The sequence below is a fragment of the Ruditapes philippinarum genome, unplaced genomic scaffold, assembly GCF_026571515.1.
Source record: "Ruditapes philippinarum isolate M1 unplaced genomic scaffold, ASM2657151v2 ctg654_1_1_1_1, whole genome shotgun sequence".
Lineage (NCBI taxonomy): Eukaryota > Metazoa > Mollusca > Bivalvia > Venerida > Veneridae > Ruditapes > Ruditapes philippinarum.
Genome location: NW_026861095.1, coordinates 150,495 through 273,695, shown reverse-complemented (window position 1 = coordinate 273,695; position 123,201 = coordinate 150,495). Strand labels below are relative to the sequence as shown.

At 32.8% G+C, this 123,201-nt stretch overlaps 4 protein-coding genes and 1 long non-coding RNA gene across 5 annotated transcripts; 2 read left to right on the top strand and 3 right to left on the bottom strand.

Moving 5' to 3' along the window:
• Positions 1 to 1,911: 1,911 nt before the first annotated feature.
• On the top strand, positions 1,912 to 5,260 carry LOC132714524 (ATP-dependent DNA helicase Q1-like). Its single transcript, XM_060697419.1, has 5 exons — positions 1,912 to 1,916; positions 2,441 to 2,722; positions 3,042 to 3,372; positions 3,869 to 4,016; positions 5,016 to 5,260. Exons 1-5 carry the CDS (start codon positions 1,912 to 1,914, stop codon positions 5,258 to 5,260), a joined length of 1,011 nt encoding a protein of 336 aa, XP_060553402.1.
• Positions 5,261 to 24,521: 19,261 nt separating this feature from the next.
• Positions 24,522 to 26,386, bottom strand: LOC132714521 (uncharacterized). The gene is made up of 3 exons (XR_009623564.1): positions 26,167 to 26,386; positions 25,891 to 25,927; positions 24,522 to 25,487 (listed from the first exon to the last, which is right to left on the bottom strand). It is a non-coding gene; the product is annotated as an uncharacterized LOC132714521 (long non-coding RNA).
• Positions 26,387 to 27,975: 1,589 nt separating this feature from the next.
• On the top strand, positions 27,976 to 65,147 carry LOC132714523 (uncharacterized). Its single transcript, XM_060697418.1, has 4 exons — positions 27,976 to 28,048; positions 38,240 to 38,400; positions 39,009 to 39,228; positions 64,156 to 65,147. The coding sequence occupies exons 2-4, from the start codon at positions 38,242 to 38,244 to the stop codon at positions 65,145 to 65,147; spliced, it is 1,371 nt and encodes a 456-aa protein (XP_060553401.1). The 5' UTR covers positions 27,976 to 28,048; positions 38,240 to 38,241.
• LOC132714520 (uncharacterized) lies at positions 44,935 to 46,933 on the bottom strand. The gene is made up of 2 exons (XM_060697415.1): positions 46,541 to 46,933; positions 44,935 to 46,148 (listed from the first exon to the last, which is right to left on the bottom strand). The coding sequence occupies exons 1-2, from the start codon at positions 46,700 to 46,702 to the stop codon at positions 45,540 to 45,542; spliced, it is 771 nt and encodes a 256-aa protein (XP_060553398.1). The 5' UTR covers positions 46,703 to 46,933; the 3' UTR covers positions 44,935 to 45,539.
• An 11,305-nt stretch (positions 65,148 to 76,452) lies between the features above and the next one.
• Positions 76,453 to 78,787, bottom strand: LOC132714522 (photoreceptor-specific nuclear receptor-like; the record flags this gene model as incomplete). Its single annotated transcript, XM_060697417.1, has 3 exons — positions 76,453 to 76,936; positions 77,698 to 77,865; positions 78,613 to 78,787. Coding segments are annotated over 3 exons (585 nt in total), but the record flags the coding sequence as incomplete, so codon positions are not given.
• Positions 78,788 to 123,201: the final 44,414 nt, after the last annotated feature.

Here is a 123,201-nt window from a genome sequence, read left to right as displayed (position 1 = left end):
AGTTAATGGTAGCCAACTGGTCCAAGTCTACATTTTTTACAAATCTTAGGTTTGACCGTAACACGCCAAATCAACGATTCTTCTTCCCTCTTTCCAACCCTCATTATCAACCGATTTAGGAAGAGTTGATGTCTTGTAGAGCTGGTTTGGTTGACACGTAATAACTGGTTACCTGCACTATTGTTATGTTCTATAATAAAAGTCGTAATACTTGAGTTTTCTGCATCTTTTTACACTTTTTTTGAATCGACCGAGCGTAACACGCTGTAAGACGCCATGTTAGATATCTGCGGAAATTACGTCATTTTCTTGGGGAATACTACCACGTGACCGGGGATATTCGCTATTATTAGAATTCCGACTTTATACGTAAACAAACGAAGTTAGTTACGATAAATGGCGTGATATGGCGGTAATTGTCGAAGATTGCCGATTTCATTATGGGTCTTCTACCTTATAATTTTTTAACTGTTATTGTGAACTACAATACCCTCCATGATACATATGATGTTTCAATTTGATAACTCTTGGGCAAAAAATAAAAATTTGTTTGTTTCCACTTCCCGACCCATTAAAATAAGGTTGGGTAGGTAGGTAGGTAGGTTATAGCACGGACTTTAATTGATTAATTTAAATCCGTGGTTATAGGTAGGTACATGAAGGACTTTTTTATTTGTGCATAATAATATAATTCCTTGGCAAAATAGTTATTTACTGAACAAAGTTGGATTAACTTTCAGAACTGATATGTTTGTGGCGATTATCTGGCAAACTTGTTTTTATAGAAAAGTTTCTGGTGAACTTTCAGCGAATATTTTTTTTGATAGAAAGATTCTGGCAATCTCTGGCAAATTAGTTTTCCACTGAAAGTTTCTGGCAAACTTTTGGCGAACAACTTAATATTCTGGTGAATTCGCCGCAAAGTCGCCAAATGTTTGCCACAGAGTTGCCACTAGTGGCGATATCTGGCAAACACTTGACACAGTGTTTTGGCGAACTAAAAGGTTTGCAGCGAATTTGCGGCAAAGTTGCGGCGAATTTGCGGCAAACCTTTCCTTTTGGTACGGGAAGTACAACGGATAGGAAAAAGTATAAATGTTTGGACCATTGGCTGAAATTACAAAATAAAAGTTGTCTTATAAGCCTGAAACTGTAGCGCAGCAGTGATTTTGTCATAGATTTATTAATTTTTTGAGCAATTGCATTTTGATTTACTGTTATAGTGTTCGGATGATGCGAATGTAATGCCAATTTCGGATACTAAACCAAACTATATACGCTTGTAGATCTATCATAAAAATATAGTGAGAACAACTTTCTACGGTATTTAAAACTTATAGATACATTGTGTCCTAAACTTGGCAACAATGAACTGGATGGTATCCAGTGATACACCTGTTTTATACAGATAATACTTCATACTGGAGACATGACAAGTGCATTATCATACATTCTGATTTAGCCAACACTGTCTGCAAGTGCATCTTATCAGCAATGTTAACCAGTATGAAGGGGGACCAAGAAGCTTGGGCAGTTTTGTTCATTTATACTAATATTTATGAAAGTTATGTTTTGACATCTGCTGGTAGTATAAGATCCAAGTACATGTATAACAACATAAATACCGTATTTTTCATTGAACGTTGGATAGAGCTCCTATCCTAACTTTAAAACCAGCACAACAAACTCAACTTCTAAAATGTTGACATGTCAGGTGAAAATTGTTTCGTTTACATATTGTATACAATTAACTTTAAAGGGACGCGCTTATGTTTTTGTAACTTTAAATGAAATGAAGTGTGGCGAATCATTGGGATTGTTAAACACATGTTTTAAATTATTTGCCACCTTTAGTTTGCATACAAAATACATTTTGTACAATAATTGTGTTTTTTCTGCTATTTCGATATCATGGAGTAAGATAATGAATAAAATTCAGTGTTTTCAGATGCATTACTGTGAAAACTCATTTTTGGTTCCAAAACATGAGTGAGTCCCTTTTAAAGAGTTTCTGTCCATAAAACCATTATGCACCAGTCAATTGTAACCACGCCCCCCCCTCCCCCCAAATCAGGGAAATAGCGGGGACTTTGACTTTCGGTCCAGCCAACCCCAGCTAAAATGCCCGCCCTGCGTGGACAAACTGATGGTCAAATCCCTGCCCCCACACCCAAGGGAACCTAGATAAGGCCTTTTCCCTGCTATATTTTACACGAAGAAAAAACACCGCATTCACCCGGCACTGCGGGGCCACCTGAAAGGTAAAATACACGGCCCTTTCCCCCGGTATACCCCAGACCTTGGGGGGGAGGGGCGTGGTTACAATTGACTGGTGCATTAGTCAAACACAACTTTTAATGTAAATGTGTAAATTTAGTATTTTTTTATTTTTTGAGCTTCTTGCTTTTAAATTTAAATTAATTCTTTCATATGTCTGTAGGCGTGTAGCATTAACATCATTTGACCTTCAATTGTTTCAGGAAAGAAGAATTGCAGATGCAATAACAAATTATAATATACATGTGGGAGCCAAGATCTCAACTCTGAAAGAAAATCAGAGAAGTGCTGTAAAGTATTTAGTTGAGGGCAAGGACTGCATCTGCTCCCTTCCCACTGGTTATGGCAAATCACTGATATATGAATTACTGCCTTTCCTTGACACTGGGTGTCTAGTTGATGTAGTAGTTCCTCTAAATGCAATTCTAAACCAGCAGATGGAAAAGTTAGGTGATTTAGCTATGTCCCTTTGCCCTGGGAAAGTTGACTTCAATAAACTTAAGACTGGCAAATATAGTTACCTTTTTTGCCACCCTGAACAAATTCTAGACAATAAAGCTCTTAATGAGGTTTTTCGCACAGAGGGCCTCAGTGGAAGGAAAATTTATCTTGTGGTAGATGAGGCCCGTTGCATACTGGAGTGGGGAGAGGAGTTTCGTCCGGACTTCAAAAGATTGTTTCAATTAAGATCACTATTTAAAATGCCAAGTACTGGCTTTGTCTGAAACAGTTACAGATGCTGGTAAAAAATGTATTTGTTCAAGTCTTCTTATGAAAAATGTTGAGATAATAAGTGAAAGTCCGGCCAAAGACAATATCAGTCTTACAGTGAAAAGACGACCAAGTCCTACTGCAAGTGGAAACAGTTCTACAACACCCTACGATTATATTTTTCATCCTGTTATAACAAAGTTGAAGCATGAATTACAAGATTTTGAGATCATCATCATTTATTGTAAATCCATGCAGTGGATAGGTTATGGCTACGAGACAGCCAGAAGAATCCTTGGCACGGACTTCTACGCAGGTGATAGCAAACTTGAGCATGCTCGAGTGGTGATGTTTCACTCTTCTATGGAAAAAGAATCTGGCCAGGTCTGTATTTGGGTTTTAACAGTTTATTCATTTCAAAATATATACTTGTTTAGGACAAACTTGAATACCATTGTGGTTTTTATGTCTTATTTCACTAAAACGGCTTGTACAATACATAAAAATAAAGTAATGATCATTTCAGATTATCAATGTTTATTAAAACAAAATAAATCTTTTTAACAGCAACTACATTGATGTTGTTTTAAGCTCACAATTATAACTTCTATTAATATAAATGTGTAATACCAGTAAATAACATCCTTGCCATTCTTATAATATACAATACAGATTTTTGGATTGGTATGAAGTATGGATTAGGTACACGTTTTTAAAACTGATCCGATCTACAATCTAAACAATTTTAATCTTTTCATCAAACACAAAGTTTGTACAATTCTATTTCAATAAATATCTTCAAATTTTTATCAAGCTTTTTGACCACATAAAAGTATCCACTGATGATCCTGTATAAACAAAACCATGTACCTTGTTACAGCTGAAGAACATGATACTGACAACACTTCAAAAACCAGATGCAGAATGTCAGATAAGGCTCATTATTTCATCTGTTGCATTAGGAATGGGGGCAGACTTGAAAAACGTTAAAAGGATAATACATGCAGGACCACCAACTACTTTAGAAGGTAAGTTTAATGTACATTTAAATAAAAAACATATACCTTCCCACATGTTTTCACCATGAATTGTAGATGTAGAATACGTTTAAGCTAGTTAACTTTATTTTTCGTGTTAAAGCTGCACTCTCACAGATATATTGTTTCGACAACTTTTTAATTTTTTGTCTTTGAATTAGCCAATGTTTGCATAAATATCTGTAAACAAGTGAAATGTGATAGCTTACAAAAGATCAGATCACAGTTTCCACATTTACTTTCAAAATATATTTAACGCTTTAATGCTGCACTCTCACAGATTGAACGGTTTAGGACATAAAACATTAATTTTCGAACGGAAATATAAAAATCTGCAATCTGATATTTTGTAAGCAATCTTTAATCATTGGTTTGCAGATATCTAAGATAAAAAAATAAATAAATGTAAAAACGGTATATCTTTTAGTGTGTAGCTTTAAAAAATGAGTTTTGGGCATAAAAAACAACAGTACATATGAAAACCTGTAATCGGATCTTTTGTCAGCAGTGTTATAACAATGGTTTCTAGACATTAATGCAAAAACTGGCTGATTCTAAGACCAAAAAAAGATTTAAAAACGGTATTATCAGGTAAATATCTGTGAGTGCCCCTTTAAGTAAATTTACAAAATATTCTTCATACTTCTGGTACACTCACAGCCAAGTTGTAATCTTTCTTACTAATTATGCCATTTTAATTTTCGTTAAAAACTACAATCAAAATATAATGGAGTCCTTGCATAGTTAGTTATTTTCTATGTCCCAAACAGAAAAGCAACATTACCACAACTCTGTAACAAACATCTTCATTTGTTGCCTTTTATAAAAAATCAGATAATGTGTTTGTTTTGATTATAATACATGTGGCACTTGTGATTCTAGAACCACTCTGAACACCACACGGAACAACATAATCAGAGTTCATTGAATACATAATACTTTAATATAGTGCTTTTAATATGTGCATCTTAACTGTTCTTTTGTTTTCAGCATATATTCAAGAGATTGGTCGTGCTGGACGAACAGGGTCTGTGGCAGAAGCAGTTCTCTACTTCAATAATTCTGACATATCAGGTCAATGTATGAGAAAGGATATGCAAGATTACTGTAGAAACAATGAAAAGTGTCGCAGGGATATCATCAATGAACATTTTGGCTTCCAAACCAAGGAAAAACCAACAATCTGCTGCAATTTTTGTGACTCTCAACTGTGTATTGAATGGGATTTTTTCTAATTTAGCAATAAATAAGTGAAAAATCTCAATTCGGTTCTTCAGCACAGGAAGGGATTTTGATGCACAAATAAAAGTTTAACAAAGTGTTCTTGTAAAAGATTTTTTTTAAATTACTGAAACATTACTTTCTAACCAAGTGTTCATTGTGTCATGCATAATAAAATGTAAATGCTCATGTACAGTACACAATACATCATCATATTTTAATTACATATTATGTTTAACCCTTCCCCCCATGAGCATATCGTGAAAAATGGCCATTTTAACTGAAAAGCCTCCTCTTACAAGTTCAAACTGCTATGAAACTATGAAAAATGCTTCAATACTAATCAAACTTGGCACAAATGATGTTGACTGGACCATTGCCTTTGTAACGACATGCTCAGTCTTAAATTTCCTGTTACCATGGCAACGAGGGGACATCTCAAAATTGCCAAAAATCACTATTTTGCCTCGATTTTTTCCATCAAAATTTATTTCAAAGTGCTGCAACTTCTCAATGGATTGAGATAGAGTCAAAGGCTTTTCAGCGTTGGTTACACGTTACTTTATGATCAACCTGGGGTCATTTTAAGCCTCTCACAAGTCCACAATTTTCTTGGCGATGAGGGGGACTCCGCCCCCCTTCAAACCCCCCAAACAGAAGGGGGCACATCCCCCTTCTGGCAACCCCCTGATGTATTATTTGGATGGGGGACGGCGCCGAAAAAATGGTCACTTTTTTAACAACATTTCTCAAACGAAAAACAGTGTTTGGGGTCTAAATAGGACATTTTTTCACTGTTTGAGGCCTCAAAAGGGGGGGGGGGGCAAAAAGCCGTCGAAACACGCTTATATAAGGGAAAAGGTTAACAAAAAATGATGAAAAACCTTGGAATCACCCAAAATCTAGTTTTTCCATGTTAACATGTGGTCTTTTACCTAATTTTGGTGAAAAATTGTTGTTTTGTAACATTTATATTTTTTTACTTAACAAAAAATGATGAAAAACCTTGGAATCACCCAAAATCTAGTTTTTCCATGTTAACATGTGGTCTTTTACCTAATTTTGGTGAAAAATTGTTGTTTTGTAACATTTATATTTTTTTACTTAACCCTTTCCCCCATGAGCATATCGTGAAAAATGGCCATTTTAACTGAAAAGCCTCCTCTTACAAGTTCAAACTGCTATGAAACTATGAAAAATGCTTCAATACTAATCAAACTTGGCACAAATGTTGACTGGACCATTGCCTTTGTAACGACATGCTCAGTCTTAAATTTCCTGTTACCATGGCAACGAGGGGACATCTCAAAATTGCCAAAAATTACTATTTTGCCTCGATTTTTTCCATCAAAATTTATTTCAAAGTGCTGCAACTTCTCAATGGATTGAGATAGAGTCAAAGGCTTTTCAGCGTTGGTTACACGTTACTTTATGATCAACCTGAGGTCATTTTAAGCCTCTCACAAGTCCAAAATTTTCTTGGCGATGAGGGGGACTCCGCCCCCCCTTCAAAACCCCCAAACAGAAGGGGGCACATCCCCCTTCTGGCAACCCCCTGATGTATTATTTGGATGGGGGACGGCGCCGAAAAATGGTCACTTTTTTAACAATATATCTCAAACGAAAAAAAGTGTTTGGGGTCTAAATAGGACATTTTTTCACTGTTTGAGGCCTCAAAAAGGGGGGGGGGCAAAAAGCCGTCGAAACACGCTTATATAAGGGAAAAGGTTAACTGTACTAAAATTATGATGTGTTGCTCAATTACAGTAAGTTACTGTATCAATTATTGTTCAAAGTTCATAATGTAGCAGCATTTTGTGATGCAGAATCCATTTCAATATATCAGCCATATTCAATTTCTTAATAGGATTTTTTGGTACGTTTTTCAGAGATTCAGACTGACGACCACACACTTCCATGAATGGTTTTATTTGTCTCAGGTCTCTGATAATTTGTTTTTTCATCCTCGAATGAAGATAGTTTTTTGTGTTTGTGAGCACGCTGTACAACCCCAGTTTTTTTGTCAAAGTTGTTTGATATTTCCTCCATCCCAAAGAAAGCACTACTTCTTTTTACCAATGATTTATCAGTCACATTTGATCCCATTGACCGTAAATGTCCTTTGGTCAATCTTACAATATGTTCCATTTGAAGATCTGCAGGAATGATAGTTCTACCAGTGTTAACAAACAGTCCATAAATGCTTTCATTTGCTGTTTTTTCACTCAAGAGGGCAAATTGCTGACATAACAGTCTTAAAATCTCAAGAGCATATTTTGACTTATTCTTATGGCCTTTCAACACCAGCATGATATACTTCATGTGACAGAGCAAACGAATCCGACTTGGTGATTTCACAATGTCAAATAGTTCGAGAAAAATGAGTCCAAGTTCCAATACAACTTTTCCTTATGACAATACAGCGTCAGTTCCATTAACATCCACATCTTCACTTGATATGTGCCGCCTGCTTTCAGATACTATGTTTAAAACAAGTGGTTGTACAAAAGTCGTCATCCAATGCTTTATTTCAGGAACGGCCTGTTAAAAAATAAACTCATTTACAAATATGTTTTTTAAAAACGAGTTACCATGTTCAGCGTATTAAGAAACTATTGTGCTATCTATCAATTTAATACCAGAAATCCACATCCATTACAGTTGTATTACTAAATGTTTTTATAACATGTTCAAAGGCTTAACAATGCTGCAGAAATGGTGAACTGTCTATATTAAAGTACAAAATTGTTCATAAAAGCCGAATTTCCAATAACTATCTGTCACCATGGAAGCAACATGGATAACAGTATGTTCAAAATGTATTCAACCACCTTCATTTGTACCTATCACAAGTGTGTGTCACATTGCCATTGAATACAGTAATGTACATATTTTTATTTTTAACATTTTTTTTTATTTTTTATAATTTATTTATTTTGGTCAATATGATGAATATAATTATGTCTTATGAAAAATTATTCCACAATTTTTCATGAAAGAAAATTACTATCTTTATTTATACAATAATTATACTAATTTTTTTTCATGAAAAATTGTGGAATATTTTTTATAAATATGACATTGAATCACTATCTTGACCAAAAATATAAATAATAAAAATATAAAAAAATATAAAAATAAAAAAATATATTCAGCAATATGACGAGCGCCTGTGGTTAAACTAAACCTGAAATAATTTCTCTTAAAACTCGTAACATGTTTATCTTACCTGTCCTTAGATTCACAGGAAATTTGACATTCATTGCCTCGGCACATTTTGTCCAGTACATAGTATCTGTACCATGTTGCTCATTACATCTTACATACTGGTGAAGGAACTGCTTTTCTTGGATCGACCAAGGGCAATGTCTGGCCACACGGTCCTGTAATAAAAATTAGTTAGTGTCACGATGTTCGCTTGATGAGCAAATTAGACTTTGTTTTGGGGTTGTGTAAAATCACTAATACTGTTGTGTGGTTTACAAGAGGTTATTTACAACAAACTAAATAATACTAAATACTGTAAGATTATATGTAAAACATGAATAGTATATTTGTTTAAATATTTTAACCGTAGAAATAATAATGATAATTATATAAAACAAACAATGTTGATGTAATCCGTTAATTAAACTATCTGAGGTTATTGTCCATGTTTTCTTGTTAATGTAAGTCTTGGTCTTCACTGTTCCTTTTATACAGTTTTTGAATTATATACGCTTTCCAACTTTATAACTTTATCTCTTTAAAATATGAACTATGTTCCAATTTATAAACTAACATGACAACTTCCGTCAAAGAAAATCTTCGTATGTAAACTATCAACTTCCCAAAGGAATCTTCTTATAAAATGAAAGACTTCATTCAATAAATCTTCTCAAATATTAACGTGAACACAAATCTGCATCTAAGCCTGAACCTCAACCTGAACTCAACCTGAACCCAACCTGAACTCAACCTGAACTCAACCGTCTGGAACCCTACAAAAGCATTAAAATATCCCTAAGTCCCTTACGTATGTATATAGATTAACATTACGTTTATAAACTCTCATTAAAAATAACTAATTTAAAATGCATTTGTAATGATTAACCAACAATAATAATCTTCACATTATTATCTTATAATATATGTATCTAAATAATTATAGACAATCAGCATATTATACATGGGAAAAAGTTAACTCAATAAATAATCATTCCTTAGACTGTGCAACAGACTTATCATATGCTTAATATTATGTAAAGAACAATTAATTCTAAATGAGTCTTAAACAGTTGAAAAAATAATAATAAGTCTAACATACCGTCAGCTTTACTTATTCCCACACTTCCTTTTTATAACTTATTTGTCATCAATGTGACCACTTAATTTATATGATTATGTCAACGATGTGACTTTAAACTTGCTACAGCTAAATTGTCATCGATGTGACTTTTTAACTATGTCAAAGATTTGACCACTTTTCTTTTATACACACATTATCGATTCCACCTCTCAGTCTAACCGCTTTCTGGCAAATGCACCCTTTTATCTTGCATACACATTATTAATATATCTCTCTCACTAAAATAAACATAAAATAAACATGATTCCCACACTCTGTTAAAATAGCAGATCATTAGGCTAGACGGGTGATAACGAGATCCCTTATAATTCCTTTGATTTGATCTGATCATAGAAAGTTAACCTCTAGTTCACCCTAAATTCCCCTAGAATTTGTCTGGTACCTAATTGATAAAACTTGATGTTCTGGCTTGTATTATTAGAGCTTTAGTAAACAAATAAAAATTGAAAGATTTTCTTGACACACCCCCCAACTCAAGGTGAAATTATATATTTCATCCAAACATTCTAATTATATTCTACTAATACCTAACTATAAGACTAATATTCTATGATAATCATATATGTACAACCCTCCTGCCAAGTTTCTTACTTAATTTGACCTTAATTTGACAGTACTAAGCTCGGCTGAGATAATCAGCTCCAACATTATCTGAGCCCTTTATAGCCTCGACAGTGAATCTATAAGGCTGTAGGATCAAGGCCCATCTCATGATCCGACTGTTGCTCTATTTTGCTTTATTTAGATAAACAAGTGGCATGTGATCTGTTTGTAATGTAAAAGGCCGACCATATAGGAAAGTCGAAAACTTCTGTATTCCCCAAACTACTCCTAAACATTCCTTTTCTACCACTGCATAATTTTGTTCTCTTTGCAACACTTTTCTGCTAGCATATGCTACAGGCCATGTCTCGTTTTCAAATTCTTGAAGGAGAACTGCCTCAAGCCCTTCATTCGAAGCATCCGTTCTCAAAATAAATGGTTTAGACAGATCAGCCATTTTCAACACCGGTTCTTTTACCAGTTCTTCTTTCAAGAGCTTAAATGCACTTTCTTGTGGTGATCTCCAGTCAACCTGGTTAGGTCTTCCTTTCTTTGTCAGATCAGTGAGTGGAACTGCTAACTGCGAAATGTTTGGAATAAACTTTCGATAATATCCAACCATACCTAGAAAAGATCTCACCTGCTTCTTAGTTTTTGGAGGTTTTGCTTCTTGGATAGCTTTAACCTTTTCCATATTTGGTTTAATTTCTCCATCACTGATATTGTATCCTACAAAGTTCAGCTGGTCTAATGCAATCATGCATTTCGATGGTCTTGCTGTTAACTTTGCTTTACGAAGTCTCTCCAACAGTTCTCTAAGCACGTCAATATGCTCATCAAATGTTTCGGTAAAAAGTAAGATATCATCCATAAAATTGTCTGCCCCTGTCATACCATTAAGCAATTTTCTCATCATTCTTGAGAACACTCCTGGAGCTGTTGTTAAACCAAATGGCATTCGGTAAAACTGCCACAATCCATTGCTTTTAGCAAAGCTTGTGTACTTTCTGCATTCTTCTGCTACTGGTATTTGCCAATACCCCTTGGATAAATCTATTCTGGAAAAATATCGACACCCCATTAATTTCGAGAAGATATCTTCCGGATTTGGCATTGGTTCTGCATCAAAAACTGTAACCTGGTTTATTTTTCTGTAATCTACACAAAACCTATTGGACCCATCTGGCTTCCTTACAATAACTATAGGTGAACAGTATGGTGATTCAGATGGTTCAATAACTCCAATTTTCTTCATGTGTTCCACTTCTGTATCAATAGCTTCCTTTACTGCATGAGGTGTTTGGTAAGGTCTTGATCTAATTGGATCCTGTGTTGTTAGATTGATTTTATGTTCAGCTAAGTTTGTTTTTTCCTGGCACGTCTGTCACAACGTCAGGGTATTCTTCAAGTAATGTTGTCAAGGCTAACTTCTCTGATGTCCGAAGGTTATCACCAATTACTACATCAGTTGCATTTTCTTTTTGAATAAAATTTGGTAACTCCAGTTCTTCATAAGTCTTGCTGAATTTGTCAAACTTTGATACAGTTTTGTCTTTCTCGTTTGACGTATTTTTATTATCCTCCTCAATGATTGCTGCCCCTACATGGCAAAACACTCCATCGTTACTATCAATTGTTTGTGGATAAATATCATTTTCTTTCCCATCATGCCTACATTAAACTTCAGTATTGGTCTGGTCTCTTAGTGCTGATTCATCTTCCCTTTGATCAAATACTTTCTTCTGTTCTATGTACAGTTTTATCATATTCCCATGATACATTTTTTCTTTTCCGTGAACATTTAGCTTGTAGTCCACCTCATTGATACGTTCAGTCACTTCAAATGGACCCTTCCACTGCATCAGTAACTTATTATTGTTTGTTGGGAGAAGAATCAATGCCTTGTCTCCTGGCTTCAGATTGCGCATCTTTGCCCGTTTGTCGAAGTTCACTTTGTACCTTGCCTGTGCCTTTTTCAACTCATCTTGCGCTATTTTCATTGTTTCACTTAATCTCGTCTTAAGATCCATTACGTACTGATACACAGTTTTGACCTCTGTCTCAGATATCTCCTTAGCCATCAATTCTTTCATTATCATCATAGGTCCCCTAACTGTTCTTCCATATAACAGTTCAAAAGGTGAAAATCCCGTACTTGCCTGGGGTGCTTCTCTATATGCAAACAAAGCTGCGGTAAGATATTTGTCCCAATCTCTAGGCTGCTCGACACATAACTTCCTTATGATAGATTTTAAAGTTCCATTCATTTTTTCCACCAACCCATTCGCTTGTGCATGGTATGGCGTTGTAAATAGTTGCTTGAAAGAGAGTAGTCTGCTAACTTCATTCATGACAGCTGAAGTAAACTGTGTTCCTCGATCACTTAATATTTCTTTTGGCACTCCAACTCTTGTGAACATTTCCATGAGTGCTTCCGCCACAGTTTCCGCTTCAATATTTTTGAGTGGTAGGGCTTCTGGATACCGAGTTGCATAATCTACTAATGTTATGATGTATCTGTGACCTCTTTCACTTGCTGGTGCTATAGGCCCTATAAGGTCAACGGCTACTCTTTCAAAAGGTGTTTCTATTATTGGTACCCGTTGTAGTGGAACCTTTGTTACTTTGCCTTTTGCCACTGTTCTCTGACAAACGTCGCATGACATGCAATATCTTTTAATGTCTGATATTAAACCAGGCCAGTGAAATTGTGTCATGATTTTATCTGATGTCTTCTGTGTACCAAGGTGCCCTCCTAACAAACTTTCATGTGCCAATATCATAATGTTCTTCCTGTACTTTATAGGTACCACTAACTGATGAATAGCTCGACCTGACTGATGATGTGGAGATTCGAACTTCCTGTATAAAATTCCTTCCTTTTTGAAATATCTATAAGTGTTGTTTTTCCCTGAGTTTTTAACCCCACCACGTGCCTCCATGTCCCAAGCTTTTGTAAGACTTTTATCTTCCTTCTGCGATTGTTTAAGATCTGTAGGCCCAAGGTCAATTGATGGCGGTACTTTCATTGGTTTTATTTGTGTTTCTGCCTTTGCCTGGGCTCTGGTTTTTACTGCTCCTATTTTAGTAAGAGTTATATTTGATTCATTCTTTTCAACATCATCTAATGGAAGTAAACCGTCTATATTTCCAACAATTAAGTCATACACTGGTGACTCCATGCACATTGCTAACACTTTTCCATTATAAAATGGAGTGTTTATAGAAATTAAGGCAGTAGGAAATTTTCTCACAGTTCCATCAACTAAAACACAAAGCTTTTCTTCTCCGGTCAAGCTGTGTTCATCAACTAAGGATCTCTTCACAACAACTGTTGAACAACCTGTGTCTCTCAAAACAGATACAGCCTTGCCACCAACGAATCCGGAATACACTGGCATATTCAATTCTTTAGTTTCATTGCAGGCTATGGACATAACTTGTAATTCATGGCCACACTTTAGTTTAACTGCATTTTTGTCCGTCACACAGCATGCTGACAAACAGTATTGGGTCTCTCTGACTTAAATGAAGTATTATTGTATGGCCTTCTTGGCTGTGGTCTCACGCTTAAATTATGATGCCAACCTTTATGCACCAAAGCTGCAGTATTTTGTGGTCTCAGGTTTGGACAGTCTCGTTTATAATGGTTTCCTTGGCATATAAAGCACACTGTGGATTGCAATCCATTGTTATGACCAATTTTCTGCCCCTCATGAGCTTCCATATATATGTCAGCTGCCTCAGCCATATCCTGTACTGCTTTAAATTTCCTTTCTTTTAAGAATAGCTGTAATTGTTTGTTTGAGGAATTTAGAAATTGCTCCCTTAAAACCAAATCCTTTAAACCTTTAAAATTTAACTCGGCCCCAGCCTGACTCATCCAATTGCCCAAATAATTTTCTAACCTGACAAGATACTGAGTAGGTGTTTCCCCTTTCTCTATTTTAGACCCTCTAAACTTTGTTCGAAAACCCTCTTCTGTCATATTAAATCTTTTAAATAAATTTGTCTTTAGTACCCCATAATTATTTGATTCTGCCATGGACATGCGAGAATAAACATCAAGTGCTGTCCCTGTTAATAAAGCACTAAGATTCATAGCCCAGTGTTTCTTATCCCAACCAGCACTCTCTGCAAAACGTTCAAATCTGCTTAAATAAGCCTCAATGTTATCTAATTTCTCATTAAAATTAGGCAATTTCGGCATCTTAGCCTTTGCTCCCAAACTTTCGTAAGCTTCTGAAGTCATACTCTTGCTACGCATAAACCGCTCCATCTCAATCTCTTTCTCAATCTCTAACTTTTGAATTTCCCTTGCTTGACTACGTTCCTCTCTTTCTAACTCCGATCTTTCTGTATGCATTCTTTCCTCTCTATCTCGTTCTTCTTTAATAAATTTTGCTAACTCTGAACCTGACAACCCTATTTTCTTACCACTCTCACTTAACTTCTCAAAAATATCCATTTTGTATATTAAATGTGAGAACTAAAATAAAAACGTTTAAACCCTCTATGCAATCAACCGTAATTCACTGATTCTAAATATGTGTATAAAAATATTAATAAAATAATTGTCCCTTCTTTTCCGTTATAATAAAATAAAAAAGAAAAACAACAACAAGGGAAGTCAATCTAGCATGATATGGCTAGCTAATTAATTTGATTAATTTCCCTTTAAACCCTTGTAAAGCTGACCCTACTTTAACCTCATATAACCTCTGTGCCCCAGACGGTTACCTGTAAAAATTTGATTCCTCTGCTGCAGACAGTCTCAGAGACTAGCATGTGTAAATAATGGGATAGTTCACAGATAATTGATGTTTACCACACTATGTACAGTATTTTTATCTGCGATATTAAATTTACACACCCCACCCGTACTACCAAATTGTCACGATGTTCGCTTGATGAGCAAATTAGACTTTTTTGGGGTTGTGTAAAATCACTAATACTGTTGTGTGGTTTACAATATTTTATTTACAACAAACTAAATAATACTAGATACTGTAAGATTATATGTAAAACATGAATAGTATAATTGTTTAAATATTTTAACTGTAGAAATAATAATGATAATTATATAAAACAAACAATGTTGATGTAATCCGTTAATTAAACTATCTGAGGTTATTGTCCATGTTTTCTTGTTAATGTAAGTCTTGGTCTTCACTGTTCCTTTTATACAGTTTTTGAATTATATACGCTTTCCAACTTTATAACTTTATCTCTTTAAAATATGAACTATGTTCCAATTTATAAACTAACATGACAACTTCCGTCAAAGAAAATCTTCGTATGTAAACTATCAACTTCCCAAAGGAATCTTCTTATAAAATGAAAGACTTCATTCAATAAATCTTCTCAAATATTAACGTGAACACAAATCTGCATCTAAGCCTGAACCTCAACCTGAACTCAACCTGAACCCAACCTGAACTCAACCTGAACTCAACCGTCTGGAACCCTACAAAAGCATTAAAATATCCCTAAGTCCCTTACGTATGTATATAGATTAACATTACGTTTATAAACTCTCATTAAAAATAACTAATTTAAAATGCATTTGTAATGATTAACCAACAATAATAATCTTCACATTATTATCTTATAATATATGTATCTAAATAATTATAGACAATCAGCATATTATACATGGGAAAAAGTTAACTCAATAAATAATCATTCCATAGACTGTGCAACAGACTTATCATATGCTTAATATTATGTAAAGAACAATTAATTCTAAATGAGTCTTAAACAGTTGAAAAAATAATAATAAGTCTAACATACCGTCAGCTTTACTTATTCCAACACTTCCTTTTTATAACTTATTTGTCATCAATGTGACCACTTAATTTATATGATTATGTCAACGATGTGACTTTAAACTTGCTACAGCTAAATTGTCATCGATGTGACTTTTTAACTATGTCAAAGATTTGACCACTTTTCTTTTATACACACATTATCGATTCCACCTCTCAGTCTAACCGCTTTCTGGCAAATGCACCCTTTTATCTTGCATACACATTATTAATATTTCTCTCTCACTGAAATAAACATAAAATAAACATGATTCCCACACTCTGTTAAATAGCAGATCATTAGGCTAGACGGGTGATAACGAGATCCCTTAGAATTCCTTTGATTTATCTGATCATAGAAAGTTAACCGCTAGTTCACCCTAAATTCCCCTAGAATTTGTCTGATACCTTATTGATAAAACTTGATGTTCTGGCTTGTATTATTAGAGCTTTAGTAAACAAATAAAAATTGAAAGATTTTCTTGACAGTTAGTTTTTTTTGTGTTTTTCATTTTTAAATTTAACATTTATGTTAGGAAAACTATTTCGAAACATCAAATACATACCATCTCTCCCATTTTTTTCTACCATTATATATATATTATTTTTTATGTTCTTTAGAAAATAAGTCCAAAATGCTAATAGGATTTTTCAAACAAAGAGGTAGATCAATGGTTTGTATTAAATAGCATACAGATATACCGGGGTATTTCAGAATATATAAAATCAGAAGTTTACCTCACACAATGATGTGCGTTTAGACACCTGAACTGGAGTTTTGCCTGTTGGTGTGCTTCTCTCTCGTTTCCGTTTGGATTTTGTTGGCGTTTGTTTGAGCTTTGATGGTGACTTCACATATGAGTGCTCAATACTGTCTCTCACATTTTTTGGCAGACGTTCTTCTGGATCAAACCTCGGATTTGTGTGGTCCATTGTAAATATTGTTTCCCTGTTTAATGAATATTTGTATATATTAATGCCATACTCAGAACACTTAAATCTGACTAGTTACATGTATGTGTATTCAAATCATAAGTAAACACAAACTGTGTTCTGAAAAAAAGGTGAACACACAAAAAAGGTGAATTTTTATTACCAGATTTTACTATCCGAAATACCTATATTCCGTTCATTGTCCGAAACCTATACAACTACGTAAACATCCGATTTCCAAACAAACCAAAGCTAACCAACACTACCTAACGATAGGAATCAATACAAATATATAAAAGTGAAATACCTACAGAGTTATAAATAGACGGTCCACAAAATATGTTTTTACCTATAAGATAAGGAATGCACAGGAGGCAGCCATTTCCAGCGTGTGCCAGGCCCGATAATGAAATGGTAAGGGCAGGTAACCCAGGCTACAAATATACGGGCTACAGAAACTCTGTCACTGCTTTAGCAACTCCCTATACATGCAAAATATCACAAAGAAATAGGTGGTTGGCCTTGTAGATTTTTTGTCATTGCTGAAAGTTTGTAAAATTACTTGTTTTCACCGAGCAAGCTGTTTAAAAGCAATGTTTACAAACAATCGTGACCTTGACATCTATAATTATCAGCATGTGATTTCTAACCGTGTTTTCGAATTTGACAATGATCATATTAAATGTCACAAAAACAAATTTCATGCTGAAAATGCATTTTAAGACAACCAGTCATTTAAATACACAATAGTCACTATATCCATGAAATCCTCCCTGGTCATTCGAAGCTGTGGTTTAGTTTAGTGAGGTGTGCTGCCTTTACTACTGACTGAGCTATCCGGGCGATTACACATATTCTATCCTGAATAGTGAACAGTTAAAAACCGTAACATATCCTCCCATATGGAAATGCATCAACATTTTTTCATGGTTGCAGCTCAATGTGATTTTAACTATTGGCTATCTGTAGTCACAGGATGAAAAAAATGTGCACCCTTACCAGACCTGAAACCCGTAACCCGATTAATAATAATTTATATATACAGCAAGAATAGTCTGTAATAACTAAGAATAAATAATAATAAGTAAAGAACAAAGAATTTAGTACATATGAGCTTCTTAACCTTAAAAGAAATGAAAAAACTAAAGCCCAAAAAAGTCCTAAATAGCAAAATTGTAAAATAAATACAGGCTAAGTGTAACTAAGCCATAGCAGGTATAGTAGCAATAAGTGTGAATAAAAATATAATCAAATGTTTAAATTATGATATAATCAAGAGACGTTTCTTTTATTATAATAGGTCATTATCAAAACGTGATTTAATTTCTGATATTGATTACTTCGGTATAATTTGTAATTTATCTTGACATGGTTAGGCTTTTAAAGTTTCACTGCATTACTTTTAAAATCACTTAATAAATGGAAATTGACACATTTCTAGTGATAAATTTTTATTTTCGGGGAATTTCTTGTGATCCATATATCCCCTTTTAGCATACTCGCTCCACTGCAACTAGATATGTTTCACTCTTATCTTTAAACAGGCAGGTCTGTACTTACCATTTTGATTTTTGAGGCAAATTTAGGCTAATGAAATTACGAAATATGTTAAAGTATATAACAGTGTTTTTTTACTGTGACCTAATGGTGTGTTTGTGTGTGTAGGGGGGATGTTTTATATCTAGATTGCTCAGAGTATAACTGTTCAATAATCTAGATAGAAGACATGTTATAAACCTTACAACTCAATTGGTAGAACTGGTAATCCCAGGTTTGAGCCCAAGTCAGGATTCACATATTTTTCACCCTTTTGAGGCAAAACATAAGGCAAAACATAAGGCAAAACATGGGGCAACGACGGTAAAGTCAATTCACTTTGTCAGACATTATTTCAAAATGTTGAGTTGTCACATCACGGGGGTTACCTAGTAATTAAAGCCATTGTCTTACAAATGTAAGAAATCTATTGGATTAGACCCATGTGTATATTTACAAAGTACACTCCGTATGTAATAACCTTAAGTTATGAATAGATTATTCGAACTCTGATTTGCAAAATTTTATTTTTGTTTTCGCCTGAAGCGGTGCCGCGAAAAAATGTCTGTCTAAAGGGTGCCTAGACCGAAGCAAAGTTACATCGCAGTAAGACGTACCTGTTACAATATTACTATTAAGGTTGGACATTGGCGCATCTTTTCTTACATCTTCTATTGTTGTTGGTTTTGTTTAATAAGGTTTATTTAAACATTTATAAAATCTACTTATCAAAGCTATCTTTTGATCAAATGATCGCATCGCATTCTTAAGTTGTTAAAAACATATTATAATATTATTTCATATCACACGTTTAGAGAAGCTTTTATTTTGTATGCGTTTTATTTGTAGCGTTTCAAGAGATCGTTTATCGTTTAGCGTTTATTTCGTTAAGCGTGTATCGTTTTGCGTGCGTCTCTAAATTAACGACAGGCTAGCATGAAGAAAAACACAAAACGGACCACAATGACAACTTAGAAAGAATTTAATCTAATCGGCCACTTTACAGGAACATTTGAACTAATGATAAATGCTTCTGATTTAGTATGGGGTGATTTTTATCACACAATAATAAGACTTTGAACAATGTTAGAATATAGGACTAGATTATGTCGGCACATATTAGAGACAAGCTATCAGTGTTCAAGTGAATGATACAGACAACGTATCACATGTTAGTCGGGGTAATTTAGATAAAGCGGTGACTATGTCGACTACTTGACAAGTGTGGATAAATAAATAGCCGATACAAAAGTTAAAGTCGTGTGATCTGCTCTATATCTAAAGAGGCAAACCTATCAGATCAAAACAACATTATTGTTATAAGTACTTTTGTTTCTTATTTTTTTCTTAAAAATTTGATTTGATTACAATCCGAGGGAATGACGATGGAATGAATATTTATTTACCTAATCTAAATTCATAAATATTGATAGCTTTACTCGTGTACATTTATGATTTTGAGGGTATATTTAATTAAAGTTTGTACAACATAATATATTTGACATTATGTATACATTTGTGAAAAACTAAGATAACATTTAATGGAGTATCGTTGTTTCTGCATTCTCAAATATGAACCCATACATCGCTTGTTTCCCCTTGAAATATTCTCCGATTTAGCTTACATAAATTGATGTCTACATGGGTATGAAGAAGAAGTTTCTCTCCTTTGTGACAAAGGTTATTCTTTCATGTTGATATTTGTTGGGTTTTATCATTGGTTTCCCATCAATATGGTAGCAAATGTATGGCGACTTTTCAGCTTGCCTGGTGATGAGACTACATCAGGTGCAGGTACATAGTGTACGAGCGGAATATATATTAAATATAATGGCAATGATGACGACATTTTAAGGTCTAAATGATGGAAAAGTAAAGGCTTGGTTTGACAAGGTTTCAAGTTAAACGTTTTACGAATATAATCTAAAGCATTACAAAGAGACATGTATCATATATTAAATAATGTGGCTACGAAGAAATTTTATCACATAAAAAAACAACACTTACGTTAAGGTAGAAATAACTGCACTAAAACACATAAAGATTTTATGTTAATGCCTAATATCATGTTTTAAAGTGTAAATGAATGTAATAATGTAAAACAAAACTTTAAAATCTGCAATCAAAAGACATGTATCTATTAACAGGGACATCGATTTTCCAGGGTATGAAGATTTATACATACTCAACTTTGCATTTTTTAAGTATTATTGTTTCTGGTCAAGCCATTCAAATGTTTACGAATGGAATAATTGAACCACAATGCAATCACATAATGATTATACTTAGTGACTGTATTAAGTCACTTTAACTTAGTACAATTTAAGTAAATAAACCCTAACCCTTTTGCTTCCCTGTCATTGTTTTCATTTTAAGGAAAATATATCTTTTCCCTCTCCTTAAAGGTATCTTTATCTGAAATATCCTCATAAATTTAGAATTCAGTAACTAATGATAAATTAATACAAGTTATAACAGATGATACAGTAATATTAGTGTCAAAACAAACATTGCGAATTTAGAATTGAATCATGTAAAACAAATATACATTTTGTACCTATTTAAATTAAAAAAACCTTTGTTAGAATGTGAAACAGTGCAACAACATGGATGTTTCTGTAATGACGAAGAAATTGTATCAATTCAATGACGACCGGCCTATTGCCTTTATTCATATCTTAAACCATCGTTCGATGCTTTTCTTTAATTTGAAAGAGATTTATATACGGGTACTGGATAACCTAGCTTCATTGTCAATTTCAAGATAAGACTTCCGGCATAAAAATGTGTAAAATTTTTTGAACATTCAGAAATGGATAGAGTATGTTTTCAGCGGCCAAGGCTTAAGTTTGACAGTGAGCGTCGTATCGAATTTAAATTGATGCTGGTAACTTAAGTATAATGCCTTTGATTATGATAGGCTGTTGAAAAATTGACATAGGAGCTTTGCTAAAATGAAGTTGTACAATTTATGTAATCAAAACTGGTTTATCAAAAACAATAATACTGCCAGAATATCTACAAGATTCAATTCTATAACAAAACTATACAGATTTAGATACCACATTTACGTATATATATATATATGCCTATAAATGAAACTCATTTGTGTCACAATCATACGTTATCTTAGGAATAAGAGACAATGATCATTATCACTCCTAATAAAAAATTCTGGACTTACAGTTTTGCAATAAAAGTAGATTAGGGATATCTAATTAGGTTTAATAAAGCGGATGCTACGTATCTTAAAAGTTAAAAGTTAAAAGCAGATGACGGAAAAAGACTGAAGCAACGTCATATTAGTGAGAGAGTGTTTTGTAGGATATTAAACGGACAAATAATTCAATTCAATTCAATATTTTATTAGGCATATAAACATTATATACAGTTTTTTGCCTAAATGAATATATTAGGCGGCAACAAATATCATGAGAAAAGTATGTTATATACAAAGAATGATGATAATTGTCAACTATAATATATATGTATATGGAAACACTCATATTTATACATTTCAATTCAATAGCACATAAATTTATTTGCAAGTGACTACTACATTGTCGGATAAAATATTCCGATTACTGGGTCGTATAATTATACAAGATCGGTACATGTTATTAGGCCACACAAACAAAATTATGTGCTTTACATGCAAAAAAAGTAATACAGTATTACATTTGAACTAATATAAATCTAATCAGTAAACGTCATATTAATGAGAAGGTGTTTTGTAGGATATTAAACGGACAAATAATAATCGATCAAGTGCTTAAATAATTATTATCATTATAAAGGTTTGAATTTTCTTTCAATAAAATGCTTTCATTTATATAGCAATGTCTGAACAACAAAATCTTGACAAATGAAGCTGGGCTTTTCTTATTGATGATGTTTCTGTTTGTTACAGAACAGGGGAACCATCAAGTATAATAGACTTCTTCTTTGTGAAAATGTTTGAACAAAGGTGCATAGTATGGGAATAAAACAGGCTATTTCTTATTGCATTTAATTTAAAGATAGAGTTTCACTTAAACAATATGATCAACTATCATTAATTTTATATGAATATACCAATGACATATGGACCATTGATTGACATTACATTCACAGATATTCTGGAATGTACAATAGTCTAGGTTGGAAATGAAAGAGCAACCGAAGTAGATTCTTAACCAAGAAGCTAGATTCATGGAATGCATACCAAGGCTGGTGTGTATTGAGGACCGGGGTTCAAAAAGCTTAGGTCGGCTCATTGTTGTTCTACCCATTGTAGGTCTTTTTATATGATTTATTAACATATGACAGTATCTACGGAAGTAAATGAGTTTTGTTTTGCGGCATAAGTAAGGTCAAAATAAACTTTAATAATTTTCTAAGGGATTTGACTTGATTGTTGGAGAAGCGCAAGTTTCTTGATCATTATATTGAATATGTGTCTAAATGAAAATATACAACGTGTGTTATAACGTGTGTTATAACGTGTGTTATATTTTCAATGCTTACTGTTTATGTATGTTTTAAAATAGACATAATCCACATAGAGAGTGATGGAGATGCTCGCCAAGTACACTTTTTCTATTCCCGAATGGACTTGTTTATAGACCTCCACCTCTTTCACAATATTATTTTAAAAGAAATAGTACAGCTGTCCGTATCTTTGAGGTATATATTGGTTGATTTAAAATATTTATGTACACTTTATCTTGTAAACTAGAGATTATTATACATGTATAAGGTCACATCGAAATGTATGTCAGCCATATCGGTTAAGGGTTTATGTTCAAATAGACATACCAACTGACTTGTGAATACCACATTTTTAAAAAATGCATAGAAAAAACAACAACGAAATGTTTGTTTTAGTCATTGGTCGTTGGAATGATAATCATGAAAAATTAACAAACGAATCAAGGTATGACTATTTGCACTCAGGTTATTATCAAAAAGAAACTTCCAAATAGGTTTTCCTTTTACCAATGTTTAATAATAGCTTTGTATGAATTATGTATGTTTTATATACACTTTCTTTTTCATTCAACATCTTTATTTGTACACATAATGACAGATAATAATTAATCATTTTTATCATGCAACTGCTATGGTAACTGCCCGATAACACTTGCCTGATAATTATTTTTGATATCACGTCAGTAACCTGATATCAAAAATTAGCCCCGCCCATTTTAATGGACTTTTTTCAATTGCTTATATTCTCATTTTCATCAGCATGTGAATTCTACAATGTAATCTCATACCCTTACAAATCTTGAATCAATATGCGAAATTTATTTATTTATTATTTCGATTTCAATTACGAATAAATTAGATAGCGAATAGTTTGAAGTGACGTCATAATCTATATATTGCAAATGACATCATCGATGTTCACGTCATACTATACATGTAATCATAACAAACAGGCTAGACAATTTTCTTTGAGAACTTGTAAATGTTTACTTTATTTCGCCGGATTATTATTTAATAAGTGAACAAATTGTTTCGTTTAGAAAATAAGACGCATGTTTGTGTAGCTTGTGTTTGATTGCCGATTTGACTTTTCTTTGATTGAAATTATCGTGAACTTTTGAATTTGACAATTCAAGACAATAATTGCAGTAAAGTTTAGTTTATGTGATTCTAAGCGGATTTTTGGATCGATGTTTAAATTAAAGGTAAGAATGTTATCGTATTAGGCCTACATTCTGTTGTATCTTTTATCCGAGTCGAAAGAAAAAATGGCCGCCAATTACAAATTCTAAGTTTCAGGGGCGGAGGAATTTGTTTTCAAGAATTATTTCTTTGAACAAAAATCCCCCTTTTTAACGAAATTCGCTATTTAAAAGTAGATTATTTTGTTATTTTGACAGTTATTATGTGTTACATGATAAATAGAAAAACATGCTACTGTCTTTTGATATCAATTTTATCAGGCTCGGCTGATATGGGCAGAAAGGGCTCGGCAAGCCTCACCCTTTCTAGCCCATATCAACCTCGCCTGATAAAACTGATATCAAAAGACAGTAGCATGTTATTCTCTATTTCTTCACTGAATTCACATAAGTATTCCACTTTGTTTAGTCTAATATTAGATGTGTATGGGTTACAGACCACTAAATATGCAATATTAACGGTATTGATACAGTTGTAGGGGGGTGTCGATAACTACGTCCAGTAAACAGAAAGGTCTACAGTTATCGACACATTGCAATTTTTAAATAAAAATTTATGTTTTAAAAACAATTTTATTGAAGAGTATAAAAATAATGTAACTATATAGAATATTAATGTTTTGTTTAATTATCCATTTACATACAATGTTCAACAGTAAACATTTAGTTCTACCTCAGACAAATTTAAACTTTAAAGATGATAGGTTTCAATACAGTCATGAAAGATTAGAATATTACTCCTGTTCTAGACGTCATCTCAAAATCATAAGAGGGTCCAATACTTGCCACCCAAAATGAGGGGAAGTTGAAGTCAACTATGAGATGTAATGGGATGTCGAAGGTAAAGGCTGCCAGGCTATATGGGGTTCCAAGGACCACCCTTTTAGATAACCATTTGGGAAGAGTTCCTGAAATGCCATCAAGGCCCGGACTTCCGTCAGTTTAGACTCCTGCTGAGGAGAAAGCTCAAATAAACTATGCAAATCTGATGGCAAAATTTTTACCTTGAATTTTATACTCTGTTGAAATCGGAAAACAAAAATTATATGCTGAAATAATCTATGAAGTGCACCTTTTAATGATGTTATGGTTCATGTATTTCAACTACAAATGTATGCAATTTTGATAACTTCTTAAATAAAACGTTTCAAATCAAATTTCCTATATATATTAATAGGTTCTTCATCTATTTTATTTGCCATGACTATGAATCTTTATTTTATATTTCAGGTTATTCACTATCCAAGAAAGAGATTTTGACTAAGTTCTTAAGTGATCAGTCCTTTTCCCCTTAATATCTCCTGAAGGCAAGTGGGTCCATCTGACTCTGAGCTTATAGTAGCAACTACATGTACTTCAACTGTCTCAGACAAGTCTTATGCCTTTAATAAACTCATTATCCCTGAAATAAAGAAAAGAAAAGTCAATTCCATTAGAAATAAAATCCCAAAAGTGTTGTAAGGTTCTGTTGCTTTGAATTTGTTAATGTGAGAGAAAGTAAGAGAAGACCAGAAGAAGAGGAGTAAGAAAGACAGAAAGATAAAGCAAGAAAAGTGAGAGAGGAAGAGAAAGAAAGAAAGGAAGATTTGTAAAAGATAATAAAGAAAGAAAATAAAATTGATAGAAAAGAAAAAAAGGTAGAGGCATATATATGCCAGCAATACCTCTTCTGAGGAAAATATACCATACATGGATTCCGATGATGATGATGGTGGTATTCAAATGCAATGGTTTGTTGAATTAACTATGTCTGTATGTTATCTTATACTTACATCAAATGTATGTTACCTTATACATGTACTTACATCACAGTCTTTACTATCTCTGCTTACATCAATATATCTGAATAAAAAATTGAAATTGGTTATTGACTTATCATTTTTCTTAAAATTTAGGGGTCTGCAACTTGGGTTCAAAGTTCAATTCAATTAAAAAAAAAATAAACTGCAAACACATGAAAATCACGATTTATTAATTTAAGTAAATACTTTTTGCAATATAATGATTGTCATGATATTATAAAACATAATTATTATCAATATGTCCATTAAAAAGGATTAGTGTCCTCAATTAAAAAGTACCTGTCGATAATTGCGTCCATGTGCCGATAACTACAGCCTTAGAATTAGTAGTTACTACCGAGTGTCACGCTGTGTAAAAATAATTGGAACCGGGAAATACCCTTCTAAACAACCAATCAACGATTGTTTTACATAGTAGAATTCAATCAAATGGAAATAAACAAATCGTTAATTGTACGATGGCTTTTTTGGGTTAACCTGTCGATAACTGCAGCACTTGCTCTATAATTACTACACTTTCAATTATTTCAAAATTGTATGATAAATAATTAAGGGACGAGCTTGCAAATAGAGAATAACATGCTACTGTACTGACTTTTGATATCAATTTTATCAGGCGAGGCTGATATGGGCTAGAAAGGGTGAGGCTTGCCGAGCCCTTTCTGCCCATATCAGCCGAGCCTGATAAAATTGATATCAAAAGACAGTAGCATGTTTTTCTATTTATCATGTAACACAAAATAACTGTCAAAATAAAAAAATAATCTACTTTTTAATAGCGAATTTCGTTAAAAAGGGGGATTTTTGTTCAAAGAAATAATTCTTGAAAACAAATTCCTCCGCCCCTGAAACTTAGAATTTGTAAATGGCGGCAATTTTTTCTTTCGCCTCGGATAAAAGATACAAAATATGTAGGAGTAATACGATAAAATTCTTACCTTTAATTTAAACATCGATCCGAAAATCCACTTAGAATCACAAAAACTAAACCTTACTGCAATTTTTGTCTTGAATTGTCAAATTCAAAAGTTCACGATAATTTCAATCAAAGAAATCAAATCGGCAATCAAACACAAGCTAAACAACCATACATCTTATTTTTTAAACAAAACAATTTCTTCACTTATTAAATAATAATCCGGCGAAATAAAGTAAACATTTACAAGTTCTCAAAGAAAATCGTCTAGCCAGTTTGTTATGATTACATGTATAGTATGACGTGAACATCGATGATGTCATTTGCAATATAAATTATGACGTCACTTCATTTAGTTGGTGCTTTAACTATTCGCTATCTAATTTATTCGTAATTGAAATCGAAATAATAAATGAATAAATATCGCACCTTGATTCAAGACTTGTAAGGGTATGAAATTACATTGTAGAATTCACATGCTGATGAAAATGAGAATATAAGCAATTGAAAAAAGTCCGTTAAAGTGGACGGGGCTTATTTTTGATATCAGGTTACTGACCTGATATCAAAAATAATTATCAGGCAAGTGTTATCGGGCAGTTACCATAGTAGTTGCATGATAAAATATAAAAATGAATCCTTATATGCTTTAATGTATTTTGTGATTGAACACATAATGCGTAGATTAACACATTATGTGTAGAGTACAACGTACATTTGAAAATATCGAATAACATATTTGAAATTTTGTATATTATTTAATAAAGTTTACATCCTTTTAATGATACCATAAGTACTATGTTACAAGGGCTATTAGAAGATATTTTGAAAAATTACAAGACATATCAATATCACGAATAGTGAATACATATATGATATATGCACAAGCGGTTCAAGTAAAAATAAATGTCGTTATTCGTATCTGACTAATTGTGTATCACTGTAAAAACTGCATTTTCTTATCAATATCAAGCAGGATAACAGTATTAATATCAGTAGGTAAAGATTTATAAAGTATAACGTATCAAATAAAGTCAGGTTTGGTGTCCACAGTTAAGAACAGGCAAAGTCATGTCACGAGTATCGTATGTATTCAATTGATAAACAATTGGGTTGTCACATGATATAATCTATAGATAATAATAAGTATAAAAAAGACCCCCGTCAAATAAAAATCAAACAATTGTTGTTCGAGAATAGAAAGATGAACACTTTGAAAAGGAATAACATTTAAAAGCGATAAATGTAAGTTGTTATAAGTTACTTGATATTTACTTATTTAATATTATTTATTTATTGACCAATTCACTGTAATATATTTGCAGTAAATTTTCGTTTTACATTTTAATATATTTCTAAAAAGCATATGATAATATTCAAGATTCGAAACATATATTTTAATATTATGAAAAGAAAACAGAACGTATATTGCCTACACTGTGGATTTTGCATATCTGACAGGACTTATGGGCACTGTGGTTTCTAATGGTTATACATTGATTATGGTTATACATTGACAAAATTTAGTATTTTTTAGTATTGATGATACGATTATGTAATATATCTTGAACTTCTTGTTCTTGTTCAGTTATTAAAAAAATCATCTAATATATCTTGAACTTCTTGTTCTTGTTCAGTTATTAAAAAAATCATTTTGTTTTGAATGTGTTTTCAAAGAAAATTCCGGAAGATCAGTGTTTGATTTGTCAACATTTGAAATTAAAACAAAACAAAATCGTTAAACGTATTTGCGCTTTCTGTGTCAGAAATAGATATATCTGATTTATTACATTGATAAGGCAGAATACTTACCGAGTCAGAAGAGTTTTCTTTGACTAGACTGTATTCCAATATTTGCGCGAATCATTTCTATAAAGATCGGTTAATGAAAATTATGAATTGTTATTGAAAATAATAATATGTGTCTTTTTCATATTATTTACATTTGTATTCATTCCAGTCTTATATGTTATTTGTATTCAATACTTTATGAAATTGTTATTCCTAAGTTGCGATAAACCAAGGTTTGTCTTTAGGTCTAACTAACGCTATACATGTAGGAATGCATTGTTAAGCAATATATATGAAAGTGTATGATAAAAGTTCACATGCAATATCAATATTTTCATTGTTAATGAACAAGCAATCAAAATCACGTATAAGGGTATCAAATTTAGTAAAATCAGCGCTTTTGTAATTCAACAGTCTTCTTTGAAATGATTTATTTGCGTCAAATTCAATTTTAAAAGAAATATACGTTTCAAAATGATCACTTATTTCCGTTGGTGTTTTGAAAAATCCCGAATCTAAAAAATGAATGTTGTTTGTTATTGCTAATGAATCATTTTATGTACTGCTAGTTTGTATAAAACGATTAGGTACTCTCGCCAATGCAACATTCTGTTTATTTGAGGATTATCAAAATCAACACCATAGCTTATAATACGGCTTTATTGTTTTACATTCATACATACACTGTCACTCTCTATATAATACATGATATATATAACATATTAAAAACAACTATCTAAATAGCTCCACCTCGTGGGTGTGTACTAAATGTCAGTCATCACATCTATATAATTAGTCATATTGTTAAGTAATAACACGTCCAAAGTTTATGATTTGAATAATTCAATAAAGCGACATTTTTATCTCCTACCATGACAATGTGGTTTTGCATCGCTAGAGCACATTTGTGATACCTATTTAATTTATCCCAGAATCAACCGTGTAATCCGGGGGTCTATATACATAACATACTATATATGAATTATTTTTTGTCCTTAATTTCTATCCAAAGCGATTCGGGGAGGATGGTTTCCAAAACAAATATACGTGTTAGTCTTTAAAAGCGACACGTGTATCAACAAATCAAGGATGATCTTGAATCATCCTTCCGAAGCATATGTTCATACCCAAGTATGATTAAATTGTTATCTTGAAGATTTGCATTCAACTTTGTCTCAGTAAAAAACAAATATCCTTATTGAGAATGTTGTCATTTAACCAGATCGGGAAACAAAGTGATCCCTCAGAAGCATTAATTACAACAAAATTACATAAGAATTGCAGACTCGGTTTGATTGAGTCTGTACATGAGGGATAATGTATATATGACAGATATTATTATTCATGTAGTATTCTAAAAAATCCCCTACTCCCGGCATTGTAAATACAGTTCGGGTACTATATTTTTTCAAGTCTTAAAAAGAATTGAAATACATAACTGGAGAGGTCACGAGACCTCTTCACAGTGTTCAGAGCTATTGCTGGCGGCATCCACTCTTACGTATCTGATTGTAGTGAATGAATCTCATTAGGAGCAGTCTACAAAAATGGTTTTGCGCATGCTCCGTTTCAAAATTCGACTTAACTTTAACGAAAAATAAACATCGAAGTAAACAAATTGGTACGTAGAAAAAACGGAAAATTCCATTTACGTCACTTAAAACTACGTGGATGTGTCATTCCGTTTTAATCTTTTTAATTGTATAAACCAATTACCGTATTGTTTTCTGAATAGCGTTTTACTATTTCATATTCCGATAAATAGTAACAGTGAACATAACAGGTACAATATCACCACTCAATATGACCAAGAGAACCGTGTACCGAAATTCTGCTGCTCCTTAAACTTTTGAATATGTACGAGTTAATAACGCAACGGAGATTTTTTGTGCGCAAATGGCACACATTTTACTCAAGATTTTCCTCAAATATCAATTGTGGTTGGAGGCATGCAGCTTTATATACTGTTTATTCCAATCAAATGATATAAACATTTTTATGTAAATTATGGGACTTAAAATTGATTAACATACTTTATGCCCGTTTTGGAAAATGTAGAGGAAATGTTTCCGTATACATGGTATACTAACCAAAACATTAACCGAAAATGTGCTTATTGAACTTTACAAGACACTTTTATTTTTGATACTATTTTTAATATAAATATATACATGTGTTTATCATTTATTTTAAATTTAGTTTGATGGCATAACACAAATTATTTTCTTTGTAGAAAAAGTATCGCTTAAAGTATCTCCGGCATATAATCTTACAAAACATTTTTAAAAAATGGAGTGTAAAACAAACTTTCATTATGACACTATATAATAATAAAGTATATTTTGTTAAATAATTGTAATTAATAACCATTCATTGTGTCTTTTATGTAAAAATATCCCCAAATATTTTCGAATTACACAAATATCTCACAGCAGCAAAAAGACCTCTCGCATGCTTCTTTTTAAAGAAGCAAACTTGTCATGCAGTTTTTGCAGACTTACATTTTTGTTTTGCCTGTATTTCTAAAGAAAGTAGTTGTGAATGATGTTCGTGAAGTTGGCAGCCTAGCAGCCTAGCAGCCCAGCAGCCTGAAGTTGGCAGCCTAGCAGCCTAGCAGCCTGGCAGCCTAACAGCCTAGCAGCTTAAAGAAAACTAAGAATAGTACAAACATGAAATCGTCGGATATAAATCGGAAACACATACTTAGACCATTGCACGTCTTATTTCAGTATCGCGATCTTTTTTTTCAAATATTGAACTTTGTTTTGTTTTTTATTTTGACGCTTCGAAATTTGTGTAGTTAGCAGCCTAGCAGTATGGCAGCTTAAAGAAAAGTAAGGAAAATACAAACATGTAAACCGTCGGAAATGAGTTGATAGCACATACTTAGACTATTTCACGTCTTTTTTCAGTATCGCAAACTTTGTTTTATTAAATATTGAACTTTGTTTGGTTTTTTTTTTGTTTTTTTTTTGACACTTCGAAATTTGTGAAGTTAGCAGCCTAGCAGCCTGGCAGCCTAGCAGCCTAGCAGCCTGGCAGCCTAGCAGCCTAAAGAAAACTAAGGACAATACAAACATGTAAACCGTCGGAAATGAGTCGGTAGCACATACTTAGAATATTCCACGTTTTTATCAGTATCGCGAACTTTATTTTTTAAATATTGAATTTGTTTGTTTTTTTTTTTTTTTACACTTCGAAATTTGTGAAGTTAGCAGCCTAGCAGCCTGGCAGCCTAGCAGCCTGGCAGCCTAGCAGCCTAGCAGCCTAGCAGCCTGGCAGCCTAGCAGCCTAAGAAAACTAAGAACAATACAAACATGTAAACCGTCGGAAATGTGTCGGTAGCACATACTTAGACTATTCCACGTTTTTTTCAGTATCGCGAACTTTATTTTTTTAAATATTGAACTTTGTTTGTTTTTTGTTGTTTTTTTTTTTGACACTTCGAAATTTGTGAAGTTAGCAGCCTAGCTAGCAGCCTAGCAGCCTGGCAGGCTAGCAGCCTAAAGAAAACTAAGGACAATACAAACATGTGAACCGTCGGAAATGAGTCGGTAGCACATACTTAGACTATTCCACGTCTTTTTTCAGTATCGCGAACTTTATTTTTTTTTAATATTGAACTCTTTTTTTTACTCTTCGAAAGTTGTGAAGTTAGCAGCCTAGCAGCCTGGCAGCCTAGCAGCCAAAGAAAACTAAGGATAATACAAACGAAATGAGTCGGTAGCACATACTTAGACCATTCCACGTTTTATTTCAGTATCGCGATCTTTATTTTTTTAAATATTGAATTTTATTTTATTTTTCATTCTGACGCTTCGAAATTTGCGGGATTAAACATGTTTTCGAATACCGTAGGAAGTAGTCATAATCTTAACATTTTCGGCTGTCTATGGACAATAAGCGACGTCATGTGACTTATTTATGTTTGCTATTTTGTATGCATATGTTTATAATGAAGTTGACGATGTTCAACGCATATTTATTTAAGGTCTGTAAAGATAAATCGGTTGAAATGTAAAGAGATAAACCATTCATATGTTTAAACGAACACATTAATGAACATAAAGATTATCTGAACTTAAGAACAATACCCATTTGATCAATAGCCGCAATACTGAAAAAAGACGTGGAATAGTCTAAGTATGTGCTATCGACTAATTTTCGATGGTTTTCATGTTTGTATTATCCTTTGTTTTCTTTAGGCTGCTAGGCTGCTACGCTGCCAGGCTGCTAGGCTACCAGGCTGCTAGGCTGCTAACTTCACAAATTTCGAAGAGTAAAAAAAACAAAGTTCAATATTAAAAAAAAATAAAGTTCGCGATACTGAAAAAAGTCGTAGAATAGTCTAAGAATGTGCTACCGACTCATTTCCGACTTTTAAATGTTTGTATTGTCCTAAGTTTTCTTTAGGCTGCTAGACTGCCAGGCTGCCAGGCTGCTAGGCTGCTAGGCTGCCAGGCTGCTAGGCTGCTAACTTCACAAATTTCGAAGTGTCAAAAAACAACAACAAAAACAAACAAAGTTCAATATTTAAAAAAATAAAGTTCGCGATACTGAAAAAAGACGTGGAATAGTCCAAGTATGTGCTACCGACTAATTTCCGACGGTTTACATGTTTGTATTTTCCTTAGTTTTCTTTAGGCTGTTAGGCTGCTAGGCTGCCAGGCTGCAAACTTCACAAATTTCGAAGCGTCAAAATAAAAAAAACAAAGTTCAATATTTAAAAAAATAAAGATCGCGATACTGAAATAAGACGTGCAATGGTCTAAGTATGTGTTTCCGATTCATATCCGACGATTTCATGTTTGTACTATTCTTAGTTTTCTTTAGGCTGCTAGGCTGCCAGGCTGCTAGGCTGCTAGGCTGCCAACTTTAGGCTGCTGGGCTGCTAGGCTGTCAACTTCACGAACATGTTGTTTGTTTTGTTTTTTTATTCTGAAAAAAGTTATTTCATAAAAATTAATCTGCTGAGCATGTATACATGTAAACAGTGATCGCCGTTTATCAAATCGATAATTTCTCTGTTTCAAACAGTGAAATTACCAGTTTTTAACTCACTGATATATTTTTAAAAACAACCGAAAAGCATGTAAAAATATAGATATATAGTCAATTAGTGCAAATTCAATAATTTAACTTTTAAGGTCTAGGCCATAAAAGAGCCAAGGTCAATGTGAGTTTGATATACAGGATGGTCTTATCCTAAAGAATGCTCTATTATAGTATGAAGTCAATTCATTTAAGAATAACAACGATAAAGCCAGTAAAATATTTTTACTTTCAAAGTCAAGGTCATTTATGAGTGAGTGAATGTCAAAGCTGTCTGATTAACTTAAATGACTATCCTAAAAGTTTATTAAGTCAAGTTTGAAGCAAATCCATACATAAATAACAAATTTATAGCCAAATAAGCAATATATAAGGACAATTTGAACATTCGGCGGCCATTCATGGATGAAGGTCAACGTTAGGTCTGGTATACTGAAAGGGTTGTTGTGGCCAAGTATGAAGACAATACATTAACAAATAAAGTTATGATCAAGGTACAAGTTTGCGAACACAACGGCAAAGGCATCTAAAAATGAGCATAATGCTCAAAAAGTTTGATTAATACAAACTGAACGACCAACTTTGAAACCATTTAAATCATTAAATACAACTCGAAGCAAAGCAAAACAGAAGTATCTGTACTGACGTGTTTAACCGTGTTATTTCTATAAATAAAGTTAGAATATTAAAATAGCTTTCAGCACATCGACTTTTATAACGGTGAAACGATATACATGTTTAAAACTTTAACAAACAGTAAACAGATGAAGCAATAGATTAAACTAAATGATAAGTTATATCAATTGATTAGTGTTGTATGAGTGTGATGTCTTATTCACTCATGTTGAATAACAGAATTTAAAATTAAAACAGTAGGCATTTATAAAGTACTACTTGTTGTTAAGCAAAACAGACATATAATATCTTAATTGATTGACGTGCTGCCTTGTATTTTATGCTCCCCAAAGGGAGAGCATATAGTCGCCGCCTTGTCCGTATGTTCGTCCGACTGTCTGTCCGACCGTTGTCTTGTCCGGGACAGAACATGAAAATCCTTGGAAATAATTTGTTTAAACTTCACACAGTGGTAAAGGGCGTAAAGAACCATAACTCTGTTTTGCCCCGTTTCTGAATTATCTCTCCTTTTAGAAAACTCTTGTCCGGGACATAACATAATATTGTAAGAGATATCAACATAAAAACTTTGTTGGTAGAGAGGTCTCAATGTTCAGGTGTGCAGTGCATATAAACCGTACCTCTGCCTTTGTCTGATTTTGGAGTTATTGCCCTTTGTTCATTTTTCCAATTTGAACTTTATGCGGGACATAACTCAAATTATAAGAGATATCAAGATAAAACTTTGAAGGTAGATAGAAGTGCAGTGCAAAAGAACAATAACTCTGTTTTGCCCCATTTAAATTATCTCCCCGTTCAGAACAGTATTGTCCAGGTCATAACTCTAAAACTAAAACAAATATATCAACATGAAACTTTGTAGGTAGAAAGGTCTCAATGGGTAGATGTAGTGCACAAGAACCGTAGCTCTGCTTTGCCTAATTTTGAAGTTATTGCCCTTTGTTCATTTTTGCACTTTGAACATTGTCAGGGACATAACTCGAATACAACAAGAAATTGTGTAGGTAAATAGATCTAATTAAAAAGAACGGCAGTTGAAAAGAACCGTTACTGTGCCTAGACTATTTTTGGAGTTAGTTTCTTTTTTTAAATTTTACGCTGTAAAATTTGTCCGGGACATTACTGTGAAACTACAAGAGGTATAAACAAGAACTAAGACGATAGACAAAGCTTATTGATTAGATACTTAGTGCAAAGAAAGTAACTCTGCCTTGCCTAATTTTAAAAATATTTCACTTTGAACTTTGAACTGCGGCATACCTCTGAAACTACAAGAGGTGTACCTTTCTATGTCCAAAACCTTTTCGGGGAGCATCTCCCGGTTCAAACCGGGCTCTTGTTTATCTATAAGTAGAGAATTTCTTACGTTTTTGAATTTCATTAGACTGGTGTATAGTTCAACGACGGAAGAACAATGACAATACAATAATTATGTAAAGCCAAACAGAACACAGAAGACGCAATAGGATTTTACCATAGGTGAAGAGCTCGAAGTCGGCTCAGCCCTCTATAACGAAAACATATTCATATTAATTTTATTATTTCATTATAAAAGTCCGTACATTTATTGAAAGTAAATACATATAAGTGTTTAATATGACAATATGTTTTTATTATTTTTGTGTATACAGTATATTAGTAAATGAATGTAATCTGTAACTTACTGAAATGTTGAATCTATATTTATAAACGCGCCGACATGCTATTTAAGAATCTGCTTATTATACAAGTACTCCTGTTTATAACCGTTAGAAAGAAGTTTGTGAATACATACCAGTATGTTTCATATTGATGCTTAGTACGTACACTTGGTACATATATGCCATGAAGTGTGTGACGTATTTTGAAACAAAGAAAAAGAGTTTTCATTAAAACTGCGGCAAAAGGAGTGAGAAACGAAGTTTCGCCCTATTTAACCTTACATTTAATGTTAAGTTCTGACACAACAGGTCCGTCCAAGGACTTTGATGGTTATAATTTCAAGCAATAATATAATCCAAGTAAATTCAGCAAAACAAATATGTTAGCCCTTGAACATGTTCGGCAGCTTTTAATCTGTGCACTCATTATACAATATTCCAATTAACAAATTATATGTATTCTATTGCCAAGTACTCCAATAAACCTTCAATCCATAGATGAAATCCTGCAAAACTTACAAAACAGACACTTATGTACATAGAAGTGACACTTTATGTACGCAAATACAAAAGATATACTTAAAATATGATCAGTCTCAATAAGGATGACTTGAAATGGGCCACTTCAAAATTTAAAAGAACAGCTTTCTCGAGTACAACGGGCAGGGTCTTATTCCGTACCGGGTTACACAAAAAGTATGTTACAATATATGAAGCTAGATATGGATAAAAAAAGATTTTACAGAAATAGAGGATACTTAATTTTTTTCTATAAAAGCAGTATATATTTTCATCGAGATGTATTAAAAGAAAATCATAGTAGCAGTAGTCAAGGGTGAAAAATGATTATAATAATAATTTTCATACCACAAAATTTTGGTCGAAAAAAAACTTATTTTTTTCTGCTGATCATACACTATTCTTTATTTGACCTTCAAATTTGAAAGACTTCTGCTTTAATTGTGTGTAGTGACTGACTCAAGAAGACAAGAACCGGTTGAACCGGATGATGCTTCCCGAGAAGGTTCTGGACACAGGAAAGTATAAAAAAATGAACAAAGGGCAAAAACTCCAAAATTAGGCAAAGCGGAGTTATGTTTTTTTTGCACTGCACTTCTATTCAATGAGATCTATCTATCTATACAGTTTCCTGATGATATCAGAGTTATGTCCCGGGTAAAATTCAAAGTGTAAAAATGAATAAAGGGCAATAAATCCAAAATTAGACCAGGCTTTGTTTAGGTTCTTTAAGCATTTCAGTTCTATCCAATTTTATCTAGCTACCTACAAAGTTTCATGTTGATATCTCTAAGAGTTTTAAAGTTATGTCCCGGACAAAAGTCAAAAAGTAAAAATAGACAAAGGAAATAAGGCAAGGCAAAGTAATGATTCTTAAGCACTGCACTTCCACCCAATGAGACCTATCTATCTACAAAGTTTCATGTTTCATGTTGATAATTTTAGAGTAATGTCCCGGACAAAGTTCAAAGTGTCAAAATGAACAAAGGGCAATAACTCCAAAAGTAGGCAAGACAGTGCTACAGTTCTTGTGCACTGCAAACTTACTGAATGAGATCTATCTACCTACAAAGTTTCACGTTGATATCTCTTATACATTTAGAGTTATGTCCCAGACAAAGTTCAAAGTGTAAAAATAAGCAAAGGGGGATAATTCAAAAATTATGCAAGGCAGAGTTAAGGTTCTTGTTCACTGCACACCTACTCAATGAGATCTATCTACCTACAAAGTTTCATGTTGATACCTATTATAGTTTTAGAATTATGTCCTGGAAAAAGTTCAAAGTGTAAAATAAACAAAGGGGGATAATTCAAAAAGAAGGCAATGCAGAGTTACGGTTCTTGTGCACTGCACAACTACTCAATGAGTTCTATCTACCTACAATGATTCATTTTGATACCTCTTATATTTTAGAGTTATGCCCCAGACAAATTTCAATGTGTAAAATAAACAAAGGGGGATAATTCAAAAATTAGGCAAGGCAGAGTTACGGTTCTTGTGCACTGCACACCTACTCAATGAGATCTATCTACCTAAAAAGTTTCATGTTGATACCTCTTATAGTTTTAGAGTTATGTCCCGTACAACGTTCAAAGTGTGAAATAAACAAAGGGGGATAATTCAAAAATTAGGCAAGGCAGAGTTACGGTTCTTATGCACTGCACACCTACTCAATGAGATCTATCTACCTACAAAGTTTCATGTTGATACCTCTTATACTTTTAGTTGTCAACTAAAACATTATTATTTGTAGATTATTTAATCAAATTAATAATGCGTCATTAATCTGTATTCAAGGAATGGAGATGGCGGAGTCTTCCGATAATGAGCAGGAGATTGGACGCAAAGTCATAATCAAAAATTTTGTTGCACTCAAGAAGTATATGCATCCTGATCCTATAATTGATTGTGAAACAGACTTTGAATTACTCACTGTCACAGACAGGAGGACAATCCAGGTACGGTATAAAGCAGTTTGAATGCCACTGAAGTTTAGTTTATATCTGTAGGTCAAGTTGATTATCTTTGTCAATTTTCAGTTTTTGATGAAATGTGTAGCAATGTTTAATTCTTGTTTAAACTGTTAATTGTAATATAGCATCTGAGACATTTGAGGAATAATCTTTATTCACGCTTACATTTATTATATGATTAAAACATGTTTATCAATCCTGCATTCATAAAGCTATTCCTGATAGAGCACTATAAAAACATCTTATTCAAACAAACGAAACTAAAATTAAAGATTCTGTAACAAAATTTTAAAGTTTTATTTTATAAATATGATGCTTAAATTAAGATTCTTCAATATTTAAATAAACATTACTTATAAAGATATTACCGAATTTAACATTCCATGTAAATAAAGGAAGGTTATTAGAAATTTATTTTCTATAAATTCTAAGTCAAATTTCAAAGAAAAAAATAAATGCATATAATGTATTGGTTATTTATAATGTGAACAAATATTTGCAGCACATATTTCACATATTCTTTGATCTTTGAAACTTGTTTAATTTGCATAAATATAACTCACGAATCTTATTGATAAAATATTTTGTTGCAGGGTAAGGGCCTTATTGAAAAGAATGAAGCGATATTTAGGAAAGTAATGTCTAAAGGTGCAAGAGGTTACAAAGATTTTAAAGAGCGTCTTAAAAAGACTTGGCAGACTGAACTATTACAGCTAATCGTTTGTGCAGAGAATGGACAGAACACAAGAGAGATAGAAGATCGGCTTAAGAAAATTGCAGTTTTAAGTCCAGAGTATATCAAACACAGAGGTGGTAAGTAAATTTTGTGAAGCTGACCTTAGCAAAATGTTTGGCTGAAATGTTAGAAAACGCAATTCATTGTAGGAAATTTCTTCGTACCATAGTGAATCCCACTCAGAGGGTTAATTTGATTTAATATTAAACTGATTTATATGGTGGCGGATTTCTGCCATTTCGCATTTTCACTACTCGACCCCGACAAACGACAATTAACAAGGAAGAATGAAATCAAACCGAGCCTGCAACATTTTTAATTTTGTTGATTCTGTATTTTCCATTTCATAGTCATAGATAACAAACACATTTAAACAATTCTTCATCCGAAAATACATCTTTTAGCTGTTATATACAATTAAGTAGTGGCAACAGATTGTTCGAATAAAAGCTTTGAAGTATATCTTTAATTGTACTATTATGATCTTATGTTTAAAAAGAAATATAACACAATTTGTACGTAACGTGATTCTCATTATAATGTTTTTTTTTTTTTTTAATCTGTGTCACACAAAACACTCAGAGGTTGTGTTTCAGTATTTAATCTCCAAATAGTAAAACGTTAGCAGCTGTTAAAAAATCGTTTCCCTAATGCAGACTTTAAAATATTTTAAGAAAAGCGGTTTTACGTACGATTGCATGGAAAGCGAACGTCCGTTCATTTAGTATTTCTGCAACACCTTTCCCTTGTTATACCTTGTATCGTGTATCCAAGCTCACAATCATACTCTACCAAACTTTTCTTTATTGGCGTATTTGTCTCTCAGTACTGCATTTTGCACTGGGTTTGGTTTTCTGCATTTTGCTTGTAATTTAAAAATCATGAATTCAAAGTGATCAAATAATGGTAAATAAATGAAAGTGCCTATTATGTAAGCCGTGTCCTATCTCTCTAATATTTTGTCCTGCTTTGCCCTTTGGTTTAAAAAAGTTTTATAAAGTAAATATGGGAAACACATTTATTTTAATCTTCGTGTGAAAATAACCGGTGCAATGGTGCTATACAGCGTAATTATTATAGCACTGAACTCCTAAATATGAGGTCATGAATGAAAAATATATCTACAATATTCTCTTTCGATTTTTATATTTAAATGTTTTAAATAAACGTGCTTTCAAGTATTTTAGCAAGACTTAAAGCGGTAGGTACGTAAATCGGGTTGCGTAACAGATATAGTAATATATGCAATACTAAATTTAAATGATCTAAAAGCGTCGTCTGTATAAAGAATTATTATTTTATCAATAATTTATGTTGAAACAGTATGGTGTTGAAAACAAAATTGTATTATCCTTGTATTACATTTTATCACATAAACCGCGGCGCAGGAGTGTTATATAGCCATGTAATAAAAACGATATAACACCAGTGTAATAACACTTTGACGTGACGTCATTTGCGCTATATAGAAACATAGCGTTAAAGCTCGCTAATGTTAGCGTTTCACTGTAGGCGTGTCATAGAAAAAGTACTCATTTAAACAGTTTACTATTCTTATTCTATATATGTGATGAATAGAATATTATATCCGTGTAGATTCAGTACTAAATTTATTGAACTCGTTGAATAAAACAATATTATGCTCGCCAGAGGCTCGCATAATATGATTTTATTCAACTCGTTCAATAAATTTAGTATTAAACTACACTCATTTAATATCCTCTATATATTTAACAATTTGTAAATGTTGCCAATAATTTAGCCTGATTTTCTAACACATTAACTGTGTATAATTATTTCGGTGGCAAAAAAGTGACATGTGTGTGTGTTTTTATTTATCTCATGCACATGAGATACTATGCCGTGGCCAAGAGATAGTTAAGTCGTGGGAACGAGATGAATATACTATGTCATGGCAACGAGTTACTGAGTCATGGTCACGAGATATATAAGTCTTCAGCACGAGATACTATGTCGTGGCCACGAGTTACTGAGTCATGGCCACGAGATAAATATGTCGTCGGCACGAGATACAATGTCGTGGCCACGAGTTACTTAGTCGTGGCAACTGAGTTGCTACGGCGTTCTTACTGCGATCCAACTGCTCCTTTATCAGAACGCAAAATGGCGGCGTTTGTTTGAACATGCTCAAAATGCGCACTGTCGGTTGGCGTTCTATGCGATGCCACTTTGATGCTGCGGCGATGTTTGCGATCTAATTGCGCTCACCGCGGCGTTCTCAATTTTCTTAGGACGCCGTGAAAACACCGCGCTATTGTGACAGGAGTTTTAACCAGGGCGCCTACACGGAGATTGTACGGCGTTTCTACCACGCTCATACTGCGTGTCCACGGCGCTTTTACGGAGCTCTACGGTTTCAGCGCATTGTTAGAGAAGCCCAACGCCATGTCATCAAAAGTGTCTAATTTTTATGGCGATCTGGCGGCGCTTTGTTTATTAAAGGCCCTGTCACACTAGACGACCCGTTCACTGCGTTTGCACGGCGTTCTAAATTTATCAAGCGCCACGAGATCGCAAGAAAAATCTGATATTTTTGATGACTTTGAGACTTCACGGCGTCTTCACGGCGAGCTCAAGGCGAAAATAGCGTTGCTACGGAGCTTCAACGGCGTTGCAATGCGTTCTTACGGCGTTTTAATAGGCGATTGTTTGCGTAAGGACTGCGCTTCTACTGCATTTTTTGCGCTTTCATTGCCCTTTCACAGCGCTCACAAGGCGCTCTTGTGGCGCTCATACTGCGCTGAAATCGTGCATCATATACCAGCAATTACTCATTCTGAATCATCGTGTACCTGCTGCACCTGCATGCAAGCAGGCAATATTCCAGCTTGCTGCTGTTTATCATCCGTGGTTAAAAGGGAATTTACTTGCAAACGCGTTCTATATACAAAGTGAAAACCCGGTTTTAATACCATCGAAGGGACTGGACTAAAGTGGTCTTAATTGCGAATATAATTACCAGGACACATTTGTTTTATGACCACTCAATTTGAATTATTGTGCATAGACATGTTTATACAATTAAATCATAACTTTCAAATATTACTATAAACTGATGTTATAATATGTAATCCTAAATTAAACAGAAATGTCGAAAGATATTTTAATTAAAGATTAAATTTTCATAGGTCTTGTTTCATGTACGTATTTCATCTAATAATTAAGAAATTAATTTTTCACAAAAAATGTGGAGAAAGTGAAATTTAACCAATCTGAAGTTTTTCTCGCCTTTATACAATTTTCCAGATCAAGTGTCATGCTTAAGAGAATTCAAGTAGATGAATAACAAGAAACTTGTTATCATAGTGGGGTTAGAAAAATAAAACAATGAATTGGGACTAAAACTGGTGGTCTTAAAAATCTTTCAAAAATCGGTCTAAATAAAGGGTTCTCTTTTATTTATGGATGATCTTAAGTAGGGATTCAACTGTACCGTATTCTACAATTTCAGATGGCCGCAGTAAAATCGCATCGAGTGCGCGATGGTTGTCGTGACAGTGCTGTAAAGTCGCGGAAAGAGCGTTTTAGAAACATAAAGCTCCGTAAAAGCGCCGTACATACGCAGTATAAGCGCTGAAGAGACGTTGCACAATCTCCGTACAAGCACCATGGCTAACCACTGCGTTTATTCGGCGATCTATCTGTGCTTTCACTGCGCTCCTGTTGCGTTGTAGGAGATGCTACTGAGTTGCTACGGTGTCCTTACTGCGATCCTACTGCGCTCTTATCAGAACGCCGAAGGACGGCGTTTGTTTTGAGCATGCTCAAAATGCGTGCCGTCGGTCAGCGTTCTATGCGATGTCACTGCGATGATGTGGCGATGCTGCGGCGATGTTTGCGATCTTACAGTGCTCACCTCAGGGTTCTGAATTTTGGGCACCTTGAGAACGCCGCCTTGGTGTGCAACACCGTGCAAACGCAGAAAAAGGACTGTCTAATGTCACAGGGCATTGAAAACAAACGAGGCAGTAGATGGTGAATGTACTTGTCCTTTAGTTTTCTTCATACGCTTTCTATATTTATTATTATTATCACATACTCCTTTTTACTTTAATTTTATTCTATTTCAGTTTTTTATATTATTCTTTCATTCATTGGTTCATTCATACATTCATTCATACATTCATTTATTCATTCATTCGTTTTTTTTTATTTTTAATCATTTATTTATATATTTATTTTTATTAGCTCACCTGATGCTCAGGGTGAGCTATTGTGAGCTATCGTCCGTCGTCGTGCGTCGTGTGTCGTCAACTTTTAACATAAACAACATCTCCTCTGAAACCAATGACTGCATATCAACCAAACTTTACAGAAATGATCCTTGGGTGGTCCCCTTTCAAAGTTGTTCAAATGGTTCCGGTCTGTTACATATGTAGGTCATAGGGCCAGAAAAGGATTTCAAAAAACACAAAATTAAAAAAATCTTCTTGTCTGAAAGTACATGGGCCAGAGCTTTAATTTTTGGTATATGGTATCATCTATGGGTCCTCTACCAAAGTTGTTAAAATTTTGTCCCTAGTGTCAAAATTGGCCCCGCCCCGGAAGGTCATAGGTTTTTCCTTATATGTCTATAGGTAAATCTAAAAAAATCTTCTTCTCTGATTTGGCAAAGGCTACAGATTAGATATTTGGCATGAAACATTGTGTAGTAGACCTCTATCAAGATTGTTCAAATAATGGCCCTAGGGTTAAAATTGGCCCCGCCCTGGGGGGTCATTGATTTTCATTACATACATATAGTGAAAACTTGAAAAATCTTCTGGTCTGAAACTAAATGGCCTAGAGCTTTGATTTTTGGTATATGGTATCATCTATGGGTCCTCTACCAAAGTTGTTCAAATTTTGCCCTAGTGTCAAAATTGGCCTCGCCCCGGGGGGGGGGGGGTCATAGGTTTTTCCTTATATGTATATAGTAAAATCTAAAAAAATCTTCTTCTCTGATTTGGCAAAGGCTACAGATTAGATATTTGGCATGAAACATTGTGTAGTAGACCTCTATCAAGATTGTTCAAATAATGGCCCTCGGGTCAAAATTGGCCCCGTCCTCGGGGGGGTCATTGATTTTCATTATATACATAAAGTAAAAATCTTCTGGTCTGAAAGTAAATGACCTAGAGCTTTGATATTTGGTCTATGGTATCATCTATAGGTCCAAAACCAAAGTTGTTCAAATTTTGTTCCTAGAATTAAAATCAGCCCCGCCCTGGGGGGTCATTGATTTTCCCTATATGTATATAGTAAAAACTTAAGAAATCTTCTTTTAAAGAACCCAAAGAGCTAGAGCTAAGATATTTAGCATGAAACATCTCCTAATGGGTGTCTATTAAATAAGTTAACTCATGGACTGTGTTTTTTGTTTTATATATATATATATATATATATATATATATATATATATATATATATATATATATATATATATATATATATATATATATATATATATTATATATATATATATATATATATATTTATGCCTACATAGTGGCGTATATAAAAATTGACTACATGAAATAATGCCACTCAACTCGGTATTATATATAGGCCCCGTAAGTGAAGGTATGTGTGAATATATATACATTAAAAATCTTCTTTTAAAAAACCCAATAAGCTAGACCTTAGATGTTTAGCATGAAACATCTTCTAATGGGTGTCAACCAAGTTTGTTCAAATAAAAGCCCTGGGGTTTAAACTGGCCCCGCTCCGGGCCTATATACAGGTGAGCGACTTTGGGCCATCATGGCCCGCTTCTTTATTTATTTATTTAATTATTCCAGGGGCGTAGCCAGCATTTTTCAACTTGTAGGCCCTTGAAAGGGGTTCCAAGGGGCAGTTGCCCCTTGGTAAGGGGGTCTGGGGAGCGAAGCCCCCCAGAAGCCAGAAACAGGTTGAGATTAAAAGGAGCAAAATGTATGTTCCAAAGAAGATCTATTTCCAAGGACAATTATCAAAACAATACTTCTAAAATATGAATTTGATAGTATTCAAACTTTACCGAGCATGGTAATTAAATCATGCATAAGCCATTAATGGTAGAATGCTACGTCAGCGCGCACCTGTAAAATGCTCTCAATCGGGCTTTTTTGTGTAAATATCCCGTCGAGTCGAAGATAAAATATGTTTTTATTCCAAGAAATCGTTAGAAAATAATAAGAATGTAGCGTTTTTATTTAAAGTAATTGATATAAGTGCCTAGTTACTGCCTAGTTTAGACCTGAAAACGGATAAAGTTTTTTTTTCTAAATGCTCCCACTCGGACTCCTAAACAAAATTTTGTCTTCGAGTCGACGAGATAACAATTCGATTGGTAGTATTTTGTAGGTGCGGGATGACGTAGTATCCTACCATTGGTCATCGGTGCATCTTAGATAAGGTCCATTTTTCTGCATTTAACAGAAGCAAACTTGTTGATTACAACATCAACGTCAACATCAATTTCTCTGTGGATATGAAGAATGCCGAGATCGGACAATCTGTCACCCGTCATCGTGCTTCTCATGTAAGATTTGATACGGCGCATAGAACTGAATGAGCGTTCACAGGACGCAGACGTAGCCGGCATTGTTAGCAATACTGACAACGCTTTGTGAATACCAGGATATGCGGCCTTAGGAGTGCTGTCAAGTAGAGACAGAAGAGTTGATGGCCTTGGTCTGCCGTCATCTTGACTCCACCGCGCCCTCCAGCGTCGAATTTCACCCTGAAACACTTCTTTCGATATATTCATATCCTGGCTGTAGCTTGTGAATATAGAATCTACATGTCCATCATTCAGGTTCCTGATCTTTGAGGGCATGAGCATTTGTGCACAAAAACGATCATGATTGCTCATCACCCGGGTACTAATTTCCTCGGCAAGATGGTCAACGAAAACGTTGAATAAAGATACTCGCCAGTATTCCTTTGGATCCCCAATCTGATAATTGGCTCTATGGCGCTGTCTGGCGGCTTGACGCGGTACACTTGCATCAATCTGTACAAACACAAACAATAATTGTGAAAATAATTTGATTGTACTATTTTCGATGTATGTGGTAACTGCGTTCGTATACATGTACCATATAAAATATCCCCTTAACGTTAAAATAAATTGTGTTTTTTATCATAGTGATGTTCGTAATACACGTGCTGCTTCTGTCAAAGGTCAACTAGTTAACTTATACTATTATAAGTTATACGGCTTAGTAAGCACTATATTTATTACTAATTGGCCATAAAACAAATGCACTGTTATATGGAGGGATTTGATCGGTCTTAAAAACTTGAAGATCTCATTTTAATAGGCATTTATTATAATAGTGGTTGAATCGTTTTACCATTTTTATAAACCATTAAACAATAAACAAGGATTTTCTAATATTTTACCTGAAATTCAGCAGCTATGTCCACGGCTGTCTGGTAAATTGCATCAAACACCGCATCGTCCTGTCGTTCTGCACGTAGAATGTCTACCACAACACCGGCTTCACGTACAGCCTCTAACAAATCCATACTCACCTGTAAGGAAAAATGAATAATCCTACGCATGACAATTGTGATATTCACTTGACGATCTTGGAAATGTATGAGATCTAATAAGTCAGAATTAAAGGATATTGATTGAGTGTATGAGTACTACTGAATTTATTGAACGTGCTCAATAAGATAATATTTTGCAAGCCTCTAAACGAACTTACAAGAATTTAATATTCTAATTATCACAAACAAAACACAAAACAAAACAAAAAAGACTCAGTGTTTAAAGTGAAAAACAACCATTTGCACGGCAATATGATTCCATTATCATGATTATGGAGTCGCAAAAGCGATAATTCATTTATCTATTTATCTTTTCATTCATTCATTCCTATATTTATTTATTTTTTTTATTTATTCATTCGTTTATTTATTTATTATTTAATTAATAATTTGTTTATTCATTCATTCATACATTCGTTTTGTATTTACTTATCTATTTACCTATTTATATATTTATTCATTCATTCATTTTTGTTTTTATTTCATTTATTCATTCATTCATTCATTGAGTTGAAATAGCTTTGGGTAGACTAATAAGAAAGTAAGAGGGCAATTAATAAATTAGAAAAGTTGAAAACCGTAATTAATAACTCAGACCGATATCACAAAATATTAAATGCAGCATTTAAACTGATTTCAGGCTGTCAACCAGGTCTTATCATAAATAAAGGAGGAATATAGGAATATTTTAGCAGGAAATATAGGAGTTTTTGGACCATTTTGAGGCAAAAAAATAGGAGTTTTCAACTTAAGTAATTGTTTAACTTACCAATGCTTATATAAATGTAAATTATTCTTACTTTTACACATGCTGTTTCTACAATAAAATGTCTACCGTATAAGTGAAGGAAACCATTAGCAGGCTGTCCAGCACCTTCCGACATAAAATTAGGGCGAATTTTACGGTAATATTTCAGAAATTTTAAGGCTAAAATTAGGAATTTTAGGGTACATAATAGAAATTTTAGGGCTAAAATTTGCAATTTTATGACTAAATAAACTAAGGTCCATAAAGACCATGATGTGGGCTAACCTTTGCATATTTGACACAAAAGTAACTCACAAATAATGCTCTAGTTTAGTAATAGAGCAAAGGTGCTACCAGTGTGGACTCACTGGTCAACTGCCTCCCCTGCGGAAATGGTCATAGTCAAATCATGTTCAAACCATATTTTTTAAAATGGCTGAACATGTCAAAAAGAACATGTTCTACCTATGTTTTGGGAATGTTATAACCACAAGTGTCTAAAAGGAATTCTTATACAGTGAAATTCTTGCACAATGCAGCTTTTGAATCATAATTATGGACGAATGAAATTTTTTGTAAAAGTAGGTAAAGAGTAAAAAGGTATTTGCCTTAGTACAGTCATTTGAATAAATGAGAAGCATCTATAATTAACACAAAGAATTGCACATCAAAATAGTTCATCACACAGACCATTCAATTGCAGTTTATCTAGATCACATAATTGCAAAATGTGTGTACATTGTAATTGGAAATGAGCTTTATATTACTGAACTGCCAAATTATTTTGAGTGTGATTAATTATATGAGTCTGCCTTTCCTAAATTGCACCATATGAATGAAAGAACAATCTTGAACTGAATGAAATTGATAACTTTGTGGCAAAATAAGCAATTTCTCCTACAAAGATACGAAAAGAATAAATAAGTATGAGGGAAAGAATTAATTTTTCAAAGTCTATGTTAACCCATTCAGTACTTTACAATGTTGTTTTGATATTATGCAGATTTAAATAAAAGAGTTGTATAAATAGTTGTCAAAAATTAATGTACTATTTGTTTACTCACAAGTCCACTTATTCTGGAATATTTTGACACTGTTTTGCCAACTCCAGATATCTTAAATTTTATGTTTGTTCATTTTATGAAGCTGTAACGTAACACAATCTTAATTAAAAACATGTATAAATAGTTGTCAAAAATTAATGTACAATTTGTTTACTCACATGTTTTTAATTAAGATTGTGTTACAACAGCTTCATATTTTTTTTTGATCATTTTCAAATATGATATGATACAAATGGACCACTTCAGAAATTTGAATAAAATGAACAACATAAAATTTAAGATATCTTGAGTTTGCAAAACAGTGTCAAAATATTCCAGAAAAAGTGGACTCTTATGGTTATGATTCAAGTTTCAGGACAATGATATGGTAGTGTTTTTGCTGTTAACTGTCAACATGATTATCAACAACTGCTTTGATTATGAAATAGCAATGTTACTGACATAGTCAAAGTAACTTTTAGTTGAAACGAAACCATTTCAATGTCATCAATTTTGAGTTGGCAAATCATGGCCAAATCATTTTTGACAATGTTCAAATATAGTCGACTTTGAGTTATGTTTTCAGGGTTACAAGTTATAAGTATGTTTAGTACAAAAGATAAAAATAATTAGGAATTTCAGTGAAAAAATAGGGCAGTTTTAGGAATTCCCTTCGAATTTTTCACTTCTTTAGGAATGTTAGGGATGCTGGACAGCCTGCATTAGCTTTAAACCACAGCATCAGTAGAAAGTTACAGCAATGCATGACCATCATCTGAATGGTCACCTGAAATAAAGTTGACATACTGATGCACTGCTTTTCATGGTGACCATGCAGATGGCTATGTGGAGCACAGCAGCCTTGAGCATAGTAATGTGATGCTGATGCAGGCATACACATTCTCTTACCTGTAAAATACAAAAGGCCAAAAGCAGTACCAAAAGTTAAATCTCTTTGAATTCCTCGGCAATATATTTTTAAAAAAATATAGGAAAAATATTCAAAATATAGGAGAATATAGGAAAAATAGGTGTTTTTTTTAAAAATATAGGATTCCGACCCAAAATATAGGAGTTTTATAGGAATATAGGAATTGGTTGACAGCCTGTGATTTATATGGTGGCGGATTTCTGCCATTTCGTATTTTCACCACTCGACCCCGCCAAACGAAAAGTCGACAATTAACAAGGTAGAAGGACGCGGGCGCGGAGCGAAAACTCGTCAATAACCGGGGGCTAAGGGCGAAAATTTGATGTATAAAACGTAGCCCCGCCGTGGTGCGGATCGTGTTTTTCAAAATAAAATGTAGGGGCACATAGCGCAAACACGCTTATTAACGGGAGTGCGAGGAGAAGTTAAATAAATACAACGTCGACCCAAGTCCTCGACCACGCCGTTGATATATTTACTTAACCTCGCCCCCGCAATCCCTCCAAGCGTAAAGTCGAGCAAAAACAAGTTAAAATAGAAGGGCGCGGGCGAAGTTTAATTAATAATTCAAGCACACAAATAAGCATGTTTTCGCTCCTCTCCCTTGCCATTTTAACTTGTTAATTCTCGTATTTTCATTTGATGGGGTCGCTGGTCGAAAAAGCTACAATCAGCCAACATGGATTTACAATAAAACAAGTTTGTTTTTATCATTTTGTTTGCTTGTTGTCTTTTTTCTCCTTAATAACATTTCTAATAAACACATCAAAAAATGAAACTTTATATTATTTACAAAGTTGGCATGTGAAAAAGTAGACCGATAGGTAAAATGTTTTGGAATTGAAAAATGTCTTGACAGTGAAATGTCTTGAATTATCTATGAAATGATACCTCAATGTCATGTTTAAAGCTGCACGCCTCCACATGAGCCAACAAATTTCAAGAAAATCAATATTGAGAAAAATGTAAAAAGTTTAAAGAAAGTACGTAAAACAGTCAGGATCCAAGTGATATTTCACATGTTATTTGTCGTTTAAAACTGATTTTGCAGTGTTTTATCACCATATTTCTACTGCATTACTAACGCAGTAAGGGCTGTTTTTGCATATGTGGACCACTTTTTCTGTTATAATCTTGGATTGGTAGTGCCAATTGAAATATGTAAATTGTTTGATTTGTTCATCTCACAATATTATACTTTTAAATACATTTCCAAAATTTTGAATAAAATTAACATGAATCTGTGAGGTGCTTTAAAGGTCAAGTCCAAAATTTTCGCATCTCTGGTAACTGTAAAAAAACCGTTACACATACCAAGGCAAATCAGTATTCCTCATTTGAAAACTGTTTAATCACCCTCATGATATGCGGCCTGCCTTTTAAATATGTCTTTTGACGTATTATCTGTGATATGCAGGTTAAATTATCTCTGATCTTATTCCTAAAATCAGTTCATGTTATGTGCTGAATTCTGCTTAAACGCCGGTGCTTGTGGGCATGGACGCTAGTTTTCACTTGACAGTACCGTCCATGAATAGGCTCAATCAAACCGAGCCTGCCACTTTTCAACTTTTCCATGATGAATTCTTATTTTCTATATTTTATCACCACATAACCGTTGTTTGTATCGTGTGGAGACTTTAAAAAGGCCCCCCGTACATTCAATCAGACATGTTATAATTATTTCTGATCCTTAAAGATCGTTCATCACGACAATTTTGCTGTGCTTGTAGTATTTTTTTTTCGGCTTTTTTCTTTTGGGACGGTTTCAGTATTCCTCACTTGAATACTGTTGAATCACCTTAAAAACATGTGGCCTGCTTTTAAAATTTATCATTTGAAGTATTATCTGTGATATGCAGGCTTCTTAACCCCTTATCTCCTTTCAAAATTCCATTTTATTTAGCTCCGCCCATTTTTTTTCTCGTTTAGGGCACACATACTGGGGACCATATGCCGCTTTTCGTTGAATAGCACTTACTTGTCAAATTGAATGTTCTATGACAACTGCCATATGAACACATCTGCGGATATTTCAAAATTCAAAATTGTACCAGGTCCAGTTAAATGTTGAATTGTCCTTAAGCCGGTGCTAGGGGGTGGACGGTTGTTTGCACTTCACAATACCGTCCATGAGCAGGCTCAATTAAACTGAGTCTGCATTTTTTTTTTTTGCATTGTCGTTGATTATTTCCTTTGATGTTCCTCTTACTGCTACAAATCTTCTTAGACACAGAATAAACGGATTAGCGGTCATATCTTGTACAATTTCCAAATGTATACAACGAATAACTAGACAACTGAAAATGCAAATCCAAACCTTTTTAATTTCATCATTTATATAAAGCGGTCCGAGATAATCTAAGCCTACAGAAGAAAATGGAGTAGTTTCTGTGACACGTTCTCTCGGCAAGGGAGCCATAGATGGCAATTTATAAGGACCACCTTCAACTCGTCTACAGACACAGCACGATTTTAACACCGGACGAATTGTTGCTCTTCCTCTTGGAATTCAAAATCTTTGTCTTGTCTCACTTTAAGTCTGCGACACACCGCTGTGTAATATTTTATTATGCATCCTTTCAATCAAAATAATTGTGAACTTGTCTTTTCTTGGAAGTAATATTGGTCTTCTAGCAGCTTCGCAAAGATTGGCGTGTTGTAGACGTCCGCAACATCTTATCATTTCTGATTCATCAACAAACAAATCCAACTGTTTTACCAAATTATTGGGTCTTTCATCTCGTATAGATTGAAAAACATCAGCAAAATGGTTTCTTTGAATCTGTTTTAACCATAACTGTTCCGCTTCGTTGATTTCGTCAATGGAAAGAGTATGACTTTTATTTGAGCGACTTCTCGCATTTCCAATAAATCGATTGCACCACGCTGTTGATATAGATGAAAACTTGTTAACATCTATTTCAAACGGCGTTTTTTCTTCTTTGTTGATTTAAAAACACTATAAAAAACACTTTGTTTCCAGAATTTTTCAGTTAAAAGACAGCCTTTCTTTAAATAATCAGATTAAGATATTTTTGCCTGTTCTTTCGGCTTATCACTAATTTCTACATCGAAAAGTGTTTGAATATCTTCCCTCTGGCACTCATTTTCCCTTTCATTGAATTCATAATCTTCTTCAGAAATATAACATTGTGACTTTTCTTGTAAAAAATTCTGGAAAAAAGTGATCCCTCGAAAGCATTAATCACAACAAAATTACAAGATAATTGCAGACTCGGTTTGATTGAGTCTGTACATGAGGGATAATGAATAAGTGCAACATCCCTCACGCACCCTAGCACCGGCTTGAGCGGTACTCAATTTTCAACCTGTAAGCCTGTCATGATCTTTGTAGCATTACTGATAGAGTATCATCCTTTACATTCCACCATTGGCCCAACACTTTAACAGCATAACCATTTGATCTATCTTCTTCCTGAATTGTCATGCGAAGCTCCTCACTGTTAGTCATCCACTCGCGTAGGTTCATATTCATTTCACCGAAAATTGATTTCGCTCATTTATACAATTCAACTGTACTCCTTTTGTCACATTGTCCATGTAAATATCTTCTTTTAACTGATTTGCCAATTTTGAATTGTATTTGTCCAAATGACTTTTAATAGTAGCTCCAAGTAAAAATTGACTGGAAATAATTCAAAAGGGAACCCGACAAAACCTATATTCTTGTATGCAATTTTCATTAACCATAGGCTTTTCACAATCCTTTAACCATATAAAGCGGGTAACATCCCTTTCAGGTTTCTATAACTCCACTTACCGCCTCCGTGGTCGAGGGGTTAGAGTCGATGACTTCTAATCCAGTTACCTCTCTGGCGTGGGTTCGATCCCCTGGAGATGCTTTGGTAGTTTAGCGCGGAGGAAGGTAGTCTAGTACTGGTGTAACTCTTCAGGAACGATGGTTAGGAAACTACCCGCCTATATGACTGAAATACTGTTGGATAAAGGCGTAAAATGAAACAAACAAACAAACAAACTATAACTCCACTTGGAAAAATGCCTTTTTCATATCCGCTACAATGCCAATATTGTGTAATCTGAATCTCATGATTCTGCCGCACAGGTTATGTAACAGCACAGGGCCTCTATATAAGTATTCGTTGAGACTTTTATAGTCTTTTCGTGTTTTTACAGATGCGTCGTATACAATTCTTATTTTTTGCAGTGCTTTTCTCTGGAGTAATCACTTCGTGGTGAGGAATATAGTGTTTTATTCCATCACTAACATCTTTTTCCGTCTTTTCTATTATCCCTTTTCAGGCTGATCTTTAATGATGTCATCATATCGTTTCATTATCTCTGGTTGTTTCTCTAGTCTACTTACACCTACCTTTTGCCATACCACGATTTTCTGGTTAATTTGGGAACTCTTCTCGCCAAGGCCATGCTACTTGGTATCTACCATTACTAAACTGAAGTGTCTCCCTAAAACGTTCCATTGTGGTTTCATCTTCAGATTGATCGATTCTATCTGTGATACCTATACTCTCAATACTCCAAAAGTCTTCCAAGTTTGGTTTTGTGGGAAGAAATCTATCAACACATGTAAGCAAGTTTGTTTCAGTGGCTTTTTTCTCCATATGTAAGGATCAACATACTTGCTTAAGGTGTTTTAACAGCTTCATCATTTGATTTATTCTACCAGACAATATCCATCCAAGCTTTGATGATAACAAGTAAAATCCTGGTTGTATTTCGATTTTTCCGGTTGAATTCTATCCAAATAATAATCGTTTCCTTTAAAAAGTTCTGACGTAACAGCTTCATTCTTGTTTGGAATTATATCCGCCAGCATCAAGTTTTGTGCAATTTTTTAAACCTCCTGGGTTAATTGAGCTTTACTTGTTTACGCGTTATTGTTCCAGTCAATGTTGGTACAATATTTGCCACAAAAGTCATATAAGTGCCATTATTCAATTTTACTTTTATCTTAGTACTTGTAGTCTTTATAACCTTTTCTTTTTGACTACCAAATGTCACAAACTGAATATGTTGCTCCTTATCAACCTTAAGTCTAAGTCGATGCGCCAAATCTTCAGTTATGTAAGTCCTTTGGGAGCCTGAATCTAGAATTTAGCTGACTTCATCAGATGCTCCACTTTCAGGATTCTCAATACTACATCTCGCAGTTTGCATCACAACTGGTACATTACAAGACAGGAGTCCTATTTCACCAGACATATTTTCAGCTTCATTGTTTTCAAGGCTCCTTACTTCTTTTGAAAGATAAACACTCTCTTTAGGTGTTTCCCTTCTGAATTTCCTCCCTCGTAAGCTCCTATGGTGTGTGTTGAATTCACATAATATACGCAGCTTTTCGACGTTTTACACTGACTTGAGATGTGTCCTTCTTTGAGACATCTATAGCAGCTCCCTTTAATTCGTCTTTTTCTTTTGTTTCATTAATCCAGTGTTTCTGGTCTCAGTATCTACATTTCAATATGTTTGAATTCTTTTACTTTTCACTAGTGACTAAAACACTCGATGAAGAAACGTCTTGCTTTTCAGGTATGTTTAACCGTCTCGAACCATTTGTCAAATTCGAATTATATATAGCAGGATCTTTGCTCCAATGCTTTGGTTTCAAAATATCTGCGTTTTCAGCTTTTTCTTTTGCCACGATGTATTGACGAAGTAAGTCACGTAAGTTACTCACTGACCACTTTTTTAGCTCCTTTCATTATCTCAATTTGAAGAAGGACGTCATTTGGTAATTTTCTTCTTATCATTGATACAAAGATGTCTTGGTTTGTATCATGGCTCAAAACTTCAAGACATCGAAGGTGTTTCTCGACCTTATCAATGAATTGTCTTAAATTCTCCACTGAATTTCTTGCAGGATTCATATCCATCTATGCTTTGTAGTGTGAATATATTGTCTCCTGTCTATTTCGGATTCTTTCATGCAATAACTCAATAGCGACTGAAAAATTCGTATTTGATAAGGTAAGACCTATTATTGCATTTCTAGCACCTCCCGTAAGCTTGCCCTTCAAATAATTGAATTTATCAACATCTGAGAGATTATCATTTTTATGCACAGAATTTTCAAAAGAATCCAAGAATTCAATCCAGTATAACTTGTATCCATTGAAAGATAGTATGTCAATCTTAGGTAATTTTACCGTGTCTTTCTTTTCTCGTTTGCTTTCCTCCTCTTTTGGGTACCTCTACGTGGTGAGGAGGAGTAACATATGTCCGTTATGGAGGTGCGCTGCTGTGCGCCTGTATGACGGACATATGGCCAACACCCAGACTGCCTGTTTGCCGTGGGCAGCGTCCCCGTAACCTAGAAAAGAGGGTCCTGGTAGTTGAGGGATACCCAGGGATCTCCAGTAATCCCAACACACTGCTTTGGCCTCTGATTTAGGGTAGACGGGTGGCCAATTGAGCCCGGCTTTTTCGTCAATCGGCTGGTCATGCCTTGCCCTTGGATATATATTTCTAAATCAATTGCAGATTTCATTGAACTTACACGGTCTCGAAATAAATAACAATTCAAAGCACATATTTTGATTCCTACTTGTGATTCTAGTATACCTTTCAATTCCTACTAAAACTGTAATTATGGGTGCCGTTATATTTACAACAATCTTTCACATTTGCATTTATAAATACATTATAACATATCCAAGAAGGCGGTGGCTAATGGGCTAATTGTGTAAATTGTAATTATTTACAATCTATACGAGTATATCTCTCTGGTAGCCTTGTTGTGCGGAGACTGGATATCCGTCTCCATCGCACATTCCCCATGTTGGAGTCCGAGGTGGCTAGGGAACCCGGGAGACGAATTTTTCATATATTTATCATGGATTCCCAAACCAAAAAACGAAAATCGCAAGAAGATTCAATTTGTAACGATTCAGTTGATGGAAGTTTTCCCCGTTTTCTGATAATTAAATCAAACAGCACAAAATCACTAACTGAACTTAGCCCTTTCATTATAGAAAAACAACTTTCAGCTTTAATTGGTACGCCTAAATCTGTCAAGAAAACTCCGCAATGGTGGACTCTTGATAGAGGTAGAGCGAAAGCAACAAGCAGAAAATATTTTGAAATGCACAACCTTCTTCAATATCGATTCAACTGCCACGCCTCACCAGTCTCTGAACTCCAGCAAGGGCGTTATCAAATGTGCTGACCTTGCTGGAATGGCAGAGATTGATATTGCTGAAGAGTTAAAATCGCAGCAGGTTTCAAAATATCAAGCGCATTTATTCTACAAGAGATGGTAATAAAGTGCCAACGAATAGCCTTATAGTTACATTCTCTACACCCATTCTTCCATCATCGATTCGAGTAGGTTACCTTAAAGTTCGCGTTGTGGTTTACATTCCAAACCCAATGCAATGTTACAAATGCTTCAAATTTGGTCATCATGAATCAAATTGTGCAAGGCAGACTATTTGCCGCAGATGCAGTTCAAACCATGACAAAAATGAGACTTGTAACGTCCCTGTCAAATGTGCCAACTGTGGAGGAGAGCATTACGCCACCTTCCGGTCATGCCCCTGTGGTAAAGGAAAAAGAAATTCTACGTCAGAAGTATACGCAAAATATTTCCTTTCAAGATGCACGAAAGCTTGTTGAATCACAAGGACCAAAACAACTGTCGTATTCAGCTGCAGTTACAAAGTTTGTTAAGATGGTTGACTCTGCAGTACAGGTCAACTTATGTCAATGCCCCCCAATTAAGTTACCATTACCTTCAAAGCATACAGCTTCACAAAGTAAGCAGTCCACCTCTGTGCAGACTCAGTCACCATTAAAGTCTTCTCCAAAGAAGCAAACCGCAAGCATTCAAATAGCATCTTCTGAGAAAGTTATTCAAAAACAATCGCCTAAAGAGCGAATTGTCATCACAGATCGGTTGAAAAAAGCAATGCGGAACCCGATCAACACAGAAAATCGGTTCGATCCACTTCACGATACCCAATTGATGGAGGATGAGGATCTATACCTCTCCCCTCCTCCAACTCCGAATAGCAGAAGTCCAATAAAGTTTCCTAAATGATATAAATTTTCTTTAAAATGGATAATAGAAATCATTCTATCCTACAATGGAATTGCCGTGGTCTAAAGTCAAATTATAATGATCTACTTCTACTTTTATCAAAATTATCTCCAAATGTGTTATGTCTTCAGGAGACCATGTTTTCACCTAAAGATAATATCTCTATAAAAGGTTATACACTATATAACTATATATGCACTAGTAACGCCAGAACATCAGGTGGTACAAGCATTGCTATCGCAAATTGGGTTCCACAAAAAGAACTAAAACTTAATACAAGATTACAAGCCACAGCTGTGCAGGTGACCTTACATCGACCTCTAACAATTTGTTCTCTATACCTTTCTCCAAATATAACGGTAACAAGTGATGAGCTTGAGAGTATTGTTCGACAATTACCATCACTTTTCCTTCTTTTAGGCGACTTTAATGCTCATAATCCTATGTGGGGCAGTACATCTACAAATAACAAGGGTAATATAACTGAAAAATTGATAGATAACTTTCAGCTTTGTTTATTAAACAATCGGTCACGCTACATATTACATCCAGCAACAGGTACGTTTTCTTGCATCGACCTCTCGATTGTCCACTCTAACTATATTCTTGGACTTCGATTGGAAAGTGTTAGATGACCAGTACGGCAGTGATCATTTTCCATTGTTACTTACATCAAATGACTCTATACCAGATGAAAGACGTCATTTTTTTAAATTTAAGAAAGCAGATTGGGAAACATTTTCTAGGCTCTGTTCCATTGATCTAACAAAAAATGAATTTAATTTCACTTCGCTGATATAGCTGAAACGTTTTCTTCAGCATTACATACTATTGCCTGCAAAGTTGTTCCATTAACAAAAAAATAATAGTAACAAAATCAAAAAGCCATGGTTTAACGATGAATGTAAAAAAGCTGTTCGCATACGTAAAGCTTCACTAAAAAAGTTTGAACATCGCCCTACAACAGAAAATCTTGAAAATTATAGAATATTTAGAGCTAAAGCTAGAAGATCAATTCGTTTGTCTAAACGCAAATCCTGGCAATCATATGTTTCAAATATTAATTCAAATACTCCTATTAAGAAAGTCTGGGATGCAGTACGAAAAATAAGTGGTAAGTGTAAAAAGAGTCCAATTGTTCACTTAAAAACTGGTGATGGCCAATATGCCAAAACAGAAACGGATATTGCAGAAACTTTGGCTAAAACATTTGAAAAGAACTCTTCTTCAAAAAATTATTCAAATGAATTTCAACAACACAAATGTAAAGCTGAGAAAGAACATATTAATTTTACTTCAAGAAATGACGAAGACTATAATTCCCTTTTCTCTATTGACGACTTAATTTATTCAATTTAAACTTCAAAAGACAGTGCTGCAGGCCCGGACGAAATTTACTACCAGTTTCTTAAACACCTACCGCCCCAATCTCTTGACTTGCTTCTTGAAATTTTTAACAGAATTTGGGTTTCTGGTGAATTTTCCTAACACTTGGAAAAATGCATTGGTTATTCCTATCCCTAAACCTGGAAAGATTCAACTGACCCCTACAAATTATCGCCCAATTTCACTGACAAGTTGCCTCTGCAAAACATTCGAAAGAATGATAAATAATCGGTTAGTTTGGTATCTAGAAAATAATGGAATTATTACTAATTTTCAGTCAGGTTTTCGTAAACAGCGAAGTACAAACGATCATCTTGTACGACTTGAAACTTTTATTAGAGAAGCCTTTGTAAATAAACAACACCTGGTATCAATTTTCTTTGATCTTGAGAAGGCTTACGATACTACTTGGAAATATTGTATCCTAAAAGATCTAAAGGATGCTGGAATTAAAGGCAGACTTCCTCTTTTCATTTCTGGATTATTAAACGATAGGCACTTTAAAGTAAGACTTGGTTCAACTTTTTCTGAGGATCACCAACAAGAACAAGGTGTTCCTCAAGGAAGCATACTTTCTGTTACACTTTTTGGCCTTAAAATAAACAATATTGCTAGCGCTCTTACACCAGGCATAGATTGTTCTCTGTATGTAGACGATTTTCTTATCTGCTATCGATCGAAAAGTATGAGAACAATTGAACGGCAACTTCAACAAAATTTAAATAAAATTCAGAAGTGGGCAATAGAAAATGGGTTTAAATTTTCAAAGTCAAAAACTCAATGTGGTCATTTCTGCCGATTGCGAAAACAACATAATGACCCTGAACTTTACATATCTGGTTCTAAAATTCCAATAGTTGATGAAGCTAAGTTTCTAGGAATTATATTTGATAAAAAACTTTCTTTTATACCACATATTAAACATTTGAAAACTAAATGCCTAAAAGCTTTAAATTTACTTAAGGTTTTATCAAGTACAAATTGGGGATCAAATTCTTCCACAATACTGAAATTATACAGAAGTCTTATCCGATCAAAATTAGATTATGGTTCTGTAGTATATGGGTCCGCAAGAAAATCATATCTTCAAATGCTAGATACCATACATCACCAGGGTTTACGTTTAGCTTTAGGTGCTTTTCGCACTTCACCTGTAGAAAGTCTATATGCGGAAGCTGGGGAACCATCGCTTTATCTTCGTCGTAAAAAACTATCACTTTAATATGCAACTAGAATTTCATCTAATTGGAAAAATCCAGCTAAAAATATTATTTTCAAAGCAAGTTATACTGAAAAATTTGTTAGCAAACCAAAGGAAATTAAACCATTAGGCCTTCGTTTAAAAGATGATTTAGATAAACTTAAACTTAATCCAGACAGTATCCTTCAAAATGACGATGAGGATGTTCCACCTTGGACTTATAATTCCCCGGAAATAAATATTAAGCTTTCAAATATAAAAAAGGCATCACATTCACCTGAATATTTCAAAGAGAAGTTTCTAGCAATTAAGGAAGAACATGAAGATTTTATACATATTTATACGGACGGTTCAAAAGAAGGTTGCAAAGTAGGTGCAGCTGTGTTTGAAAATAATTTTACATCTAGTATGAGGTTACCAGATAATGCATCAATTTTTACTGCTGAAGCAAAAGCTATCGATTTAGCATTGTCATACATAGCACAGCATACCCACGATAAATTTGTGATATTTTCTGACTCGCTTTCTGTTTTAATATCCTTTAAAAATAAAAAATCTGACAATATCATGGTAAAGAAACTTCTTTTGCGATTTCATGATATACTAAAAACAAAATATGTTAAATTATATTGGATTCCAAGCCATGTAGGAATACGAGGAAATGAAAAAGTAGATGCTTTAGCTAAACAATCATTAAATTTTCAAAAAACTGTCTTATTGTTACCTGCTTGTGATTTTAGACCGGCTAAAATAAACTCGTATCATCTGAATGGAAAGCAAATTGGGACAATGCCGTTTTTAATAAACTTCACGATATAAACCCATCTCTTAATATGTCACCATCTCTATCTCTGTCAAACCGCCGTGATCAAACAGTTCTTCTTCGATGCCGAATTGGACACACTAAAATTACCCACTCTTATCTCGTCACAAATGACAATGCCCCTTTCTGTGTAGGTTGTAATGAAAATGTTACTGTCAAGCATTTTCTTCTTTAATGTCATGATTTTTCACAGGCCCGTAATAGATTTTATTCTGTAAATTCACTCAAAGAACTTTTTAATACAATTCCATCAAAAAACATAATTGATTATTTAAAAGAGATAAACTTGTATTCTAGGATCTAATTGGCTCATTTCTATTGTCATTTACAATGTTTTACATAATATTTTAAGCCTATTATAGCATTCGGCACGATATGGCCAGTTATGTGTTGACGTGCCGTAAAAATCCAAACAAACAAACAAAACTCGTTTGCTTTCAACTTAATTTCTCTGTAATTCCATTTCAGCTTCAAAGATTTTCTTCATCTCTTCCGTAACTACAGCTAAAGATAAAGCAGGCTCCTTCTCTTCCATCTTTTTTTATGTTCTGTTTTCTTACTTTCTTGCAAATTGCCCTCAAAAATCTGTAGCTGATGATATAAAGTGCTAGCTTCACCATTATATCGGAGTCATTTTTTTATTATTAAGTCTATAAATCCACTGTCTTTGTCATCGATTGCTTGAGATAATTTCTCGGAGTGCATCATAAGTGCATCATTAGCTTGTCGTTATATAAGTTGATACTAAGCTTAACTTCCAGCACACGCTGACGTAGTTGTTTACATTCATCAACATCAAATAAATCACTCAAATCAGTATTCAAAATTTCGTTTACGTTTTGTATCTCTTCCAACAATTTGTTGTAAAATCTTGTTCGCACACCTTTCAAGTATTGAAGTCCCGACATAGTGGATGAATTGTCAGCACACTAATTTCACTTTAAGTAATCAATACACAAAACCTTAACCACTGCTTTTTATGTGAATAATTGCTGCCGGGTTCCGGTGCCAATCAATGTAGTGAAGATATAATAACAATTTTTAAACCTTTAAACTATTTTAACTTTTATCCCCATTGCATCGGATGTTTAATGTTGAATAAATAACTTGAAAACAACTGAAATATTCATACCTTTTATTTCCTTTTATTTATTATAATTCCAAATACTTTTAAACTTTAAGTTCAAAATGGCATTAATTTTTATACATCACAGCATAGTAAATCTCAAATCAATCGAAGAAGTGAACACCTTTTATAGTAAATATTTAAGCGGGAAAATTAGCATGAAAATATCGAAAAACATGAAAATCATGAAATACATGAAAATATTTAATAATATTGTTCCCATGAATTGTTTATAAACTCCATTGGGAGCAGCCTGCTCCCTTCCGTAAAAATATAACAAAATATAACAAAGTTCATAAACTCCCTCTTTGCGACAATATCGTCCATGAGCAGGCTCAATCAAACTGAGCCTGCAATATTCTTACTTTTGCTGTGTTGGGCTTTCTTTAGGGATCATTTTTCTCTTTCTTATATATCCACAATTGGTGAAAAGTGATATACGGTGACTTTATGGACGTGTTTTAAGATATGTTCGCAGCTAGAAAATTCCATCAGATCAATACAAGCATATATGAAGTTGTGGTGGACTTTACATAGTACAATATACGCCATATTATACTGAAAACAATCTTATGAACTAAACTTGTGTACCTTCTAATTTTCATCATTCTGGCAACAGCCTTAATTCATTCACCCAAACAAGACAAATTGAAAGAATTTGGATGATTGTCGTTCAATGAATCGTGATGATTTGTGCAAACGACACGTTATCTTGTATCATGCTAAAATGTCTTAACGTACTGTTTTTAGAAGGCCACATTTAAAATTAGGATATGTAATTTGTTTTCTACGATGGTATAACTTCATATGTTACCCTCTTTAAATAGAGATATTATTATTCTTATTATTAATTATTATTATTATTATTATTATTATTATTATTACCATTATTATTATTGTTATTATCATTATTATTATTATTATTATTATTATTATTATTATTATTATTATTATTATCATTATTAGGAATTTCCTCTTGCAATCGAAATGAACAAAATGGTTATGTTGGGCTTGCCGTGCAAATACATATCCGACATGTAGTGCCTTCAGTACTTTGATTCACTTTACACGACCTGTCCCTTATGTGAAATAGCCATCAAAATATGTATGTTACAGTTCTTCCCGCGCAGTGGAAATACAACAGTTGATACTAAAAATCAAGATTTGTTGATACCAGTTTTTTACGATTGTAAGATTTTTAATGTATTTTATGTTGTTGTTTTTGACAAATCGCAATAATATACAAAATTACCCCGGGATATAAACAGGAGTGTATATAAGGTTCATTCCGATTTCTATAGTGTATTATACTTCTGAACAATACATAGGGGTCTTATCCAGGAGTTTGCTAAGGGCAAATTTGTATCTTTCTTGCGGGTACAGAAAGTAGACCGATTAATATACTGTGGTCTTTATGAAGAAACATGATCGGCATTCAATAAGGGTTCGAATCTTCGATACCTGGATTGTAAGACAGATTCCTTAATCAGCAGCTCCTTTTTATGAAGATCACTTGTATTCCTCTGTACATTATTTCAGTTTCATTACACGACTTCAAATCAAGTAACCAAACCAATCAGTTTATTACTCTAAATATAGAACAAATAAATTCGCTATTTAACTCGAGAGAAGTAATGTAAATGATTATATAGCATTGAAACAAGGACAGCCAACTGTGATGAAAATGATAGTAATTAAATAAATTAATATGAAATTATATAAATTTTACAAACAGCGTCATAAATATTTTATAGCCATTTACTTATTCAATATCAAAGGCGCATACTAAAGTATTCATATGGACATTTAAGAAGAACAAAAACTTTATTTAAAAAAATATATCTAAATATTGTATGTTCAAGAGAAATATTTTCAGCCAAAAAAAATTGATCATCTGGTTATGTTTTTATATATACAGTTTATAAATAAAAATTAAAAATTTGAAGCATACATCTTTGGTTTTTTGTGCTTGAGTATAACATCAGGATATGTAGAAAAGTAAGCAAAAAGTTGAAATAAAAAGAGATATATAGCTTAATGATGACCAGCTTGACATTTCACCAGTAAATTACAGCTGAGCTGCGTAGTCGACTACATTTGATTTTACTTATAGGTTTGAATATTTCATGTACTAATATATATGTTTCTTATATCCATTTTTAGAACTTAAAGAAGATCTGATGAGATTCTACAAATGGAGTCACAGTAAAGTTCTCCTTTCGCCGCTTATTGAAGAGAATGATACGCCGTTGGCTTCTTTCTATATCAGGCCTGAATTAAATGTTAACACTTTGCAGGATATGTTCAAAACTGAAGGTGTGGCTAACCGAGAAATATATTTAAAGGCTGATGCTGGACTAGGAAAAACTACATTTTCAAAATATCTAGCGACATCTTGGTATCAGGCGCACTGTCCAGATGAAGATGCGCAATATTTTGAAATGAAAGATATGGACTGTATGCGTGACTTTGACTTCGTATTTCTGGTGTTATTGCGAGATTCGAACACTTCATGTTCTGTTGATGAGCTCATTTTCAAACTTATTATTTCAAAGCTGGCCAACTCAACATCGTTTACGGAAGAATTTATTGAGAAACTACTGAGTCGTGAGAAATGCCTAGTGATTCTTGATGGCCTTGATGAATGGACTCATCCAAATACGCAATGTGAAAGAGGACCACGATCAATCCCCCACAGGAACGTTCGAGAAAAATGTACAATTATAACGACAACAAGACCATGGAAATTAGGAGATTTGAATTTAAGTTCAAATGAGTTAGGGAAAACTGTAGAACTTACCAAACTTAGCCACGACTCAGCAGGTACACTTGTAACACGAACATTACTAAGATTGAAATCTCCTCCTCATAACATGTCAATAGAAATTGATGACACTTCTTTAGTTAAAGAAATATTCAATAGCCGTGTTGCTCACCTTGCATACGTGCCTTTACTTCTAATGTATATGATTTGCTTAAGTTGTGAAGGATTCAATATAGGTAAATCAAAATGTGAACTGTATGTAAAAATAGTCGAACTCCTCTTATTGAGAACGACGCAGAAATATGGAAATATTCACAAACCTCTTTCTTCAGTGAATTCCAGCATGCTTTTTCTGAACATGATAAATGTAAGGAATACTTCCCACTCCTGATGAATTTAGGACAATTAGCTTATGATACATTATACAATAAAACAAAAGAAAACACGCTGGTATTTGATGGATCATTACTGCAAAATATCTACACCAGAAGAGATGAAATTTCACTCTTCACTCGGGAATATTGTCTCAAAGTAAACAACAAAATTAATAAAAAGGTTAGTAAAGTGTTCATTTTCCCACAAAACAGTTCAAAGGAATTCTTTGCCGCCATATTTATAAGTTCTCAAAGACTCGAAAATTGTTCTAGAAAAATGTAGAAATATTCAAGACATTCTAGACATGTCATAAGTTTGGGAATTCATTAGTGAAATGAATGCCGGTCGGATGTGTGAAATATCTCGTGATTTAATGCCTGTGATAAATAAAGACGAACAAACACGCGACTACAGAACTAGGGTGGGTGAGGAGAAAATGTTTAATACTCCACTGTATAACATACAGGAAATGTTCATGTCGTGTTTACAAGAAATGCCTGAAATTGACAATACTCATATATATTTACAAGATTACGTCATTGACAAGGGCACCGAACACAGTGAGCAGTTACAGCGTTTGTTAAAACAAAACAAAACCAACATAAAATCACTTTATATAAACACCAACTACACTTACAACAGTTTATGTGAAATTATAGATTTATTCTCTCTCACAGATCTCGATCATTTACAGAAACTTGTCTATTGTGGTGAATTCATGTCGATAAAGGCCCAGATAAATCGGATATTGTTTTCCAGTTTACAGAACGTAACCTTGTCAAAGGGTGAATGGATAAGTGGTGAAGAAAATCTGAGTGAAATTTTTGCGCGATTACAAAACTTACAATATTTATATATTGAGCGCTTCACGTTATCTCACAAAATACTGGAAACATTTTTCAATTTTATCTCCGGTCACAAATCAATGAAAGAGTTAACATTGAAAATGTTATACTGTGAAGAACATCGCGCCTCTAATTGTGAGAGAGGGAACATGGACTTGTCTCAACATTCAACTCTATCAAAGTTATACTTGCAGTTACCTTGGAGGCAACAATTGAATATATCAACACCGTCATTAGTTGATGTTACGTTGGAGGAAACCAATCTAGATGAAAGTTCATTGTTACTGTCACGTGACATGTTGAATATTGAACGTGTGGAGTTGAACAGAATAGATATATCTGCAGGAAGTTTACAGAACTTTATTATCGTGTTGGAAAGTCTGCCGAAGTCAGTTACAGTAAAGATGCAAGACATAAGACCAGAAAAAGAATATGGAAGTATTAGAGAAATCATTCGGCGTTCACAAACTTTTCATGTGACACGAGACTGCAAAGACTGGTGCGGGTGGGTGATTGAGTTCCAAACAAGGAAACCAAGTTAGCAAAGCAAAAACATTGCGAAATAAATTAAAAAATTAATACAATACTTTGAAATGAAAACATTTTAAAAATGGACACTCAAAAAACAAATTGGATAATGGCACTTTCCTCAAATTTATTTGCACCAGTTTACATGTATAGTTTGGCCATTTAATTTTATAAACATTTATTTCTGTTAAAAGTTTAAAAGTTTAAATAAGTGATAGTTGTTTATGAATAAATTGATAATAACATTTGAAAAGGATAAATAATTCAAACAGTTTTCTACGGAACTTAATTGATAAAAAAAATAGGATTTGGAAATATTTCACAGGTGAGAGATTTTTATTGAATTATTTATATGTAATTTTATAAAAGTTATCAAAGTTTTGAAAAAGATTATAAAAGTAAAATTACATAAAAACTTTTGCACTTGATAAATAAAAAAAACTTATTTAATGATAAATAATTCCACTTTATTTTTTTTTTCATTAATTTGGATTCTCAAAGTAGATTTTATAGTTAAAATAAAACCTTTACTTACTTAAGTTAATTCAGACACATAAAGAAGACTTGTGAAACCATTGACACATGGCTTTGAAACTTTGCACACTTTTTCACTTTCATGCCCCAACCTGTAGACAGGGGGGGGGGGGGTAACTCTATTAAGCATTTTTACAAAATGCCATTTGTTCAACTTAGAATATATGTTAAAGTTTGCATATCACCTCAGATCCTTTCAAAGTCCATCGTCATATGGCTTTGAATTTTGCACACTTGTTGACAATCATGATCCGAATCTGTAGACAGGGAGAGGTAATATTTGGTTCTTTAATACCTTATTATATGCTATTAAATTAACAACAACATCCATATGCAGTTTTTTCTTGGCTTTTTAATTGTTTTAACATATGATAATAATACTATCAACATAATTATTTATGGCATTACAGTTCTGCCATTATAGACCAATTTACTTCTAAAAAAAAATATGATTGAAATGGTTTTTTATTAGATCGTAAGATATGCAGTCATATAAAATTAGTTTTTGCTATTTTAGAGTGGAATATAGTTAAACAAGAATTGTTAGGCAAAATTAATAATGTACACATTATCATTCAGGACATTGTTAATTCTTGCAAAAAATACATTTACATAAAGACTTACTTTAAAGAAAACATATATTTTTTGAATTCTGTACAATAGTGTAATTTTGATGAGTTTCAATTTGTTGCTTACAATTATGACAAAAGGCACTTTCAAAAATTGCTAAATCAATATAGACAAAAAAGGGAAAATGTTAGTTTGCATTTTGCTTTTCTTAATATCTCAATGAGGACGAACATATTATTATGGTTTTACTGGTTATATGACCTGTAAGCTTTCAGGTTATATAGCAAACAGTTTTATCTAGGACCATATAACAGTTCAGATGTCTTGAAAATGATTTTATAAATTTATATAAAAGAACGTAACAGTATTTTAAGAGTGAGATCATTTACATATTGAATGTATATTTAAAATGTTCTTTTTGGTATACTTATGTATTAAGAAAATACAAATCATTATTAATTTTATTCAGATGTAATTGTAAATAATAGGTTTATCTGTATATTTGTACATAATATATCAATGTATTGCTATTCCATGTTCTAGTCAGATTTGTTGTTGTTGTTTTTCTTTTTTTAATTCGCGCAGATATTAATAGATGTCTATAGTTAGATATTTCTAAGTTTTTAACCTTTGTTGTGTTTGGGTTTTTGTCGAGCTGGTAGGTTTATATACATATATTAAGGGAAAAGGAACCAGAAAATGGCATGTATATTACTTATCCATATATATGTAATTTAGGAAGTCACATACATTCAGGAAACACAATAAGGATAAATCAAGAAGAATGGGATATGGTAATAAACTATGACGTAAAATATGGCGTTATTTTGTAATTAATATTGATAGAAGGTAAAGGTTTTGATTGATTTACAGTTTGATGGTTGATATGGTATTTGTTTATTTATAGTATTGTATTAATTAGTTTCTATTGTCTAATGTCTTATTTATATTTAAGACAAAACAAATCTGAACTCAATTTACATTAATTGAATGTTTATAATTTGTTAATTTGTTATAATTTGTTACAAGAATAATGAAAAATAGAGTGAAATAACCTATGACCTATGTTACAACTGAAACACTTTTTGTGTCCCAACTATACGGATGGGGGCATTAAGATTGACCGTTGTCTGTTCCTTAAGTTCTCCTGTTGTGTCGCATGTAGCTCTAAAATCGCTGTGTTTCTTCAGAGTTATTGCCCTTGACATATTTTCAATTTCTGTGGTTCTGTGGTATTCAATTTAAAGTCATGAAACTTCACAGGAACGTTGTTCATTATGTTCAGTTATGCCCCAGCGGGTTAAAAATTGCATGGACTAATTCAGTTATGTCAGAGTTATTGTTCTTTACTTAGTAAATCGTTGCAATTTTCATGTTTTGAAAGCGTAGTTCAAAAATGTTTGACCTACAGTCATGAAACTTTATAGGAATGTTTGTAAGCACTTGTATTTTTGCACCTTGGGGTTCCATGTATATTTAATCAGAATATGTAGAGTAAGTGCCCTTGACAAAAAACAACTTTCAAAATTTTGTGTCATGTGTGCCTCTTAAAGTGCTTATGCTGGAATCATCAAACTTTTCTGGAATGTTGATCAGCATGTGAAGCTGAGAAGGTTGGTTTTGCTTGTGGTTTATGTCAGTTTTGAAAGAGGTATTGCCCTCTACTTAGTTTAAATTGTGTGACGCAAAGCTTAAAACGTATTTGATCTTAAGTCATGAAAGTTTACAGGACTGTTGGTCAGTATGTGTAGTAAAGCAAAATTTAGTATGTCAACATTAGAAAAAATCATAGTTGTTTTATGCCCCAACCACCTAGGGGTAAATGTAGTCATGTAAAATTTCCTTTTGTCTGTACCTCTCTCATATTGTCCCGCTGTATGTCAATAGACAGTGGAGTGTAGGGGCATCTGTGTCCTACGAACATGTTTCAAGTTCATTATCGCTTACATTTGCTTTTCTTTAACTTTTGACATTTTAAAATCGTTAAAAATATTTTATATAAATTGAAAACTACTAAATTATTTCAAAGAGCCTGTGTAACATCTTTGTTACCTTACTTATTCCGATTTCTACCATTGCTAAGGTAGACATTTCAAGCAAACTGGTTACATATATGTAATATTTGTTACAAACAACCTAAGTATTTCACGTATTAGGTCAATAAACCAAATGACGTCATTAATTTTACTTTTATGCTAAATGTAGTTAAATATATATTTTTCAGCTTTCTTTTTTATTAGCCTGTTATATTGGAAATAGATAAATAGATATGCTTTCTTGCATTATATTTGTTGTTTGAATGCTTAAGATCTTTAGATGTCCGTGGTTGTCTACAATGACTACAAATAACGTCATCTAGGTCTAACTTTTTGGTCAGATTTAAAAGAGTCTTTTCCTAAAATTGAGACCTCCCAAATATGCTCAAATTTTGCTCTTGAATCCGAACTTACTCCTTACTTGGGTAAATATGAACATTAAAATTAGGGTGTGGGAGATAAATATGTACACTATATAGTGAGGGGAGATAACTGTGTTTATTATACAATAAGGGAAAAACGATATGTTCCTTATATAATGTGGGGAGATAAATATCTACATTATATGTTGTGGGGAGATAAATTTGTATATAATATAGTAAGGGGAGATAAATATGTACATTATATAGTCAGGGGAGATAAAAAATGTACATAATATAGTGGGGGGAAGGAGAAAAATAGGGTGCTTTTAAAAAATTTAAAGGGGAAAGATAAAAAAGTATATTTTTATATTTAGGAGAAGATAAATTTTGTTATAAAATTTATAGTGAAAGAAAAATATGTTTAAAAATTATAGTGAAAGGAAAATAAAAAATGTACAAAACTAAAGTGGAAGGGAGATTTTTTTTGGCTAAAAATAGTGAAAGAAGAAAAAAAGTACATAAAAAAAAAATAAAAGGGGAAAGATAAATATTTTAATATAATAAAAGTGAAAAGGAGAAAAAAAATTGATAATATAAGTAAAAAGGGGAGATAATTAAAAAAAATATAATAAAATTTTGAGGGGAGAAAAATAGAAATTTATAATTTTTGAGGGGAGATAAAAAAATTTTTCATTATATAAAAAGGGGGGAGTTTTTAATGTAATATAGTGAGGGGAGATATATATTTGTGCATAATACAGTGAGGGGAGATAAATACATGTATGTATATAATGTAATGAGGGGAGAAAAAATATGTACATATATAGTGAGGGGGGATAAATATGTACATTATTTAGTGAGGGAAGATAAATATGTATATAATATAGTGAGAAGAGATAAATATGTATAAAATATAGTGAGGGGAGATAAATATGTGCATTATATAGTGAGGGGAGATAAATGTGTTCATTATAAAGTGAGGGGAGATAAATATGTACATTATATACTGAGGGTAGACAAATATGTACATTATATAGTGAGGGGAGATACATTTTTACATAATAAAGTTAGGGGAAATAAATATGTTCATTATATAGTGAGAGAAGATGAATATGTACATTTTATAATGAAGGGATATAAATATGTACATAATATTATGAGGGAGATAGTGTGTGCATTATATAATGAGGGGAGATAAATATCTATATTATATAGTGCGGGGAGATAAATATATGCACTATATAGTTTGGAAAGGTAAAAATGTAATTTATATAGTGAAAGGAGAAAACAATGTACATTATAAAGTGAAGGGAGATTACTATGTATGAATGCATTTTGTTTATATATATTTCATTATAATTAAACTGACAGTATAATATGTTTTCAGCAATTTTGTCATTTACGAATTAATTGTCCGTGCTTTTGTAATAGCATCGTCTATATTTTTTTAATTGAAAAATAAAATTGTTGAAACAACATCAATGTTTTAGTTATCATATGTTATACACAGATGTACTTATTTTTCTCATATTTGAGGTCTGTAATGATACACAATAATCTTTGGTGTGTTTCCTACTGGGAAATTATCATAAGTTTACACTAGTACTGGTTAGTACAGGAAGTACAGTATACACAAGATTGAACTCTTCAAGTGACTCAATTAACTGAAAACGTTGGTTGGTTTTTTTTTTAATTATGCTGAATGGTGAATAAAAACTGTTACTTTTGTTGGCTTTTATTGTGAAGGTACGATAAATAGACCAGAGCAAGGAAAGAAAAAAAAATAATTGAGTTGTCTAGATAAACAATTGGGGTTGCAGTATGACGTTAATTTATATATAAATAAATGCTGGCTGTATTATGAAGGTACTTTATAACGCTTCTAGTTGTATGTTTTTTAAGACCTGGCCGCATTATACATACATTGGATATAATGACAATTTAAACATGGTGGCCGCATTATATATGTACATAGATATCAGGTAACTAAAGGATGGCTTCGTTATGAAAGAACCTTTATGAAATATTGCAACAAAACAAACAAGAAAGTCGAATTCTAAAGTACTTAAATATATGAAATAACCTGCTGGATAAAATAACAAAAAGAATCTGACCGCTTTATAAAATATCATAAAAATATAACAACCATATCTAACAACATGGCGGCATTGTAGAAATACCCAGACATCAGAACAAAAGCAAGCTAGTCGCATTATGAAAATACTTATAGAAACAACATGACAACAATATACAAGTACCAAAATATATGAAACAAAACAAGCTGGCCACATTATCAAAAGACATGAATATAACAACAAAAACAAACATCATGGTCGCATTGTAAAAGTACCTAGAAATTAGAACCAAAACAAGCTGATCGCATTCTGAAAAGACCTTTATAAAGCAACCAAAACAAACATCACGACCGCATTATAAAAGTGCCTAGAAATCAGAATCAAATAAGCTTGCCGCATTAGGAAAGACAATTATTACAACAATATAACAAACAAGCGGGAAGCATTATAAAAGTACTTAGGTAAACGAAACAGAAATGTGTCTGCCGCTTTATAAAATAAACTTACGTATAACGACCAAACGAACCAGCTGGCAGCAAATTATATAAAGAAAACCAAAAAAAACAAGAAATAGGCCCGCCTTTTAAAAAGGAAAGAAAAAATGAAATTAAGACAAGGATAGTGGAGTGTAAATAAAAAAAAACCAAAGACCAATCTGCCCACAAAATTGTAAAAGTAAACCAAAACAACATGGCTGCATTATTAAAGAAACCAAAGCAACCTAGCCAAATTTTGAAAGTAACCAAAACAACCTGGCCGCATAAAGAAAGAAACCAAAACAATCTGGCTGCATTACGAAAATATCAACAACCTAGCTTTATCATAAAAGAAACAAAACAACCTGGCCATATTAAGAAAGTGAGCAAAACAACCTGGACGCATTATGAAAGAAACTAAAAATACATCCTGGGCGCATAACAAAAATTACAAAAACAACCTAGCCTTATTATAAAAGAAACCAAACAACCTGGTCATATTAAGAAAGTAAACAAAACAACCTGGACGCATTATGAAAGTAGCTAAAATACATCCTTGGCGCATTATGAAAGTAGCTAAAATACATCCTGGGCGCATTACGAAAATAACAAACACGTAATTTTTTGCAAAACCGGCAACGCCTTTTATTATTTTGGTTCTCATTTCCAAATGCAACGTTATGCAAAACTAAGATCGGAACCAACGTCAAAAATTGTCAGGCACTTCCATATAATTATGGTACCGTATTTGTCACTAACATAATAAGGAATTTTCTATCCGTTGAAGCGTTGAAGCGTATTTGCGCTTCAAGATTTGCGAGTATTTTAGGGAGAAAATTTATAGGTATATATTTCAGAATAATACCTAGCTTTTGTCATATTGTAAACATAACCAATTATTCTTTAAAGTGGATTGGTTCATAATTGAAGGTCTATGATACTGTAAGGACCTACCCCCCTAGGGTAGTTACCAAATCCTTATTAATCAGGATACCGGCCACTGTATTAACTAGTAAGTGTATGGCAATACTTCTACCCCATATTACATACACTTAACTGTTGTTTTAAACATCAGACATAGCTTCAACACATCTTAGCCATCTTTGTAGTATACCAGTACATCATAAGAGGTAGGCTCAGATCATAATAGAGACATCATAGTTTCATCAAGGGATTCTTTGTAAGTATCTGGTCATCTTGTCAAGATATTTATATAACCAGGATTTATACAACCTATTACTTAGGATGGAGTGTACAAATATAGGTAAGTCCTGCATTGGTATAAACACAGGAAACTGGTACAAGACATCAGTAACTCGATTAATATGTAAACGTCATTTAATAATGTGACATCATATATAACAAGTACATCTCAATAAATATGTATATGATATTCGCTGACAATACTACTCTGTGACGTAGATCTATCGTTATAAACGGATTAATATCGAGCGGCATTAACAATTCTTCTTCGATGGATTAAATACCGGCATTGACAATACTCGACAATAGAGGACCTAGGCTTATGCAATGGGATCTTCTTCGGTTATGAACATTTAGTTACAAATAAATGTAAAGAATGACAGGATGTTGGAAATTTCTAAGACCAATACATCTTTTAGAGTCTGCCATAACGTGATAATTCATATTAGGTTCAGCATCAAATGAATTTGTAATAGACTTCTGTAAGTAAACTGTTGTTGTTTACGATAGTACTGGATAGCTTAACGACCAGCAAATTAAGGTAAGTTATTATTTATCTAAACAATATTTCCACTAGTTGTACCTTAGAAGATAGTAATCTGTTACAGGCAATTCTAAATAAATTTATAGATCAGGTAAGACTGCTGTGAAGCTTTAGAGCTATCTGAGCTTTGAGTACTTCTCAAGTTTTTACAGTTGAGAAGAAGATGCCAAATGACGACAGTCACCCCTATTTATAAACTTTTGGGACGCTACAAAGAGTGCCCCAGCCAATGAAAATCCCGGCTTAAGACTAGGTCCAGTGATCAGTCTTTAACAATATTTAACAATATAGCAATAACAATAAAAGTTCTAACAGACATAAGTAGCACATATATGGCTTAATTGAAAAGCCACATAAACATATCTGAAATAACATTTAAAAATACATATTAACAAAAAGCCGGTCCAAAATACTCGAGCGTAGTAATATATGCAGACGTATTCTATTACGCAGATAAAAAACAGTTCTCACTTAATAAAATATGATAAAGACAGAAAATCATCCGGCTTAAATCAGGCTTACAATTATTTTTACATAAATAAGAAATCCTGAAAGTTTAAATGTAAACAAATATACATTCATAAAAAGCCAGACCGAAATACAAATAAGTAGTTCCAAAGTTCTGTGTCCGCCATTTTTAAACATAAAAAATGACAGAAGAAAGCGCCGTCTGAATCTTCCAATAATGTCTGTAGATATTCACTTTGTGATATATTATAGTAACTGTAAATGTTCCAAATTTTTAGATATTCATCAGGAAATAAATTAGGGTCATCTGACCATTTTGTGGCGAGAGTTATCTATCCTAATGTGATACTCTTCTTAAAAGAGAACTGTCAACAATGCTGATATTCAAGTTTTACGTTGTGTTTCGTGGAATAAAGTCCATTTGTTAAAAAGGTAGCACTATTTGATCATTGTTAATACATTTTAAGTAAGAACAGTTCATGATTTATAGAATTATATATGCACATGTTGATTTCTGTTGAAAGTATAACGTAAATTGTCATGTCATTTGAAATGTCCAAAATTTGTAAGGGAGGTATTCCATTACAATACAATAAATAATCATATTGATAGTATTAAGTATCATATCGCAGCTTTACAAGGTTTATGGTAGCTTAAAGCTATAAATTGAACTTACTGGGATGAATTTGTACAAATATAATAGGAATATACGATATAAACTAAATACAAATGAACATTATTGACAATTTTATCATATTTTATTTTATTTTTAACAATACAAACAAACAAGAATAAACTAACAGAAATAATAAAGTTAACAGATTCTTCGAAGCAAAATAGAATAATGAAGATATAATAACTTTCCATCGAATTTTTCATTGGCCAATTAAAAACATAGGAAAAAGCAATAATACAGAATGATACCCAGCCATTGTCATATTGAAGAACTTATTCTTTAAAGTGGATTAGTTCATAATTGAAGGTCTATGATACAATAAATAATTGTATTGATGGTATTAAGTTAAGCTGTCCTAAGAAAAAGTTTAAGATTATAATTCATCATATAAATGTCCATACTTTATCATTAAGATCTCCCTATTAAAATTTGTTTTAAGAAATATCTTATGAAAATATCCAAGCGAATTTCTATTGTTTTATTAATACTTGATGTACTGATGGAAAATGCTCCTATTGTAAGACGAATCCACTTTAAAGTATTTGGTATTACTGAAGTTTGCGTTATTACGCCTCTTTTATTTACAAAAATAACAAGAGCCAAAGAGAGAAAAAATATACTGAAAAAAATGTGCTGTAAGTAATTCATTATAATTGTTCTATTGAAGTTATACGTACAACATGCATTAAAAATATTAACGTTTGATATGAGAAAAAGTTTCCCGGGGTAATGTCCCTTTGTACAAATAGATAACCCATTATATTGTAATGCTCTTTCGTTTTCTTGTTGACAAGGACATTACGCTGCAAAGCTTGTGCATTGAGGAAACAGAATATAATAACCCTTTAAATTTCTATTTCGATATCCCTAAAATTGATAATTGACAATGCTTAAAATGGAAGATGAAGAAATCCATTTAAAAAATCACAAATGAATTGAATATTGTTCAGATTCCCTTTTATTTTGTTACCCGTATATTTCAATTAAACGTTTGGTGATTATTATCAGGGACTTTGTTCTTGAACCATAATCGCACAAAATGTCTTAAATGAACTTGTCCAACTTACAGTCTTGACAAAACCGTTCATCATTTTAGGGAAATTTTCCAGGATGTTAACAGACTCAATAGCGAGCAGTACCGACCATGACCTTGGTCAGCACTAGTCACTAGTAGAATCAGTTGCCGCCCAAATGTTGATAGTTAATTTAACAGACATGTGTAACCTGGAAGCGCTAAGCAATCGTTTTAACTTGATTTAAACATGTCACAAAGAAGACGCTCGATCGGAATATTCCCTATGGTTCGTCGAAAGAAAACCTCTTCTATAGACCTCGGACCAACTGCCTTCAAACTAGACAATTGTAGCAGTAGCTTTCCAAACCTGAGCTTGTTAGCTGGATGGTTGGAGAAACAGTATTCAGTTAGCATGACCTGGGCTTGATCCTGTAGCAGTTCCACCTGAAGGTAGTCACGCAACCCTTTGATTTCTGTATAGAGAAAATAAAAGTACCGAATACAAATAAACTGAAATAATACAAATAGACTTTGATGAGTCTTATAACAAAATAACGACAATTTTGCGTCATGGCCGCGTGGTTAACGCATCGAACTAGTACTCCGAGGATAGCTTGACGCAAATTTGCAATATAATGCTTCGAAAGTAGGGGTGTCGCATTTATCCGTTTAAACGGGTACGGTCGGTTTTTAATAGAAAATTTAATAAACGGTAACCGAGGTTAGTGTTTGACAAATAACCCACTTATTTAATTGATTTAAATAATATATTACCTTAGATTTTTATCATAAGATATGACACTTTGATTGTTCAACAATGTATTTTTCCGATCTTATCGAGTACGGTACAACCCTAACGGGAAAATGTTAGACCATATTCGGATATGTATTGTAATCATTTTGAGTACACTAATGCAAATAAAATCCCATATCTTGTCATAAAAAAACAAAGTTAATCTTGAAAAACAAAGGTTTTTATTGGTACGGTCGTTTAACACGGTTATCAGGTCGCAATTCAAACGGATAGCATTCGTAACTATATTCTTTAGCTTAAAGCGTCTTTTACAAAAAAAAAACTACAATTAATTTTGCTTTTACTTAATAATACCATAGACTAATAAAACATTAAAGAAATATTCATATAAAGTCCTATAATAATTAAAACGACTTGAGACTGTTAACATGAACATACTAGCAAACAACAGCATCAACAACAAAAATATACTGTAATTACCTGATTTGAAGAGGACAAGTGCTTTTAGACAAGCATATTCCGTTGAGTCAATACGCATGGCGGCAAATCTCAGAATAATTTCTTGCAACATTCGTATCTGAGAATACAACACTGTCGCGCGTTCTGATTGGTCCATTGTTGAAACCCCAATATCAGACATCAAAGAACCTAAATTATAGATGTACATAATCATTTATCACATAATTTATAAGCAACTTACAGCTAGATAGGTAACATTAAGCTTAAATTTCCAAATTAAAAAGTGCTGATTTAAAGAAATACCACGGGTCTATATTTTAAACAGTCAAATATTTACCGATATTGGACTGAAATGCGCATGTACAGCCAAACCTGTGAACAAAGGACATCCGAATAAGAGCGAAGGTATGTTGATGAGTGGTCTTTATTAGGTGACTTTTATTCGCTGTTATTCATACAGGTTTGACTGTGTTTCAAATCTTAATCGTGTAAGTTTACATCTCAAAAAAGATGTTTTTGTTTAGAAAATGAATGACCCAAAAATGTCCGTTTAAAACAAATATGTTGGTAGTTTTCTAATAATCAATGTCAAATATACACAATCTTTGCTAAGCAGTAATTAAACCACCATTTAAAACTTAAACAAAATGATTTATTCTGTTTACGTTCAGTATTCATGTTTGTTAATTAAAAGAAACATTCTACATTTAAAATATTTCGAGTATCGACCATAAGGTTATGAAAAACATAATTTTAGATTATATCAATATATTTCATAGGATATGGTTTTAAGCCTTTTAAGCATTCAAAGTGCCGTTAGAGCTAGGGTCAATAATTAAACAATTGAATTGTTTAAATGCGGGTAACTAAATAATTTTTTCAGTTGAATGAGATAACGTTAGAACAATTTAAGAACATCTTTGTTCAAATCCTTACTTGTATCTAGCGACATGGACCACTGCGCAGCACTTAGAATAAATAGCTCACACCACGATTCCTCCAATAAAATGGCTTGATCCCGGAACGGAAGTGCGAGGAATGACGGGATATTTCGCGCCCATTTTATTGACATGACTTGTATCTTCACCGCAGTTTCGTAGGTGACGTCAATGTAAATTTGAGATGAGCATTACTGGACATGTACTTTGGACAGAAGCCGTCTAGATCATGGCGTGGTGTTTTAGGTGTTGCATGCCGATCAGGACTGACACTGAACGAGGTTTGTTCTTGAGAAACTTGAAAATAGAAACCATTGTGTTGTTTAAATCGAAGTAATATAGAATTCAATCATTATAGATGAAGTATTAGCTTAAGTATGAACAAGTGGGAGAGCCTTTATAAATGTATCTAAATTGAAAGAAACAAACAATTAGAAGACAATTAAGTTATGATGCCACAGAAACGTAAACTGTAATCAATCATTTTAACACACTCTCATGTTTTACAATAGTTGATCGATTCATGGTGAAAAAAATGTCAACAACTCCTACAATCATAGTCAGTAAAAGAATGGTATTGCTTCCCTTTATCTGCGCCGTACTATTTTTAATATGTTGACATTAATGTTGGTTGTCTTGGTGGAGTAAATAGACTTTACCAAATGAATAGGTTGATTATGACACTTAGCTAAAATGATTAAACAAACATGTATTCTAATATCTGTAAAAAAAATTATTGTTTGCAAAAGTATTAGATTTATTAATGCATAAACATAAAACAGCCTTCAAAATATATATGAAATAAATGAATACATATGAAAATTGTGTTCTGTTAAAAGAAATCGAAAAATAAGTTAATAATAAAAAAACATCACTTGAAATTGAATATAAAGATAATTAAAAGATATTCCTTATTGCACACAATACATATATTGCGCAGACAGTTTATGATGTTAATATTTTCAAGTAGGAAAAAATAAGTTTACTAAATTAAAAATAATTTCCCTTAAAGGATTGTTGTTATTTCCATTTTAGAAAATTGACGGATATATGTGAAATCTCACTCAGAGGAATATGCCATTTGAAGAGGAGCCAGGTTGGAAAACAAAGCTTTAGAGAAGAAAAAAACCACTCCACCTTTAAAATTCTAAATTCTTGTGTAATCGATAATTTCACTCGAAATACAATCATTTATCGTATTATCATAGTTATTTTTTATCATATCTAGTAACACCAAATTGACCTGTCATTTTATAATTAGCACACAATTATAGAAAATAAGGGTAGAACAAAACTCTCTCTATTAAATGTTTATTATTTCTTGTGCACATTTATAACGGTAAGCATGACTGATTTCAACTATGGCGTATATAAGGTCTGTCAAACTGTAACAGGTAAAGCATGGTTGTAAATGCATAATAAGATGCATCAATAAAATTGAAATAATGGGAGAATGATTTAAAAATTATGAGTCACAAAATAGATAGTATTCAAACGAAGACAAAAACACTTGTAACATAAATATAAAAATGAAAAGGAATTTGCAAACAATGCTAAACATAAGTCTTCTCTACATGTATATAAATATGATACAAATACAAATAAACAGAACCTGGTTTTTCTTTTTCTTTTGAAGAAATGAAAAAACTACTGCAGACTTGTATTGATATAATTTGATATTAATCTTTTTGTTAACATCAATATAACAACTCTAAAAAAAACAAATATAATATGGCATGCGAGAAGATTATTTACACATTTAATTACAATCAAAAGAAACAAAAAAAGGTTTAACGAATCGGTTAAAGCGATCAAGTACAAAATACAAATTATCTGATCAAGTTGACAGGTGTTAAATGGATATATTGAACATTAACATAAATTTGTATTAAAGTATACTGTGTCTACCCACGACTGCGTTGACTGTCTGTATTATGTCGAGCAGGTTTTGTTATAACTTTATACAAGGCAAAACAGAAATTTGATATTGGTAATTTTCCGTAGTCACGCGTTTATTTCATTATTTCATTCTATTTATGAATAGTCTTTTGCCAAATTATTTTATCAGATATCATTGATGTTGGTCTTTGTAACAGTATCCACTGTACGAAATTTAACGACATTCATTCACATTATTTTGCCTTTAAGCGTTGATAGTATTAAAGAGACAAACTGGCTCGTATTCGAATTCTTCTATTAAAAGTTAGCAGTTACATGAATAATAACACTGCAAAGTTAAATTGGAATCGTATTTGTATTACGCCCCTTTAAACGGCAGTACATTTTTGACAATGGCTAACTATACATTAATTCATCGAATACAATCTTATTGCAAAAACATCTGTACTGGGTCGACAGTAATTGAACGATATATTAAAACCAAATATAATAAACATCAGGGAGTTATTTAAGACTAACCTTATTTCATATGTTAAATGCACATTTAAAAATAAAAATGAAAATTATTGAAAATAATAGTGATGATCAAACACCGATAAACAGGTATTGGATGTTATCATGCAATACAAAGTTGTATTTTTAAACAGTTATCCTAAGAATAATGACAATTTTAACACAGTAGAAAAGTTTTAGTTTAGTAAAAGTATCTAATTTTAAGGAGCAGCCAATTAAAGGAGCATATTTTTATTATAAATACTGCATAAGTAAATCATATAATTATTTCGGTTTTGATAATAACTTTATTTTTTCATTTAATGTACTATTTCAAAGAATGTCAAGATGGATGTGATACAACAAAATGTTTACAAGCAGGCATTGGTGGTAAAGTAATTAATTGCTGATGAATGGTGGATGTATGGCTGATAACAGTCAGACTTTTGCAACTCGAATGAAAACATTTACTCTATTTTTTACCAAAGTTACATGCTTTATAAAATATTTGTTAGTGGTCAATTTGAAATTATTTCATGTCAAATATCCAAGCTACGTAACATTGTAGTATTCTTCACGATTCTATACAAGTCTATTTAAGCTGACTGAGCGAAACCAATTTTGATGAGCATGGTTTATAACGATTAAATTTGTAATGGAAAACAAGACATAATACATGCCAAATGTATACGTTTAGGACATGTAGTTTCGCTTCTGAGAAGATTTTTTTATGTACAATTTAAAATGCTAAGTTTACATATTATTCATATGTAATTTTATAACCTAACAACACTGAATGGTGCTATTTTTGTAACATTTAATATATAATCTGAAATAAAAGCGGCATTCAGTTTTTCTTAAAATGAAATATGATACTTTTAGATAAATCATTTCATATAATTGTCACGCGGAGAGAATTATTGAAATATTTAGTTTGAATCAATACCTAATTGTTTTACTAATATAAAAGCTAACCGCCGCTTTAAAAAATCCAACAGTACATGTAATATGAATAAAATTATTGATATTGAAAATGAAGATTTATGACCTAACACTGGTAATTCTATGAAATAATTCATGTTGTAATAAAGGATAACATTGCAAATATAAGATTAACTCTCTAATGGCACTGTCAATTACATTAATTTATTTATATATAATGAAATGAAATATCACTAGAGTCCCTCTTAGAATCAACTCAGATTAAAACCACCCCGTCTATTAAGAACCAGTTTTTTAAACGAAAACGAAAAATTCGGTTCTTGATGTCAATAGTTACATGCTCCAGAATTAAGACCACCTCGATTATCCACTTTTAAGACCACCAGATTTTGTCCAAATTCTGTGATTTATTCTTTATTTGAACTCACTATTGAGACCACTGATTTTAAAGACAACACCTTTCAAGTTCACATATTTGTTGTTATTATCCGATTGAATGATCTTGGGCATTACACTCCTTTTAACAAGGTGTCAAAATATGTTATTATAAGGTTATTGTATGAAATAAGGTGTGAAAGTAAATTTTAGAGTTACTGTGGATCAATGTTGCTTTCAGCACATTTATTTTGCGAAGACAACATTTCTTATATGGTACATGTAGGTGAAATATGTACATTATTTAATAATTAATATTGAAATCGGACAAAAGAGAAGTTCATATTAAATTTCTTCAGAAACAAATATTTTGCTCTCATCTGATTAAATACTTTTAACATACATGTATGTAGTATTTGTAGGTTAAGATATATAGTATATATTCATACAAAATGACTGTAATAGACTATGTTCATAAAGTATGTCACATATCCACAATTAAGACCATCCGCAATTACGACCAATTTGGTCCAGTCCCGACGGTGGTCTTAATTGAGGGTGTTTACTGTAGTAGTTTTTCTTTTAAACCTAAAAGTCATTAATAAGATGATCCCTCTTAAAAAGTTGAACGAATAATATTAATATCTTGATAATTGATCTATATCACGGGTAAAAATGCACCACATGTTTGTTGTATGTTTGGCTCACCATATGTTTTCCATATGTGTTTAAGAAAATATGTTTTCCATGTGTATAAAACATATATTAAACAGGACTATATTAGAAACATATGCCAATAGACATATATAAAACTCATGGTTATCACATGTTTTTCATATGATTAAGTTTTCATATGTTAAATATATGTGAACTTGCATTTGTTTTTCACATGATAAAGAAGAACTGTCAGGGGAAGAAACAGTGTATGGGTGAATCCTCAGGGTGATAAACTGGTAAGGGGGATAATAGTCTGCTGTTCTTTTTTATTTATGATTTTTTCCCTTTGTATATGTTAGTGTTTATTAAGTGAAATTTTAACAATCATGAACCCAACACGAAGTGACCCGTAGAATGTGACCATGGGTTTTTAATTGTTAAAATGTTCACTGAATAAAAACTTACTTATACTAAATGTTTAGGATTTATCAATTTTGTAAGCTCAAAAAAGCATTATTTATAAAAAAATATTTCCGAATTATAAATTTCATGTAAATAAATTGAGGTAATTTTAAAAAGTTAATTTTCTATAAAGGCTAAGACAAATTTTTCAATAAGAAATAAATGTTGGAAAATGTTTGCAGTACATATTTTAGATATTCTTTGATATTTGAAAATTGTTTTGTAAGTATATTTATAAACATATATATAATTTCACTTAGTATGGTGATGAATTATCAAGTTCAAGCAAACCAAACCTGGAACACAATTTACCATTCGTAATGAAAAACAATTCATGGAATCCAAGTATAGGACAATCCATAAGTATGTTACATACAGGTCTTTTTTTTGCAGAAACCAAGTTTCTTACCAGAACGAAAAACATACGTTATCAAATGTATCCATAAATGAAAACAGTTCTGCACCAGAATGTAAAAATATGGGTAACTTTTCTTTGAGACACCATATTTTCTTACCATTTGTAAAACATATTGTACATACGTTTAACTGTGGTGCACTTTTTCCTGGCTAAAAACATTAAAATATGATCATTTAATTTTTGAAAAAGAACAACAAATTTTGTCTATATTTTGAAAAAAGGAAAGGAATGGCATTTTGTCCTCTATAAAATACTTTATTGCGCTAGACTACAATTTAACTTACCAATACAAAAGGATAATAAGTAATAATTTTTCATTAGTCGCGTCCTACATGATACTTTGTTTAAATTTAACTGATGAGTTAAAGTTGCTTAAACTTTTGAATGATAAAATAACATAATTTTGGGCCTTTGTTGGAGAACTTCAAGATTTTAAATCTTATATTCATGATGGACTGTACAACATAAGGCGAGAAGCAAGCTTGAACAAATTACGTGTTTCGAGTTAGATCAAGTTTCTGATAAACCGGATTTTATCAATAAAATCTTAAATATGACGACGGTTATTCCGCGAACTAATGGATTAAAACACGTTAGGGTTTTCTTGTTTTTTTGACAACGGACAAAAAACGGAAAACATGGCATATATATTTAAATGGGGTTTTTTATATTAAACAATGACAATAACCTACTAATTAATATAGATAATTTAATTATATATTATTGAGTTTGTCTTGAGGTAGTTCATTAATTTCATTGGCTCACAACGCGCTTCGTCAAGCGTAAAGGAAATATAATAAGACAATATTTTATGTTTCAAGAGATTCGCATAGATGAGAAATATATTGAACAACTGTTGTCATAAGATTAGACTGAGTCATTTGTGTTAAATGTGATTTTGATAATTTTAATTTTTTAATTTTAATTTGTGACAACATGGTTTTTACATGAACATTTGAAATGAAAACATTTTAAAGATTATCAAAGGAGGCATTCATTTAAACCTGAAAATGGATTTAAGAAAGAACATAAAACGATGTAAATAAATATTATTCATGTATAACAACAACTTTAAATGTAATAAATCTAAATATATGAAGTGCTTTGTATTTGACCATTATTGCTCGGAAAAACATTCAATTGTGCCATGTAAATAATGGTTATCGATAATTTATATCTTCCGTGAAACTTTTAAACGTTAAGTAGTCTATCGGTAAAGCTTTCCCCAAAAAAATCTAAACATTGGCTAATGTCGTAGAAAACGGTTTAATTGTCCGAACGTTTTATGTAACTTTTTGACTTTCGAAATGTTGGCATTGGATTATCTAAAATCACTTATTTTTAATCGTTTTTGTAACTGAATTTTCGGTTTTGAAACGATAAAAATAATTGAAGAATCGTGAATTATTACTGTACCTGAAATGACCCATTTATTTACGAATTATGGCCAAATGTCCCGATCTTTTTTGGCGGGAAACCATTAAACAGGTAAGACTATTTTAAAAGTGGATGGGTCTACAAAATGGCACTTATAATATTGTCAAATATCGTTAACAATAGAAATGTATCATTTATGCCTCTTACAAAAAATGCTGCTTATATTGAACATATAAAATGACTAATGATATCTTTATTCAGAAACACTTTTTATCTGCTTTATCAATAATCGGTATTGGAAAAAAATATCTCAACTTGCCAAACAACGTCCATGTAAATTATTTCGTGGTATTTTGGTCCTTATACGTAAATTATCATCAAATAGTTATTCATATATAAAACAACCTTCATATAGAACCCATTTATATTAAAATATGATTAAATAACACATGTGTATGCATGTATTTTTTCAGTATTGCTCGAATACTGATATAAAACATATATAAATTTGGCTCACATTGGCGACAATTTGGATAACGTTTGAAAATCTGGGGCTTTTAATTTTTTTTTAAAATTTGCTCAAGTCCATGATACGTTTTGATATATTGTCACTACCTATAATTCCAAACACGAACGATTTTTATCAAAATGATGTTAATAATTTGTTAACAAATTTTTTAAAACAACAATTTCTTACTAAAAATTAAAAGATATTACCTTATCAACCACTTGTAAGTTTTTTGATAACAAATACATGTTTTACCAAGACAAAAATATTGATAAAGATGCTAAAAAAATATGGCTATTCTGTCTTCGAATAACAATTTTTATTTTTAGATATAAAAAGTGAAAGCGAAGTTTATCATAACTTAATGTTTATGAATAGAATACCAACTAATTATACATCGCTGTCCTAGTCCTTTGTTATAGTGTCCTTTAACATTCTCCTGAATTTTATGTGGAAAAACAACATCCAGCTCATTATTTGTTCATTTTTAAAATGTTTAGAAATGTCTTATTTTCTTCAAAATTGCTCTGACTGTTTTCATGTATCGGTCATTCCCTGACTGACTGACTGTTTAGATAAGCAATTAAAAAAGTAAAACTACTTTAATTGTACTAAACACGTTTGTATTGAATACATGTGTGCATTGGGTATTGTCTGCTTTTACTCCATTCATCTTTGCAAAATAAATCCATCCGGATGTTAATAACGTGGATGTCCAGACTGAGAATCTGTTTTCTACTTTTCTTTATTTTATATTCATACCTTATATAAACCATTAAAATAAAGAAAGCTATTAGTAATCACTCTTATCTACGGTGGCACAAAGGTGACATGTGTGTGTTTTTATTTATCTCGTGACCACGAGATTCTATGTCGTTGCCACGAGTTACTAAGTCGTGGCCACGAGATAGCTAAGTCGTGGCCACGAGATACTATGTCGTGGCCACGAGTTACTAAGTCGTGACCACGACATAGCTAACTCGTGGTCACGAGTTACAAGTCGTGGCCACGATATACTATGCGGGCCAACGAGATAGCAAATCGTGGCCACGAGAATAAATACAAAATTTCAGATTACACCATTTATGGAAAATTTACCCTAATTGAACTAGACATGTGCTGAGAACAAGAAGATTTTCCCTACTTCACAGTTGTAAAAGTGTTATACAACTTATTGATTTGTCACAATTTTTACATTTTAGCGTCCTCTGAGACCCGATCTTTGACCCAATGACCTCGAAAATTAGATGCCATCTACCGCATATGCAGGTGCAATGACTTTCTGGGTTTATAAACCATTGTTTATCCTTCTAATTTATTCATCAGACAAAGGGATTTTACCTTATAGCTATCTACTGTTTAACCCGAAACCATCTTAGAGGAACTTCAGATATACAAAAATATTAACTACGGTTAAGTTTTTTGAAAACGAATGAAAACGAAATGAAAAACGTGATATTTATACCAGTTTGCAACTTATAACATTTACATTGACCAAAATGTTATTCCCCATTCAATTACATAAAACAAAATAGTGGTGACAACCGGCCGTTAATCTCAGACCACGTGACTACCCCCCGCTGTTGATTAAAATACATCTTGGAACTTTTTTAACTGGTCATGTTAGGAAGCTGTCCTGCTAGCTTATAAATTATTGGTAAATAATTGATCTCTTGTGAGTCTTGAGATATTTTGATATTTTGGGGGAAATATGAAAGGTTTATAAGGAAAGTAACGACATATGCAAATCGAGATTGCTAAATTGAACAATGTCCTCGTTTTAATAGAAAATGCGGGAAGTGAATTGTCTACCCACTTAAGTTGTAAATATTTCTTTACATAAAAACGATGCTAAACGTAGCTGCTGCAGCACAATCATTTCTGACTTTACTTGTGAAAGTTTATGTGCAATTCTCTGGCATATTTTCAATGTTTATTAATATTTGCAAATAAGAGTAAAGTTCGGAGAGCGCACGGTTTTTCTTCTATTTGAATAAAAATATGAATAATCTTTCATGATCCCGGCACATATAATTTTGAACTTTGAAAAACGCTTGAGCTGGTGCTAGTGGGGGCATGAGTGACGATGCATTTGTCCCTTATCCTTCATAAACACATTAAAAAAACTGTGTCTCAATTTTAAAGGACTCCATTTTTTGACATTAGGAGACCAAAAGATTTTTGTATAACTGTAATTTGGGTCTCGACCAATAACTCGTGTGCAAAGATCATTTACTCACCCCCTTTCTCTGTGATAATCACATCTCTAGCGCAAATTGATCGAAAAATGTAGGAGTTACAACTCTTTCATCCGAATTGGCCCCAAAAACCGCTTTGAAAGACGATTCAAATTAGTACCGGATATGTTAACGTATTATATTTGGCGTTATAGCACCAGTAGCACAAGTTGATAAATGAAAAAAAATCAAATTTAAAGATTTCAGGGTATTAGACATCGGTTTAGTTTTCATAAGGCATATTTTTACTTCTGTGGGATTTCTTTTTTACCAGATTTTCATATGACTGTGTCGAATATTAAAATATCATTTTAACTTCATCTTATTCAGAACGTTTGTTCATTATAGTAAACATAAACAATGAATAAATACATTATCTGATTATAATTTAGATGCAATGCACGCACATAAACAAATTCATGTATGCCAACAAATATAAAAGACGGAATTTGTTAAAAACGAATCAAAATTTTGACATAAAAATGATTTATATCTTGATCCTTGTTGATATAAAAGTCGATGTGAGTGTAATTGTTGGCTGAAACAATTAAAGCAAAAAGACCTAAAGTAACGGTCTTTTATTTTTAAAAAAGCATTGGCATAGTAAATTTAAAATCTAATTTTTCATAAAACAAATGCCTTTTGTGTGTGCATTCAAAAATGGAATACTAACTGTAACAATACAGCATAATCGGTTTCTGATGATAGTTTTTGTTTTATTTATAATTAAACGTTTAGACCAGTGTTGATAATATGCCGTGAATAGATTTCGACCCATTTTCTAAAGGTAAAAATGTTGTTTTGAAGTATGTTTAAAACAATAATAAATGTGTATATTTGTTTATTATGACAAAAAATATGCGTGCAATCTCTTGTGTTGCCAGAATGTTCCCTTTTCTATGGCTTTATGTGGCTACAAATATTTTATTACGGCTTTACGTGGATTTATGTGCGATAGAAACACAAATATTTAATACGCAGTTTGGTTATTCTATTCAGGTGCCCGTTCGTGCCTGAAATAATGCACAAGGGCGTCTGGGGTCTTCCTACAGCAGTAAAGCTGGAACGTCGCCATATGACAAATACTGTGTAGGTGTAACTTAAAACCTAATCAAATAAACAAATCACGCATATTTGACTGACATAAATGCGCTACTAGTATTTAATGTTGGTGGAATAAATTTTCTCAATCTATATTTTTACATCCCTTTAGAATTAATGTATTTTGTCAGACATTAATTTGGAGACAAATAACTTGTATTGAAATAAAGTAATATGCTTTTGCTTATCAGTTAAATATTAAACAATACAAAGTTGTGTTATGAAAATACCATGTGTTTGAATGTAAATGTAATTTAAATAAAATCACATTCTTATTAATTTAAGATTATAATGTTAAAGAGTGATTTCTGTATCTATCACAAGATAAAAGACAATGCACAGTTTTTCTCGAATATCCCTATGGACGTATTTAAAAACAATGGTTCAAACAAAGAAAAACAGAGAGAAAAAAAACAGAACTAAAACTTGGGCTGTGATAACTGTAAAAACGAGATATGGGAAAACTTGTTTGGTTTTCGATCTGTTTGATTTATTGCTACTTAAATATAAATTTCGTCGTTTTTGATGAATTGAATCAAAATTTGACGGTTGCTTTATTATTTTTGAAACTGTGAAATAGTTCTTCTTTCGTTTCAAATAAAGTTTGAATTCATTAAACGTGAATTTTATGAAATGTCTTCAGTTGTATTGTATTTTTATATTATATACATATTTCTTTTCGAGTGTCTTCAATAATCAGATGAACTTGTAATAACCTTTTGTAAAGAGATACCATTGACTTCAAAATCTCTAGATATCACATTGTATTTAATCAAACGATGTATCATAGCGGGGTACATTTCAGAGCTATCCAAACTTTACATAAAAATGTGCCTACCAGGCATTTCAAAACAAAAATACAGTTGACAATGAATGTTGAAACAAAGGTATTGGCAAAGCTCATACTGTTATTGATTATAATTACATGTATTTTAAAGTCATGCTAGATATACAAATAAGTTGTTGCCAAATCGGTGGTTTAATAAGATAGTTCGGGTTAGATTAATGATTACATTAAACGTTTTTTGCAACATACCACTTTAACGGTTTATAGGATACGTCAATTATCAACTTAAATTAGTCAATTAATTAGCAAATAATTTGTTAACTACCTGTAAAATACTAAGGAATAATAATTTGGTTTCGTGATCGACTTGAAAACTATTTGTTTCAATAATTTCAGTGTCAATTCATTATGTATTAAATTTACTTACAAGGGAAATCCCTTATGTTGAGATTATCATTATTATCATTATTATTTGTAGTAGTAACAGCAGTAGTAGTAGCAGTAGTTATTAGTTATTTGTTTCCTTAAAATATGAACGAAAGAAGACCCTAAGTTTATTTTTCAGTTTCGGCTCCTAGTGAATTTTGATTCGAACATCTTAAGTTAATAAATATCTTTCTTACGAAAATTGAATACTGCGTCAAGCAACAGTTAGAGACGTAAGAAAAATTGTGTTATATTTTTTAACAAATTTGAACACTAAACTCCTATCCGCTCATTTTACGAATTGAACTATTCCTACCTTTGTTGACTGTTTTGTATATTTGTAATAAACCAATGTCAAGGTAGAATAATTCAGGTTGTAGTTTCCATTACCTGCTGCACATATGATGTTTTTGGGGATTTCTATCTCCTTACCAATGTATCAGACCAAGAAAACAATCGGTTCTCTGTCCTATTTCTTTCCAAATATGATTATAATTTAAAACCGGTGGCACGTCTTTATAACTTTATTTAGAGAACATTGAAAATAACCCGGGGTAATCAGACTAAAGCAATGCCCATGCTTTGAATAGTGCATTGTTGTGTAAGGTAATATCTCTTTTCATACCATTTGATTGGTGTTTTCCTCTACTTATCTATATTAACGTTATTCTATTATTCTATGCCACGTGGACCACTAAAATATTCTTTAAATATTATATACGATATGGAGCAAATGTATCTAAACATTTCACCCGACACACGTTTATTCTCATATATAAACAATTAATAAATAAACAATTAATGTATTAACAATTGCTAATTTTGCATTCTTTTATAACATGGGTAATGTTATTACTTTAATCAAATATTAACATTCATTACCACAAGGCTCGTCACTGTGCAGTGAAATGCATTCAAATTTAATCCAAAATAATTAAATTATAAAACGCTGAAACTGCAATAAAAATTATTGAATTGTCTTAAAATGACCAAAACCGCTCATTCAATTATAAGGAAATTTAAAAAGAGGAAATTACAGGAAGTCTGTTAGTATTTATTATACGGAATAAGACATTGACTGACCCCTAAAGTCAATATATTGAATGATACTAGAACCGACAAAAGTATTTAAAGAATGGGTGTTGTGAATCAATTAGAAGAAAAAAAACATTGAACTTGCTCACGACCTTTATATTACATTGACTTTATGGGCTAATTCCAAAATAAAGGGAAAAAAAAGGATTCATGGCATAAATAAGGAATTGGTTAATTCAACCAGAGATTAAGATTAAAATTGATATCGACCGTCATAGCCAACTCTTTCAATTTCCCTGAAATGTCCATACCTTTGCTCTTAAATGACTGATCTGATATATACTCTTAACATCCCGACGACAAAATAACTAAGTGTAAAAATTCAATTTTTGTTTGACTTCAGTTTCGCATATCATTTGCAATTTTTTTTTATAAATGAACAAATTTGAATAATGCATGTGGTTAATTAATTAAATCAAACTCTAGTGTCTTATTTTAATTCTGTATCATTAATGGTGTTATTTACGTACTTATTTGACTGATGATTAGACACAAAGACATATTGGATTACACCATCACATACGCCCTGATGTGAATATGATTTGATTTTCAGATGCCCATTGTTTTGATAAAACACAGATCGATCACGAAATTGCAAATTTATTAACACAAACAGGACATAGCATTATTCGCTTATTTTGTTCTCGATGTTATAATGTTTTGCACACAGTCAGCCGTTCGTCCGCTTGTTGGCAATTTTATGTCCGCTTTTTTAACAGATGGAAAGAATTTAAACTTAACTGATCCTTTATTCGGCAAAATATTATCAAAACAGCATGATTGCTGAAAAATCAATTACGTAGTTACTTGTTTGCTCTTACGCCGGCTTCTCAAACAATCAAACTTTAATCTTGTACATATCTTATGGTTAATTAGTTGTTTTAATTAACCTAAGGCATTTTAGATTTAACATTATTTACGGTAAACTATTGCATTTCAACTGTGTATTAATTATTGTGATCCATTGTGTTTGTTTGATGATTGCACGGTTTGTGCATTATCACAACAATCGTTTCGGTAAAGTATTATAAACTTAAGCTCAGTTGAAATGTGATATCGACATCAGACAAAAATGTTTTGAGGCATCTTATAATTGTTTACGCTTAAAATATCACAATACCTTCGATAGTCTTTGTTCAGATTAAGATTGATTATTGCATATATATTGCTCAAGTGGTATATTAATCATATGTGTATGCTAGTTTATAAACATTGTAATCAGTAACACAGTTAGTTAAAAGGTTGTATTTTTAATCTATTAACGCCGCACACGCCTATCCCAAGCACGACACTTTCTTTCTGTCAATCTTGTAACACTATATTAAATGTCGTTTTTTATCAATTTAAAATAGAGCATTTAACTAAAAATACATTTCATCTTGTAATATTAATTAGGTATGTTCCAAATTGAGACTCGAAATTAAAAGGTATATTGCCCTCCTTAGCTCAAGGCAGGAAACCCAGACCAGTCATCTCCAAACTTTTAAAATGCTTGTATTTAATTTAAGCGATATAAATGTAACATGAAATTTCACGTTCTTGCTAAAGGATTATCTTTTTAAACAGAAGTATCATGAGTCAGCCTAGATTACGTTTTCAATTTTTTGAGAAAGAACTAATATACGGGCTGTGTAATAATGTGCACAAGCCTGTACATTGTTTACATCAATTACCGGCATTGAAATGACGTGCAAATTAACAGAGACGTCATTAAAACTTCAACTAATATTTGTCGGATTTTAAGAAATAATCTTCCGGCGCAAGATATAATCTTTCCCATTTATTGTTGAATATACATCTATAACTTCCGTGTTGCCCTGGATAGCCGTTACTATGGCAATTCTTAGCCTTGTGACAAGTGACACGACCATATGCAATCGTATTAATATGTTTACCTATCGATGAGAAATACATTGAAAACACTAATGTGTAATCTTTATTCTCCTGTGTTGCATTTGGATTTTATAAAGAAAGGCTACGAATTTTCTGAATATCCCTGGTTATCCTTGACCGTTTAAGGTTAGCTGCAGACTGCTGTCATTTGGGCAACTATTGTAGGAGGAACACTCTTGTTTAGTAAATAAAAAACATATAAATTTTTGTTAGGCCCAATCTAAAATCATATACTACAGATCATGGTATCTATTGACTGTAATTATCTTTCAAGAGTTATATTAATTTGCAAATAGACAGAGTATCGGAACATTTCTAATTAGGGACGTATCGATAAATTATAAAAGACTGAAAAAGATAACTATGGGCATTAAGAAAAATAATCAAAATGAGCTTTAAAAGTCATTCAAAAGCTTCCTTATCCCTTTTCTACAAACTACCAAATTTTATCCATCACCAGAAAATGATACATTATTCATAGACTGTCACTGCATAATTTGAATAATGACTTGTTTTCTATATTGTCTTGCATTTCAGACAACATAAGTTCTGCTTGATTTTCCTTCTTTTGTGAAAAAGGTATCGTTTACAAGTTTTGTCAAACGTAACCTATGGATCAGTGCGGTGTTTTAGTGTCGAAAAATCAAGGAGTATTTCCATTTCGCAGTGTTTTTTTATACCTGAGATTCTTTCAGGAGGACACAAGGGATCTTTCCGGGTTTTAAAAATCTTTCACATTAAATCAAATTATCATACATGCACACTGTTAAATATTTTCTGGGTGTTACAATTCTTATACATTTGCAAATATGTATAATGTTCGAGTAGGCTTTATTTCATCTTATGTTTTATCGTTAATTTAAATACACCTGGCGCGAGATAACACGAACCTTGCTATTTGTCCTTGTACAGTGGTTTTTAGTTGACCTACATCAAATTATACAAAAATACTTAAATCTTGAAAGAAATATATAGTTTCTTTCCCTTGTTCTAATAATTCGATGGTGTTCAAGCAATTAACGAGGCATTTTCGGTCTTTTTCGTCAAATTTGTTTTGAGTTTTACATTAACAGTTGTTGATGATTCTTTTAAAGGTGATTGCATTTTCATGGATTGTTACTTGCATCTATTTCACTAGATATATGTTAAATATATAGATATTTATATATAGAGGATATTTGTTTGTTTGTTGCTTTGTAGTCATTCGTGATAATACTGTTTTTCTAAATTCACGAGAAGAAATGAAATTACATCGTACTTATTTAATGCTTAAATACAAGTTTAAATGAAACTTCCTCAACATTAACATGAATATTTAAATCTGCATTCCCCTATGGTAGCCTCAATTTCAGACGAATTTCTTATAAATACAGGAAATATTGAACTGAAAAATAAGTTCAAAATAAACGTTAAATGCCGATTATATTATTTATATTGAGCAGAAAATTATGAAAAAAAAGGATGAACAGCCATGTCCAACACATGACCCCTATTGATTTTAGGGTCATAAGGTCAAAGGTTAGGGTCATAATGACCTTAACACTGAAAATTTTGATTTCTGGAGCATAACCAAAGTTCCTTTTGGCTTACAGTGTTCAAACGTCATAGGATGATTGCCTATATTGAAAAAAAATAACCATATCGATATTTGGGTCACAAGGTCAAGGGTCAATATCAAATGACCTTAATATTGTTACAACTGTCAAACTTCATAGGATGATCTCATATATTGAATACATAAATGATATGCTTATATTGTGTTATACTCTTGGCGTATTTCCGTCCATCCGTTGTATCATTTTTACTTACAAGATAACAACTTGAGGGTGGTGCTTTGAAAACGGACATTGTACATAAATGTAGGTTCTAAAGGTTTACCTATAAAGGAAGGTTGTTTTTTTGAAGGAGGTAATACATTATTTAATTTGATTTTTAATCTATGTATACATTGAATTTTCTTCATAAATTGGTATAATGAAAGATGGCTGTTTTACAGAAGTCACATTTCTTTTTTGTTTCTTCATTAAAGACTAACACTTTTCAGGCGTATAATGCTCCGCCTAGCGGTGCTCTTGTTTACATTGGGACGATATCCCGTTTTAACGCTTCACATTGTACATTCCATAAACACAGTTGTATTTTTTTATAAAATATCAGTTTCTTAACTAAAGCGCAAAGCCTGGTTAATAATTGATATCCCCTACATCTTCAGCAAAAAATAGTCTACTGTTAAATTGAAAATAAGTACCTGTAAATGATTTGGTAATATATTTTATTATATGAGTATTTTGTAGTAAATCACTGTAATATGTAACTCGATAAGTTTAAAGCTTGTATCGTTATTAATAAACGCCACACAATCAACACAATGGTGCATTTCTTTCTTCAATGCCTTCAACATTATAATAAATGCATATTTGTTTAACAAACTAACGCTGAACTGTTGAGTAGGAATGTTTCTTCTGAAATAGTTATGATGCGATTTGCAATATGAAACAGATCGGCTATAGAGGCCATTAGAGACTGCATGACTGGAAACACTGTTTATCGTTTTGTTGGCATTCAAGACTATTCAACATTTTATCCGTAAAATAGATTTACACATTATTTTTTTGTCGAATGAGCAAAAATGATAAATTGATGTAATGTCATAATATTGCGAACAATCTTTCATATCAAGTCTGTTAATTCAATGTAATTGAAATACATGTAAATGCATTTAGATGCATTGTCTAGGAACGCAAAGTTAAATATTTGACAGACATAGACATAGACTCACGTTTAAATATTTAAAATGTTCATGTTTGATTTAAAACAACAGAAATGTAATCTAAAATATCCCTTTGTTGCCTAAGGATCTTCTTTAAAAAATAAATATCATAAATGAGTCGGCTAACTTTCTTGGGAGGGTTTAACTATGTATGAAACGTCAGTGTATCACTTCACCAAAGAGTCTGAATAAAAGTCTTAACATAGAAGTCTTGGCCCATGAATGCAAAAGAAGGTAAAGATTGTTCCGTAAGATGGATAGGTTATCGTTAGGCAATGACGTAGCCTGACCTATTTTTAGCGAGGCATATAAGGGGGTCCAGGGGGCATGCTCCCTCTGATTTTCTTTATCTACAACGTCTCTGGCGCATTTTGGAGCACTCTTAGACAAGCTTTTTGTCTTTCTTAATCTTATCATCTTTATACCCTTATATTTTGGAAAACACACAAGAAACGTATGTTCTTTACAAGATTTGGAATACATTTGCCTATAAGCTCAGGTTCAAAGTTTCATGAAAAGACCAAGCCAATTCTTCTGTTTTCGGGAAAATCCCATAACTTTCAAATCTCATTACAGTCTAGTGACATTAGTTTACGAATATATGTGTGTATCAATGCTAAACCCTAAAAAAAGGTGATCCCTCGGAAGCATTTATTACAACAAATTACATGAAAACTACAAACTCGGTTTGATTGAGCCGTACTTAAGTGAAAATGAAAACGTGCACATCTTTTATACCCCTTAATAACTTATAACCCCGAAGGACCAGAAAAAAATAAATACAACACTGAAGTGAAGTACGAATTAACATTTTACAGCTCTCATACAGCATTTGATACCTGCTGTTGTGACGTATAAAATTCTGAAAAAGGGATGATCCTTTCATATGCATTTATCACAACACAATAACACGGAATTGCAGACTCTGTTTGACTGAATCTGTACGTGAGGGATAATAAAAAAGTGCAAAATCCCTCACGCGCTCTAGCTCCGGCTTGAACCGTACTCAATTATCAACACTTAAACTGCTGGAATCAAAAACAACCGGAGGGTGACTGACCAAATTATTTAACAAAAATGAAGTGAAGTACGGGACAACTTTTACTACACCGCAGAATTATGTCATCTGGTTATAGTTGCAAATCACAGAATTAGATTTGGATTTTTGAGCAATTACTATAATGTCGCATGAGAGCTGTGTTTGAAATTAAATAATTTTACTAAATTATATCAAATGCAAACACAGCACAATTATAGGTAGCGAAAGCTATGTGGCAAATAGTTAACTTGTAGGAAACTGTAACATTTACAAGCTTTAATGTTTTTGAGAACTTTTCTTGGGGCATAATGGACCTTCAATTTTACCAAAGTAATTTTATCTATAGAGATCTGAGATATACCCCGTTTAAAATCTTATATTGTGGATTTTCTCCATTATATGATTGGGCGTTTAGCCATGTGGAAAACTTTTTAACGCAATTTATAAATTACTTACAAATAACTTCTTTTTTACACTCATCTTGATTAAGAATAAGTGAGTTTCTTTTTAAGAGCGGTTTTAAAACACTTTTGCGGCTAGGCATCTGTTATCCTGTTTCTATAGTATTGTAATTTATTGACTACGTAGGATTCATGGTCATATTATGTATGCACCCATATTAAGATTTTAAAAAAGTATATTATTTGTTCATGACGGGATTTCATAATAATATGTGTACAAATGATCACTATAAGTAGACAATATGTTGCGCACAAGACCCTTATCTCAAGTTGCAGCAATGTTTTGAACGTGGTGTGTCCATCATAAAGGCTAAAGTGCTGTAAGAATTTTTGTCCAGGCCATAATTTCATCATTCATAAATTGACCTTCTTGTTTTGTTCATTTAGATTATGTCCAGTTGTACTCTGTGCCCGATCTGTAACGACTGAATTAATGATGTATTTCAAAAGAAATGTATTGAATAAAGAAATAATTAGATTTTTTAAAGTTGTCAGTAAATGACATCGTGAAAGATTAACACATAAATTAAGGTATGATCCATCTAATGCATTACCTCCACTTTTAAGAGTATTCAAATAGGCTAGAACTACTGTCAACTGCATTGTAACTGAGAGGCACGGGTTCAAGCCCCAGAAGAGACAAAAATTTTTTCTTTCTTTTTTTTTCTTTGAACATTATTTGTGTCTCTCAGATCACTCTTGAGAAGAAAAAAATGTTTCATTTTAATTATAAAATTATTATTGATATTTATTGGCTAAATTGTGCCAAATTTATTATCAAATATGGTACCTGATATTTTCAAAGCCTAATAAAATAAAAACAAGACGGTAAAAGTGTTTTATATTTGACAAGCACAACCAATATGAGACAAAATTGAAAATGCCGCAGGCTCTGTTTGATTGAGCCTGTTAAATGGAAGGTAATGGAAAGTGCAAGCTACTGTCCACGTCCCCTAGCACCATCTTAAGCGGAATTCAACATTTATCATAGTAATGTTAATATTTTGAATTTAGAAACATACATCCGCAGATGTGTTCATACGGCGGTTATCATGGAACCTTCAATGTGACACTTTCGTGCCATTCCATGAAAAGCGGCGTATGGTACCCAAGTAAAGGAATGTGTGTGCCCTAAACGAGAAAACAATAGGCGGAACTAAATAAAATGGAATTTTGTAAGGGGATCACAGGCTATAAGGCCTATATATCACAGATATGATGTCAAAAAACTAATTATTCAAAAAGCAGGCAACATATCCTAAGGGTGGTTCAACATTATTCAAGTAGGAATATTGGATCCACCTTACTACAAAAATGCCAGAAAGTAAAAGCTAAAAGTACCACAAACACATCAATAATGTCGTGCTGAACGATCTTTAAGGATCGAAAATATAAATACAATCCACAATTAAGAGCTAAATCTATTGTAAACACAATACTATGACCGCAGCAGATTTCATACAGAAATAATAAAGTATTATTATATTCGGTTAACGGACAACCGAGCAAGAATAAATTTAACACATGCATAGAAACAACACTGTGTTTTCGTTGTAGCATTGTTATAGCTGGCGATCAACAATGATCAACTAATTAATAATAATTATTTAAAAACATTTTAAAATTATTTATAGATATATTATGCAATGATTTAAATTAACAGGATGTACGAATCGACACATGTTAAATAAATGAACGTACTTTCATTGACCATACTGCAGTTTCCAAATATACACATGTCTATAGCTCTACATTACCGTAGAGATATGGATCGTAGATATCTCTTATTTTTGAAGAATCGAGATTAACTAGATATAAGTGAAGACTTTGGAACAATACAGGTGTCTATTCTGAATAATTTAATAATTCATACAAAATACAGACTGGTCATGTTTATCGTTGAATTTTATCGCTGAACCTTGCAAATATATTGCAACTATTTTAGCAAATTTAGAGAAACAATGCATACCAAACCAGTCTTGTTACAACCCGTCAACATATTTAGCCATGACACGTTTCCGATATTAGAAGTAATTCAAGAAAAAGCGATAGAGCAAAAAGAAAAAAAAGCGATGAGAATAAACTCGGACAACGATGGGAACATATTTACATACATTCGCAAGTAAACTACTTAAAAACATGATTAGGAATGTTTTCAGTAATTTTGCGTTTGCTCTCGAAGATGCTAGATCGAACCACACCATATTGAATTGGAAAACTGTAAAAATGCTTATAAAAGACAAAAACAAGAGTAACAATAATAGTACAATAGGACAAGAATAATAGTAATAATGGCAATGGTATATCGAATATTGTATTCCGCCTCATTTTTTTATTTGAAAGATCTCTTTATAAAGGCATATATCCAAACAACTGAAAGTAGAAACTGTTATGCCTCTCGATTCGTCAGATCCATACAAAAATAGAAAATAGAACAATTCCACTCGTAATCTGTATAGGGAAAGTAAAATTATTCATATAATCATTCCTTTATTAACAACTTAATATATCCTTTACAGTTTGGTTTTCTTTCTGGTCATTTTACAGTTCATCAGCTTATTTATATTTATCACAATACCAACGACCCATTTGATAAAAAGAAAACAGTCCACCTGTGTGGTTTTCGCAACATTTCTGAGACTGGCATTCTGGTTTACTATTCAAATAAAGGCAATATAAAATAAATAACGAGATTTTAAATTGCAAAAGATTATGTCTCCGATCGCAAACAATGGGTGGAAATACATTTCTAAGACTATGAACATATCATTCCCCAGGACTTAGTACTTCAGCCTCTTATGTTTTTCATGTACGGAAAAAATATCTCAGAAAATCTTATAAAACAATACAATTTGCCGACGATATCATCATCATATATTGGCAATATATGATACCAGATATAAAGAAAGGATTCTCAACTATTAAGAAGACATAAGACAAAACAAAATTTGTTTTTGATAATATCCCAATTCACATTGTCGAATCCCATAATCACTTAGGCCCTACCCTCTCTGACATGACCATATCTCTAATATGACACTTGCAGCTACCAAAGTCTTAAGCTCCATGTCAGCTTAACAGTACAAATTTAAAAGGTCTACTTTATGTCAGATTTACTTATCATGTATGCGTCCTATATTTGAATACGTGTCTGTTTTTTCGCACGTCGGTTGAACCGGTTATGAAAACCAATTTATTTGACAATTATAATATGAAGCGGCTCGAATTGTCTCGGGTCTGACAAGATCGCTTTGTTGAAAATTGTCGGGTTTCTTTTCCTTACTGTCGCAAAATACAAAAATTCGTCGTTGTACAATGTATACAAAGCTAGAAATGGCCTTTTACCCGAATACATGGCAAATATATTTTCAATTAGCAAATATATATTCAGAGACAACGCAATATCTTTTAAGAAACAATAGCAATTTTACAAGGCGCTTTGTTTGTTTGTTTGTTTCATTTTACGCCTTTTCCCAACAGTATTTCAGTCATATAGGCGGGTAGTTTCCTAACCATCGTTCCTGGAGAGTTACACCAGTACTAGACTACCTTCCTCCGTGCTAAACTACCGAAGCATCTCCCGGGGACCCAATCCACGCCAGAGAGGTAACTGGATTAGAAGTCATCGACTCTAACCCCTCGACCACGGAGACGGTCTACACAAGGCGCACACAATTGTTTAATGCATCGTTATTTACGTCGCTTCTGTCTTCTGTTGAATTATAGAATAATTTTGAACCAGAAATAAGATTTTTTTTCATTTCCTATCCTAATATCTTTTAATCCAAATTAAATAAAAAGAATTAACATCAAGTGGTTCCTTAATACTTTCCCCATGGCCAAAATGATTTATTAGTTTACATGTACGTTTTCAAAACTACTGTATTAATTTAAATGACGATTTGTTTAGAAATCATCTTAGAGAAGATTCTAGATTTCAACGTGATGTCATTTTAGGATCAACATATCACCTTGTTTCACCACACGGTAATATATCATCCACAAAATGCTAATGTATTGCTATTTGGTCATAAAAATCCACCATATGAAGACAGCATTAATATGTGTGTTGCTGTACAGAAATTCATAAAACTCATCAATCGTTTTGATACAGATAAATTGCAAACTAAGTAATTACTACTATTACTTTCGCTATAAAACCATGTAGATATTGTTTAATTGCGAGTGTGTTTGTGTGTGTGTCTGTGGGGGCGGGGAGGGGGGGGGGTGCTGGATCAATGATCGTGACCGTATGCATCAGATCTTATTTATAAACAAACAGTTATCGGTAAAAAGTAATTGCCATAAACCAATAGGATTTGTATACATGTAAATAATTTTATTTCGACATTCATTAAACAAATTTTTTTGTAAATTCTCAACTTCGAGACCTTGATGCCCAATTCATTTGTTTTTGTTTTATTGTTATATTTTGTATGTATATAGGCAATTAAATATGGTTAAACTAAACAAAAAATATAGTCTAAGGGAAAAAACATTAAAAAACAACTTGTTTTGTCCTCTGCATTTTGTGAGTGTATATAGATATTCAAGTTATCGTTTGAACATAAAATATGGCCAAAATCAACTGCCTTGACACTTTTAGTACAATGAGCAACTGGAAATTGTACCTTTTTACCGAATAATAAAGTTCCATACCATTAGACTGCAGGGCAAGGGCAGTGAAACTATGAGCATCACAATAATGCAGAAGAATGTTGATGTTCTTGAAAATACACTTTTTCTAGATTAATAAAGAAAGTCTGAATATGTTTTAAGGCAATGTACTTTGTTTTGATAAGAAAAAACATTTAGATATTTCTTGCTACTAGATTTGCATTCCAGAAAATATCTGTCATTCTCCTGTCACATTGACAGTTTTTAAATCAAAATCTTTCATAGCGTACTCACGTCATTTCTGTAAGCTATTAACCGATAAATATCTGCCTCAACTGTTACGTCGGTTGGTATGGGTGCTGTTTTCCAGTTGAATTTCTTATTCAATCCAAAACACGTCATGCATCTTAGAAGACAGACGATTAACGTGAAGTCCATCTCTGACGAAGTTGGGACTTGACCACCCGTTGGAAACAATAAGTCATATTGTACCTGTGTTATAACACCGATGCTTTTCAAATGTGTAATTGTTGGTTGTTCCTTAATCAAACATGCACTTAGATTTAAGCCTTGAGCAGCAAGGGTCTGGTCAATTATATTCCTCAAAACAAGCAGGCCTCCATCAATAATAATAATTTGTAAACGAAATAAATGGACACGACTTTCTGGAGCCTGTGCCATTGTATTTCCTTCTCTTGCCTCAAATCTTTGTTACAGCACCATCTGTTGATAAAAAACGAAATGAAATATTGGAAGATTGATTCATCGGTAATTTAAAAACAATCCTTCGATCATGTAAATGTTTTTCAAATTATTTTTGTTCAAAATTATATTTTCAATAAAATATTTTATAAATGATATACACTAAAACCTCTGAAAACCGGACACTGTCCGGACATGACCAAAAGTTCAGTTTTAGAGGATTCCGGTTTTCAGAGGTTAAGACTTGTGTTGATAATTATGATGTATTTAAACATTGACTTTTAATCCTTTAACCTAAGTCTTATTCTAATTTCGTTTTCAATAAATGTCTAGTGAATTTTTATTATATAATTCTATAAATATAATTCAGAAAAATTATTAATTAAAACAACACATTGTCTGAAATAAATTTTGATTGGCTTTTAATGGAATTGATTATTATTATTATTGTTATTATTATTATTATTGCATAAAATTAAGATATGCAATATCAAAATTGTAAGCAAAACAGGAATTAATAACGCGTCCCAATATTTTTGACAAGGCCGCCATGAAATTAAAGCATTTTGAAAAATCATGTCAGTACATGGAAAGACACAATTATGATGAAATAGCTTTAATTTATGTGCAAATAAGAAATAAACAATGACAAGAGTTTTCACACCTGCATAGATAATAAGCAGATGACCATTAATTGGCTAATGAACATGTCACATGTTGGGAGTATATCTCAGTCCACAATAAAATTCACAGGAAATTGACACTTAAATTGTTGTCCGGTTTTCAGAGAATCTATATGCATGTTTAGCATTAGTAGCCATAGAAAATTGTTCTGTTTTCGGAATTCAGAGCGAATTTCAAGCGTTCCAAATCAACTGGTTAATGGTTTTACCCATGTGATAACATGCAACAAACATTACCGTCTGCAGTCACATCACAGTCAGTGTGTAGTGTAACAAAATGCAGACATTTTGAACTTTATGGAATCAAAATTTGAAGAAATGAGCAAGCGTTGTGGGAAATTAGAGAAACTGAAAAATAAGGCAACGGATATTGACTCTAAAAACAAACTTTGGTCAGATCTCGATAAACGTGTGACAACAAACTCGGATAATATCAACACCCTCGAAGATAATTTCAATTCACACTATTTCAATGTAGATTGTGATGAACTTTCAAATATTCGAGAGAAAAACCAAATGCTCAAATCATCAATATGTAAACTGCAGGTTAAATCAATGATAAACAACCTTATAATTGATGGAATTAAAGAAACTGAAGAACAAACTTTGAGTGATGTTCAAAAATACACGAAAGATGATTTAAAAATCCTAGATAAGGAACTAAGTAGCATTGAAATTGAAAGTGCTAGAAGATGTTGGTTCCGCAGAGCAAACAAACCAAAAAATAGTATTGTATGCTTTAAGAATTTCAAAACGAAGCAGTTGGTCAAATCTTTTAAAGAAAATGTTAATTCAGGGCATCTGATTTGTTTATGCATGACCAGTTTTCACCGGAAGTAGTTGCACAAAGAAAGAAATTGATTCCAATCATGAAGAAGGCTAGGGAAGATGGAAAGATGCGTACATTAAGTACAGCAAATTTATTGCCAATGACGCAGTATATACTGGCGGTCCTTATGGTAAAATCGCGTAGGGATTTCCAGAGAGTGGTTTAAATGAGCATTTTGGAACTGTAATGGCTTAACAATATGATAAACAAGAATATGACCATTTCTGTACAATATTATCAAAATACGATATTACATTTCTATTAGAGTCATGGACGAAAAAAGACAGCAATGTTGAATTTCGAGGCTATAAGTAGTATAGGGCCATGACTGTGCATGCGCGGTGGCCATTTTGTTTTCTATAAATAGTAATTCATTTGCATAGAAGAAATGACCTCACTACACAGGCGCGGCGGCCGTGTTGAATAACAAACGTGCGGCGGCCATTTTGGATTCCATTTTAAGAATGACATCATCACGTTATAAATAGAAACGCGATTAAAAAATATTTCCCTGAAGTATACACAGCTGACTCGTATTCCCGATCTAGGGCTTGAATCGCGGACATTGAAGGTAAGGTCCTCGGCCCTAGACGGAGAGATAAATATCATCATTTATAAAAAAAATGCCTGTAAATAAATACATGCTTAACATTTTAATTAATAAAAGCAAATAAACTAGAATTAAAGAAAATACAAATAGCTTATTTTTTCAATATGGTCAAAAAAATAATATTTATACATTGAATAAAAATAGTACTTGTTGGAAAAATAATGCCGAGTAGCAAGGCGGCCGAAATTGCATAATGACCCAGGTCTTGCCATAATAACGTCGAAATACCCTAGATTTTGTTACTATATGTAGTAACATAGGTATTAATTCTTCTCTTATTTGAACTATGAAATTACATTTCCAATATTGTGGTCAAATGACGTTATCGGAGAAACGCAAGGACAAAATTATAGCTAATATTTCTTAATGACTGACGCGCGCTTTTCCAATCAGCACTGCAGTTTCGGGGAAAAATAATTGGATTTATCTTTTTCAGACATTTGCCAAAATAAGCATTTTAATCAATGTAATATCTGTTTTATCAACATGTCAAATGCATACTGATAATAAGGTCAGTAAATAGAACATGTAAATCGTCGATAATTATTTGACAGCGTCAATAGCAAGTTCAGAACGACAATTTATCATAAAAGCTACAGCTTTATATTATAAAAGTTATATACGAGGGTTGTCCAAAAAATTCGTGCACTGCAGTTATTGTCGTGAGAGTTATTGATAGAAAAACATGAATTATATATCACTTGAAGTGGAAATCTGTCTCAAATATGAAAACAAAAGAAAAAGCTGTGTAACTGGAGTGTCGTGAAAATAAATCGTCATACAGTTACCTTGGTAACGTAATACCGGCGCACGACAAAAAATTGGGTTAGTTCATGACTTTGATGCATCACAGTATTCTTAAAACACTGCATATAAATGTCAAAATTCAGAGAAAAGTGTGTGTACGTATTCCTGACGTCAATAGAAAATATGACGTCATTTGCCTTATTATAACGGTCTTAAACAAACATTTCTGTGTGGTCGTCAATACTGTAATTACGTGAAATTTTCAGTCGCTAAACGTCTGGAAATACGGACGATCATTAATTTTTTGGCAAGTATTGGTAAAACACCGACAGATACCTACAAAGAATTAAAAGGGCAAGGGTGACAAGTTCAGTGTAACGAAGGCTGGTTTTTGAATGGCACAAATGCTCTGTGGGGGGGGGAGAGGAGGTAGATGATGACAACCGATCAGGCAAACGTTCGTCCGTAATGCCGGCGCATATGACGAGGGTTGTCCAATATACTCGTGCACTGATGGAATATGTTATATGTACGTTGCAAAAGAACGAAAAAAAACCTACAAAATGCTTTGCATCAATCATTCCTCTATTGACAGTAAAACAAATTATGACATAAAAAGCAAATGCCACTTTACAAGCGACAAAAAATTAATACAATCACAGTAATGAACTAATCCATTTTTTTTTCTCGTGCGCCGGTATTACGTTACTAAGGTAACTTAATGACAATTCTTTTTTACAACACGCCGTGTAAAAGGCTTTTTCTTACGTTTTCTTATTTGAGACAGATTTCCCCTTCAAGTGATATATAATTTATGTTGTTCTATTAATTACTCTCACGACAATAACTGCAGTGCACGAATTTTTTGGACAACCCTCGTATAAGGGGGTCAATGTACATGTATATTTACATAACGATTGACATAGTAATCAACCTTGTGCATTCACTACGAGCAAAACAGAAACCTGATAATCATCTTTAAATAACTACGTTGATGGATTTTTATTCACACGTAATATCTATGAATAGACAATTTGATATTGTATTACTTTAAGGTATGAGTTGTTGACTTTTCATTGGCTATCATGCTAGCGGCCTTTTCAACCAAAACGCGAATATAATAGCATAGAAACTTACGATTCAAATTATTTAAATTGAAGTAAAAGAGTTAATATATTTTGTTAAAATCTTTTTACTTTTCTGTGATCAATTTTGCTAGTGTGACACATTAAATGATATTCATTTTAGAGATGAACCGCGTGTATAATGTTGATACTTTATTCAAAACACCGTGAATGGACTAAAGAATAATTTACTCTTTACCGTAAGTAGAATATTTTAATGCATCTATCATTTATGTTTCTACATTGATCAGTAAACTGAAGCAATAATTCTATTTATACTATATTTCTAATTTTAGGCAGACACCATATTCTTTAAAGAGCATTATATTTCTTGTTTTTTGTTGTATCTTCCGGGGCACTTTCGGTTTCCAAAGTTAGACATATCGACTTTTGCGTAGAATAACACACATTTCTCATGAAGCAAGTGTTCATATGAAAGAAAAGTTATGTTCATCACTATTTTATGAAGAATATCGATATGTTCGGTCGGACATCCTGCATGTGAAAAAACTTTTGGTTTAAAACTGCCATTGAAATTAAATACTGGAAATATATTTCATTTCATAGACGAAAGTTAAAAACATGTAAACCGCCACTTTGTTTTTTATGTATCTATTTTAAATATAAGGTAGCAGATGATAGCAATTCACTACTACTTGCAGTAATTAAACACTATATCATTAAGGTATGACAATAGTGTTGTCATTTAAGGGTACTTAAGGGTACACACATATTTTTACGAGGGAACGATACGTCGTATTTTATAACGCGAACGGGTAACTTCGAAGGTTCAATGATAATCGCAATATGAATACATAAACAATTGTTTTTTTATTTAAAAAAAATTATCGGTTATTCTACTTAAATTGAATTGTGCTTAAACAAGTGCCAAGAGGGCATGTTTGGTAGATTGCATTTACCAGAACCTTTTATGAAAAGACTAGCCAAACCGAGGCTGCCACATTTTTTATTTAAGTCATTGTGGTGTTCCTTATGTATTTTGGATTTACCCTATTTTATCTATCGACACATCAGTATAGTGTGTGCCGTGTGGAAGCCGTAAAATACATTTAGTAAATATGTTTTATTCCCCATGTTGAGGATCGACAAAAACAGCATTATATTTGTTTTAGTGGTATTTTAGTGTATTGTTACAGTATTCCTTTTTTCTGATGGCTTACCTGTGTCATAAAGGTTTACAACCCCTGATACTCAAATAAATTCAATTTTATTTAGTGCTGCCAATTTTGTTAAGGGCACAAGCATTCTTTACTTTGGGACGATATCCCGTTTTAACAGTTCACATTGTGGATTCCATAAACACATCTGCAGTTGTTTGATCATTAAAAATATCAATTTCATATTCAAATATTGAGTTCTTCCTATGCCGGTGCCGGGGAGGGGCTTGAACGGTAGCTTGGTTAACCAGTTCAGTTTATGAACTAGCCTGTACCATTTTCAATTGTGCCATTTATGGCATTCTTTGCGAAATAAGTTTTCCTCTATTGATAAAAGTAAATATCTTCTTTCATTACATCCAAGCTGAGCAGTCAAACTGTGATCATTTTGTTCAACCTTTTTCGCAACTCAATGTCGATATAAATATCAATATATAAAAACATGACATTTTTCAATGTAGTGGTCGTCCAGCAAAAGTGAAAATTAAATAGTTTGCAGTAACCGAATTGCCTACATGTGAAACTGCTATGTGAGACTGCTATGTCATTCTTACGAAAGACCGGTCGGAACATTTCAACTTCATGAATTCTCAATTACAGCTTCATGAATTCTCGATTTCAACTTCACGAATTCACGATTTCAACTTCATGAATTAATGATTTCAACTTCACGAACTCACGATTTCAGCTTCATGAATTCACGATTTCAACTTCACAAATTCAACTTCATGAATTCACGATTTCAACTTCATGAAGTTGAAATCGTGAATTCGTGAAGATGAAGTTGAAATCGTGAATTCGTGAAGCTGAAATCGTGAATTCATGAAGTTGAAATGGCCCTCTACCGGTCTTTCGTACGTTCCATCACAATTGAAGTGCACTCTCCACAAAGATAAGTGTGTGTGTCCTAAACAAGAAAGCAATTGGCAGAAATATTATAGAATATTTAGAGGAGGAAACTAGTATAAGAGTTCGTATTTGGCAAGAATAGTAATATAAAACTTTAGATATTTAATACAATTTTCGTCTCTGCCACGACAATTACAAACTTAGGACCTTCGTCTTAAAAGTATTTTGAAGACATGTTTTTATATCTATCCTTTTGAACTCTTTTTTGTGTATGCAATCTAAATTTCTGCTATTCAAGACACCGAAGCCGTGCATGTCAATAAGGTTATCTCTACATACCAAATATAACAGTAAACACAGACATGCAGCTTTTCTTACTTTCAATGTTATGTTTTATTTTCATGATAAAAGTACTAAGATACAGTTGATTGAGCACTTTTAATTGTAATATAATATATTAAGTCAAATAAAGTCTAATGTCGTCTTATAAAATTGACTTAGCATTGTTCATAATTATATTTATTTAATCTTCTTGTATAGTGGAAATATTTGCTTTTGTGGTAATAGTTATCAATCAGCTAATAATTTAATTTATATGAAGGGATACCGATCTTGTGCATCTCGATTTTGGTGCAGTGAGTACTTGAAGGCATTATGAAGTAATACCTTCAGCAAATAAACAATATTATTCAGTTTGGGCTGTCGTTTATAACTTCATTTTGCCTGACTTTGAATCCTATCTATTCAGTGTCTAATTCATAAGCTTTACGGGGTGAACATACGAGGGTTGTTTGCGAAATCCGTGTAATAAGTTAATTATAGAAAATAAATTAACTTTATGGAGATAAAAAATGTATCACTAAAACATTTATCTCATTAGAAATTGAATGATATACTACACAGGCATTTCACAAAACAAGAAAATACTATAGATTACAGGAAACACAATGCCTGTAAGTACAACTGTGGCAGTGACGTCGCGCTCAACGTATGAATTCATATTTTATTCTATTTAGTCACCGCCTGCGCTCACGCACTTCTGATGCCGGTGGATCTATTTCTGAAAGGTTTCTGGACCTTTGAATAATACTGTGCCTGCATGGTTTGCCGCATTATTGACATAAAATGACTACAATCTGCTCCGGGACAATTCAAGCGGTATTATCATATTAGTGATTGGAATATAAGCATAAGACATTGCATGATAGAAGTAATATAAGGAACATTTGAAGTAATAACATAGCATAAGTAATATATTGTCATAAAATTATTACCAAACTACATGTATATCAAAATATATTAAATGGTTTAGCTTATTCCATTTCGGTAAAAGGAGCAAATTTATTAAATTAATTAAATGGTTAAGTTTGTTAAGGAGCAGATAAAATTGGCACAGAGGCTCAAATAACATTACAATTTTACACGATACAAAATCAGTGACCCGAGAAATAAAAACTGTTGTCATTGTTACGAGCCAGGCGTAACTAGAAAGAAAAGCCAGCAACAAACTTGTAACAATATAACAAATTTATTACAGAAAAAATATTAAAGAAAAATAAAATAACAAATAACTTTTACAAATACCTGAAGTCCAAATAAAAGTGAAAATCTTAAATGTCTAGTCTGATCCTGGAATGATCCTTTTTGAATAACACAGTTAAATCCAAGTTAAATCCAAGAACACTTTAGAATAAATTCCCACAATAAAATCCACAAGAATAATTTTAACTATTTTAAAATAATCCAAGCTCCAATAAATCACTTAATTTCCAAGTTGAATAATACTCCAAATATATTGATGAGTTAAAAGATCACTGATGACTAAAAACGTAATACGAAAGAAAAATGTCTTCTATATATATTAAGCTAAGAAGTTTCTAGAATAGTCTTCCATTTACTACAGTAATCATAATCTAGCAACTTCAACAATAAAGATCATTCCGGAAGTTTCTATCTAAATATAATGCATGAGTTTTCTACAACAGTTAAGAAAGTTCTAGTACATACATGTAGTTTATGTTCTAAAAATAGAACAATGATAATATTGGAAATACCAACTGGTCAGATATAAATTATATACATGTAATATGTTGCATACATAACATCATAAATACAATGTGCTTGTTTAAATTTGTCATCAAAGTATTGTCAATAACCGTTGTTATCAATAATTTCGTAAGTATCACGCTCACTTCTATAGTTCTCTAAAATGAATGAAAATTGAATAAAAACAGATTTTGTTACAGTGAGACATAATTCATGTCAATATAAGGTAGTAAAATAATGTAATTAAATAAACAAACACACCAACGAATTATTGGCTGTTAATTATTGAACGGTGATAATTATCATTATTAATAAAACGGAAATTTGCTAGACATTTTCTAAATTTATCAAAATCTTTAACTTTAATATATTGTTCAGCCGCAAAACACTGCTTAAAATTTATATAATGAGACAATTTACTTGTTTCAGCACATCTAGCAGACCAACATTGCATTGCCTGATCTTTCAATGTCTGAACATATTGAATTAAAAACATTTTGGGGTTTACAACATTTTGAGCTTCCTTCACATAGCCAAAACCATTTTCGTAAAAATGTAGTCTTACATCTCTAGCGCAATTGTGGTATCCTAAATTATCAAAGTATACAAGCATTTCATTGCACAGTCTAGTATATCTATGTCTAGGTAAATTTTAATAATCTTATCAAATATTTAACGCACCGTTTAGATACATCCACACTCATAGGAAATCTCCCTGTATCACCAAGTACGGCATCATTACATGTTGGTTTATTTACATTTAGAAATCTTTTACATGCATATACCTGCAACAATTCTATACATTTTGGTCTTTTTAGGCCCTATATTTCCGCCCCATATAACATTACAGATGCGACTTTAGAATAAAAAAATGCAAAAAAGGTTTCATATGGCAAACAGAATATATGCTGAAAAGAATTAAAAATATACAGAAGTACCTTTTTGGCCTTGTTAGACATGACTACGCCCATTTTATATAAAGACAATCTGTTTGAGAAATATATACCAACATATGTAAACCCATTAACAATTTCCAATTGACTACCATTATACGTCCATTTTTCTCTTCTAGCTATTTGAGCACCAAGTTTAAACACTAATATTTTATTTTTTGTAATATTAACGGTTAGTTTACTTTGTGTACAAAACTGGTTTAATATATTTAATTGCTTTTGTAGCCAAACAACTGTATCTAACATTAAAACAATATCATCAGCAAATAGCAATATAAAATTTTCAACAGAATCAGGAAATAACTGAATTCCTCTTATATTATCATTTTGTAACAGTGACTGTAATTCATTTATGAACATGGAAAATAATACCAGACTTAAACTACATCCCTGACGGAGTCCAACTGGGCAAGAAAATAGATCAGTTACCCCCTCATTTGATCTAACACATGCTTAAACTGACGAATAAATTTGATGCACTGCCTGAAATAAGTGACCTTTTATTCCATTTCTTTTTAAAATCTCAAACAATAAACGTCTATCTACTGAGTCAAAAACTTTTTGGAAATCAACAAAAGCTACATAAACTGATTTTCCTTTCATATTTAAATATGTATTAACAATAGAATATAAAACAAAAGAATTATCAACTGTAGTTCTAAATCCATCTTGAGCTTCTGAGAGCTAACTGTAAGCCTCAACATAGAATGTTAATCATTTAGTAATTATTGATAAATAAACCTTACGAGATACCTCTAATAAATCTATGCCCCTATTATTATTTGGGATATTCAAACTTCCTTTTTTGTGCAATTGTATAATGACTTATTTTGCCCAACAATCAGGGAATTCACCACGTGAAAATAATCTGTGAAAAAAGTTATGAATAAAAGGTAATAAAACATTAACGCCGTAAACTAGTTTACGGCGATAATGTTTTATAACCTTTTATTCGTAACCTTTAACACGCCTGGTAAATGATAGAGCTACCTCTTTCTGAAGTGTACGGTAAATCGCCCTATCGCTACTTCCGAGCTAATGCATGTCGCTAAAATGAAGTGTCAAGTGTTTTCATTTTTTTATATATTTTGTAAACTCTACACCAAATATCGAAATTCGGAGAATGCTATGCCATGTAGATTTGATTAAATTTTCCAGAAAACGTAAAGTTGTTATAATTGTGTTCTAAATGTAGTTATGGCGGCGTCTCCCAGCACGGAATTCAGCGTTGAGATGGACCGACTCATCATAAAACAAATAAATTATTTTTCCTCCAATTGGTATCTTAACAGTAATTCAGATTAAAAACAAATACGTTTCAAGAAGATATTAGGTCTAGAAATGAAATAAGATTGAAATCAGATCAAAATATTAGTTAATTAAGAAAATATAGGAGATTATTCCGGGAGACAGTTCTGTCGTGAAGGAGGTAGTCATGTCGCTAAGGAGATAGCTCTATGGTTTCAAAGGGGCCAAAAATGATATGGGCAAAGAATTTTCAAGGTTTTCGGTGAAAACGATTTTTAGAATGTTGATATATAAAGAAAGAAATAGAAACATGAATGCGATAGTTGCCATAAGAATTATTTATTGAGCTTTTGGTGTACTTGTTTTTAAAGGTTTCTGAGAAGATTTTTTGTTATCTATTTCAATTGCCCAGTGAGTTGCCATTTTAGCTAACGTACTTGTATCTACATTGTTTCCAGATAGGTCTTTTTCCGTTAAACACCTCGAATATCCAGTAACACGGTGTGGTGCAACTAATGCAGGCGTTGTGAAAAAGTAATGCAGAACTGTGCAATTCTGTGACCAAAACGAGCACCAGGGAAAGAAAATGAACTAATATCTTTACTGCACATGAAACTGAAAGAAGTGAATTAGCGCAGACGGTGGCTGAGACACTATACTTTAAACATTATCAAAAATATTTCCATCACAATGTTTATTTTTCAAAATCGTTCGTGAGAATTTCGATATGACTTTTGAATTTCGTCGTATCTTTAAATACAGTATCGTATATACATGTATTACATTATTGATTTTGATTTTCGGTGTATCCGACATATAAAACTACTCATGACTTGATATACACGATGTAAATGTAGTCATCTGAAACGGACAAACATTTACTATGTTTATGTTTTGTAAGGTTAAAATCTTAACATGTATTTTAAGTTATGTTCTTAATGTAACTTGAAAAAAAGATTGTATATGTATAAACTAAAGGGATATTGAATGAGCGCAGTTTCAATACTTCATCTAATACTACACAAGTATAGATACTTCAGTATGCTTTTTATCACATATACAAAGAAAAAGTTGTGTACAGTGAAAAAAAATAGTCGAAAACAAATTGAACGCTGTAAATGTTCATGCTTTATTATGCACATTACTTCATGGTATAAATGATAGTAAATTCATTATAATTATATTGTTTTTATCAAATTTTTGTGCCAAGATAAATATAATGAATACAATATACACAAACAATCAGACACTTTGTACGTAACCATAGAGCTATCTGCTTGACGACATGACTACCTGCTTCACGACAGAGCTGTCTCCCAGAATAAATCTCCTATATTTTCTTTATTAACAAATGTTTTGTTCTGATTTCAATCTTATTTCATTTATATGCCTTATATGTTTAGATGAAAATTGGACGGAAAATATTCTGTTTCATGATAAAACGGTCCATCTCAACGCTGAATTCGCTAACTGGGAAACGCCGCCACAACTACATTTCGAACACAATTATAACAACTTTACGTTTTCTGGAAACTTTAATCAAATCTACATGGCATAGCATTCTCCCAATTTCGATATTTGGTATAGAGTTTACAAAATATATAAAGAAATGAAACACCTGACACTTGATTTTTGCGACATGCACTAGCTCGGAAGTAGCGATAGAGCCATTACCCCAGAAAGAGGTAGCTCTATCATTTACCCGGCGTGTTTAAGCAGTCATTGCTTAAATCATGTGGTCAGGGATCATCAGCAAGGTTGATCATCAGGCAAATGTTAATTAATGTCGCGGCGTATTCAATTAATTAATTTCAATACGAGGTTTTCATAAACTTGATTGATTATAACATATAAAGAAAAACTTGAATTGAAGATAATGACAATTATTAAGTTAACGTACATGTAACAACCATCCATTATCGGAGAAAACATTCACTTTGTCAAAGTCCGAAAAATGCAATAATTTCAATATCGGTATCTACATAATTATACTTCTTATTTCTACTATTGTCATCGCATATTTGTAAAATCATTTTAATGCATGCATGTATGTGTTTATAATGTACGTTATAAGATAAGTTCTTCATCAAGATATATTTCTGTTGTACCAGCGTGTACACCTAAACTGTTACTGGATATCGTACGTCATAATCTGTCGTCTGACATGCGAGCCTGAAAGAAAAATGGCGGCGCCAATGAACTTATTTCTAAAGTAAACAAGAAAAATATTACATACATTCGTATGTAATATAGGTACGATTGCATACTACTTTTTGTGAAGACTTTATGTTTGCTGAATTAAAGGTGTAATGTGAAATGAACAAACATGTCATGAGATATTTTATATCTTTAAAAATTTTCATGGAATGTAATTAATGTATCACCATATTAAAGTTGCATGCTTTCAGATGAGAAAAATGATTTCAAGGAAATCAAAATATGAAAAGAAAATTCACGGTCAATTGACTGCTTTGAAGCATAATCACAAAATAAAATTACAGGAAATTAAAAACCTTTTTAATACACTTAAGGTAGAATTCATTGTAAATCATAGTCAAAGATTTGAGATATGATTATTTATTCATATTTACCTCATTATTGGTTATATATTGATAAAAAAACCGAAAGACACAGTTTGTAAATATTTATTACAATAAGATATGAAAAAGGTATACGCGCCGAGGTTAGCTATAATTAAAATTTCCGCGCTAAGTCGCGGTGGTGCTTGGGATAATCACTTGATACTGTAAATGGCAGCCATTTTACGATACGAATCCTCGAAAAGTTTATTCTGCCGAAAAGATATGAAAAAATACTTGCAATTCAAAGTTTGCTGGCTACATAAAGATTATCGATTTACTCTTTGCACACTTTTTCTCTGCCCGAGTAAAATAAAATTGACGTGTTTTCATTGGCTTAAACCATCACGTTACCAATACACATGTAGTTGTGAACTTATTTCGTGTTCATTAAAATTATTCCGTTAATAGACATATAACAAACTTATTTACAAATGAATTGATAAAACAACAATCCCAGAAGCATTTAAGATAATAACAATCATTGGAAAAAAATAAATGCATATTAATTGTAAATTTGTGTATGACAACTCAACCCCCTAAACAAAACATAATAGACTCAACCAAAACAAGCGCCTGCTTCTTCACCTAATTATGTAGTTGCGTGACCATGATTAGCAATTAAGCGAACCAAATCGAAGAGATAAACCTATTGTAAAAATAATACTATGACCACAGCAGATTTCGTACAGAAAAATAGGTTCTTAATACACGAATTTTTCAGTTATATGGTTGATTTCAACAGAAAAAATGTCATGGTACCAATTTTTAAATGATAAATATTTATATAAGACAGACATCAATCTATCCGTTCCCATTCCTTTTAAGATCGTTCAGCACGACGTTATTGTCGTGCTTGTGATATGTTTAGTTCTTTCTTTTCGGCATTTTCTAGTTGGTTGGTTCCGATATTCCTAGTTGAAAAATGTTGAATCATGTAATGGCACATTGAAGGTTCCATGATAACCGTCGTATGAACACATCTGCGGATATTTCTAAATTCAAAATTTTACCATTTCATGTTTAAATGTTGAATTCTGCTTAAGCCGGTGCTAGGGGTAGTGGGCGGTAGTTTGCACTTTACTGTACCGTCCATGAACATGCTTAATAAAACCAAGCCTGCAACATTTTCAATTTTGTCGTTTTGGGTTCACTTTAGGGATTCTTATTTTTTTATTTTCGAGGCATAGATTCACGTTTATATGATTGTTAAAAATGTTCATGTCCGATTAAAAGCAACAAAAATAAATTCTAAAATATCACAATTTCGATGAAGAATCTTCCTTTTGTATACATTGCTGCAATGCATACAGAGGCAAAAGCTAAATCTCCACATTCGTAACAGATGCATCCTTTACTGAGGCAAGTCGTGAATTAAGGGCTCAGGTCTCTCTGCCGGCATGCATTAGTCTATGCAAAAGTCTCTCCCTCTAACTAAAAAGGTCACATTCAGTACTGTTACAATGTTTTATAAAGAAAGTCACATATATAGACAGTTATTTGTTTTAATATTGATTTCAGACATACTCATTAATGAATGCAGTCCATTCAATAATAAGCTGGAAATGTATTTTAATATCAGAGGGTGAGAAACGTGTGCAGCCTGACTCAGACTCCAACCAAAGACACTCAGCTAAAATACTGTACCTCAGCACTACCTAATGAACCCAGAACCCTTTGAATACCATACACAGCTTTACCACTTATAATAATGTGATCATAAGCATAGTCTTCCACTTTAAATTTGTCCTTAAGTGTTTGATACACTTAACTCACAAAGTGAATTTTCTTGAGAGTTATATACAGCCATTAACTCATGTGGGTCCCCAAAGTAACATGGTGAGACAAATGTGCAGTCTGACTGGGGATCAAAGCTGGGAAACATTGAATATGCAGCTCTTCCAACTGTGCTATAACCGGGTTTCACACATTCTTCTCCCCTACATTTTTTACAGGAGAACAAAGAACCATTTACAGCTATCATTTCCAAGCATTTTTTGCCAAATATCTTAGGTTGACAAAACTGTGGGCTCTAGTGACCGGAATCAAACCAAACTCTCAGAATACTATATGTGGGTTGCATTGTCTGAGCTATCTGGCTATCTCACATCCCCACACTCTCAGATAACATTTCTCTACTGTGACATATTTCTTTTATTTAAGCCCAAATTTGCCTTTAAAACCTAAAATGGTAAGTCAATTAAAGTGGATACTTCAGAGTGCATATATCATATATTAATTAACCTGGCTATCTCCAGTGGAGCAAATGTGCTAAGTGGGAAATGTAAAGACATACATGTAGGCTATACAGTTTGGGATGTAAATACAAACATGTAGGCTATTTATCAATTGAAAAGATAGAATATGTTTTGTTGATACAGCTAGGAAATCTATTTTTATTTTGTTATCGCTCAGGTCAGCTCGGGTCAGTCATGTCAGTTACTTCAGGATTCATTTTAATGAATTACTTTGAAAACCTCATCTGACCCACCCGAGTGTTTACATTTCTATCAATAAACCCAGAACAACTCGTGTTAAAATTGAAGACGAAAGTTTCTGTTGTTAAAATGTCGCACAACGTCAAAATAAAAGCGACATTTTAAGTTATAAACTGGGTCTATTTAAATAATCAGGGCTGTAAAAAGAAATCCGGAGAGACCTACGTAAAAGACAATTTCAAAATGATAATAATACTATGTTACAACAATTCGTAAAAATGGCCTTTTTATTTTTTACTATAATTTTATAAAGAGTGCAATTAATTGTTTGAATATGTTTTTGCAAAATTCTCAAGTCATAGCGCGACACGAATGTCCGTTTTGTTAAACTAGAACTACTTCTATAAATAGATTTTCGGACTTTCACAATGTTAACACTGCTTGTTTTTTCGTAAATGTAATATAGTTTTGTGATGATTAAAATTTATTGATTACGAATATTGTCAACTAAAATTTTAGAAAACGTTGTTTTTTTGTCCTTTGTCAGACAATAGAGAGAGAGTAGCATACATTGTTGGAACATGGCTAACATGTTTTATATAAATTATACTTAATCATTGCGCAAATCTAATAAAACAGTTTATGTTAACTTAGTGGGTTTATTTGTTTAATTTAGGAACCCGGGGACTGTAGGCATATGTTTAACGCTATCACACCATTTCTAAACTCGATATGGTAGTGCCTTATTCTATCCCGGCTATTTCTTTATATGAATACACATCTCTTAATTATAAATTTTATCAAAGATTTTCCCGGTTATCTATTTATATGAATGTGGAATATACATGTATTTTTACAATAACCTTGGCTGAAGAGTAATATGTAATTAGATCTAACCATTCTGCATTTTTTGACAAGTGAAAATCAATATCTGGATCTCTATCTAAGAAGTTAATTTAATCAAAAAACAAAATGTCTCGTCCAAGCCAATCCCGGATGGAAGGGAATATCCGCTAGTGTATGCATACTGCTGTGTAACACCGCACTTTGGGGTCAAACGCACTTTGGGGTCCGACCCCAGAGTGCGTTACGCACTTTGGGGTCCAATTTTGACCCAAAAGTGCGTTAAACAGGTACATATGCATTTTTAACATCAGACAAGCGACCGCACTTTAGAGTCATAAAAAATAATCAATAAAAAAGAATTAAATGATATATTGTAGTCAAAGCCTATGGTAATCATAAGTCAAGGTATTAAATAGACGCAAAACATGTGCCCTGGTCAAAATTTTTTTTTTGTATCAATTAATAAGCTCAAAATATTGTTTTCTCACATTTCCAGTTATTTTAAAGAATGTACGCCTTTCATTAACTCCATTGTTTTTAGTTAATTGCGTCATTTTCTCGTTTTTTTCATTTACACATTTTATAGAAATATCATATCGTGGACGGTAACTTGCACTTTACAGGCTCAATCAAACCGAGCCTGCAACATTTTCAATTTTGTCGTGTTGGGCTTTCTTTAGGGATTCTGTATTTTTCTATTTTAGCAAAGACAAAGGTATAAATCCTGGAAAATCTGTGCCTTATAAAATGTTGAAAGTGCCATTTATTAAGCTTATCTAAATGTAACATGTAAGGTGTAGATGCGACTTTTACTAGTAAATATTTTAGTATACGTATAGTCACACATTAAAAGCGGAACATCATAAAAATGTAAAGTTCTCATTGAGGGGTCTAGAGGCGATGGTGGGGTGACGATTGCCCTGAGATTACAACAATAACGTTATAAAGGCTTTTATTTGTATTTCTTAAAAGCTTTTTAATTTTGTTGTACTTCTATGGTATCAAAAGAGTTACTCCTTAGCCAATAACCTTAACCATCATTTTCATCTTTTGCTTTTTGGCGATGAGTACCGTTATAGTGAAAAAGTATTTTATATGAAAGTACATAACTACATTGTTTACATTTTGCATTTTTTATGACCAGTTATTTCACATGTATCGCTACTTTATTCAGTTTACAAGCATCTTACATTTCTCTGATTCCATTATTAAAACATTATAAAATTTATGTTTGCCCTTTCTAAGAAGTATGTAAGATTTCCCATTATGCAGGCGTCACACTGTCCCGAAATTGACAACAGATAGGCATACGAAATTGAAATTTTAAATTTTGCGCGAAGATTGCCCCGAGTCTCTCAACAGCCGAAACAAGTACGATTCCTACAAAAGGTCACGCCATGGCATCCGGTCCACACATGATTCCTCCACTTCACCTATCCCATTCCCCTGTGTCCTTTTGCTTTGTTGGCCTTTTTATCAATCATTTATTTTTTTTTTCTTTGATTTCCTTGTCGGTAACTATTATTTCTTCTTATGTATTATTTTAGTGATTAGCCTGTCCGTGCTCTGCCTTGCGCCCTGTCCTATCTTTGTTCGGGGTCCTGCTGGGCTCCTTGTCACTTGTTTTGTTGCTTGGTCGTGTGGGGGTTGCGTTCATTCAACGTCGCCTTTTCTTGTTGATCTTGTTTATTATTTATTATTTATGGTTGAACTTATCATGCCACCCTAGGTGGGCCTGTAAAAGTTTCTTATCATGTTTTCTACGGTGTTTCAAAAGTAGCAATGATGTTGCCCTCTTTTTCTCGGTTGATTCATCATCAAATCATGTAATTCTGCAGGCAATCATCTTAAATTAATTATAATTGTTAATTTATTGCAAGTAATGGAAGCTTGATGTCACTGTAGAGAAGTGAAAGATTGGCAGATTTGGAAGATGGTGTGAGGCTAGCCTTTTAAATGTCCACCATGATAAACATGACGCGCTTGAGCCACTCAAAATTGCTTTGCTTTATTCGTCCTCATCGTGGTCTCATCTCGGTGACATCGTACCAAAATACGATGGCGACACGAGATATTGCAGGGGCTTCACGAAGTCGTGCAGGCGTCACACTGTCACGAATATGGCATCAGATGGACACACGAATAAGGAAATGTTCAAATTCGGATCTGATCGTAAACTTATCGTGCCATTCGTGAGGGCATCTTTTGCCATCGTATGATACCCGGCTGAATATTACAAGCTCCGGCAGCAACATCGTGAGCGGTTCCAAAATGTTTGGCATGCCAAAAGATTGCCCGAAGACATAGCGAAGATTCATTTTCGTGTTGAATTTGTATTTCAATTTTGCCCTTCGAAAGGCCGTCGTGAAGCCATCTTGTCAAATCGTGTAGTCTTCGTCTTTTCTTTGGGTGGTCAGCTTTGCAATCTGGCATTTTTAGCCTCAAGAAAACAATACGAAGTAAACACGAATCTTCCCGATAGTCTTAAAAAGGGAACAGGACTACGTGTAGCCCCCGCAATACCGTCTTGTCACCATCGTATTTTGGAGATGGGACCACGATGAGGCCGAAGAAAGCAATTTTTAATGGCTCAAGCGTTGCGTGTTTATCATGGTGGACATATAAACGGCTAGACCATCTTGCCCATCTCTACAGAGACACCAAAAGCTTCCATTATATGCAATAAATTTACAATTATTTTCAGTTTATTTCCTGCAGAATTACATGCTTTGATGATGAGTCAACCGAGAAAAAGAAGACAGCAGCATTGCTACTTTTAAGACACCTTAGAAAACATGATGAGGCCCAGAGGCCTACCTTGGGAGGCATGATAAAGTTTTGTCAAATATGATAAACAAGATCAACAAGAAAGGCAGCGTTCAATGAACGCAACTCCCACACGACCCAGTAACAAGAACCAAGTAACACAAGAGGACCTAGAAAAACGAACAAGGCGCAAGGTAGATCAAGGATAGGTTTATCACTCAAATGATGCATAAGACAAAATAATGGTAAACAACAATGAAATCAAAGAGAACAAATAAGTGATCGATTAATTAACTAAATAAAATTAGGGGAAAAAGGGAAAATACTTACCGTAGACGAGAAAACAACAAGGGACACCGATAAAAGTGTCACCAAAATAGTATGAAATAACAAAGACTTGCATCTGAGGAATAAAGAGGGGCACCACCTTGGACCGGTCAGCAGCATAAGTAATACTGGGGAGTTTAAACCGGTTAATGGTGCACCAAACCTCACTCTTAGCCCACCATGTTCCTAAAAACGAGACGGTGTAAATAAAACGAATCCCCGCCAAGTAAATTTATAACAGTTGTTATTGTTTCAAAAAGTAAAATAAGTAAAACACCGAAATGATCATGTAGATACATATAAAGGAATTCCCATATGACCATAACAAAAGTACTCAATATTTTAAAGGAAGACAGAGTAACACAGAATCACCTACAAGGGCCCGACGAAGCAAGGCAGAAGACGAACATAAGGCAATTCAGTCCCAAGGGGTATTAAGAACTGTCCATCATAGAGTATCCCACTTGGTCCGTCAGATGTGATCAAAAGAGGAAAGGACCAACTGTTAAAGTGTTGAACACTAAGCATGCGGTATATCTGAAAAAAGGAGGGCCAAAACCGTTTTTGGTTAAACGTTAAATAATTTATGTTTGTATGTTTGTTTTGGGTTTTACGTCACATCGACACAGTACAGGTCACATCGCGACGTTCCAGCTTTACTGGTGAAGGAAGACGTCAGGTGCGCTTCTGAACATTATTTCAGGCACAGGCACGAACGGGCACCTGAGTTGAACCACCGGCGTTCCGTAAGCTAGCTGGATAGCTTCCTCACATGAAAGAATCCAAAGTCTCTGTCAGGATTCGAACCCACAGCGGTGAGGGGCAAGTGGTTGAAGTCGACAAACTTAACCACTCGACAACGGACGCCCACATCTCCATTAAAATCATTTTTGAATCACTACTGAATTTTGAGATTAAATCAAAGTTACGATTGTGAAATTTTGTAAAATATTTACGTAATTTATAATAGCGGTAGCCCTGTTTGAGTAACTTGCTAGTAATGAAAATATTTAGCTTGTTTAAATCCTTCACGTTGCTAAAAGCTCTAGCGAATCTAATTTACTTAGATACATACACCACGTCAGATGTTGCATGCGGTAAGTCTC

Bases quoted from the DNA above. Each gene is read 5' to 3' on its own strand.
- LOC132714524 (XM_060697419.1), top strand. The intron at 2,723-3,041 runs GTTAGGTGATTT...TATTTGTTCAAG, and splicing joins CTAAACCAGCAGATGGAAAA to TCTTCTTATGAAAAATGTTG. The intron at 3,373-3,868 runs GTCTGTATTTGG...ACCTTGTTACAG, and splicing joins TGGAAAAAGAATCTGGCCAG to CTGAAGAACATGATACTGAC.
- LOC132714523 (XM_060697418.1), top strand. From the start codon at position 38,242: ATGGAGATGGCGGAGTCTTCCGATAATGAGCAGGAGATTGGACGCAAA. The intron at 38,401-39,008 runs GTACGGTATAAA...ATTTTGTTGCAG, and splicing joins CAGACAGGAGGACAATCCAG to GGTAAGGGCCTTATTGAAAA. The intron at 39,229-64,155 runs GTAAGTAAATTT...ATCCATTTTTAG, and splicing joins GTATATCAAACACAGAGGTG to AACTTAAAGAAGATCTGATG.
- LOC132714520 (XM_060697415.1), bottom strand. From the start codon at position 46,702: ATGCGTAGGATTATTCATTTTTCCTTACAGGTGAGTATGGATTTGTTA. The intron at 46,149-46,540 runs GTAAAATATTAG...GTGTTTGTACAG, and splicing joins ACATAGCTGCTGAATTTCAG to ATTGATGCAAGTGTACCGCG.